We start from the raw sequence: 143,160 nt of genomic DNA on the forward strand, positions 1-143,160 counted from the left end.
GGTTTGGGCCCATGTTAATTTCTCCTGTAGGAAACAGACTGAGGGGAAGATGAATGTGTCTCCCTGATGAGTTATTGTAAAGCATTGCATGACTGTGTAAATACGGGCAACTATGGGAAATTTATATTCGGGAAGGGGACAAGATTGACTGTAACTCCAAGTAAGTGAGAACAAACTAAAGGATTTAAAAGTACAAACGATCATCATTTCTCCTCCACATTGTCCTTTTTATCCTCAGCTTTGCTTTCAATCCAGATCTATCTATCTACCATCTACACGAGGAGAGAAAGTGAGAAAAAGAGAAAGAAAGAAAGAAACGGATGCAAAGATGGATGCAAAGGCATGGGGCAGCTAGTTAGCTAGATTTTACAGAGGGAAGAACAGGTAGGCTGACAGATGACTGGGTGGACAAATAGAACAGCTGTGAATTTTGATGCCAAATACCAACTGAAATAAACGTCAAATGTAGGTCCTAATCTCCTAGGCAACTTTGAATATCTCCACGTAAATCTCACACACTTGATTCAATTGTTTAAAAATTCTTTATTCCCTCCCATTACAGCAAGCTTTGTGTTACAGAAAGGTGGCGGGTGTCTCAGGCTGCAATTTCCAAAGTGTGAATGCTGCTATAGCATTTGGTTTGGTATAAAATGGGGTGAATAAAACTGCGAGTAAGCTGACAGTTTCTGTAAAGTGTTTGGTGACGGTGGAACTCTGGCAGCAGCAATTTGGGGAAGCTCAATTTTGGGGATGGAACTCATGTGAGAGTAATTCCAAGTAAGTCTTGAAGAGAAAACCCTGGTCTACAAAAATACAAGTCTTTCCAACTTGGCTCAGATTATCCCATCAGTGACCCGAGAGTAAATGCGGAGTGTTTCCACTGAGTCCAGAGAGTTAGCCTGGGTTGATCCCAGTGTATCGTAGATCCGAATCTTTTCACTCTACTGTCACATGTGTCAGCTGAATGCCAACTCTGCCTTGGCTGAAGGGCTAAGATGAGTAATATGCTTAAATAAGATCCATTAAGTTCAGGGATTCATTAGCCCTAAATGATCTCCCATATCAATAAGTTATATTTATAGGAAGAGTTTGGAGGACATTGCTTGTGGGTTTTGATACAGATGCCTACACAGGATTTGAGGTGAGATCTCAGAAATTATGGTGATGTAGATAGATAGATAGAGGGGGTGGATGGGGATAGATAGATAGATAGATAGATAGATAGATAGATAGATAATTTTGCAGAGGGGGGAACATGTAGACTGACAGATAGCTGAACGAGCAAAGAGAAAGGATATAGATTTTGATGCCCAATCCCAGTTGAAATAAATGTTAAATGTATGTTCAAATCTACTGGGCAGCTTTGAAAATCTCAGTGTAAACCTCACACACTTGATTCAATTGTTTAAAAATTCTTTATTCCCTCCCATTACAGCAAGCTTTGTGTTATAGAAAGGTGGTGAGTGTCTGAGGCTGCAATTTCCAAAGACATCCAAGGATGTGAGGCACAAAATTCCTCTTGCATTTCATTGGGAGATGAGCACCTAACTCCCTTGGGTTCCTTTGAAAATCCCAGTGTGAATGCTGCAATAGCATTTGGTTTGGTTTAGAATGGAGACAGAATGTACGGGAAGATGTGAATGTTTGGAATACACAAAGGCTATAAACTAAGGGAAGGAGATGAAATGTATTTTTGGGGGTAGAGGTCTTCGTATCACTGCGTGGATATGAATGTAGACAAGTGGGTATTTGCAGAAGGAAACGAACTTTACAGTTGAATTGTGTTCACTGTAATTGGTTTCAGGAACCAAAATGGAAATATGCAGAGTGACTCAGAAAATAGTTTTTGTTCACATGAAAAATTCTGTTGAAAACCAAAATGGGTTTGGTTTTACTGACATTTTTCTTCAAAAGATTTCAGGGTTCTGTTGAACAAATGAAAACAGAAAATATTCAAATAAAATCTGAAAAAAAAAGTAACCAAAAAACCCAAAACTTTTTTATTTTCAGTTTTTGGATGAAAACCCACAAAATTGCATATTGGACACTTCCCTGAAAAAATTTCATTTGGCTAGCACAGCCATTTTTCATCAAAAATATACTTTTGGTAAAAGAGTATACCCAGCCCTGGAAACAATACTGGCATCAAAGAGAGACTCCAGCTGCGTGTGGAGCACTCTGCGGGGAAGCTGACAGTTTATGTAAAGTATCAGAGGGGTAGCCGTGTTAGTCTGGATCTGTAAAAGCAGCAAAGAATCCTGTGGCACCTTATAGACTAACAGACGTTTTGGAGCATGAGCTTTCGTGGGTGAATACCCACTTCCTCAGATGCATCTGGGGAAGTGGGTATTCACCCACGAAAGCTCATGCTCCAAAAGGTCTGTTAGTCTATAAGGTGCCACAGGATTCTTTGCTGAGTTTATGTAAAGTGTTTGATGACAGTGTAACTCTGACAGCGGCGGTTTTGGGAAGCTCATTATTGGAGATGGAACTCATTTGAAAGTAATTCCAAGTAAGTCTTGAAGAGAAAAGCCTGGTCTGCAAATATGCACGGCTTTTCCCAAGTCTTTCCAACTGGGCTCAGATTCTCCTCTCAGGGACATAAGAGTAAATCCAGAGCATTTCCACTGAGTCCAGCGAGTTATCCTGGATTCCCCACAGTGTATCGTAGATCCGATTCTTTTTACTCTAGTTGGCTGAATGCCAACTCTGCATTGGTTGAAGGACTAAGGCGAGTAATATGCTTAAATAAGATCCATTTGATTTAGGGCTTCATTAACCTTAAGCGTTCTCCCATGTCAATATGTTATATTTATAGGAAGCATTTGAAGGATATTGGTTGGGGTTTTGATACAGACACAGACTCAAAATTTGCCATAAGCTCTCAAAAGTTATAGTGGTTAGGTAGATAGATAGATAGATAGATAGATAGATAGATAGATAGATAGATAGATAGAGGGAGTGGATGGGGATAGATAGATAGAGGGGGTGGATGGGGATGGATAGATAGATAGATAGATAGATGGGATGGATGGAGATAGATAGATAAATCACAAGTTGCCCACTTGGTACACACTCTACAATGATTTCATTTTGTGGGAATTATTGCTAGATGTTTTAGCTGTCTGTGTGGAGAGATACACATGAAACGAGATGGTGCTGTAAATTGCATTCACTTGGTTTTTGCTATTACATTTGTCACTGTGTTAACGCTGGAGGCAACTGGAAATTCATCTTTGGGAGTGGAACTAAATTGGTAGTGAAGCCTGGTAGGTGGTGTTATCTTATACATTCTCTGAGATATAAGATATTCATAAATGATCTGGAAAAAGAGGTAAACAGTGAGGTGGCAAAATTTTTAGATGATACAAAACTACTTCAGATAGTTAAGTCCCAGGCAGACTGCAAAGGGCTAAAAAAAAGATCTCTCAAAACTGGGTGGCTGGGCAACAAAATGGCAGATGAAATTCAGTGTTGATAAATGCAAAGTAATGCACATTGGAAAACGTAATACCAACTATCCATACAAAATGATGGGGTCTGAATTAGCTGTTACCACTCAAGAAAGATCTGGGAGTCATTGTGGATAGTTCTCTGAAAACATTCACTCAATGTGCAGCAGCAGTCACAAAAGCGAACAGAATGTTGGGAATCATTAAGGGGATAGATAATAAGACAGAAAATATCATATTGCCTCTCTATAAATCCGTGGTACCCCCACATCTTGAATTCTGCATGCAGATGTGATCGCCCCGTCTCAAAAAAGATATATTGGAATGGGAAAAGGTTCAGAAAAGAGCAACAAAAATGATTAGGGGTATGGAATGGCTGCCATATGAGGAGACATTAATAAGACTGGGACTTTTTAGCTTGGAAAAGAGATGACTAAGAGGCGATATGATAGAGGTCTATAAAATCATGACTGGTCTGGAGAAAGTAAATAAGGAAGTCTTTTTTACGCCTCCTCATAACACAAGAACTAGGGGCCATCAAATTAAATTAATAGGCAGCAGGTTTAAAACAAACAAAAGGAAGTATTTTTTTCACACAACACACAGACAACCTGTGGAACTCCTTGCCAGAGGATGTTGTGAAGGCCAAGACTATAACAGGGTTCAAAAAAGATCTAGATAAGTTCATGGAGAATGGGTCCTTCAATGGTGATTAGCCAGGCTGGGCAGAGATGGTGTCCCTAGCCTCTTTTGCCAGAAGCTGGGAATGGGCAACAGGGGCTGGATGATTTGATGATTCCCTGTTCTGTTCACTTCCTCTGGGGCACCTGGCACAGGATACTGGGCTAGACGGACCTTTGGTCTGATTCAGGGTGGCTGTTCTTATGTTCTTATATAAAACTATTTGTTTCAAACAGCTGATAACCAGGTGGGATTTCTGGAGGAACAGAGAAAGGGAGATGCTGTTATCTGCCAGAAATATCAATGACGTAGAAGTGAAGTTTAAGTGTCAATGGGAATATGTAGATTAGGCAAAAAGAATGAAAAGATTGAAGGGGATAAAAGAGTGAGGGGACCAGAGATTAAAAAGCCCTCACAACACATGTGTGTAGAAGGAAGGACTGTGCCATTGTAACTAGCCACAACCGGCTCACATGCGGATAGAGCTCTTGTTTCTCCATCACCTTCTGTCTGCAATCAGATTCCAGGGCATGTCCGTTAAGCATCAGGATGCCTGTAGGTTTGGGCCCATGTTAATTTCGCCTGAAGGAAACAGACTGAGGGGAAGATGAATGCGTCTCCGTGACGAGTTATTGTAAAGCATTGCATGACTGTGTAAATACAGGCAATCAGAAATTTATATTCGGGCAGGGGACAAGATTGACTGTAACACCAAGTAAGTGAGAACAAACTAAAGGATTTAAAACTACAAACAATCATCATTCCTCCTCCACATTGTCCTTTCATCCTCTACTTTGCTTTCGATCCAGATCCATCCATCTACCATCTACACGAGGAGAGAAAGAAGGAAATGGATGCACCGCTAGATGCAAAGGCATGGAGATAGTTAGCTAGCTAGATTTTGCAGAGGGAAGAGCCGGTAAACTGACAGATGGCTAGACAGGGAAACAGAAAGGCTCAGGATTTTGATGCCCAATCCCAATTGAAATAAATGTCAGATGTCTGCTCAAATCTCCTAGGCAGTTTCAATATTTCAGCCTAAATCTCGCATACTTGAGTCAATCCTTTAAAAACCCTTCATTCCCTCCCGTTACAGCACGTTTGATGTTACAGAAAGGTGGTGGGTGTCTGAGGCTGCAATTTTCATAGGCATCCAAGAGTGTTAGGAACAGAACTCCTCTTGCATTTCATTGGGAGATGAGCATCTAATTCCCTTTGGTTCCTTTGAAAATCCCAGGGAGGATGTTGCAATAGGATATCTTTTGGTATAACATGGAAATGGAAAGTAGGTAAAGATGACACTTTTAGGAATGAGGGCAATAAACAAAGAAAAGGAGATGAAATGGAGATGAAATGTTTGTTTTTTGTTGGGCCTTGTATCACTGTGTGGATAGTAATGTTGACAAGCAGGTATTTGGAAGTGGAACCAGGTTAAATGTGAAACCTAGTGAGTATCCTGATTGTTTAATGATTTTTTTTATTATTAAAAAAAAAAGGAGGGATGAACATTATGGACACAATTGAACTGTGTTCACTGGAAATACGCAGAATGAATCAGAAAATGGTTTTGGTTCATATATAAAATTCTGATGAAAGCCAAAATGTGTTTGGTTTTACTGAAACTTTTCTTCAACAGATTTCAGGCTTCTGTTCAAAAATATGAAAACAGAAGGAATTCAGCCAAAATCTGAAAAAAAAATGGCAATGTTTTTGTTTTCAGTTTTTAGATGAAATCTCCCAAAAGTTATTGATATTGGACATTTCCCTGGAAAAAATCCATTTTGATAAAACACCATTTTTCCAAATTACATTCTCAATTCAAAATTATAACGAGCTCTAGAAACAATATAGGCATCAAAGAGAAACCAGCTGCATTTGGAGCACTCTGCGAAGGAGCTGACAGTTTCTGTAAAGTGTTTGGGGACGATGTAATACTGGCAGCAGCAATTTGGGGAAGCTCATTTTTGGAGATGAAACTCACTTGAGAGTAATTCCAAGTGAATCTTGAAGAGAAAACTCTGGTCTGCAAAAAGACACTGTTTTTCCTATGTGGTTCCAGCTCAGATTCTCCTATCAGTGACCCGAGAGTAAATGCAGAGTATTTCCACAGAGTCCGGCAGAGTTAACCTGGATTCATCCCAGTGTAGCGTAGAGCCGATTCTTTTCACTTTACTGTCACACGTTTCAGCTAAATGCCAACCCTGCCTTGGCTGAGGGACTAAGAGGAGTAATACGCTTAAATAAGATCCATTCAGTTCAGGGATTCATTACCCCTAAATGTTCCCCCATGTCAATATGTTACATTTATAGCAGTCATTTAAAGGATATTGGTTGTGGTTTTGATACAGACGCAGACTCAAGATTTGGTGTGAGCATTGAGAAGTTAGGGTGATATATATAGTTAGATAAATTGATCCATCACAAGTTTCCCACTTGGTACGCTCTATAATGACTTCATTTTATGGGAATCAGTGCTAGATATTTTAGTTGTCTGTGTGGAAAGACATACATGAAATGAGATGGTGCTGTAAATTCCATTCACTTGGTTTTTGCTATTACATGTGTCACTGTGTTAACTCTGGAGACAACTGGAAATTCATCTTTGGGAGTGGGACTAAATTGCTAGTGAAGTCTGGTAGGTGCTGGTATTTCATGCATTCTCTGAGATATGAAAGTGTTTGTTTCAAATGACTGATAACCAAGTGGGATTTTTGGAGGAACACAGAAAGGGAGATACTGTTATCTGCCAGAAATATCAATGACGTAGAAGTGAAGTTTAAATGTCAATGAGAACATGTAGATTAGGCAAAAAGAATGAAAAAATTGAAGGGGATAAAAGAGTGAGGGGACCAGAGATTAAAAAGCCCTCACAACACGTGTGTGTAGAAGGAAGGACTGTGCCATTATAACTATCCACAGCTGGCTCACACGCGGATAGAGCTCTTGTTTCTCCATCACCTTCTCTCTGCAATTAGATTCCAGGGCATGTCCATTAAGAACCAGGATGCCTGTAGGTTTGGGCCCATGTTAATTTCTCCTGTAGGAATTAGACTGAGAAGATGAATGCGTCTCCCTGAGGAGTTATTGTAAAGCATTGCATGACTGTGTAAATACAGGCAATCAGAAATTTATATTCGGGCAGGGGACAAGATTGACTGTAACACCAAGTAAGTGAGAACAAACTAAAGGATTTAAAACTACGAACGATCATTATTCCTCCTCCATATTGTCCTTTTTATCCTCAGCTTTGCTTTTGATCCAGATCCGTCTATCTACCATCTACACGAGGAGAGAAAGTGAGAAAAAGAGAAAGAAAGAAATGGATGCATAGATTGATGCAAAAGCATGAGGATAGATAGATAGATAGATAGATAGATAGATAGATAGATAGATAGATAGATAGATAGATAGATAGATAGATAGATAGATAGATAGATTTTGCAGAGGGAAGAACAGGTAGACTGACAAGTGGCTGCATGGGCAAGCAGAAAGCTAAGGATTTTGATTCCCCATTACCAACTGAAATAAATGTCAAATGTATGTTCAAATCTCCTAGGCAGTTTCAATTTTTTGCCCTATATCTCACATACTTGATTCAATCATTTAAAAAATCCTTGTTCCCTCCCATTATAGCAAGCTTTGTGTTACAGAAAGGTTGTGGGTGTTTGAGGCTGCAATTTTCAAAGGCATCCAAGACTGTTAGGCACAGAACTCCTCTTGCATTTCATTGGTTGATGAGCACCTAACTCCCTTGGGTTCCTTTGACAATCCCAGTGTGAATGCCGCAATAGGATTTGGTGGGAAAAGCTCTTGTATAACATGGAAATGGAATGTAACTTAAGATGAGTTTATTTGGAATTCACAAAGGCAATAGACAAAGGAAAGGAGAATCAATGAATATTTTTTGGTTGGGCCCCATATCACTGTGTGGATAGTAATGTAAACAAGCAGGTATTTGAAAGTGGAAGCAGGTTAAATGTGAAACCTAGTGAGTATCCTGATTGTTGAATTAATCATTTATTTTAGTATAAATATGGAAGAGGGGGAGAACAATGTGTATGGACACAAATGACCTGTGTTCACTGCAGTTGATTTCAGGAACCAAATGTCCATGAAGGAAATAAGCAAAGTGAGTCAGAAAATGGTTTTTGTTCGCATGTAAAATTCTTATGAAAGTCAAAATGTGTTTGTTTTTTTTTTGAAACTTCTCTTCAAAAAATTTCCGATTTTTGTTGAAAAAATGAAAACAGAAAAAAATTAGAACAAAATCTGAAAAAAAAATAACCAAATAAATGACCCCCTCCAGTTTTTGGATGAAAACCCCCAAATGTTACTGATTTGGGGCATTTCTGTGGAAAAATTCCATTTGGCTGAAACACCATTTTAAATTGAAAAATACATTTTCAATTAAAAATTATAACAAGCTCTAGAAACAATATTGGCATCAAAGAGAGACTCCAGCTGTGTGTGGAGCACTCAGCGAGGGAGCTGGCAGTTTATGTAAAGTGTTTGGTGACAGGGTAACTCTGGCAGCAGCAGTTTTGGGAAGCTCATTTTTGGAGATGGAACTCACTTGAAAGTAATTTCAAGTAAGTCTTGAAGAGAAAAAAAATGGTCTGCAAATGTACACAGGTTTTCCTAAGTCTTACCAACAGGCATCAATATTGCAAGAGTGTTTTGTATGGCGCATTAATAGAAGAGGAAGGTTGGTCTTGTGGGGAAGGCATTGGCCGGGAACTTAGGGGATCTGGTTTCATTTCTGGCTCTACTGCAGGCTCCCTCTGTGACCTTGATAAAGTCACTTTACCTCTTTGTGCCTCAATATTCCAGAAGTGATAATTCTTCATATGTCTAGTTTGACTGTAAGCTCTTTGGGGGCAGGGACCATCTGTCATTGTGTGTCTGTGCAATGCCCAGCAGAAATGGGGCGTCTGGAGGTCCAGTCATACAAATGGTAAATGATAATAATAGACGAAGGAGGGAGTAGCAGAGAGAAAGTCCAGTGGCAGTCTGAATTTCAAAGAGCGCTCAGCGGGGAAGCTGATAGTTTGTGCAAAGAGCTTTATGATGGTGTAGCTCAGGAGGGAAGGTTGTGTTTGGGGATGGGACTCACCTGACAGTAATTCCAAGTAAGTCTTTGAGAGAAAGGAATGGCTCAGATTTTACTATCAGTGACGTGAGAGGAGATCCAGAGTAATTCCATTAACTTCCGCAGAGTTAGCCTGGATTCCCACCAATGCAACAGAAATCGGAATCTAGAAAACTAGCTTTGCCTTGCAGTTGCATGCCAATCAGTTGACTACATCCAGAAAGAATCACACTGAATACGCTTCTAACAGATCCAATAGACTCCGTCATCTATTGAACCTTGATTCCCCACCCCCCATTTCAGTCACATTATTTTGATAGGAAGATACAGATTCTGACTCATATTTTGATATAAGCATTCAGAAATTATGAGGAGGAGAGCTGTAAGGTAGATAAATAGATATTATTTACCAGGAACAAATCAGTGAAGTGGACATGAAATTTATTTGAAAGTCAGAACAGGAAAATTATCAAAAGGCAATATACAAAATGAAGGGAGAAAGATATGAGAGAAAGAGAGATCGAAAATTCTTGAAAAGTGTCTGTAAAAAAAAAAGAACGTGTTGTTATAGTTAGCAACACATGGAGCATACACAGCTTGAGTTCTTGTTTCTAAATTGCCTTCTCTCTGCAATCAAATTCCAGCTCATGTCCACTAATAATCAGAATGTCTGTTTGTTAGGGCCTTTGTTAATTTCCTCAGCAGGAGAGATACTGAGCAGAAGGTTAGAGTTTCTCCCTGAACAGTTTTTGTAAAGCATTTCCTGGCACTGTACATAAAGACAGCTATGGGAAATTAATATTCGGGCAGGGGACAAGATTAACTGTGAAGCCAGGTAAGTGAGAAAAACAAACCAAAACAAAAGACTGATTTACCAGTCTCACCAATAATCAGATCTCTTGCACATTTTCCATTTATCCTCACATTTGTTTGTTGCTCTCCATAGATAGATCTATCTGTCTATATGAATTGTTTAGCTAGGAGAACAAACTCTTCTTCTACATTGTAAACAGAAATCTTTAACAGTCTGTGTCTCCATGGAGAGTATGTGTGAAAGATTTGGAGAGTCTGGGACAGGGATAAACAGAAATAGAAAGTGAGAGACAAATAGGCACAGAATGAGCAAGAGAGAGAATTTTCCCTTCCAACCCAAGCTGTGTTATGTCTTAGGTGGATCAGTTCTTTCATACAGATTCCTGAACTACGTGCTTTGGTTCTGGAATATGCCCAGGTTGAGTCCTGAATAGGAAAAAGCAAAGCTCCTAGCTGAGGTGGAGACTCAGAGGGTCTGCAGAGCAGGAGAAGGTTTTTGAAATGGAGTTAAGCAATGTGTGACTACAGGGTCTGGCTACACCAAGCTGCAGTTCGGGAAAGGCACAAAGTTAAATGTTAGACCGAGTAAGTACATCTTCTGATTTTAAACTTTTCAAAGTATCAAACAGAGGGAGAGGGCTAGATCCTGAATTCAACAGAGCTATGCTGATTTAGGCCAGCTGGGTTGTGGCCCATTCTCTCAAATGGAGGTACAGCAATTTACACCAGTTGCAGATCTGGCCCTTTATTTTGATCAAACTTTACATTGTTTCCATGTATAATTGGTTTATTGGGAGCTGATAAATTAGTTGTTCTAACAAATGGTTATTGAATAGTTACAGATTGTATTAGAGTCCCGCAAGAGAAAAGATTGCTTGGAACCAGGCATCATATAAAAAGGATGGACCATTTATATACCATATCTGTGCAGTGATTAAGCCTTCCTCTGAAGCGTTTGAGTCTAGCCTCTGCCAGAGTCAAGACTTGGGACTGGATGGCCCTTGGATCTGAGTATGTCAGTTCCCATGCTTCTGTGTGGCTAGAAAAGCTTCCATTCATGTGCTTCTGACACACCCTACTTATGCCTGTACCAGGTTTATCACATCTGTTCATCGTTTATAAACTTTTTACAGGGCCACCCAGAGGATTCAGGGGGCCTGGGGCAAAGCAATTTTTGGGGTCCCTTCCATAAAAAAAAGTTGAAATACTATAGAATACTATATTCTCATGGGGGCCTGGGGCAAATTGCTCCACTTGCCTCCCCCCAAGCAGCCCTGACTTTTTATGCGCTTTAGTAGAAAGTGTTGAGCATTTTTTCCCTACTGCACTGACTGTCAGGGGAAGGAATAATTCAGCTCAAGATCTGACCCACTATCTTCAATGGGAATTTTTGTTTTTCAAACTTAGTGAGACAAACATAGCAAATGCACCCATTTCATGGGGAGAAATCGCACATTTGCACAAGCTAATACTTATTCCTATCTGCAGAATTGTCTTGTGCGCAATAAATGAGCAATAACCACCCCTGTGCCTGCATTAAAAAATTAGATTACGTGCTCACTCTGGATCAAAATGCATTGTGCAGATGTTCCCATCGTGTGGAGATTTGACACTTCTGCCTCTGTGAGGTAGTATCCTTGATTGCATTTCTGATTATTCGTTATTCTTATTTGTATTGCGATAATGTCTAGCATACAGGCGGTTGGGATTTTTTAATTACAGTATTTTTTACAGAAAAATGCAGATTCCTTGAAAACAAAAAACTTGTCTGTGAGAAAGGGTCAGTTTTGATGAATTTCCTGACCAAAAAAAAAAGTCAGAAAAAAGTTTCAAAATTGCCTTTGACATTGCAAAACTAAAAGTTTCATTTTTTTTGGTTCAAAATGACTTTTAGTTTAGAAACTTAATGTCATTTATAATGAAAAAAATAGTTAAAATAAAGGTCAAAATCAAAACAAAATATTCAGAAATTATATAAACAAAAGTGACCTGAAGTAAAAAGAAAAAAAGTCAGTTCATTAGTTCATGACAATTTGGGACAGAATTTTTTATCAAAATCCCCCAAATTCTCACAGGACAAGAGAATAGTTATCCACTCAGCCCTAGTGATGCACTAATCAAGACTGGTACCCCATTGTGCCAGGCACACTGAGAGACAGTCCCCACTCTAAAAATAGATAAGAGAGACAGAGGAAAGATATTTACATCCATTTTTAGATAGGGAAAAGAGCCAGAGAGAAATTGTCCAGTCTTTTCAAAGGGGATTTCAGTGGAATTTGGGAATCTAACTCCCTTAGGCTTTTTGAATATCCCAGCCATAAGATTTATTTACTTATGAGATTATTTTAGAGGCATCACCCAGACAGTGGGTTTTTGTAGAAGAGTTTGTGGCTGTGTGACATATGGCAATGGGGAGCTTGTGTTTGGATCAGGAACGGTTTTGAATGTTAAACCAAGTAAGTAAAACAAAACTTTTTTAATCTAACGGGGAAAAATTTTAAAGTCATAAGATGCATTTAGGCTCTGAATTCTCATTATGATTCAAACTCCCTTAAACCCTATTGAAAATACCAGCCTCCTACTGGATGGTCTATGGGTTGGCAATTCTTCCAAGGTAATTATCTGAACATTTTGGAGTCAACAGGTAGAATTTTCAAAGCACCAAGTGACTTAAGATCCTAAGGTTCAGTTTTAAAAGTTTCTTAGGTGTTTAAGGTTCATTGAAATGCCAAAGTTTGTCTCTTTTATCTACAGAAGTTGACCCAGTAAAACTCTAGCCACTTGTCTAAGTGCCTAAGTCACTTATGGAAATGGGATCTAGGCCCCTAAGATAGCTAGGTGCTTTTGAAAATATTTTACCCAACAGCTACTAATTAAGGATAAGATTTTCAAAATGTCCTTAGGCATTTTTGAACATTCCGTACAAAGAATCCTTTATGTTTAGAACTGGTAAAATTATTTAAAATGTTTTTTGAAAACTTAAAAAAAAATCAGCAAAATTGGAAAAACAAACAAAATGTTTTTTCTTGTTTTTCTCATTTGGTTTCTGGGTTATTTGTTTTATCATCATTCTCTCTCTTCTTTCATTCACAAAACATAAAAAAGGAAAAAATAGAGAGAAGTAAAAAGAAAAGCAAATTTGAAACCTCAAACAAAAATCTGAAAATATCAAAACAAAAATTGAAAGTGATTTTTTGGGGAAAATTTTTAACAAATGAAAAAATATTCCTTTTCAAAACCTTGCAGAATGAACATGATTTTAATTTTTCAGAAAATCACCATCACCTTCTACCCTTCTCTTCTCCAATGATCAAATCCTAGATTCACTGAAGTCAGAAAGAATTTTGCCATTGACCTCAATAGGGCCAGCATTTCATCTCAAGTTTCCACTGCACTAAGAGAAGGTGGTGGAACGGCTGTGAATGTAGGTTCAAAGAGAGCAACAAAAAGTTACACGAGCAGTTATTGAAAAGGTTCTTGTGACAGTGATAATGCAGGATACGGCGAGAAGCTCACTTTTGGGAATGGGACCATCCTCTCCGTAGACCCAAGTGAGTCCTGTAGGGAAAAGAGTGTCTCTAAATATCACTCAGACGAAGAGAGGCCAGATCCTCAGCTACTGTCAATTAAGACTGCATGTTTTTCTCAAAGATCTGTCTTGGAATTGTTTTAGGGCAGTTCTTTGGCCTGTGCTCGACAGGAGGTCAGACTAGAAGATCACAATGGTCTCTTCTGATTCTATGACAGTATCTCCATTGATTTCAGCAGAGGATCTGCCCCCAAAATACAATGTTATCTTTTGTTATTTAAAATACTGGGTTTGGGTCGAATGAGTTCCTTACTGGACAGATATGTGGTATGATGATACTGATCGGGTTGTGTGTGTTGGGAGGTTATTATGCTATTTTGAAACAGTGAAAATTTCTTTGAGGATTTCAAATACTTGAAACTCAGCAGGAAAAGTTTCCTAAGGAGAAGCTGTAGAGGATCACCTTGGCCATATAAAACCAGCAGCCATATACACGCGTTAGAGAGGTGGGAGGAGGGTTAGTCTGAGGGGTAAAAAACTGACCCTGGCTCAGGACTCCTGGGTTCAACGTGTCCCTCCTCACAAAGGCAGCAAGGCTAGCTATCAATTTACATTCCCCTTGGCTCAGGATGTAGATCAGAATGGTCTGGAGCACAAAACCAAACTTGCAGCTGTGAATTGACCTCTTTCTATTGTCCCCCAATAATTGTTCCAAGACATACTTCCCGTGATGCTAAATAATAGAGGGTTGAAACACTACATTGGGTCCGCCACAGAATTCCTGTGTGAACTCAGGCAAGTTTCTTCATCATTCTGTACTTCAGTTCCCTATTTATCAAACAGACAGAACAATACTTCCTTACCTTGGGTCTGCTTAGAGGGAAACCCTAAATAGCTGGGAGGAAGTCAGAGGCTAGAGTAGTTAAGACTTAGAAATGAATTCACCATAGAAGGCAGAATCATATAGTATCTATCTATCTAATCTATCTATCTGGGTGTGCATTGGGATGGATGGATAGATAGATAGATAGATAGATAGATAGATAGATGTCTGAGGAGGTCTTTTCCAATTCTAAAGTGTATGATTCCATGGTAGACAATTGGTTTGTGGCTAGACAATCGTGAAATCACCAAGGAGTTGGTGTGAGGTGCACAGCAGGTTTCTGGAGGGACTAGGAAACGAGCAGTGACTCAGTAAAGACCCTTTTTGTAAGGGGGGTCCTCACAGTGCGTATTCAGGAAACATGAACAAACTCATCTTTGGAAAGGGAACTAAACTGCGGATCAAACTCGGTAGGTACCTTCAGTCGTTTTGGTCATAAAGATTCCAGCCATGTGGGGTTATTGGCAGGAATCTCTGGAGCTGGTGTAAACTGGGCTGAGCTCCACTGGAGTGAGTGGCCAGCTCCCCAGCTGATGGAAATCAGCCATAGCTCCACGGTCAATGGGGCCTGATCCTCAGCTGGTATAAACCAATCATAGCCCCATTGGAGTCAACGGGGTGGGATCCCAGCTGATGTGCATTGATGTAACACCACTGAAATCAATGGCACAAGTGCCAGTTCACCTGAGCTCAGGATCTTCTCCAAAATCACCAGGAACCTACTTTGCCCCCAAACTTGTAATCCCTCTTAAGGCAGGTTACAAGGCTAGAGTAAGCGAGGGGAGTTTTTGCTTGGCTCTAAATCACTGTGCCATACAGAGGAGGATCAGAGAAGTTGATTTTTGGTTCTGGCACTAAACTGATTGTCAGACCAAGTAAGTAACAAGGATGAGGACAGCAAAATATTTTTTTCTATGCAGAATTTCTTGTCAGTTCTTTTTATTTGTCTCACTTTTTATTGATCTGTTGCTTTTGTTTCTGGGACTAGATTCAGGAGGAGAAGCAGACAGTAAAAAGGAGCTGGGATGTCCAAAAGAGAGTTAGGTGCCCAATTCCCACTGAAATTCCATGTAGGTCAGTCTGGATGTTCCACTGGTACCTTCTGACCTTACAATCTATGAGTCTTCCTCATCAGGCGTCCTTTGAAATCCTGCAAAAATAGCAAATTCAGTGAGCCCCACTAAAGTTACTGTGGTCCTGCCTTTACTCTGATTTTTGTAAAGACTACTGGATGGCAAGCTTATTATCTCTCTCTCTCTCTGAACACTTTTGTTTGCTTGAGGTTAAACAATATTATTATAGAAATTTCTTGGGCTAAAAAGACCTTTCTTTCTTTCTTTCTTTCTTTCTTTCTTTCTTTCTTTCTTTCTTTCTTTCTTTCTTTCTTTCTTTCTTTCTTTCTTTCTTTCTTTCTTTCTTTCTTTCTTTCTTTCTTTCTTTCAGCAGGTTAGAACAGTAGCAAAATTCAAATGTAAGATAGCGCTAGATTTTCGAAGGTATTTCGGCACCTGAAGGTACTGATAGGACAGCCTTCCAAAAGCACCTCGGTACCCAACTACCTTTGAATTGGGCAACTAGGCTCTTTTGAAACTCCCACCATGTGCCTATCTCTGTCTTCAGCTACCTAAACACCTTTAAACTTCTGGCACTAGATCCTTAATCCTTCAGTATTACTTGACCAAGGATGAAAGTGCAGGGAGCCTTCCACTGGACAGGAAAAGGCTCTTTCTTCTCGCTCTGTGGTTCTTGTAAAGCTATGAGATGCTGGGAGGATTCTGGAGAATTTGATGCTAAACTAATTTTTGGAATGGGAATGAAACTCTCTGTAAAACCGAGTACATGGTATGGTCCTAACAGAGTTTCTGTAAATGCAATCTACATGACATGAGCTAGGAATTTCCAGAGCTGCTCAGATACTGTTGTGATGGTCTTTGCATCATTGCCTAGAGCTATAGATGGACTATGAGTGGGGATAGAGAGCTAGATAAATAAATCTGTTGTTAGACAAGTAGACAGATAGATGGGGTATATTGGCATAGATGGATGGATAGAGAGACAGAGAGAGAGATAGGAAGGATGGACAAAGAAGCAGAGATCATTCTGTATCTATTCACTTAGGACTTCACTTCATTGTGGCAAATCTAAAGGAAGAGTTATGTTCATAACACTGAATTTATAATCGGTTTGGGGACATGGCAGTAATTGTAGTATGGGCCTAAACTTCATTTTATAAGGAAAGAAAGCAGTTCATGATCCTTGGGTCCTTAATCTTCTATGTTATATGAGCAAAGATGGAAAGGTAGGAAGCCTTTCTCTGTGTAGGGATAGGTTCCCTCTCTCTCACATATACGGCTCTTGTAAGGCTGTGTATTGCTGTGGGATCTATGGGGGAAGCAGCGCTAAGCTCATCTTTGGGAAGGGAACCAACCTCTCTGTTAAACCAAATAAGTGGTTTTGTACTGCATGGTATGTACAGAGTAATAATCTGATTGATATTCAAACTCAGAGTTACTGGAGGCAGTCTCACTAATTGGTTAGATAGATAGATATGCATGGGGATAGAGGGCTAAACCTAGCTATCTAGACTGATTGTCAGCTAACTAGCTAGCTAGGTGAGGGATAGAGTGCTATACAAGTGGATATCTAAATCTCTCTATATAGATAGACAGGCAGATAGACAGATAGAAATTCATTACTTTAACATAACTCCCGTCCTGGAGTTTTCAAGGTGATCTATCAGATTTGGGACGTGCCACCAACAAGTTTATGGATCAATACTCCATTTCACTATGGAAATAAAATGATTAATAATGTTACATGGTGAGTTTCCCTTTCTTTCTTATAGGCCTGATCTAAAAGCAATTAAAGCCAACGGGACTCTTTCCAAAGATCTCAATGGCCTGTGGATCATACCTTTTGTGAACAAAAATGGGGATGTGATGAGTCTTCCAGGGTGGAGCAAAGGGCTTTGTCTCCTGTGCATGGTTATTGTAAGGCTGTGTGTTGCTGTGGGAATTATGGAGGAGACAACACAAAGCTCATCTTTGGGAAAGGAACAATACTCTCTGTAATACCGAGTAAGTGGTTTTGCTTTCGCTGTTTAATTGAATGCGTGGTTGTGGGCAGTACAAATGATTATAATTATTATATTAAATAAATATCTGTCACCCAGTAGAAAGTGGGTTTGATTCCCTACAGTTTGTAGACTACAACATAATTGAAGTAAGTTAAATTATAAGAAGTGATCAGTTACTATAATAATGAGGACCCTTAGGTAGGTAGGTAGGTCAATCGGTCACAGGTTGCTCTGTTATGGGATGAGATACTGGACTATACTTTTTTCTTTTGGAACCTTCTTTGAAGGTAAAATTCATGTGTACATCCGAAGAGCCATAAATTCAAACTGATGCTGCTGCACAGTGACTGCACTTAGTTTTTGTTACTGGATGCGTCATTGTGTGTCTTCGGGAACAGACTGGAAACTGAATTTTGGGAGCGGGACGAAATTGACTGTGGAACCTGGTAGGTGATGATATCCAAGATATGCTCGTAAATATCTATCTAATAGACTTGAAAACCTAATTTGTATTAATTGAAAACAGGCCACAGAATCCCTGGGGTAGCTTTGAAAATATGAACCTCCGTGATTTTTTAGAAGACTAGAGGTGGATTTTTTGCCATGGATTTTATCATTGTGAGTAACAATAACTTCAAGCTCATCTTTGGATCAGGGACACAAGTAATTTTAAAGCCAAGTAAGTATTTGGAACGTTATGTGGGATTTTCAAAAACGTCTCAGGGAGTTGGACTTCCAATTCTTACTACTTTAGTTCCAACAGGAATATTCTTGGGGGAATTTCTCTGGTTCATATTCTAGATCATCACAGTGGTCCTTTCTGACCTCAGACTCTATGAAAGCCAATGAGAATTAGGCATTTAACTCCCCATTAAGTCCCTTTGGAAATGAGGCATAATTCCCTGTTATTAAAGTGAAAAATAAAATGTAAGAGCAGAAGGAGTGAGAAATTAAGGGAAGCACTCAAGGGGCAGAAAGGATTTAACAAGAGGTGGAGTATCTGTCTAATCTTTTTAAGGTGGCATTGATCACTGTCATTTTTGAGCAGGAAAAAAAAGTCACAGTGCTTCCAGGAGTAGATTTTACCCTTTGTCGGATCCAAATGTAATTGTCCAACCAGACTCTGAGAGCCAGAGCCTCAATTCTGTTAACTTCCATGTCGTTGCATCAAGTTACCCTAGACTGGACACCTGGTCAAGCAATCTAGACCTCTGCATTAGGCACCATCCCGATTTCACGTGTCATCTGATAGAAGGGAAATGGTCTCTTCACGGTTATTGTAAGGAAGCATGTTGCTGTGTGCATTTGGGAAGTGGCTTTGCAAAGCTCACCTTTGGAGCAGGCACCAAACTCCTTGTTATGCCAAGTAAGTGGCTTGCTGTTTTGTTGCTGCTAGAGAGTTTGTATAAAAATACCACAGCCAATTTGTGGCTACTCATGGTGTTGGCACAATGGGAAGTAAAGAACGGAAGATCTATTAAATTCCCTCCGCTGAGACCATGGCAGGCTTCTTCCTGATGGTAGAACATCTACCACAGATTTGTCCACTTCTCATGTTAGCTGTGTCAAGCAACGGGGGTCTACTGTTTCCCTACTTCTCTAGCTAGAGGTCCTATGGCTCTGGTATCTGAGCCCCTCTTAGTAGAGGCTCAATTCAGATCAGGGTGCCATGTAGGGCTGCCAGTTTTGGTTGAACATATTTCTAGAGGTCTCATTGCATGACATAATCTTCAACTAAAGATTAATCTTTAATTACTGGAGACTCCAGGACAATCCTGGAGGGTTGGCAAGCCTAGTGCCATATTACTGAATGCTATAAAAACACATTAGAACAATCTCTGCTTTTGAGAGCTAACTGTGCAAGTAGACAAAGGGAAGAAGGAAGTATCATTTTGCCCATTTTACAAATGGGGGAACTGAAGCAGAGAGAGCTTAAAACTGGGCTTTTTCAAGCAACCTTTGGGACTTGGATGCCTTTAATTTATTTTAAGTCTATGAATAAACTGGTGTGGCTCCACTGGAGTCAATGAAACAGTGACAATTTCCACCTGCTGAGAGTCTGGGCCAAAATATTCATGCTGTGATTTTCAGGGATCACGGAGGGGTTTGAGCACATGACTCCCACTGAATTCCAATGGCCTCTTTGAAAATCCCAGCATGTCTTTCTCCTTGCACTGTATCTCACAACATGCCCCCTGGCCTCTGAAGTAGATAGATTTTTGTCATGGCAGAGACCACTGTGGAACCACAAGTGGGTACAATAAGCTGGTGTTTGGCAGTGGAACTAGACTGCTTGTCACTCCAAGTAAGTTCCCGTTGTTAATTTCTCCTACTGTATGGCCTCTGAAGCAGGGCTGGCTGGAAATTTTTTAACCAAAACAGTTTTTCCATCAGAAAATGCAATTTAGACAAAACCATTTTTTTTCATGAAAATGTGCTGGTTTTGCTGCAGTTTATTTTTGAAAAAAAAAAGAGAAAAATATTCAAAAACAGCTCCATGTCCCTTTACTGTTCATTATGAAACCATGTTTTGTTTTGAAGTTTACTTCATTTCATATTAAAAAAATTGAAAATAAAGGGTCAAAATCAAAACCATCTGAATGACTCAAAACAAATTATTGTATGGTATTTCATTTCACACAACTTTTGAAATGGCTTTTCATCCCAATTCAGGATGATTTTTTTTTAATCTTTCCACCAGTTCTAGTCTTGTATCATTTGTAACACCAGGTCTCCTCCGAGGATGGCAAATCCGGGAGGGTGAAATTCACCTTTGTGCAGAGGGGGCCAGCAGAAGAGTTATGAATCATCCAAAGCTAAGTTTGAGGGAGAATATGGCTCCAACATGGTTTATTGACCTTTTTTTCCCCCCCTCACCCAAATATAGGGGATATTTCTATGGCCTAGAACTGGGAGGGACCCTGGAAGGTCATCAAGTCCAGCCCTCTGGCTTCACTAGCAGGACCAATTACTGATTTTGCCCCAGATGCCTAGGTGGCCCCCTTAAGGAGTGAATTCACTACCGTGGTTTTAGCAGGCCAATGCTCAAACTTCCAAGCTATCCCTCCTCCTTTGGTTTGATCTTCTGCACAGGAAGTGAAGAACTGATACTCTGTGGGATAGTTTAACAGTTAAAATGGTATTTCCAAAGTCACCCAAGTATTTTGGATAAAATTAATAGGAATTGGTTAGCCAAATACCAGAGGTGGTTTTGAACATCATCTCTTTGCTTCCTTGTGCTTCCCTATTGGACTGTCTGTATATCCACCATTTGTCTTGTACTTAGATTGTAAGCGCTATGGGAAAGGATTGTCTTTCTGTCGGGTGTTTGTACAGCACCTAGCACCAGAGGTCTTGGTTCCTGAATATGGCTCGTAAGTACTGCTGCAATAACAACCACTCCTACCCTTCGTTTGTAAGGTACAATGTTGAAGCAGCACCCTTCCCCTGATTCCCTAGTGAAAGCCGTCTTTTTTGCACATAAATTAAAATTTTGAAATGTTCATTTTGGTCAAAAAACTCCAATTTTTTGTGGATGAAAAACATGGAAACTACCTTTTTTTGCTAAACATTTCCACTTTGGTTAAATAAAATGTTGTGATAGAACAGTGATTCTTTTAAAATGGAAATTGGTATTTCAAAATCAAAAATATTTAGTTTTTGTTTATGCAACACAAAGCTAAAGAAAAGGGCAGGAAAATTGGGGAAATACTTTTTTTCAAAATTTCCCACAGAAATTTATTTACATTCCACCTCTATAAACAATACACAAATTTAAGCTATACATGGTTATGGGAGTAAATAACACTGTGATATAGGTGAGAAATGGCCTAGTAGTTTTTGTTATGGTGGTACATGCTGGGTGACTAATGATGCGTACAAACCCATCTTTGGAAGTGGAACTCAGCTACTGGTAAAACCTAGTAAGTGCTTTTCCTTTCACTCAGTGTTTGGAGGGTAAAAATAAACGATATTTCAGGCTATTTTGGGGTGGAAATTTTTTGAGAAGCCAGTTGGGTGCAGATCTGCATTTTTGGCACCTAATATCTTCAAAATTATGGCCCACGATGCCATTGACTTCAGGGGAGTTATGCTGATTTACAACAGTTGAGGGATTGTTCCATATTGTATTTTATCTAAGAACAAAATGTATCTCAGATAAAACAATGGGCCAGATTCTCAGCTGGCTTAAACCAACATAATTCCCTCCAAGTCATAGAAGCTGCATCAATTTACAATAACTTTATTTCTGATTTAAAACTGACTCCTGGTGAGAAAACGCTGGGCATGAAGAGATTCACAGAGAGCTCGTGCTCCTTAGAGTGACGGCTGGTGTTTTTGTTGTGGTGCAAATTGCTGTGTGAAACTGGGAATGAGAAACTGACTTTTGGGAAAGGAACGAGATTGATTGTGGGGCTAAGTAAGTGTCTTTTGGGTTTTTTAATTAAGACTCATTTTTTAAAAAGGTGAATTAGATTTCCAAAGAGTTGGTTGAACTGGTGGTTAATTTTATTAGGCTTATCTTATGCACAAGACACAAATGCCAACACGGTTCCCATCTAAGTCCATGGGCATTGGGCACCTACCTTTAGTATCATTCAAAGAATCTTTCCCATTGCACCTAATTATATTTAACTGAGAGCAGAAAGATGTCAGACTATGTGAGCAGCCACTAGCATCCTGATTCCCCCTCCCTTGCTCTAACCTTCAAGACATCCCTTCTCTCCTTGAGCAGGGGCTAGAACTCAAGTGTCTGCACTCCCAGCCCATGCGTCTCTCACCACTGGACCCCATAATTCACCCCCAAATTGAGGGCAGAAATTAGGAATCTTAATTCCCAGCCCTTCCACACTGATCACTAAGTCTCTCCTCACATCCCAGAGCTGGAACTAGAACCCCGGATCCTAACCCTCCCCTTCCACCTCACAGCACATGATTCCTTTCCCAGAGCTGGGGTAGATCCTGAGAGTCCTGACTCTTAGAACCCCACTCTAACCTACAATTATTAAAGAAAATCAGGGAGATGTAGCCAGACAAATAACAAAATACATTCACTGGTGTATATTGGTGTAACGTCATTGATTTCAATGGAATTACACTGATTTACAGAAGCTGAGAATCTAGTCCATTATGTGGACCAATATCAACATTTCATATCATATTTCCACTGGGGGCATTTTCCTGACATAGGCTGGAGAACAGCGTACGTTTTTGTAGGAGGGGGAAACACTGTGTGAACTATGGCAACACATTCACATTTGGAAGTGGGACGAGACTTCTTGTGAAGCCCCGTGAGTGGAGCTGATTTTCTTTCCTACTTGACAGAAACCCACATTTTCCCAGTTGAAAACTGGGCTGCAACTTGGGCTTTTAAAGGTGTTTTCTTTTTAAGTGTGAGGCTGAAATTAGTGTCCAGGAAAAGGAGAGTGAGAAAGTTCAATTTAGATTCCACTCTACTGAGGGTAGAGGTCATGAACAGCTCTCTAAACGTCCCTCAACGCAGACCCAGAATGGTCCTGTTAATGTATCTCCCAGCACAATAGCTAATGCCCATCAGTCCTGATTCACAACCCCCAGCCCTGGGATCTTTACACCACAGCCAACTCTTCCAATGCCCCTTAATCCTGACCTGCAGCCTCCTGCTATCCCAGCCGTAGGCTCTGCCCTGTGATCTGACAATCCCCCTCAATCCCGACCCATAGCCTCCTGCTATTCCAGTCCTAGGCTTCGCCACAAACACACAAAGCTCTGCCAGTGTCCCTCAATCCTAAGAACAAATGTCTCCTCATTAAATGCCTGGTGTTTAAAATCAGATTGCTGACCTTGAAGTACTCAGCTTAGCCAAGTGGGGTGGGATAGCTCACTAGTTTGTGCATTCCCTGCCCCAAACCCAGGGTTGTAAGTTCAATTCTTGACAGGGCCATTTAGGGAACTGCGGCAAAAATCAGTACTTGGTCCTGCTAGTGAAGGTAGGGGACTGGGTTCAATGTCCCTTCCAGTTCTATGAGATAGGTATATATTCATATTCACAGGGTTTTAGTCATGGAGGTAAACAATGTGTGAATGCTGCCACAGGGAGATATGGGCTCGTTCTTGGCTCAGGGACCAAATTATCTGTTACACCAAGTAAGTGCTCTGCCTTCATGGGTACTTCTGTGATACAAGAGTCCTTTTAGTCTTCAGGATCCTCTTCAAAACAGCTGCTGATTTTATTGCTGCATTAGTGTTTGGATAGATAGATAGAGGGGTGGCTGGGGATAGATAGATAGAGGGGGTGGATGAGGATAGATAGATAGAAGGGGTGGATGGGGATGGATAGATAGATAGAGGGGGTGGATGGAGATAGATAGATAGAGGGGGTGGATGGGGTAGAGAGATAGAGGGGGTGGTTGGGGATGGATGGATAGATAGATAGATAGATAGAGGGGGTGGATGGGGATGGATAGATAGATAGAGGGGTGGATAGGAATAGATAGATAGGTAGATAGAGGGGGTGGACGGGGCTAGATAGATAGATAGAGGGGGTGGACGGGGCTAGATAGATAGATAGAGGGGGTGGATGGAGATAGATAGATAGAGGGGGTGGATGGGGTAGAGAGATAGATAGATAGAGGGGGTGGATGGGGTAGATAGATAGAGGGGGTGGTTGGGGATGGATAGATAGATAGATGGAGGGAGTGGATGGGGATGTATAGATAGATAGAGGGGTGGATTGGAATAGATAGATAGATAGATAGAGGGGGTGGACGGGGCTAGATAGATAGATAGAGGGGTGGATGGGGATAGATAGATAATATCTATCATTCATTTTGATGGGTAGGATTTTCAAGGGCACCAAGAGTTTGAGGTACTTATTCTCTGTCGGGCCCTATGGAAATCCCATCCTATACTGATAGCCAATGCCATGGGATGTGTTGCCCAAGGGATGGACCGTGGCTGCAGCATTGTGCCCCTGGATTCCTGGCCTATGGGCGTCGGTCCCATGGGGGCAGGTACTATTCTCTGCTAGGGTTTTTGTTGCAGTAGGAAACACTGTGTGAAAGACAGTACCTATAAGCTCAGCTTTGGGCATGGGACGAGGCTCCTTGTTAGAGCCGGTAAGTCCTCACAGCTTTGTCACTGGCGTTAGTCGAATTTGTGACTTTCCGAGACTGTCCATTTTTGACATGTTTGGGGAGTGATTATTTTTGTTAATGGATGAGGGGGATTTACTCAGTACTGGATGCGGCTTCAGTTTCTCTCACAGCTTTGCCAATACCCCTCAATTCTGACCCGCAGCCCCCTGCTCTCTGAGCCTGGCTTCCTTCTCCCTCCCCTGGATCTGCTGATGCCCTTCATTCCCAACCTGTACCACTCTGCTATCCCAGCCTTGGGTTCCCCCTGTACCCCAGTTCATCCGGTGCCCTTCAGTCCCAACCCATAGCTCCTGCTGTGCCAGCCCTAGGTCCACACCCCAGTTCTCCTGATGTTACTCAGTCCTACGAAGACAGTTTCTGTTTTATATTGGATCCTATCACCAGCCTTTAGGTGCTGAGTTCTGCCCAGCTATTTGCAGGGTTTTTGTGATGACAGGAAATGTTGTGTGAACACTGGCACAGGGGCATACAGGTTAATCTTTGGCTCTGGGACTGAATTGTCTGTTACACCAAGTAAGTGCTCTGCTTTGCTGTTGAAAAGTTTTCTTGGTTAAAAATGAACATTTGGTCTTTAAGGACCTGATGAGAGCAGCAGAGGATTTTATGGATGTTTACACTAGACAAGGTTAGCGAGGATCACTATACTGTTATAGCCGCTCCAGCACAACCTGCCAGCGGAGTGCTCTTGATTTACGGCTTTTACCAGCTTCCCTAACGAAATAAGATACCTAGGCAACCATGCTCTTTACTAGAATGACTGTCCACGCTAGGCCTTTCGTACGAAATCACACTTCTAACAAAAACTGTTATACCAGCAGAAGTGTCTAGAGTAGACCTGGTCTTAGTGTAGTACAGCTAGATCTCTCTCTCTCTCTCTCTCTCTGAATTGATTCTGATGTATAAGTACCTTCACAGGAAGTAAATCCCTGGCACTGAAGGGCTTCCTATTCTGGTGGAGAAAGACAGAACAAAAACCAATGTCTGAACAATTTCAAATTTTTAAAAAAGGCACAATTTTTCTAACTAGACCACAGGACCAATCTAAACCAAGGGCAGTGGTAGGTTCTTCATCTCTTGAGTTTTCAGCTCAAGACTGGAAGCCTTGCTGGAAGACATGCTCTAGTCAAACACACATTGCTGGAATCACTGCAAGGATAACTGAGTGAACTTCTATGGCCTATGTGGTACAGAAGGTCAAACTGCATGACCTGATGGTGCCCCCAGCCTTAAAAAATGTTAAGATCCATATATGGTCCCCGTTACTGTGCCATCTGAGCAGCTCCTGTTTTCAGTGTAAGAGTGGAGAGATTGTCTTGCCTTTGTATTTGACACTGGTGAGACGGCTGCTGGAATCCTGTGTCCAGTTCTGGTGACCACAATTCAAGAAGGATGTTGATAAATTGGAGAGGGGTCAGAGAGGAGCCAGGAGAATGATTAAAGGATTAGAAAACACATTTATAGTGATAGACTTGAGCTCAATCTATTTAACTTAACAAGGAGAAGATTAAGTGGTCACTTAATTACAGTCTGTAAGTAGCTGCATGGGGGACAAATATTCAATAATGGGCTCTTCAGACTAGCAGAGAAAGGTTTAATGTGATCCAGTGGCTGGAGCTGAAGCTAGACAAATTCAAACTGGAAATAAGGCCAATTTTTTTTATTGGTGACAGCAATTATTCATGGTAGCAATTTACCTAGTATCATGGTGGATTCTCCATCAAATCAAGATTGGATGGTTTCCTAAAAGAGCCGCTCTAGGAATGATTTGAGGGCAGGTCTCTGGCCTGCGTTACCCTGTCCCTGCTGGCCTTGGAGTCTATGAATTTAGTGTATGTAGCCACACACCACCATTGTGAGGTGGGGAAATAGTGTCCCCATTTCACCAATGGGAGACTGAGGCACAGAGAGTGCATGTGACATGCCCAAAGGAGTCCATGGCAGAGCAGGGATTTGAAGCTGGATTTTCCAAGCCTTTTGGCTAGCACCTGGACCACTCTTCTTCACACACTGCAGGGCTCTCTATTTACCGACATATGTTCTTGTGTTTGGATTTTCAAAGGAGCCCAAGGGATTTGGAGGCTCTCATCCTTTAGGTTCCTTTCGATATCCCACTTGGTATCGGTGTCTAATATAATTGGAAATGTTGCCTGAGGTGCGGGGCAGCACCTTCCACCCCAGTCCTTGCCTAGGGAGGTCAGTTCCTAGTCAGCGCTGTCAAGGTTTTTGTTGCAGTGGGAAACATTGTGAATGTTGGTGATAAACCCACCTTTGGGAGTGGACCAAGGCTCCTTGTAGCACCCAGTAAGTGCCCGGGCTCACGTCTGAGTGATTGGTTTTAGCTGAATTCGTGAGTTTCTGAGCATGTCTATTGTTCATACATGTTGGGAGCTAGAGAATAACTCAGTGCTGGACAGAGCTGAGTTCCCCCCTCGCCCCCAATGCTTTTCTGATGCCCCTCATTTCTGATCCACAACCCTTTGCTCCCCTCCCAGTTCTGCGGATGCCCCTCAATTCCAACCCACAGCTTTCTGCTACCCCAGAACTGGGATTCCCCTCCCTCCCAGATCTGCCACTGCCCCTCAATCCTGTCCTTGCAATTCCTAGACAAAGGGATTCTAGTTAGACCTTTGGGTTTTGCTATCATGTGTCTTACCCGTGTCTGGGGAAAGGGGCCAAGAACTTTGCAGGGTTTTTGTGCTGGCAGGAAATGCTGTGTGAATACTGATTCGGGGGGCTTCAAGCTCGGCTTTGGCTCTGGCACTAAATTGTCTGTCAGACCGAGTAAGTTGCCTTCCTTCATAAGTAATTTCTTTGCCTCAAAATCCGTTTTGGTCTTTGAAGCTCAGTCCCGTTTCTAGGATCACATATCCATCTGTCCATGCATCTATCCATCCATCTAGGTACTCATCCATTCTTCCCTCCAGAACAGAGGGAAAGAAATACAGAGTGAACAAAAGATTCCCAGAAGGGAAGGATAGACAGATAGACTCATAGATTCAAGGCCAGAAGGGACCATTGTGATCATCGAGTCTGACCTCCTGTATGACACAGGCCATTCAACTTCTGCTCTAGGAATTATTGTGAGGAAGTTCTCTGGTCTGTATTATACAGCAGGTCAGATTAAATGATCACAGTTGTGCCTTTCTGGTCTTGGGATCTATCTAGACAGACATCCTTCCCTTCAGGGAATCGTTTTTTCTTTCTGTTCTGTCTTTCCATATTTGTTTCTCTATAGTCTGATTTCTTCCCTCTCTCTGGATATCTCTCTATCCTTCCCTCTAGAAAATCTTTCTTTCTTTCTTTCTTTCTTTCTTTCTTTCTTTCTTTCTTTCTTTCTTTCTTTCTTTCTTTCTTTCTTTCTTTCTTCACTATGCCTGTGATTGTAGTATCTGATTGCCCAACTCTGTTGGTTCACTCATTTGTGTCAGCTCTGGAAAGTGCTTTACAGAGGTGGCAAGTGTGGTTTTTGTTAAGGTTCTTATTACTGTGAGTAATAACAACTTCAAGTTCACCTTTGGAACTGGAACAAAGCTAGCAGTGAATCCCAGTAAGTAACAGGACTATTATTCAATATGTCAATAATAAGGCAAGAACAAGAGGCAGTTCAATAAACACTCCAGGCAGCAAATTTAAAAGAGCTAAAAATACTTACACATAATTAGCCTGTGGAACTCACTGCCACATGATACCATTGAGCTTGATAGGATTTTTAAAGACATGACTGGATATTTAAGAATAGAGGACTGGAAGGGGCCTCATGAGACACTGAGACTTCTCCCCTGTTATTGCATCCTACCCTGGCACATCATCTCATTGATTATTGTTGGGGGATGTTCAAAGTGCCTCTAGTATTTAGGAGCATAAATGCCATTGATTTGCTATGGAACAAATGCTCCTAAATCCATTAGGTGCCTTTGAAAAACTTCTTCATACATGGATAATGGGTGAGATTTTCAAATATATCTGCACCATTTAGGTGCCTATATGCAATTGAAAGTCCCGGGGCATTAGTTGCCTAGCTCACATTGGAAGTTTTGAAAATCTCACCCAATGAGACCATGGGCAGTTACATTAGAGAGCGGGGAATGCAGCAGAGCTATAAATCTCCCAGCTTTAGGGCATGCGCCAGCCACTAAATGATATGAAGTTAGGGAGAAACATCAGACTCCTGCACCACCCCCAACATCGGGGCTCTTGTACGCTCCTCTGAGATAGCGAGTTCTAGTTATTGCTGGAGCCTGGGCTAGATGGTCTTATCCACTCTGGCTATTCCTATGATTCTGTTTCTTCAAGGAGGTGACGAGTTACATTTTATTGGGTTAAACTCACCTCTTTATTAAATTGACTGATCTGAATGGAGCTACACATGGGAAGAATTTAGTCCCATTATCCTTCTTGTTACAGCCAATCAGCAGTAATGACACAAGTCAGGGAATTCAAAGTGAACATTTATTTCAACAGCTGTGATTGGTTCATTTACTTTACTTAAACCATATCCAGGATCCCTGGGAAAAATAAGCTATATTTTAAAGGCAACTTTTGTACAAACTAACTGGTCTCATGAAGTTTTAGAGGGTTAAAAATACCATTGTTGTTCCTATTGTGCAGCTAGGTATATCTTTATGGAGATGACTAAAGGGGGTGGATGGGGATGGATAGATAGAAAGATAGAGGGGGTGGATGGGGATAGATAGATAGATAGATAGATAGATAGATAGATAGATAGATAGATAGATAGATAGAGGGGTGAATGGGGATAGATAGATAGATAGATAGATAGATAGATAGATAGATAGATAGAGGGGTGAATGGGGATAGATAGATAGAGGGGTGAATGGGGATAGATAGATAGATAGATAGATAGATAGATAGATAGATAGATAGAGGGGGTGAATGGGGATAGATAGATAGATGGATAGAGGGGGTGTGTAGGGATTGATAGATAGCTAGAGGGGGAGTATGGAGATAGACAGATAGATAGATAGAAAGATAAATAGATAGGATGTATAGGGATAGATAGATAGATAGATAGATAGATAGATAGATAGATAGATAGATAGATAGATAGATAGATAGATAGATAGATAGATAGCTGTCCCAGGGAGTCTTTTCCAATTTTAATGTGTATGATTTCATGGTACACAATTGTTTGTGGCTAGACAATCGTGAAATCACCAAGGAGTTGGTGTGAGGTGCGCAGCAGATTTCTGGAGGGGCTAGGAAACAAGCAGTGACTCAGTAAAAGCTGTTTTTGTAAGGGGGATCCTCACAGTGCGTATTCAGGAAACACGAACAAACTCATCTTTGGAAAGGGAACTAAACTGCGGATCAAACCCGGTAGGTACCTTCATTTGTTAAGGTCAAGAAAGATTCCAGCCATGTGGGGTTATTGGCAGGAATCTCTGGAGCTGGTGTAACCTGGGCTGAGCTCCACTAGAGTGAGTGGCCAGCTCCCCAGCTGATGGAAATCAGCCATAGCTCCACGGTCAATGGGACCTGATCCTCAGTTCGTAGAAACCAATAATAGCCCCATTGGAGTCAACGGGGTGGGATCCCAGCTGATGTGCGTTGATGTGACACCACTGAAATCAATGGCACAAGTGCCAGTTCACATGAGCTCAAGAGCTTCTCCAAAACCATCAGGATCCTACTTTGCCTCTGAGTTTTTAATCCCTATGGCTAGAGCGTGTGAGAACAGTTTTTGCATTGGTCTAAATCACTGTGCCATATACAGGAGGCACAGGCAAGCTGATTTTTGGATCTGGCACTAAATTGATTGTCCAGCCAAGTAAGTGAAAAGGGTGAAGGCAGCAAATATTTTTTTCTATGAAGAAGTGCTTGGCAGTTCTCTTTATTTGTCGCACTTTTTATTGATCTATTGCTTTCGTTTGTGGGACTAGATTCAGGAGGAGAAGCAGACAGTCAAAAGGAGCTGAGGTGTTCAAAAGAGCCTAAGGGAATGAGGTGCCCCATACCCACTGAAATTCCATGTAGGTCAGACTGGATGTTCTAATGGTCCATTCTGCCCTTAAAAATCTATTACTCTTCCAATGTAGGTGTCCTTTGAAATCCCAGCGCTAGGGTTTTTGTTACTGGGTTTGTCACTGTGTGGCTTCTGGATCGAACTGGAAACTCACCTTTGGCAAAGGCACAAAATTAATGGTGAATTCAGGTAGGCGTGGATACGGGCAGATGTTTCATTGGAAATATACAAGTGTCAGATTTTTCTGTCTTCCTTAATCATGATGAATAGCCCCTTGCTTCTGGAGTAGACCACTGAGGTCAATGGAGCTATTCGGATTCACCCCAGCCAAGGGTCTGGCTTACTGGACACAAGGGTCACAGAATCAGTGTGTAAATATGCTTGCTAACAATAACTATGAGCCAGGCAGGAATTCTAGAGAAACAAACCTGCATGTTTCTTCTTAGTGAGGACAGACTAGCTCACAGACAGTCCCATGAGATTGTGGTTACATGACTTGGGCTAAATCCTCCACTGATGTAACTCCATTAAGTCAATGAATTTGCACCAAAAGAAAGCTTGGCTTCTACATCTCCTGTTGGGTATAGGAATTTCTAGTCCACTGATAACCTGTCTATCCTGCAAAAATAGGAAATTCCCCCCCATTAATATTACTGTGAATGATATCTATTGGTTCTACCTTTACTCTCATACTTGTGAAGACTGGTCATTGGGTTAAGTTTAGTCATGATCTGTGGTTTGATTGGTAACTACTTGATGGCAACTTTATTATTTAATCTAATCTAATTTAATCTAATCTCTTCTGTTATGCTTGTGGTCAAACTACATTAATATAGGAATTCCTTTTTCTAAAATAACTTTCGGTCTGTCTGTCTGTCTGACTACAGGTGAGATTATTTTGTCTGTAGAGCTAGTAGCAAAATTAACATTTTAAAGCAGGTCTCCAGCTGTTTGGAAATGGGCTCAGCTGATTGAATTGAAGGAAAGGATGGTAGTTTACCCTAGCTGAGGATCTAGTCCCTTCATTAGATGCTCGCATTGTGAAAGTATTTCTTTTAAAAGAAAATTCATTGGTGAATGTGCCCCTTTGCTGGTTCACTCATTTGTGCCATCCCTCTAAAGCGCTTTGCACAGGTGCATGCGTGGTTTGTGTTAAGGCTTTTATTATTGTGAGCAAGAACAAGAAGTTCCCCTTTGGAACTGGAACAAAGCGAGTAGTGAATCCCAGTAAGTAACCAGAATTTTATTCAACATGTCTCATAAGGCAAGAACAAGAAGGCATTCAGTAAAACATGAGAGGCAGGAAATTTAAAAGAGCTAAATATACTTACATATTGAGCCTGTGGAACTCACTGCCCCATGATACCATTGAGTTTGACAGGATTTTAAAAAAATGATTGGCTGTTTAAAAATATAAGACTGGAAAGGGACTCCTGGGGCACTGAGTCCACTCCCCTCTTACTGCAGGCAAGCCTGTTATACAATCTCATTGATTATTGGGGCAGGGGAGTTTCAAAGTGCCTCTGGTATTTAGGAGCATAAATGTCATTGATTTGTAATGGAACAAATGCCCCTAAATCCATTAGGTGCCTTTAAAAACTTCCTCATCTATGGGTTATGGGTGAGATTTTCAAAAGAATCTACACCATTTAGGTACCTATGCCCCACTGCAGGTCCTCAGGAGTTAGGTGCCTAAGTCACGTTGGAACTTTTGAAAATCTCACCCAGCGACACCATGTGCAGAGTCATATCAGAGGCTGGAATGCAACAGAGCTATAAGTCTGCCTGTTTCCCCACATGCACCCGCCACTAAATGACGTGGAACTAGGGAAAAACATCAAGCTACCACATCACTCCCTAAGTAGGGGCTGTTGTACCCTCCTCTGAGATAGCGGGTTCTAGTTATTGCTGGAGCCTGGGCAAGGTGGTCTTATCCACTCTGGCTATTCCTATGTTTCTATTTCTACCAGGAGGCGGTGAGTTATGTTTGATTGGGCTAAACTCACCCCTTTATTAAATTGACTAATCTGAATGGAGTTACATTTGAGAAGAATTTAGTCCAAATGTCCCTCTTATTACAGACAGTTGGCAGTAATGAGATGAACCAGGGAATTCAGAGTGGTCATTTATTTCAATAGCGGTATTTGGTTAATTTAGTATACTTAAAACCTATCCAGAACCCCCTGGGAAAAATAATCTTTCTTTTTAAGACCACTTTTGTACCAACTGACTGGTCTCACGAAGTTTTAGAGGTTTAAAGATATCGTTGCTGTCCTTATTGTGCAGCTTGGTGTGTGTGTGTGTGTGTGTGTGTGTGTGTGTGTGTGTGTGTGTGTGTGTGTGTGTGTGTGTGTGTGTGTGTGTGTGTGTACGGGGATAGACAGATAGAGGGGGTGGATGGGGATGTATAGATAGATAGATAGATAGAGGGGGTGGATGGGGATGGATGGATAGATAGATCACAAGTTGCCCACTTGGGACACTGTATAATGACTTCTCTGTGTGGGACTTATTGCTAGATGTCTTAGCCATATACATGCAAAGAGACATGCATCAAAAGAGCTGACAATGTACATTGAGTTCACTTGGTTTTTATTATTGTCTGTGCCACTGTGTTAACTCTGGAAGCAGCAGGAAATACATCTTTGGGAGTAGGACTAAACTGGGGGTGAAACCCGGTAGGTGCTGATAATGTTTATAAAAGTAAATGTTTCTGTTTAGAATAACTGAAATAAGCTGGTATTTTGGGAAGAAACACAGACAGACAGATGCCCAAAATCTACCTACCTATATTTGTAAATTCAGTCCTGGTCAAAGTACCGAATTTGTATTGATTTGGAGATGTGGCTTTAGCCGGTGTATGGATCTAAACTCAACTGCCTAAATAAAGTGATGTGTAAGATAGCGCCAGCTTTTCAAAGGTATTTTGGCACCTGAAGGTGCTGATAGAACATCTTTCCAAAAGCACCTCGGTACCCAACTACCTTTTAATTAGGCAAGAAGGTTGTATTGAAATTCCCACTAGGTGCCTATCTGCATCTTCAGCTACCTAAACACCTTTATACTTCTGGCCCTAGATCCTTAACCCTCTCGTATTACGTGACCAAGGATGGAAGTGCAGGGAGCCTTCCACTGGACAGAAAAATGTTCTTTCTTCTCACTCTGTATTTCTTGTAAAGCTATGAGCTGCTGTGGGGATTCTGGAGGATTCAGCGCTAAGCTAACTTTTGGAAAGAGAACAAAACTCTCTGTCAAACCAAGTGAGCAGTGAGGTTTTAATAAAATTTCTGCAAATGCAATATATACATGACATGAGCTAGGAATTTCCAGAGTTGCTCACATACTGTCATTATGGATATATCATTGCCTAGATGTATACGTGGCTAATGAGTGGAGATAGAGAGCTAGGAGATAGAGCCAGGATGGACAAATAACAGAGATCATTCTGTATCTACTCATTAAGACTTCACTTTATTGTAGCAAATCTAAAGGAAGAATTGTGTTCATAACACTGAATTTATAATTGGTTGGGGGATATGGCAGTAATTGTATGGGTCTAAACCCAGTTTTATTAGGGAAAGGCGGCAATTTATGATCCCTGGGCCCTTAATCTCCTATGCCATAGCAGCAAAGATGTAAAGGCAGGAAGCCTTTCTTGGTGGAGGAATAGAATATCAGGTTTGAAAGTTCATCAGAAGATCATCTAGTCCAACCTGCTGCTCAAAGCAGGGCTAATCCCCAGACAGATTTTTGCCACAGATCCCTAAATGGCCCCCTCAAGGATTGAGCTCATAACCCTGGGTTTAGCAGGCCAATGCTCAAACCACTGAGCTATCCCACCCTGGTATAGTGTGTGCTCTCTCCCATATACAGTTCTTGTAAGGCTGTGTATTGCTGTGGGAACTATGGGGGAAGCAGTGCTAAGCTCATCTTTGGGAAGGGAACCAACCTCTCTGTTAAACCAAGTAAGTGGTTTTGTACAATGTAATATATCTCATTCATATTCAAACACTGAGTTACTAGAGGTTGTCTGACCATTTACTGAGAGAGAGAGGGAGAGAGAGAGAGAGGTCTTTTCCAAATCTAATGTGTATGATTCCATGGTACTCAATTGGTTTGTGGCTAGACAATCGTGAAATCACCAAGGAGTTGGTGTGAGGTGCACAGCAGGTTTCTGGAGGGACTAGGAAACGAGCAGTGACTCAGTAAAGACCCTTTTTGTAAGGGGGATCCTCACAGTGCGTATTCAGGAAATGCAGATAAACTCATCTTTGGAAAGGGAACTAAACTGCTGATCAAACCCGGTAGGTACCTTCAGTCATGTTGGTCCATAAAGATTCCAGCCATGTGGGGTTGTTGGCAGGAATCTCTGGAGCTGGTGTAAACTGGGCTGAGCTCCACTGGAGTGAGTGGCCAGCTCCCCAGCTGATGGAAATCAGCCATAGCTCCACGGTCAATGGGGCCTGATCCTCAGTTGGTAGAAACCAATCATAGCCCCATTGGAGTCAACGGGGTGGGATCCCAGCTGCTGTGCGTTGATGTAACATCACTGAAATCAATGGCACAAGTGCCAGTTCACCTGAACTCAAGAGCTTCTCCAAAATCATCAGGATCCTACTTTGCCCCCAAACTTGTAAGCCTTGTTGAGGCTAGAGTAAGAGAGGGGAGTTTTTGCTTGGCTCTAAATCACTGTGCCATATACAGGAGCAGCAAACAGGTTGATTTTTGGATCTGGCACTAAATTGATTGTCCAGCCAAGTAAGTGACAAGGGTGAAGGCAGCAAATATTTTTTTCTATGAAGAAGTGCTTGGCAGTTCTCTTTATTTGTCACACTTTTTATTGATCTATTGCTTTCGTTTGTGGGACTAGATTCAGGAGGAGAAGCAGACAGTCAAAAGGAGCTGAGGTGTTCAAAAGAGCCTAAGGGAATGAGATGCCCCATACCCACTGAAATTCCATGTAGGTCAGACTGGATGTTCTAATGGTCCATTCTGCCCTTAAAAATCTATTACTCTTCCTCTGTAGGTGTCCTTTGAAATCCCAGCGCTAGGGTTTTTGTTACTGGGTTTGTCACTGTGTGGCTTCTGAATCGAACTGGAAACTCACCTTTGGCAAAGGCACAAAATTAATGGTGAATCCAGGTAGGTGTGGTTATGGGCAGATGTTTCATTGGAAATATACAAGCGTCAGATTTTGCTGTCCTCCTTAATCATGATGAGTAGTCCTTTGCTTCTGGAGTAGACCACTGCGGTCAACAGAAGTATTCAGATTCACCCCAGCCAAGGGTCTGGCTCACTGGACACAAGGGTCACAGAATCATGGTGTAAATATTCTTGCTAACAATAACTATGAGCCAGGCAGGAATTCTAGAGATACAAACCTGCATGTTTCCTCTTAGTGAGGACAGACTAGCTCACAGACAGTCTCATGAGATAGTGGTTACATGGCTTGGGCTAAAACCTCTGCTGACGTAACTCCATTAAGTCAATGAATTTGCACCAGAAGAAAGCTTGGCTTCTACATCTCCTGTTGGGTATAGGAATTTCTAGTTCACTGATAATCTATCTATCCTGCAAAAATAGGAAATTAGGAAATTCCCCCCACTAATATTACTGTGAATGATATCTATTGGTTCTACCTTTACTCCGATTTCTGTACAGATTATTCATTGGGTTAAGTTTATTCATGGACTGTGGATTGGTTGGTAACTACTGGATGGCAAGTTTATTATTTTATCTAAACTAATCTAAACTCTTCTGTTATGCTTGTGGTCAAACTACATTAGTATAACAAGGAGTCCGGTGTCACCTTAAAGACTAACAGGCTTATTTGGGCATAAGCTTTTATGGGTAAAAAACCTCACTTCTGTATCTGAAGAAGTGAGGTTTTTTACCCACGAAAGCTTAAGCCCAAATAAGCCTGTTAGTCTTTAAGGTGACACCGGACTCCTTGTTGTTTTTATGGATACAGACTACACAACTACTCTCTGATACTTTACATTATTATAATAACTTCTTTGGCTAAAATAACCTTCCTTGCTTGCTTGTGATATTTCTTTCTTCAGGTTAGATCATTTGTCTGTAGGGCTGGTAGGGAAAGTTTAGACCAGATCTCTCGTTGTTTGGAAATCGGCTCAGCTGATCCAATTCAAAAGAAATGATGGTAGTTTACCCTAGCTGAGGATCTAGTCCCTTTGTTAGCTGATCACAATCTTCCTGTATTTTTAAAAGAAGATTCATTGCTAGTTGTGCCCCTTTGTTGGTTCACTCGTTTGTGTCAGCTCTGGAAAGTGCTTTACAGAGGTGCTCAGTGAGGTTTTTGTTAAGGTTTTTATTATTGTGAACAAGAACAACTACAACTTTATCTTTGCACAGGGAGCAAAGCTCATTGTGAATCCTAGTAAGTATCAGTAACATGTCTGATAAGGCAAGAACAAGAAGGTGTTCAATAAAACATGAGAGGCAGAACATTTAAAGAGTTAAAAATCCTTATGCATAATTAGCCTGTGGAACTCACTGCCCCATGATACCATTGAGTTTGACAGGATATTATTTTAAATGATTGGATATTTAGGACCATAGGGCTGGAAGGGGCCTCCTGGGGCACTGAGTCCACTCCTCTCTTACTGCAGGCAAGCCTGTGATACAATCTCATTGGTTATTGGGGCAGAGGGGTTTCAAAGTGCCTCTGGTATTTAGGAGCATAACTGTCATTGATTTGTAGTGGAGCAAATGCCCCTAAATCCATTAGGTGCCTTTAAAAACTTCCTCATATATAGATTGTGGGTGAGATTTTCAAAAGAATCTACACCATTTAGGTACCTATGCCCCACTTCAAGTCCTTATTGTGTGTGTGTGTACAGGGATAGATAGGTAGAGGGAGTGGATGGGGATGGATGGATGGATAGATAGATATATGTGGAGATCAGGGCTGGCTCCAGGCACCAGCTTATCAAGCAGGTGCTTGGGGCGGCAACCCCAGAGAGGGGCAACACTTTCAGGTATTCCGCGGTAATTCGGCAGAGGGTCCCTCACTCCCGCTCGGAGCGAAGGACCTCCCGCTGAATTGCCATAGATTGCGATCGCAGCTGTTTTTTTTTTTTTTTGGCTGCTTGGGGTGGCAAAACCGCTGGAGCCGGCCCTGGTGGAGATAAAGAGCTAAATCTATCTAGGTTGTCTGCTAGCTAGCTAGCTAGCTGGGGGATAGAGTGCTATACAGATGGATAGCTAAATATATCTATGTAGATAGATAGACACACAGATAGAAATCCATTGCTTTAACATACCTCCTATCCTGGAGTGTTCCACATGATGTATCAGGCTGGGGATGTGGCACCAATGAGTTTATGGACCAATACTCCATTTCACTATGGAAATAAAAAGATCAATAATATTATTACATGGTAAGTTTCCCCCTTCTCTCCTGTGGGCCAGATCTAAAAGCAATTAAAGTTAATGGGACTCTTTCCAAAGATCTCAACGGCCTTTGGATCGTGTCTTTTCTGAACAAAGAAGGGGATGTAACAAGTCTTCCACTGCGGAGCAGAGGGGTATGTCCCCTGTGCATGATTACTGTAAGGCTGTATTTTGCTGTGGCACTTATGGAACAGGAGTTGCGAAGTTCGTATTTGGGAAGGGAACAAAACTCTCTGTAACACCCAGGAAGTGGTTTTGCTTTAGCATTTTAATTGAATACACAGTTGTGGACAGTACAAAGCTATTATAGCTGTTAGTTTAAATAACTATCTGTCATCCGGAAGAAAGAAGGTTTGATTCCCTAGAATTTGTAGAATACAATATAATTGAAATAAATTACATTGTAAGAAGAGTTCATGTACTATAATAGGTAGGTAGGTAGATCAGTCCATTACAGGTTGCTCTACTATGGGATGAGATACTGGACTATACTTTTTTCTTTTGGAACCTTCTTTGAAGGTAAAATTCATGTTTACCTGCCAAGAGCCGTAAATTCAGAGATATGACGCTGCACAGTGACTGCACTTAGTTCTTGTTATTGGATGTGTCATTGTGTATCTTCAGGAGCAAGTAGGAAATTGATCTTTGGGAGTGGGACGAAATTCACTGTGGAACCTGGTAGGTGATATTGAAGATATGCTGGTAAATATCTAATGGATTTGAAAGCCTAATTTATATTATTGGAAATAGGCTGCAAAGTCCCTTGGGTAGCTTTGAAAATATGAGCATCAATGGTTTTTGAATAGACTAGAGGTGAGTCTTTTTGTCACGGGCTTTATCACTGGGGGTAACAATAACTTGAAGCTCATCCTTGGATCAGGGACACAACTAATTGTAAAGCCAAGTAAGTATTTGGAATGTTATGTGGGATTTTCAAAAACATCTCCAGGAGTTAGTCATACATATACTTAGTTCCAACTGGAATATTTGGGGGAGGGGGAGGTATTTCTCTGGCCTGTGTTCTGCAGACGGTCAGACTAAATGATCACAGTGATCCTTTCTGACCTTAGAATCTATGAAAGCCAATGAGAATTAGGCACTTAACTCCCTATCAAATCCCTTTGGAAATGAGGCATAATTCCCTTTTATGAAAGTGATAAATAAAATATAAGAGCAGAAGAAGTGAGAAATTAAGGGAAACACTCAAGGAGCAGAAAGGATTTGCAAAGAGATGGAGTATCTGTCTAATCTTCTTATAGTGGTATTGATCACCGTCATATCCAAGCAGCAAAAAAAGTCACAGTGCTTCCAGGAGTAGAATTCAGCCTTTTCCTAATCTATAGTTAGATGTGTCAGCCATGCGGCAACTCTGTTTCACATATCCATTTTAGACAATGTAATTGTCCAACCAACCTCTCAGGGCCAGAGCCTCAACTCTGTTAACTTCAATGTCATTGCATCAATTTACCCTAGACTGAGCACCTAGCCTAGCAATTTACATCTCTGTATTAGCCACCATTGCAATTTGACATGTCATCTGGTAGAAGGGAAATGGTCTCCCCATGGTTATTGTAAGGCAGTGTGTTGCTGTGTGAATTCTGGAGGTGGCTTTGCACAGCTCACCTTTGGAGTTGGCACCAAACTCCTTGTTATGCCAAGTAAGTGGCTTTAATTTTGGTTGTTGCTAGGGAGCTTGTATAAAAATACCACAGACAATTTGTGGCTACTCATGGCGTAGGCACAATGGGAGGTAGAGAATGGAAGATCTATTAGGTTCCCTCACCTGGGAGCACTGCAGGTTTCTTCCTGATTGTAGAACATCTGCCACAGATCTGTCCACTTCTTATATTAGCTGGGTCAAGAAGCAGGATGTCTATTACATTCCTACTTCTCTACCTGGAGGACTTCATGGCAATAATATCTGAGCCCTTTTTAGCAGACTAGTGCCTACAGCCTCAATTCACATCAGGGCGCCATGTAGGGCTGCCAGCTTTGGCTGGATGTATTCCTGGAGGCCTCATTGTATGTCATAATCTTTTTATTAAAGATTAATCTTTCATTCCTGGAGACTCCAGGACAACCCCAGAGGGTTGGCAAGCCTAGCGCCGTTTTGCTGGGTGCTGCACAAACACATTTGAACCCACCCTTCCCGCAAGGAGTGAGCTGTGGATGTGTAGACACCGGGTGGGAGGAAGGAAGCATTGTTCTGCCCATTTTACAGATGTGCGGAACTGAAGCAGAGGGAAATTAAAACTGGGTTTTCCACACAACCTTATGGGACGTGGATGTCTTTAATTGTTTTAAATCTATGCATACACTGGTGTGGGTCCACTGAAGTAAATGCAGCTGTGACAGTTAAAAATGTGCTAATGTTCTGGGCCAAAATATTCATGCTGTGATTTTCAGGGATCACGGAGGGGTTTGGGCACTCGACTCCCACTGAATTCCAATGGCCTCTTTGAAAATCCCAGCATGCTTTTCTCCTTGCACTCTGTCTCACAACATGCCCCCTGGCCTCTGCAGTAGATAGATTTTTGTCATGGCAGAGAACACGGTGGGACCACAAGTGGGTACGACAAGCCAGTGTTTGGAAGTGGAAATAGACTGGTTGTCATTCCAAGTAAGTTCCCGTCCTTAATTTCTCCCCACTTATGGACTCTGAAGCAGGGCTGGGTGGAAAATTTTCATCAAAACAGCTTTTTCCATCAGAAAATGTGATTTAGAGAGAACCAACTTTTTGGTCTCTATGAAAAATTCTATTAGAAAAATTAAGAAATGTTATATTGTCCCTTTTTGATTTTTCATTGAGACCTTTTTAAAAATTCACTTTATTTCATATTTGAAAAATTAAACATAAAGGGTGAAAACCAAAACCTTTTGAATGACCTAAAGTAAATTATTTTTTGGAATTAAATTTCACACTTTTTTTTTTGTTTTTGAAAAATTGGCTCTTCATCCCAGTTGAGGAAGGGTTTTTTGAAAAATCTTTCTAGTCTTAAGCACACATCATTTGTAACATCATTTATCCTCCAACGATAGCAAATTCATGAGGGTGAAATTCACCTTTTGGCAGAGGGGGTCAGCACAAGAATTATGAATCATTTACTGCTTAGTTTGAGGGCTAATGTGGCATACACATAGTTTGTCGGCCTTGTATTGATCATTTGCACAGGAAGTGAAGAAATGATACTCAGTGGGATAGTTTAACAGTTAAAATGGTATTTCCAAAGTCACCCAAGAATTTTGGATAAAATTGGTTAGCCAGATACCAGAGGTGGTTTTGAACATGGTCTAAGTGCTTCCTTGTGTTTCCCTGTTGGAGTGTTTATATTCCCTTCGTCTTATACTTAGATTGTAAGTGCTATGGGAAAGGATTGTCTTTCTGTCGGGTGTTTGTACAGCATCTCGCACCACAGGTCCTGGTTCCTGAATAGAGATCGTAAGTACTGCTGCAATAACAAAAACAAATCCTAATTTCTAAGTGGAAAGTGTGGAAACACCACTCTTCCCTCCTCCCCCGCCTGCCTAGTGAAAACTGCCTTTTTCCAAAAAATTAAAATTTTGAAATTTTTTCTATCAGAATTTTTTGTTGAAAAACATGGAAACTACAATATTTGCTAAACATTTTCACTTGGGAAAAATAAAATGTGACCAAAAACTAATGTTTTTTGTGGAAATTGGTTTTTGAAAATCATAAGTGTCTAAGTTTAGTTTTTGCAACATAAAACTAAAAAAACCAAATGCGAAAAATTTGGAGAAATTTAAATATTTTCAAAATTTCCCCAGAGAAAATAATTTACATTTTTGAACCAGCTCTATAAACAGTACACAAATTTAAAATATACATGGTTATGGGAGGATATAGTTGAGAAATGTCTTAGAAGTTTTTGTTATGGTGGTACATGCTGTGTGACTAATGATGCGAACAAACCCATCTTTGGAAGTGGAACTCAGCTTCTGATAAAACCTAGTAAGTGCTTTTCCTTTCGCTCAGAGGGCGAAAGAAATGATATTTCAGGATATCTCCCGGTGCTTTTTCAGATACATCAGAAAAAGTGAAGAAGTTCATTGAGTGAAAACACTGCGCTTAATTGAATAGTCTGGTGCAGATGCTGTTTGCTGATCTCGGTACATAGATTAAGGCTCCAAAGGACATTCCCATTACTTAGATAACTGCAGTCTGACCAAATGCAATTTTCAGAGTTTCATTGGATGGCCAAGTCCCCTTAATTTCTAAAACCCGACTCTAAATATTCCAAGGAGGGGCTGTATCCCATCGATTTTTCTGTCCTCTCTAATGTGACTCTGGAGGTTTTCATTATCCATAGGAATGTCCAGGCCTTTCTTGAATCCTTAAAGCACAGATCTTGGTCTCAGCAGTGTCTCTCTGGCAACGGACTATACGTTATGTTAAAAAAAAACTCTCTTGTGCAGTTTGAAACTAAGCCTAAAACAAGTGCTAATAAGGCTACCTAATGTTGTGTTTCTCCAAACAGTAGAAAAAGCGAGGCAGAGTCTCAGCTGGCGTCTATGAACATAGAGCCAATTTTAAAGGTATTTAGTGCCTATAACAGCAGAGTGTCCTGCAATGGCATTTACAAAAGAGCCTAGGCACCTAACTCTCATTGATTTCCTGAGCATTAGGAGCGTAGGCTCTTTTGAAAAGCCCACCAGGGACAGCTGCATTTTTAGGCATCTAATATCTTCAGAACTATGGCCCCCGGCACCATGGACTTCAGGAGAGCTGTGCTGATTTACACCAGTTGAGGAATTGGCCCATATTTTATCCAAGAACAAAATGTATCTCAGATCAAACCAACATAATTCTCTCCAAGTCACAGAAGCGACACCAATTTACAATAACATTTCTGATTTAAAACTGACTCCTGTTGAGAAAACGCTGGGCATGAATAGATTCACAGAGAGCTCGTGCTCCTTAGAGTGACGGCTGGTGTTTTTGTTGTGGTGCAAATTGCTGTGTGAAACTGGGAACACTAAAGCGACTTTTGGGAAAGGAACGAGATTGATTGTGCGGCCAAGTAAGTGTTTTTAGTTTTTTTTATTTAATTGAGAATCATTTTTTAAAAAGGTGAATTAGATTTCCAGAGAGTTGGTTGAACTGGTGGTTAAGTTTATTAGGTTTATCTTATGCTCAGAGAGGGACAAGGCACAAAGGGCAACAGAGTTCCCATCTAAGTCCTTGGGCATTGGGCACCTGCCTTTTATATCGTTCAAAGAATCTCCCTCGTTGCACCTAATTATGTTTAACTGAAAGCAGAAATGTTTTGGGCTACATGAGCAACCACTAGACTCCACTCCCCTGTCCCAAACTAGGGATAGAGCCCAGGTGTCCTGAGTCCCAGCCCTCTACTCTACTCTAACCCACTAGACCCCACTGTTACCCAGAGCAGGGAATTCAATCCATGCATCCTGATTCCCAACCCCTTGCTCTAGCCTTCAGGACAGCTGTCCTCTCTCTGAGCAGGGGCTAGAACCCAAGTGTCTGCACTCCCTAGACGCTGCATCCAATAATTCCTCCAAAACTAGGGACAGAATTTAGGAATCCTAATTCCCAGCCCCTCCATGCCTATCATTAAATCCCTCCTTATGTCCAGAGCTGAGAACAGAACCCAGGAGTCCAGGGTTCTAACCCATCCCAATCCAGCTCACTGGACTTGATTCCTTTCCAGGAACTGGGAATAGAACTCAGCCTTTCCCAGAGATAGTGGGTTCTCTCCTATGAGCCTGATCTAAAAGTAGTTAAAGCCAATGGGATTCTTTCCAAAGATCTCAATGGCCTGTGGATCAGGCCTTTTGTGAACAAAAATGCAGATGTAACCAGTCTGCTGGAGCGAAGGGCTTGGTTATTGTACGGCTCTGTGTTGCTGTGTGACTTATGGAACAGGCAATACAAAGCTCATATTTGGGAAGGGAACGAAACTCTCTGTAACAACCAGTAAGTGGTTTTTCTGTAGCATTTTAATTGAATACACAGTTGTGTACAGAACAGCACAAAAGTATTAGTTATTAAATTAAATGAGTATCTATCACCCAGAGGAAAGTGGGTTCGATTCCCTAGAGTTTGTAGAGTACAATATAGTTGAAATAAGTGAAATTATCAGAAGGGTTCACATACTATAATAGGTAGGTAGGTAGATCAATCAGTCACAGATTGCTCTGTTATGGGATGAGATACTGGACTATACTTTTTTCTTCTGGAACCTTCTTTGAAGGTAAAATTCATGTTTACCTGCCAAGAGCCATAAATTCAGAGAGATGACGCTGCACAGTGACTGCACTTAGTTCTTGTTATTGGATGCATCATTGTGTGTCTTCAGGAGCAGGTTGGAAATTGATCTTTGGGAGCGGGACGAAAATGACCGTGGAACCTGGTAGGTGATATTGAAGATAGGCTTTCAAATCCATTAGATATTTACTAGCATAATTTGTATTATTGGAAATAGGCTGCAAGGTCCCTTGGGTAGCTTTGAAAATATGAGCATCAATGATTTTTTAGAAGACTAGAGGTGAGTCTTTTTGTCACAGGTTTTATCACTGTGGGTAACAATGACTTCAAGCTCATCCTTGGATCTGGGACACAACTAATTGTAAAGCCAAGTAAGTATTTGGAACGTTATATGGGATTTTCAAAAACATCTCCAGGAGTTAGTCATACATATACTTTAGTTCCAACTGGAATATTTAGGGGGGAATTTCTCTGGCCTGTGTTCTGCAGACGGTCAGACTAGATGATCAAAGTGATCCTTTCTGACCTCAGAATCTATGAAAACCAATGAGAATTAGGCACTTAACTCCCTATCAAATCCCTTTGGAAATGAGGCATAATTCCCTTTTATGAAAGTGATAAATAAAATATAAGAGCAGAAGAAGTGAGAAATTAAGGGAAACACTCAAGGAGCAGAAAGGATTTGCAAAGAGATGGAGTATCTGTCTAATCTTCTTATAGTGGTATTGATCACCATCATATCTGAGCAGCAAAAAAAGTCACAGTGCTACAGGAGTAGAATTCAGCCTTTTCCTGATCTATAGTTAGATGTGTCAGCCATGCGGCAACTCCGTTTCACATATCCATTTTAGACAATGTAATTGTCCAACCAACCTCTCAGGGCCAGAGCCTCAACTCTGTTAACTTCAATGTCACTGCATCAGTTTGTCATTGCATCAATTTACCCTTGACTAAGCACCTGGCCTAGCAATTTAGATCTCTGTACTAGGTTTCAGAGTAGCAGCGTGTTAGTCTGTATCTGTGAAAAGAACAGGATCTCTATATTAGCCATCATCGCAATTTGATCTGTCATCTGGTAGAAGGGAAAAGGTCTCTCCATGGTTATTGTATTGCAGTGTGAATTCGGGAAGCGGCTTTGCAAAGCTCGCCTTTGGAGTAGGCACTAAACTCCTTGTTATGCCAAGTAAGAGGCCTTGTTTTTGTTGTTGCTAGGGAGTTTGTATAAAAATACCACAGCCAATTGGTGGTTATTCATGGTGTCGGCATATTGGGCGGTAGAGAATGGAAGATCTATTAGGTTCCCTCACCTGGGAGCACTGCAGGTTTCTTCCTGATTGTAGAACATCGATTCACAACCTTTGGAACGTGGCTCACTATGGTAAGCACCTTGGCAGGCTGGGCCAGTTTGTTTACCTGCTGCTTACACAGGTTGGGTGGATCGTGGCTCCCCCTGGCCATGATTCAGGCGCTCCAGGCCAACGGGGGCTGCAGAAAGTGGCATGGGCTGAGGGATGTGCTGGCTGCCGGTTCCTGCCACCCCCATTGGCCAGGAATGGCGAACCGCAGCCAGTGAGAACCACGATCTGCCCAATCTGCGGATGCAGCAGGTAAAGATACCGGCCCGCCAGCGAGGGTCCTTACTCTGGCGAGCCGCGTGCCAAAGGTTGCCGACCCCTGTTGTAGAACACCTGCCACAGATCTGTCCGCTTCTCATGTTAGCTGGGTGAAGAAGCAGGGTGTCTATTACATTCCTACTTCTCTACCTGGAGGTCTTCATGGCAATAGTATCTGAGCCCTTCTTAGCAAACTAGTGCCTACAGCCTCAATTCACCTCAGGGCGCTATGTAGGGTTGCCAGCTTTGGCTGGACATATTCCTGGAGCTCTCATTGTATGACATAATCTTTAATTAAAGATAAATCTTTCATTCCTGGAGACTCCAGGACAAACCCAGAGGGTTGGCAAGCCTAGCGTCCTTGTTGTGGGTGCTGTACAAACACATTAGAACTGGCCCTGCCCGCAAGGAGTGAGCTGTGTCAACAGACAAAGGGTGGGAGGAAGGAAGAATTGTTCTGCCCCTTTTACAGAGAGGAGAAGTGAAGCAGAAGGGAAATAAAACTGGGCTTTTCCAAGCAACCTTATAGGACTTGGATGCCTTCCTTTTTTTCTTTTTTTTTTTAAGTCTATGAATAAACTGGTGTGGCTCCACTGGAGTCAATGAAACAGTGACAATTTCCACCTGCTGAGAATCTGGGCCAAAATATTCATGCTGTGATTTTCAGGAATCACTGAGGAGTTTGGGCACCTGACTCCCACTGAATTCCAATGGCCTCTTTGAAAATCCCAGCATGTCTTTCTCCTTGCACTGTATCTCACAACATACCCCCTGGCCTCTGCAGTAGATAAATTTTTGTCATGTCAGAGACACTGTGGGACAACAAGTGGGTACAATAAGCTGGTGTTTGGCAGTGGAACTAGACTGGTTGTCATTCCAAGTAAGTTCCCGTTGTTAATTTCTCCTACTGTATGGCCTCTGAAGCAGGGCTGGCTGGAAATTTTTTAATCAAAACAGTTTTTCCATCAGAAAATGCAATTTAGACAAAACCATTTTTTTTTATGAAAATGTGCTGATTTCGTTGAAGTTAATTTTGGGGGAGGGGGGAAAAGAAAGAGAAAAATATTCAAAAACAGCACAGTGTCCCTTATTGTTCATTATGAAACCATGTTTTGCTTTGAAGTTTACTTCATTTCATATAATAAAAATTGAAAATAAAGGGTCAAAATCAAAACTGTCTGACCCAAAACAATTATTTTATGAAATTTCATTTCACACAACTCTTGAAATGGCTTTTCATCCCAATTCAGGATGATTTTTTTTTTTTAAATCTTTCCACCAGCTCTAGTCTTGTATCATTTGTAAAACCAGGGTTCCTCCGAGGATGGCAAATCCGGGAGGGTGAAATTCACCTTTGTGCAGAGGGGGCCAGCAGAAGAGTTATGAATCATCCAAAGTTGAGCTTGAGGGTGAATGTGGCTCCAACATGGTTTATTGGCTTTGTATTGATCCTCTGCACAGGAAGTGAAGAACTGATACTCTGTGGGATAGATTGACTGTTAACGTGATATTTCCAATGTCACCCAAGAGTTTTGGACAAAATTAACAGGAATTGGTTAGCCAAATATCAGAGGTGGTTTTGAACATGGTCTCATTGCTTCCTTGTGCTTCCCTGTTGGACTGTCTGTATCCCCCTCATCTTATACTTTGAATAAGTGCTATGGGAAAGGATTGTCTTTCTGTCAGATGTTTGTACAGCACCTTGCACCACAGGTCCTGGTTCCTGAATAGGGCTCATAAGTACTGCTGCAATAACAACTCCTCCTACCCCTCGTTTGTAAGGTACAATGTTGAAGTGGCACTACACACACAACCCATGAAAGCTTTCATTTGCACAGCAATTAAAACTTTGAAATATTCATTTGGTCAAAATACTCCAAATTTTGCTAATCATTTTCACTTTAGGTAAAGAAAATGTGGTGATCAAAAATTGAGGGTTTTGTTTGTGGAAATTGGTATTTGAAAATCAAAACTATTTAGTTTTAGTCTTTGCAGCACAAAACTAAATAAAGGGTGGGAAAGTTGGGGAAATTATTTTTTTTCAAAATTTCCCACCGAAAATTATTTACATTTTTGGATCAGCTCTATAAACAATACGCAAATCTAAGCTATACCTGGTTATGGGATAACACCATGATATAGGTGAGAAATGTCCTAGAAGTTTTTGTTATGGTGGTATATACTGGGTAACTAATGATGCGTACAAACACATCTTTGGACGTGGAACTCAGCTACTGATAAAAGCTAGTAAGTGCTTTTCCTTTCACTCAGTGTTTGGAGGGTTAAAATAAATGATATTTCAGGATATTTTGGAGTGGAAATTTTTTGAAGAGCCCATTAGGTGCAGATCTGCATTTTTGGCACCTAATATCTTCAAAATTTGGCCCACGATGCCATTGACTTCAAGGAAGTTATGTTGATTTACAGCAGTTGATGGATTGGCCCATATTACATTTTGTTCTTGGATAAAATACATCTCAGATAAAACAATGGGCCAGATTCTCAGCTGGTGTAACTCAGCATCGGTCCCTCCAAGTCATAGAAGCTGCATCAATTTACAATAACTTTACTTCTGATTTAAAATTGACTCCTGTTGAGAAAACTCTGGGCTAGTGCTCCTTAGAGTGACAGCTGGTGTTTTTGTTATGGTGCAAATTGCTGTGTGAGTACTGGGAACGATAAAGTGACTTTTGGGAAAGGAACGAGATTGCTTGTGAGGCCAAGTAAGTGTTTTAGTTTTTTAATTGAGAATCATTTTTTTAAAAGGTGAATTAGATTTCCAGAGAGTTGGTTGAACTGGTGGTTAATTTTATTAGGTTTATCTTATACACAGAGACGGACAAGGCATAAAGGGCAACATGGTTCCCATCTAAGTCCATGGGCACTGGGCACCTGCCTTTTATATCATTCAAAGAATCTCCCCCCTTGCACCTAATTATGTTTAACTGAGAGCAGAAACATTTCAGACTACGTGAGCAACCACTAGACTCCATTCCCCTGTCCAAGCTGGGGATAGAACCCAGGTGTCCTGACTCTCAGCTCTCCACCCTACTCTAACCCACTAGACCCCACTGTCACCCAGAGCAGGGAATTCAATCCATGCATCCTGATTCCCAGCCCCTTGCTCTAGCCTTCAGGACAACACTCCTCTCTCTGAGCAGTGTCTGCACTCCAGCCCATGCTTCTCTCGCCACTGGACCCCATAATGTCCCCCAACACTAAGGACAGAATTTAGGAATTCTAATTTAGAGCCCTTCACAGTTAACCTTTCCTCACATCCCAGAGGTATGACTGTAACCCAGGAGTCCAGCGTCCTCATCCTCCCCTTTTAAGTCACCGGACTGGATTCCTTTCTTGGAGCAGGGGATAGAACCCCCGAGTCTTGACCCACAATTATTAAATACAATCAGGGAGATGTAGATGGACAGATAAATACACCGATACACAGCAGCCGGATGTAACATCTTTGGCATCGATGGCATTACACCGATTTATAGCAGCTGAGGATCAGGTCCATTACATGGAACAATATCAACACTAGGCTAGGATGTCTTAGCTAATCCATCCTGAAGAGCCTGTGTTTGCACAAGGAACAGCTCTTACCTTTTTTGTGGAGGTGGAAAACACTGTGTGAACTATGGCAACACATTCACATTTGGAAGTGGGACGAGACTTCTTGTGAAGCCCCATAATTGTAGCTGATTTTCATTCCTACTTGGCAGAAACACAAATTTTCCCAGTTGAAAATTGGGCTACATCTTAGGCTTTTAACGGTGTTTTCCTTTTAACTGTGAGGCTGAAGTTTGGGTCCAGGAAAAGGAGAACAAGAAAGTTCAATCTGGATTCCACTCTGCTGAAGGTAGATGTTACGAACAGCTCTCAGAATGTCCCTCAACACAGATCCAGAATGGTCCTGGTATTCTATCTCCCAACACAATAACTAACACTCTTCTGTCCTGATTTGCAATCCCCACTGCTGTCCCAGCTCTGCGATTTTCATACCACATCCAACTCTTCCAATGCCCCTTAATCCTGACTCACAACTTCCCTATCCCTTTAGGCTCCTCCCTGCAATCTGCCAGTGTCCCTCAATCACCACTCACAGCCCCCTACTATTCTAGCCGTGGGCTCCCTGGCCAACACATGCAACTCAATCCTACAAACAAATATTTCCTCGTTAAATTCCTGGTTTTCAGAATCATATTGCTGGCCATGAGGTGCTCAACTTTTCCAAGTGATTTGTGAGGGTTTTTGTTATGGAGGGAAATGTTGTGTGAATGCTGGCACTGGGGGATATGGGCTTGTCTTTGGTTCGGGGACCAAATTGTCTGTTAGACCAAGTAAGTGCTCTGTCTTCATGGGCACTTCTGTGGTACATGGGTGCTTTTGATCTTCAAGGCCCTCTTGAAATTAGCTGCTGATTTTATTGCTACATTAGTGTTTAGACAGGTAGATATTATCCATCTATCCTTTTGATGGGTGGGATTTTCAAGAGCATCACTGGCTGTGTTGCCTAAGGGGTGGATAGTGGCTGCAGCATTGTGCCCCTAGATTCCTGGCCTATGGGAATTAGTTTTATGGGGGCAGATACCATTCTCTGCTAGGGTTTTTGTTGCAGTGGGAAACACTGTGTGAATGACGGTACTTATAAGATCAGCTTTGGGAGTGGGACAAGGCTCCTTGTTAAAACCAGTAAGTCCCTCCAGCTGTGTCACGGTGATGGGCATTAGCTGAATTTGTGACTTTCTGAGAATGTCCATTTTTGATATGTTTGGGGAGTGACTATTTTTGTTAATGGATGTGGGAGATTTACTCAGTGCTGGATGGGGCTGGAGCTTCCTTCACAGCTGTGCCGATACCCCTCAATTCTTCTGACCCATAACCTCTGCTATCCCACTCCAGCTTCCTGTCCTCTCCCAGGTCTGCTGATGCCTCTCAGACACAACCTGTACCCCTGCTGTGCCAGCCCTGGGGTCCCCCTGTACCCTAGTTCATCCAGTGCCCCTCAATCCCAACCTGTACCCCTGCTCTGCCCGCCCTGGGGTCCTCCTGTACCCTAGTTCATCCAGTGCCCCTCAATCCCAACCTGTACCCCTGCTCTGCCCGCCCTGGGGCCACACCCCAGCTCTGCTGAAGTTATTCAGTCCTATGTAGAAGGTTTCTGGTTTGGGGGATCCTATCACCAGCCTTTAGGTGCTAAGTTCTGCCCAGCGATTTGCAGGGTTTTTGTGATGACAGGAAATGTCGTGTGAACATTGGCACGGAAGCATATAGGTTAATCTTTGGCTCTGGGACTGAATTGTCTGTTAGACCAAGTAAGTGCTCTGCCTTTCTGTTGAAAAGTTTTCTAGTTAAAAATGAGCGTTTGGTCTTTAAGGACCTGATGAGAGCAGCCGAGGATTTTATGGATGTGTGAGACCTAGCTTACACTAGACCAGGTTAACTCGAATCGCTTTACTGATATAGCTGTGCCAGCACAACCCGCCAGTGGAGTGCTTGTGATGCTATGGCTTATACCGGCTAGTCTAACACCATAAGATACACCAGCAAACGTGCTCTTGAAGGAGGCTGATAAATTGGAGAAGTTTCAGAGAAGAGCCACGAGAATGATTAAAGGATCAGAAAACCCACCTTATAGGGATAGACTTGAGTTCAATCTATTTAAGTTAACAAAGAGAAGGTTAAGGGGTCACTTCCTTACAGTTTGTAAGTACCTACATGGGGAACAAATCTTCAATATTGGGCTCCTCTGTCTAGCAGGGAAAGGTCTAACACGATTCAGTGTCTGAAAGTTGAAGCCAGACATAATCAGACTGGAAATAAGATGTAGATTTTTAATGGTGAGAGCAATTAACCGCTGGAACAATATACCAAGTGTCATGGTGGATTCTCCATCGAATCAAGGTTGGAAGGTTTGCTAAAAGAGCCTCTCTAGGAATGATCACAGTGATCCCTTCTGGCCTTGGTGTCTATGAATCTAGTGTATGTAGCTACACACCACCATTGTGAGGTAGGGAAATAATGTCCCCATTTCACCAATGGGAGACTGAGGCACAGAGAGTACACGTGATGTTCTCAAAGTGACAGGAGTAGTCTATGGCAGAGCCGGGATTTGAATCTGGATTTCCCAAGCGCTTTGGCTAGCACCTGGACCACTCCACTTCACACACTGCAGAACTATCTATTTACTGACGTATGTTCTTGTGATTGGATTTTCAAAGGAGCCCGGGGTTTTGGATCTTTCATCCTTTAGGTTCCTTTAAATATCCCATTTGTTAAGCATGTCTAATATAACTGGAAACGTTGCCTGAGGTAGAGGGGCAGCACCTTCCTTCCCAGTTCTGGTCCAGGGAGGTTAGTTCCTAGTCAGTGTGGTCAAGGTTTTTGTTGCAGTGGGAAACAGTGTGTGAATGTTGGTGCTGGTAAACTCACCTCTGGGAGTGAGACAAAGCTACTTGCTGCACCCAGTACGTACCATACTCGTGGTTTTAGTTGAATTTCTGAGTTTCTGAGCATGTCTATTTTTTATATATTTTGGGAGCTGGAAAATCACTCAGGGCTGGACAGAACTGAATTTTCCCCACACAAAAGCTTTTCAGATGTTCCTCATTTCTGACCCACAACCCTTTGCTATCCAACCCTTGACTCCCCTCCCAGTTCTGCGGATGCACCTCAATCCCAACCCACAGCTTTCTGCTATCCTAAACCGGGGATTTTCCCCTCCTTCTCAGCTTTGCCAGTACCCCTCAATTCTGTCATTGCAATTCCTAGACAAAGGGATTCTAGTTAGACCTTTGGGATTTGACTAAGTTGTCTGTCAGATCGAGTAAGTTGCCTTCCTTCATAAGTAATTTCTTTGGCTTAAAATCTGTTTTGGTCTTTGAAGCTCAGTCCTGTTTCTAGGGTCACATCTCCATCTGTCCATGCGTCTGTCCATCCATCCATCCATGTACCCAACCATTCTCCCCTCCAGAAGAGAGGGAAAGAAATACAGAGTGAACAAACGATTCCCAGAAGGGAAGGATAGACAGATAGACTCGTAGATTCCAAGGCCAGAAGGGACCATTGTGATCATCGAGTCTGACCTCCTGTATGACACAGGCCATTCAACTTCTGCTCTAGGAATTATTTTGGGGAAGTTCTCTGGTTTGTGTTATACAGCAAGTCAGACTAAATGATCACAGTTGTGCCTTTCTGGTCTTGGGATCTATCTAGACAGACATCCTTTCTTTCAGGGAATTGTTTTTTCTTTCTGTTCTGTCTTTCCATATTTCTTTCTCTATAGTTTGATTTCTTCCCTCTCTGTATGTCTCGTTGTCCTTCCCTCTAGAAAATCTTTCTCTTTCTCTCTCTCTTATTCTATGCCTGTGTTTATCTTATCTGACTGCTCAACTCTACGAAGTCTTTTTTACTATTTACATTTTTCATTCTTTTAGGACTTAGGTGAATATTTACTGACGTTGTAAGGAAAATAGGAATAGAATGGGTCAGCACAAGAATCCCTTTATCCCAGGATTCTGTCTCCAGCCGTTACCAAAGGCTTCAGAGAATGGCTGAGGGAACCTCATGCTGGACAATTATGGAATAACCTGGAGAGGAATAGCTCAGGGACCCATCTGTAAGTGCCCACCCTTCAGGAAGCTCTGTAGAACTTCTTGTAAAGGCATCAAACAGTGTGGGATTATGGGACTAATAACAAACTAATCTTTGGAGCTGGGACCAAGGTCGTTGTTAAACCAAGTAAGTTTTTTCCTCCTTTGGACAGAGCAATGGCAGGGGAAAGGCAATTGGTCAGTTTGGCAGAATATCTCTATACTCAGTGCAGGCCATAGAGCAGAGCCTTTGCTGACATTGATGAGTTATTTGCATGAAGAGTAATTGGTCACTAGCATGAGTGAGAAGTTCACAGCCCAGCACTCATATTTTTGAGTGTCTTTTTGACGTGTTTCTTGGCTGAATCTGTCTAACTTTGATTTCCAGTCCTTGCACCTTGTTCTACCCTTTCCTATGTGGACTTCTGTTTCCAGCAGACAAAGTTGTAATAGGATGCAGGGGCTGGATGCTGAAGTTAGAAAAATGTAGAAGTGGAAATAAGATGCAGCTCTTTAAAAGGAAGGTGATTCATTATGGGAGCAGCTTCCCAAGGGCTGTGGTAGATTCCCCATTGTGTGGCGTTTTTCAGTCACAACTGGATGTCTTTTAAAAAAACACCAGAAGTTGTGGGAATTGTGGGGTGCCTGTGTAATGCAGGATGTCAGAGTAGCTGACCATAATGGTCCCTTCTGACCTTGAAATCAAGGGATGTGATTTTCAAACCCTCCTGATGGCCAGATCCCTCAGGTAGCTTTGAAAATCTCATCCTTTGAATCTATGGAAGAGTTTTGAATCAATGTATCTCTTCCTTTGAGACATGGGAGCAAGGAATTATACAAGGAATGAACTTCTGCTTTAAAATAAACCATAAGCGTATGGAAAGGGAAGGGGAGGAGACTGGAAGATGAGTTGTTAGTTCAGAGAAGATGCTCAGACTATGGTGATGTGGACAATATGAGAACCTGGACAAACCATTGTCTCCTCGAGTCAAAGCAGCAGTTACATTTGTGTTTTAAAGCCAAATTTTGCAAATGTTGAAAAAATACCTTGGCCTGAAAGCTCGTCAGTTGTGCTAAGATCCGGGGAGGAGTTTGTGGAAGTCATATTAAATCTGAGACTGGACACCCTAAAAGTGCACTGTTCTCAAAGCTGCAGAAAAAAAATTTTTTTTTGCACAGATATAGTGAAAAATAAGATGAAGGAATCACATGAAACTTTTATCACTTGATCCAGGGCTTACATTCTCATAGAATATTTCCTGGAGCTTCCCCCATGCTCCTCCACCAACATACTATGAAAACTGCAAGGGAGTTATCAATATTTACTGGCACTGTGCTCTGGACAACCCTGGCTAAATTTAAGTCCTGATTTGATCCCTTTTGTTGAGACTTAGAGCACAGTATGGAAAAGAAGGGTGATAAATGAAATAGGAGAGAGAGAGTCATGGACATAAGAAGTGATCAGGGTGAAGGTTTTAGTAAAGGCCCTAAGCATTGTGTGAATACTGGGGTCAAGTGTTGGTAAACTGATTTTCGGAGGAGGAACCAAAGTCTTCATCCAGCCAAGTAGGTGGCTTGTCTCTATCTGAAGTCCAACCCTCAGAGATTAAGTAGAATTCAATGTAGAGTTATGGAATCAGATCCCTAGTGGGTGTAAATTGTCCATAGCTCCATTGAAGCCAATGGGCTCAGATCTCCACCTGGTGTAAGTCAGGGCACTTCCATTGAAGTCAAGAGAGCTGTGAAAATGTCACCAGCTGAAGATCCAACACTACAGGTTTATGTAAAGCACTATGATACTGTGATAATCAAGGCTATAAATATTACTTTGGATCAGGGACTAGACTGACTGTATTGCCAAGTAAGTATATTTGCTACTACTACTAATTTAATGTTAAGTGAGATATATGTATGAGGTGGGATTTTTTTGAAGCTGCTTAATGTATTCCACTGTCTAACTCCCATTCATTTTATCAAGAATTGGGCACCCAGGCCACTTTGGGGTCTTTGCTTTGACACTTTCAGTCTTAATGTATTAATAACCCCCTGGAACTCATTCTCACAAGATATCACTGACTGCTAGGACATTGCAAAACAACCCAAAGCAGTAGATCTTGCTCCATCCCTCATTGAATTGGGGTGCCTAAATCCCATACTAAACAAAAATCTTTATCATTTTGAAAAAAATTATGTGCAACAAGGAAGTACATGCAAGAGAAATGGGATGAAATACATATAAGAAAAGCAGATATATTTCAGTGGGATTCAGGTGCCTAGGCACTTTTAAAAGTCCCACTAATGTCACATAAGAAATCTGTAATAGAGTGGGAAATCAAAGCCAGGTCTCTCAAATATCACAGCAGCCCCTTAATCATTGGACCAGCTTTCCTCTTCCTTGCGCATCCAACCCAGCAAGAGGAGGCTAGCGACCAGGAGAGTGAGCGAGCACAAGGGGGTTCTTGTAACAGGGGTGTGGATGGAGGTTCTGGCTGGGGGAAACCCACCTTTGGAAGTGGAACAGTGGGGACTGTGACTCCAAGTAGGTGACTCATCAATTTAATTTAGAAATTACCAAGAAATGATTGACGAGTTGGAGTAATCTAAGCTCGGTGTAGAGATGGTCAAAGAGTGTCAAGTATTTTTCACAGGAAATTATGAAAAAAGTTCATTTTTTTCTAAATTTCTCTCTCCCCAGATACAAAAGAAAATCCTCATAAAACCAAAATCCATGAGTCAAAAATCATTTTCAGCTTTCTGTAAAATTTTACAACATTTGAAAACCAAAAATGGAATTGTTTTACTGAAAATTCAAAATTTATATATGTATAAAACAATCCAGTTTCTGGGTTTTTTGGGGCAGACAAATGGAAAATTTCATCCAAAATTCATTTTGGCCATTAAGCCATTTGTCAGCAAAGAAAAGAACGAGTTGATGAAACATAATTGACCAGCTCTACCCCAAAAGAAGGGAAAGATCTATATGGAAATGTTTGGCACATGTAGATTGCTGGGATTTTTAAAGTAGTCTGAGGAGTTAGATGCACAGCTGTCTTTGAATTTCTCTGGGATCGGGGTGCCACAAACTCCGCTGAAAAACCCAGCCTCAGGCCATGGATCCCCCTACTGCAAATAGTCGCTGCTGTTATTGTTAAGCTGCATAATGCTGTGTGATGATAACATGAGGAAACTCCAGTTTGGGCTGGGGACGAAGTTGTCAGTTCAACCACGTATGTGACTTTTTCTGTTTGCTTCCCTCCCATATTCTCTTTCTCTCTGTCATGGTTTTATCCTGCTGTCCATCCCTGTAGTATCTGAGCACTTTCCACATATAATTAATAGGAATCATGACGTCCATATTGGATTTGGTACAAATACATTGGCAGATTCTTTGTTTAAAAGCAGAAATGTTAAGGCACCATTACCAGATTTGAAATATTTTTTCATAACCTGTTACCAGTGATTATTGATCAATTTAATTGATTTCTGTATGCAAAAGTCATGAATTCATAGATTCCAAAGCCAGAAGGGACCATTGTGATAATCTAGTCTCCCCTCCTGGATAACATGGGCCATAAACCTTCCCCAAAATAATTCATTGAACAGTACTTTTTAGAAAGCAATCCAATCCTGATTTAAAATTTGTTAGTGCTGGGGAATCCACCACAGCCTCGGGTAAACTATTCCAGTGATTAATTACACTAGCTGTTAAAAAATTGTTTTGTTTCTAATCTGGGAAAGACATATGATAAAATGTGTTTCAGTGATAATTACCTACCTATAAGGCAGGAAATAGTATTCCTATCCCATGAATATTTTCAAAAGTTTAATTTTTTTCTCCATTTCAAATCAAGACAAAAAGTCAATCTCAAATATTCATAAACCAAAAAACATTTTTTTCCTGGTTCAGTTCACTCAAAAAATTTGTTTCAGTACTTTCAAAACATTTCATTTCAACTTTGACCTCCACACCCCTCTTTTTTTAAAGTCTCATGGGCTTTAATAAATTAATTTCAGTTTCAACTGGAAAACTGGAATTTTTAATTTTGAAAATGTCAAAACGTTTAGACAATTTCATAACTTTTTCCTCAACATTTTTTTTTCCAAGTCAGGAAATTCATCCAAACCAATCTAGTTTTATGAACAGTTTTGGTTTCAATGAATTGACATTTTTTTAAACAAAAAAACAACCACAACATTTAGTTGAAAAATTCTTGACCAGCTCTTATAATGATATAGGATTTACCAGACTGGATCAGACCTGTGATCCACACAGCACAATCTCCTATTTCTAATAATGGCCAGAATCATAGGAACATAAGACCTAGGACTGGAAGGGACCTCTGAGGTTATCAAGTCTGGATACTTAGGAGGAAGGTGCAAGAAATGCAGATGAGCACAAATAGAGTGGGAGCAAAGTACCCAAATTGCCTTAATTATCAATAGGAGTAGGATGCCCAACTGACCTCTTGTGCCTTTGAGAATCTCTCCTTTGTTAAAGAATGACATCAGGAGAGGAATGGCAAAGGAGTTCTTGTAAAGGGAATGAGTATTGTGTGTATGATGATTCTGTCAGGGGGAAGCTGATCTTTGGAGGTGGAACTACCGTTACTGTAACTCCAAGTAGGTATCCCTCTCTTTCAATCCAGAAGTGACCAAGAAGTGGTTGAAGAGATATCATAACTAAAACCCAGACCAGGAAAAAGATCTTGGTAGAAGTGTTCGGCACCTATACATGGCTGGGCTTCTTCAAGTCATCTAAGAGAGTTTGACCCCTAGGTCTCATTACATTTCAATGGGATCTGAGTGCTGAAACTCCAGCCTGAATCAATGGAGCTTCAGTTGTTAGTGTGGGGAATGAGCACTGAGTGGGCCAGAGACCGTATGATAAGCAAGTAGCAGCAGCTGGTATTACTGTTAGGCGTAGCACTGGATGAGGAGCAATGCAAGAAAACTCCAGTTTAGGGTGGGGACAAAGTTATCCATTCAACCAAGTATGTATCCATCCAGCTGTCTCTGTTTCACAAAGTTTCTTAAAAATACTGGACCTAAATCCAGAGTAACATCAGCAGTGATAAGAGTTTGAAATGGAGGACCTGAATCAGAGCCCTTGAGTCTAGTGGGTTTTTGATGAAGCTCAGAGTACTGTGTGTGTATAGGGGGACAGCTGGAAAGCTAACCTTTGGGAAAGGAACCAGGTTATCTGTGAACCCCAGTGAGTATTGGTGTTAAAATCAGTCATTCTACTTTATAACACAATAAGGTACCTAAGGGTTCTTTGGGGATTCTTTAAAACTTGTATGTTTGGTTGGTTTTGATTGACCTGAAATATATTTTCACTGTAGTTGCTGCTACCCTAACTTGACACATGTTGAAATCAGGACAGGAAATTTCAAACCAGCGTAAGAGAGCTACATGCCCAAATCCCTCTCAATTTCCATGAAACTGGACACACAACTCCTGAAGATCCCTTGAAACCGCCACCTGAAATGTTCAGCTAGTAAAATAATTTTTTGTTAATTCCCCAGAGTTCATGCCCATAGATATGGTGACAAGAGCTAGCTGGATGGGTGTGTACCGGGATAGGTGGATAGATACAAATTATAATAGGCAGTTTGTATTGCCTTGCTTGCAGCTGGGATGTAAGGGATGTATTTGTATGGGGTTGTCTCACACTGTGTATGATGCAAATAGGTTCATATTTGGAAAGGGGACGGTGCTCTCGGTGATTCCCAGTGAGTATAATAGGCTGTTGGGAAGGTAAACAAACTGTTGTTTTGTTTGTTTGTTTGTTTGTTTTGTTTTGTTCCCCATTATTGTAGTGGTGGTGAAGAAAAGAGAGAAAATTAAGGGGGGAAATTTCAAAGGCACTGAAGATATTGAGGGCCAGATTTTCAAAGGTGGTTTGGCACCAAAAGCTACGGATAGGAGCCCAGCTGCATTTCGAGAAGCACCTACCTCCCATTCAAATCAGTCAGTTTTATGAACCCAGATGCTATTGAAAATCCCACTGAGGAGTCTAAATGCCTTTAAAAATCTGGTGCTAAGCCTCATTTGAAAATGGAATTTAACCTCCTAAGGGTACGTTTACACTGTAAAAAAAGACCCATAGTGGCATGTATCAGAGCCTGGATCAACAGACTCAGGCTTGTGCTACGGGGCTAAAAATAGCAGTTTTGGCTTGGGCTGGAGCCTGGGCTTCAAAACCTGGTGAGTGGGGTGCATCTCCTCACAGCCTGACCTCCAGCTCTGGGCCCGAATGGCTACACTGCTCCTTTTCGTCCCCTAGTGCAAGCCTGAGTCAGTAGATCCAGGGTCTGAAACTGATCGCTGTGGGATTGACCCTGAATCACTTAGGCCCCTTTGAAAATGTTCCTGAGTCTACCTTATTCAGTCACTACAGCCTTTAAGAGTTCTTCCTGCATGATAGAAGGAGAGCGATTAGACAGCTCAGTCTTCTAACTAGTCCAATGCAAAGTAGAGGTCAACTCTTCACTCTGCATTCCAGGGATGACTGATAAATAATATCCATGAAAGAGCAAAATCTCTCTCTCGGGAGGACAAAGCTCTGCTGGTTTCTGCTAGGCCATAGATCACTGTGTGAATGCTAACAGAGACAAGCTGATATTTGGCAACGCGACCATTTTAACAGTGAAACCCAGTGAGTAGCATAAGTGAATTAAGGATTTCCTTTACTAATAGTGATCATTGATAAAACTCGATCGACGCAAACGAATGCTGTTTAGCAAACCTGATTTCAAAGACCAAATTTCCAATAGCAGTGCATCCATTTTTGTGGCATTTTGTATCCCCTTGTAACCATCCAGTGACATACCTTCAGCTGCCCTAAATTGACTAAGTTTCATGGACCAAAATGAGGCAATACTGAATTACATGAGCAGAGGCTCACACATGACTGGGTGGGTACTTAAACTCATAGACTTTAAGGTTAGAAGGGACAATCATAACCATCTAGTCTGGCTCCTGCACATTGCAGGCTACAGAACCTCTTCCACCCACTCCTACCATAGACCCTAAACCTCTGGCTGAGTTACTGACATCCTCAAATCATGATTCGAAGACTGATTTGTCTGTGAAATGACCCCTGCCCTTTTAGGACTTGAGTGTGTAAGTGTAAAACTGATAAAAAGAAATAATTTCTCCCCCACAAAATGGACAGTTAACCTGTGGAACTCCTTGGCACATATTTCATTGAGCAGGACAGTTATATGGATAAAGATGGAGAATTACATTAGCAAAGAGTACATCTCATCAGTTTGGAAGGGATCTAAACCACGGTATAAGCCAGACTCTGGGTCCTCCCACGACTGTCCATTGCAGGGTCGCTTGCACTTTCTTCTGGAACAGCTGGTACCGGCAACAAGCAGAGATAGGATAATAAACTAGATGGAAAAGTCCCATGTTCTTATCCTGTAGAATTGGGCTTTTCCAAGTTGGGAAGGTGAGAATTGCTTCCACAAAGGAAACAATTCCTCTGACTCCAGTATTTCCTGATAAACATATAACACAATTAAATTTAATCTAATTTACAATCTATTTTATTTCCTAAACTTGCAAAGAAATGAGAATGAAACAATTAGCAAACCCTGGAGTGATCAGGTTAATTTATTTAAACCATCAGTAAAAAGCTCGGACTGGAGAAGAGTTTTACTAGTTTTTGTTGGGATGCAGATCACTATGTGTTTGACGTGAACAAATTGATATTTGGGTCAGGAACTATTTTAAATGTGGAACCTAGTAAGTAACTATGTCAGTCTAGCGACCTTTCCTTGTGTTGTCTCTTTATCATGGCTGGTTGGGAAATTTTTGACAAAATGTTTGATTTTTTGGTTGGAAAACGCTTATTCATTGAGAGAGTTTCTCAGGTGCAGGATGGAATTTCTGGTCAAAACATCATAAAGTCCCATCCCATAATAGCCAGGTAATTACAGCACTTATCTAGCATGTGGGCGACCCAGGTTCTCAGTCTTCTTAATGAGGAATAAGAGGGACCCGCACCTGGGTTTTCCACATTGTAGGAAGGGCCCTAACCACCAGGCTATTGGCTATTCTGGAATGTTGATCGCTCTCTCTCTTGCTCTAAAATAGAATAATAATTAAAATCTGAGTTTTGTTCCAGTGCAGAATGAGGGAGCTTTTTGAAATCTCAAAAATTCTCACACGATGGGAAAATCATTTCCCTTCCATCTCTCTGTACACCTTTAGCATGGAGATGCTGAGAAGGCTAGAAGTGAAGTGTAGAATTTGCACTGGTATATTTCATTGTGTATGATACAGTATATAAGGTCCTGTATGGAAAAGGAACAGAACTCTTGGTGATCCCCAGTAAGTATGAACTTTGGTTGAGAAAGGAAAGTCTTCCTCACATCAATTGAGGATTTCTTTATTTCTAACTGTCCTGAGAGAGAGAAATTTATACCTCTTCCTCAGATGACTGAATCACACTTCTTTCCTTCATATGTTATCTTTATGGTGTAGGTTATGTCCAGTGCCCAAGGGCCAGATTTACAAAGGTATTCAAGCCTCTAAAGGTGCAGCTAAGTGCCTAAAGGGAATTTCAAAAATGCCTAAGTATTAAAGTCCATGGGAGTCAGGCACCTAACTACTATGGCACTTCTGAAAATATCACTAGGCACCAATTTGCATCTTTAGGCATCTAAACAACTTTGAAAATCCAGCCCTAAATACTGATCACAACAATAAGAGAAGAAACTCAAGGAAAATAGTTAAAACCAAGACTCATCATGGGGTTGGAAGAAATATCGTGAATAAGAAGAGAGCTTGTAGGGACATCAGAGGGATCTGTTTGTGTAGCTAGAAGGGATTTTGATGGGATGTGTAGCATTGTGTGAATACTGCAGGAAACAGGCTCATCTTTGGGAGTGGAACAAGAGTATCAGTGGAGCCCAGTAAGTACAGAGGGAAAAGAATCTTACGTGGGTTAGAGGGATAGATTGACCATAACATACACAGAGAGACAAGGTGGTTGAGGTTATATCTTTTACTAGACCCACTTCTTCAGGTCTGGGGAACTAACTCAACCCCAGATCTGAAGAAAGACAAGATTTCAAACTTTCACAGAGCCTTTCTCACCAACAGAAGTTGGCCCAATAAAAGATATTACCCCACCCACCTTGTCTCCATAATATCCTGGGACCAGCATGGCTACAACAACACTGCCCATGACCTACCCTGATAGAAATGCTGGACTGAAATTGAAAAAAATGGGGTTTAGTTCCTTGCTTTGCAACAAACTCCTTTGGCAAGTCCGTTATGGGTTTTTCAATGGTACCCAACTCCCATTGATGTTAAGTTAGATTCGGGTGCTCAAATCAATTGAAAGGCCTTGCCTTTCTTGTTCATCCTTGTGCTCCAGAAGTGCTTATTAAACCCACATTGTCATATTGTGCCTATATAGCAGAGTACCCAACAGCCTTACCCTTACATTCTGGATTTAGCCCAAAGAATGTTGGCTAAATTGGTAAAGAGATGATGGGAAGTGTGGGGCTGGGGTTTCTGTCATATGGCCAATCACTGTGCCAATTATGGAGGAACTCGTGACAAACTCTTATTTGGGGATGGAACCAGACTGAGAGTGAAGCTAAGTAAGATGATCAATATTCTGGGAGCTGATGAATGTGAACATGAAGTAGCAAAAGGCACTGCTTTTGGGTGGGGTTGTTGAAGGAGCCCAAGTGAGTTTGGGCTTGTCAACAGGGGTACACTCGTGAAAGTTAAACTAAATTCACTTTCAAAGTGGATACATATAACTGGATTAAACTCATGTGTAGACCTTAACTTGGTTTAGTTTAATTCACACCATTAGTTAATTTGGATTAGTTTTGCACAAATCCCATTGAATTTCAATGGCAGTTAAGGGGGCATGTTCAAAAGCATAAGAAATGAGCCAGAAAATGTATTTGAGTGCAGGAAAAAAAGCCTTACGCTGTGAGATTCAATCTGTTTAGCTTGTCAAAAAGAAGCTCAAGTAGTGACTTGATCATGGTGTATAAATGTCTTCAGAGGAGAAGATACTATCTGGAGACTCTAGTGGAGAAAGCTGTAACAAGAACCAATGCCTGGAAGTTAAATCCAGATACATTCAAATTAGAAACGGAGCACAACATTTTAACAGGGAGGGCAATTAACCATTGGAACAAAATACTGAGGGAAATGGAGAATCCACTCTCTCTCAAAGTCTTCAAGCCAAGACTGGATGTCTTTCTGGAGGATATGCTTTAATTAAAAACAATACAAGGTAACTGGGTCACTATAATCAGTGATAGGTGGTCAGACTAGATGATCTGTCTCATGAGTTCTTCTGGTTTTAAAATCTATTGAAAAGTCCCATTAAAAACCTACAGGACTATACTTGTTAATACTTCAGGTGCATTTGAAACTCTGCTCCATTGCATTGAATTCCTGAGCCTCCTTTAAAATGTCCAGCCTGAAGACTTTCCCAGATGTGTAACAGTAGACTAAGAGAGAGAAGGGAGTTGTACGTACGTACGTACAATGGAAGAATAAATGCTGTATGTTTTAGTTAAGTTGTTCCAGGATGGGAATGAGCAAGGATAGAAGTGATGTGTGTCTGGCTATGTGGTGGGTTTTGGAATGTTTTTGTTGTGTTCATAAGCACTGTGTGAACACTGGTGGCTACAAATTCATCTTCGGGAGTGGGACCAGCCTTCTTGTTAAACCAAGTAAGAGGCATGCATGTTCTCCCTTTGAATCCTTCATGACTATTGTGTATTTGATGGGACAGGTGAATTAGAATGGCAACATTCTAATAAATGAGCCAGATATTGCTGTAGCGAAGGTGACCATACTGTTAGCTTATTGGGATATGAATACCCCCTTCCTCCATTCTAGTTCTCTCACTGCTGTCATTCACTCTAGTATCTGATGGGAACCGATCCAAGGAGATGATAGATGGATAGATGTCGTTAAAGTTACTCCTGAATGTTACTGTGGTGAGTGAGGAGTAAATTACCCGCATCCATCCACAATATGTAAAACGCAGAGGTAAACAGAACATCTGTCTGGTTATTAGCATGTCCCAGAACTGCTTTTTTTATCTGTAGAGGTCATTTGTGGCTTCACTATGTTAAATCCTGACCCTAGCTTGAAGGAGGTGCAGATGTTGGTAAAGGGATCAGAGGAAGTGGAGGAATGTTGTTTCTGTCACAGCATCAACCACTGGGTGAATAATGTAGGGGCTGGGGCCAAACTCACTTTTGGGGATGGAACCAGATTAAGAGTGAACCCAAGTAAGTGTGACTTTAAATGCGCTAGTGCGGTCTAGCGGATTCCAGACACTCAGCGTCTGTTCCTTTCTCTGCTCTGTGACCTTGCAGGTATAATTTTGCCTCTGTTTCCCACCTCACCCTTCCTCTTTTAGACTGCAAGCTCTGTGGAGCAGGGACCATCTCCCCACATGTGCTTTGCATAGCTCCCCAGTGCAGTGGGACCCTGATCAATGACTACTGTGCCTGGGTCCCACAGCAATAGGAATCAGAGTGCGGCCCTGACCTTGGATGGAGATCCTAGGTGTTACGAGAGGCTAAAATCTGATGGATAGGAAGAGTAACTGCTTAACTTGGTCCAAAAGGGGGTTAATATAACTAGGGCTAGCGGGGGCACAGGGAAATATTGGACGGGTCAGAATAAATGACGTATTTTATCCAAGAAGTGAAAGGGTGGAAATGAGCAGGGTGGAATAGGTGTATTTGAGATGATTCCAGGGAAGATTTTGTTGTGGTGATAAACACTGTGTGAACAACGATGGCTTCAAATTCACCTTCGGGAGTGGGACCAGGCTTCTTATTAAATCAAGTAAGATGCATTGGGTTGATCCCTCTTAATTATTCAAGGAGTGACTGGTTTTACGTTGGAAGAGATGGGCACTGTGCAATGGTCAGGTAATAATAAATAAGTTTAGTGTTGTTATAGTGAACATGTCAGTGAAGAGAACTAGAAGTACCTTGGTCTGTCTGTCCCTCTGTCACACTAATTTGTGATGGGACCAAATGAAAGAATCTAGATAGCTAGATTGCTCTGTGGAGATCTGTGCTTTGGGGTTAAACATTATCCAGTTAGATTACAGCCAACAGACGTCCACAGAGGGGATGAGGCTTCTTAGACTAAGTTGCCCACAATATTCTCATTAGACTCATGTTGTCTGTACCCTGGAGATCCAGCCACCACCCTCGGGCTACCATTTCACTGTCCACTACTCTCTCTATATCTCTAACCCTCAACCACCCGTGTGACACCTCAGACAGGCCATTTGGTAGAGCTTTGTACCACAGTGCAAATACTGAAATGTTGGGGAAGCTGATATTTGGAAGTGGGACCACACTTCTAGTTACTCCAGGTGAGCTGATTTCCCATTCGCTGTGAGCCTTGTTCTAATCTCCACTGGCTACAATGTGTGCTCAGGTACCATGGTGATGGGCATGACATAAGAACTGAAAGAGAGAAAGGACAGAGAAGGAGGAAAACACTGCATTTCAGGTGCTGGATTGGGACTCAGATGGCCTGGGTTCAATTCCTGGCTTGACTCCTGACTCCACGTGAGACCTTGCAATAAATTCCTTTGGCAAGGAGTTTTCCAATGAGCCTAGGGGGATTATATGCTTGTCTCCCATTGGGCAAGAAAACGCCTTTGAAACTCAACTCCCTTACATTCTTTGGAATAGCCTAGCCATAATCTCTCTGTGCTTTGATTCCTCATCTGTAAAATGGGGACATTACTCCCTTTTCTGTATGTCATGTATAGTTAGGCTAAACTCTTCAGGGCAGGGGCTCTTTCTTGCCTCTGTGTTTGGGCAGCGACCTGCACTATGCGGCCCTGATCTCAGTTAGGACCTTTATGTTCCACTGTCATATAAACAGTAAAACAATAGACTTGCACCAGTGTAACTGAGGGCAGAATCACACCCAGGGCATGTCTACATGGCAAGTTAGTGCACAGCAAGCCAGGGTGTAAATCTACTGCACTCCAGCATGCCACGTACTAACTGTTCAAGGTATCCCCAGCCGCACCCTGGCAATGGCAGAGCTTTCCAGCCAGACTGGCAGGGTGTGGAAGGTTCATTAATTAGTGGTTGTATAGTGCCTTGGCAATTGAATTTGGCACCTAACACCCTTGGGGTGGCAAACATGAATGGGGGTCAAATGTTTCTGAATATGCCAACAGGCCAGTTAAATTTTTAATGCTGAAATCTATCAAACTAGATTTGCCAGTCTGATAAATATTATAGCCAATATTCCAAAGGACGTCTCAGAGGGTTCTTTGAAAATCTCTCTAGAATGACTATAAAATTGTTATTTAATCATTATAGGAGGAGATCTGCAAAGACACAAATGGATATTCAGAAACCTAAATCCCACCGCGGGGGGGGTGGGGAGGAGTTCATCACCTAGCTTCCCTGTGTGCATTTGAAATTCTTCCCTCCAGTTGGCATTAATTTTATTACTGCTGCTAAGTCATGTGAGGAGGATGGTCAAGATCTTTGTGATTGTATCCTTGCTTCTCTAGCTGAAGGTATGATCATGGGAACACCTAATCCATTGTTTTGAGATCAGTGCTGATGAATGGAAATTGAGGAACAGGTTCTGTGAGTTTCGGCTTGTTTTTGACACAGTGCATAGCACAGTGTGAGCTATGGGGCAGGAGAAAAATTCATCTTTGGCAAAGGAACAAAATTATCAGTCAAACCCAGTGAGTATGTAGGCCATTGCAAGATAAAACAACATCAAGGGATTTCAAGAGGTGATTGAATTAGGGAAAAAATAATGAATAAATGATTCACTAATTGATGAGTAAATATTGCAAAAATGTATCTGAATATCATTCAGTCATCTCTAGAGATGGTAGAAACATTTCTTTATAAGCGTCTTAACTGAAATTTGATGGGGAAATTAATCAGATAATTTATCCACAAATATTATTTAACCAACACTAGGACGGGATTTTCAGAGGAGTCTAAGGAAGGTAGGTGTGTCAATGGGAGTTGAGTAAAGCACTATCTTCATCTCTGTTACCCAGTCCTCGTTCATATATACATAAATAACGATGAGGGAACTGTAAGAAAATATAATGTTTTGTGGTTCTTGAGTGGTACTCTGCTACCGTGGTGATGGACACAGAGAGAGAGACTTTATAAGCACATTACTGATGTACGGATGTCAAATGTGCCTTGAATATTTATCTTACAGCATTTAGAGATGGGAGCTCTTTGATTTATCAGAATACGTAGAGATAGATACTTTGAATGGAAGGATGGATAGAGGTATTGCAATTGAAAGAAAGAAGTCAAAATCTAGGCATGTTTTTGCTGCAATAATAATTGCTTTATGAGTAGCTTCAAAGTCATGTTTAGGAATGGGATGAGGGTTCTTGTTAAACCAGGAAAGTTGCGTTCAATGTTTAAATGTAACGGGGGGAAGTGTCTATATATTTGGCACTGGAGTGATCGTGCAACACATGCTAAATGCTGATATATACAGGAAAATAAGTGGATATCTCTTGAGTTGCCGTCACTCTAGGTATCCAGAGATGAGACCCTACAGAGAACCACTGGAGATTCTCTAGGTCTTCTCTACTCTCCACTTTGGTAATACCCCACTAGTGTCTTTATTGCACCACTATTTATAAGTCTCTGAACAGCATCTCTTCACTCACTGTCAGTCTGAGATGAGAAAGTTCAATTCCCAGCAATATATTACTCAGGGTTACAATTTAGGCTCCAATGAAATCAATGGCCAAAACTTGCACTGACTTCCAAGGTCCAGAGTTTCACCTCAGGCAGGGGCAGCTCCAGGCACCAGCATGGCAAGCATGTGGCTGGGGCGGCAAGCCACAGGGGTGCTCTGCCGTTGCCGCAAGGTCAGCAGGCAGGTTGCCTTCCGCGGCTTGTCTGCGGAGGGTCTGCTGGTCCCGCGTCTTCGGTGGACCTCCCACAGGCATGCAGCCGAATCTGCGGGACCGGGGACCTCCCGCAGGCAAGCCACCTAAGGCAGCCTGCCTGCTGTGCCTGGGGCAGCAAAATACCTAGAGCTGCCCCTGACCCCAGGTTTAACAGTCCAATCCCCTGGCTTACGACGCAACCCCCAGGTCTCTCTTCAGTCCAAGTCCTAGGTATTGGGGCCCCCACAACTATCTCACTGTCCTATATTGCTGTCCCTTGAAGACCCTAGGATCTTGACTTAGACACGCTATTTTGTAGAGGTCTGTGTCATAGTGCTGACTCTGGGGCAAGGGGGAATCTCATATTTGGCAGTGGAACTAAACTTCTAGTTACCCCAGGTGAGCTGAAATTCTGTTCTCTGCGAGTAGCTGGACCTGATGTTGATCTATGTTACGCCAGGTTATACAAATGGGAGTGACATTGATTCCAATGGACATACTCCTGATTTGCACTGGGATGAGTGGAAAGAGAACCAGTCCCATTGACTCCAGTAAAATCATTCCTGATTTACATGTGGATGAGTGAGAGATCAGAGTGATTCTTCCATCTGAGATAATGGAAAATATATGGGCAGAGGACTAACACGTTCCTATTTATCAGCATATCCTAGAAAGGCTTTTGTGGATCCAAGAGATCGTTTTGTAGAGTCCATAACTGTCTGCCTTATATCCTGCACTTAGCACAGAGACCGCTGACCACTCGGTGAGGAGATGGTGGTGGATGCAGGGTGAGGGTTTCTGTCACGCTGTCAACCACTGTGTGAATTATGGAGGAGCAGGGACTGGACTCATCTTTGGGGATGGAACCCAGCTGAGAGTGAAGCCAAGTAAGTGAGACGTGGCACAAGAACATGAAAGTGTCTGATGAGCGTGAAGTGGAGCAAAGCAGGGAACGGCTTAGAGTTGTCCATGTTAGATGTAAATAGGGTTAAGGAGAACCAAGAAGGTCAGGGAGTTTGAGGTGGGATTAGAACTAAGCAGAAGAATGTTCAATTCACATATTTACCCTGGAATTGGGAATTTTCCAAAGAGCCCATGAGATTTGGGTGCTCAGGTCCTATTGAAACTCAATAGCAGTTAGGTTTCAAAATCCCAGCTGCAATCTCTGTTTCAGTTCGCCAGCTGTAAAATGGGGATGTTAATCATTTCCCCACACACACGTTGGTTGAGATTTTAAAAGCCACCTAGGGGATTTGGACACTCAATTCCTATTAATTTCTAAAGGGAACCTGAATCTGACTCCTTCAGGCAGCTTTGAAAATCTCAGTAAACCCACTTAGGTGGGCATGGTCTTTGCTCTGCATATGCATAGTCCCCCAGTTCAATGGGAAAAAAGTATTTCTTTTTAGCAGTGTTACATTTGCTGCCTTTCAATTTCTTTGAATGTCTCCTTATTCTTGTACTATAGATTTTCATAGCCGAAGGATATGGATAACACAGGCCATAGCATTGCATCCATTTACCCCTGCCCTGAGCCCAATAACTAGTGTTTGGGTAAAGCATATCTTCCAGAAAGCCATCTGAAGCCACCACAGAATGGAGAACTCACCATTTTCCATGGTAGGTTGTTCCAGTGCTTAAGAGGCTGGGTAAATAGATGTGCCAGATCAACCATCTCTCACATTCATATGTTATGTTCCCTATTATTCTCTTGACTGGCTTTTTCAAAGCTGCCGCAGAGACTGAGTTCATCTCCCTTTAATTTAAATGGAAACTTGAATATAATGAGGTGTATATTGGAGTTGAACTCAGCAGATGTGGGTTCTAGTCACAACTCTTCCAGTAACCTGCTACTTCACCACCCTCTGCCTCAGTTTCCCCATTTGTTAAATGGAGATACAGATGCTGACCTTCTTTGAAAAATGCGGTCAGATCTACTAATGGTTAGAAACAGGTATTGTTATCAATAACTCTCTTCAGCCCCTTTGAAACTCCCAGCCCTCCTCTCTAAAGTATTTTATGAATTCAATGAGAGGTTAAGCTACAGAAAAAGGTCATACCAGAAGCCCGAAGTGTAAGACAGAGATAAAAATATTGGTTTCAGGATTTAAAATGAGCAAAGAGTTCTGAGGAAACACAGGCCTGTTTTTGCCAGCACAGTGGGGCTATGCCAGAAACAATCTTATATTTTGGACAAGCACAAAGTTCTCAGTTGAAGCCAGTAGGTATAAAAGCCCCTAACAGACGAAGCAACATCAGGGAGTTAGATGTGGAAAATATTATTCATGGTCTGAATAAATGATGCACTGATTAACAGGGGAAATCTCCTCTGTTTTAACTGATAATTATCAGTCCAGCCACAGTGCTGGGAAACATCTGTTTGCAGCAATATGCACTGCTGAGTGATGGGAACAGTGTAGTTAATACATTAGTCATAGCTGCAAAGAGTCCTGTGGCACCTTATAGACTAACAGACGTTTTGGAGCATGAGCTTTCCTGGGTGAATCCCCACTTCGTTGGATGCAACGGATGCAAGTGGGGATTCACCCACGAAAGCTCATGCTCCAAAACGTCTGTTAGTCTATAAGGTGCCACAGGATTCTTTGCTGCTTTTACAGATCCAGACTAACCCGGCTCCCCCTCTGATACTATTAGCCATAGCTAGCGTTCCACCTGCTCCCGCTGATGTAACGTGTAATTAGAATGTGGCTGTCAGTGGAGTAGCCGTGGAATGGAAATGGGTGGCTAAGAGAGAAAGAAAAGACGGACAGACCCATGTGGCGGTAGCCATGGTATTTACTAAGTGATAAAAGGGCCTGAGAAGTGGCCCAATGAAAGGGGAACGAATGATGGACTGAAGGATAAATAGAAGCACAGAGAAGGATCGATAGAAAGAGGTGGGTGGATAAAGTGGTAGAAAGAGCGAGATAAGACTCGGTGCTTATGATCCTTGAAAGTGTTTTCAAAGCTCATTGCAAAGAATATGTGGGCCAAATCCTCAGCTGGTGTAAATCAATGTCGCTTCACTTCACTTATCGTCTAATCCCTTCCCCTCTGTGCCTCTTTAGCCCCATTTTACAGAAAGGGATAACAGTGTGAAGCTCCTGCACAAAGCATGTTGAGAGCTATGGATGAAATGGGTTGTAAGGGCCAGAGGGATAATATCTGTTGCTGGACCAGCTTCTGCTGGCGAGAGAGACCAGCTTTCGAGCTACGTAGAGCTCTTCAGGCCCTCGAAAGCTTCTCTCTCCCACCAACAGGAGCTGGTCCAATAGAAGATATTACTTCACCCACCTCATTGCGCTAATATCCTGGGGCCGACAGGGCTACAACAACACTGTGTCTAAAGAGTAGGGATTAGTCATAGAAGTCCCAGGAACGACACTGATTTACACCAGGTGAAGATCTGACCCGTGTGGAATAAGTGGCATGAGTCTGATTCTTCTCACACCAGGGATAGGCCAATAATAATTCCACGATTCCAGTGGAGGCCTCCTGATTTACACCCCTGTCAGCGAAAGGGAACTGGCATCTTGTAGTTCAGGGAGGCAGGCAAGGAATTTGGAGGAGGGAGAATGGAGGTTGCAGGGGTGTGCGTGGACAATTCTGAGCACGTTCTTGTTGTACCAGAAATCACTGTGTGAACATCAACAGCTATGAACTCAGCTTCGGGAAAGGGACCCGGCTGCTTGTCAAACCAAGTGAGAGGCCAGAGTTTTATTCCTTTGGACCGTGGCTAGGGCAGCTGGATTCCCAGTGAGTTTTAAGGGCAATGAAGGGGGCAACACACTAGTGAATGTATGTTTGGTGTTGTAACAGTGATGGCGTCAGTGAAATGTAGCTTCTTGTCTAATTGACACTCAATCTTTCATCTTTGTCCCATGGATTCCCATCGCTGTCGTGTCCGATGGGCATCGTTAGAGCAAATGGAGATTAGATAGACAGATAAAGTGGAACAATTATTTTAAATAACCCAAGTGTAAGAAATTCCACCCACTTCCCATGAGATGCCATCTGCAAACCAATACTTTCTGTGTGTGTTGCCCTAACTGGTCTCCCATGACCCCAGACACCATTCTGTAGTGCCTCGTGTCAGGGTGTGAACACGGGGGTTACAGCAAACTCACATTTGGAGCAGGAACCAAACTTCTGGTATTGCCAGGTATGTTGAATGCCCCAGGGTTTTTTAAACTGGTTTGTCAACTTCATTAAGAGTAGAATTACAGACAGGCACATAGGGCAATTCTCCCGATTGGTGTAAATCAGGATACATTGACACTCACTTGAGTATGGAGCTATGTTGATTTACACTAGACCCGAAGATACCCTTGTGATGTTCATTGCCGGGTTTGAGAAATTCAGTAATAATTAGAGGTGGGCAGAAAATTGAAGGATATTTTTCAAGAAAATTTTCAACAAAAATACGGGGTTTTTTTGGTTCTCATTGGAATTTGCATCAGAAAAGGTCAACTTTTTAGTGGAAAAACCTAAATACCAATAATTCCTCTGTTGCCAGCAACTGAAAACCAGAAATATTCAGCTGAAAAATTTCAGTTTTCACTCAACAATTTTTGATTTTCAGGTTCTTTGGGTTTTCCAAAGAACAGTAATAAATAAATGAGCAAAGCAGGCAGCTTCCATGGAAGTTTTCATTCAGCTGAATTTTTTCCAACCAGCTCTAATAAGGAAATCAATTTTGTTTTCTTAACCCTGCACAGATTTTTTTCTAGAGAGCGGTAATTGTCTTGTAGTTAAGGCAGTGGTTAGGGACTGAAAATAACTGGGGTTTCTTTCCAATTCTGCCAGTCTCTCTCTGTGTGATCTGGGACAAATTATTCCTGGAGCTTCAGCTCCTCCTGTACAAATTCATGATAGGATACTTTCATGTCTGTTTTCACTGTAGGATCTTTGAGGAAGAGGCTGTCTCTTCTTCAGTTTGTACAGCTCCTAGCACACTGTGCTTCTGGTTTTGGTTTGGACCTCTAAGTGTGTTACAGTAGTGTGTGTGTGTGTGTGCGCGCGTGTGAGAGAGAGAGAGAGATTACACATATTCTCTTTATCTATAGCTGTAAGTGTGTGTACATTATACATATGTGTCGCTGGAGCTTGGACACTACCTCATTGCTAAGAGGAACTCACTGGATAATAGCAGGGTAGTGGTGTTTTGGCTGCATCCAAAATCACTGTGTGAACTAGGAGGCTCAGGAGCCAGACTCACCTTTGGGAGTGGCACCCAGGTGAAGGTGGAACCCAGTAAGTGAGAAGTAAGATGAGGAATACGGGTTAATATGCAGGGTGCAGACACCAGAGAGGGGTGCTTAATTTGTTGAAGAGGCTGGAATAATGGGATGAAATTGAGCAAAAAAGGAAGAAGTCTTTGTAAATGACAAGGGATGCAATAGACTCCCCCGGTGCTCAGATATCATGGGAACAAGGGTCATATGTGTACCGAGACAGACAGATGGACAGAGATACTGTGATGAAAGAGACCCCAGCTGGAAGGACAGACAGATAATGCAGATGAAATAAAGGGCATAGACGCTGTGGACGGAAGGACAGATAATGAGAGAGGTGCAAGAACAGGTAGCCAGATTTACCTGTCCTGGGGAAAGGGGCTTCCATCCCCTTCCCTCAGTGGGTCATTCCACTGTTCAGTGCCTCCTGTGCAGGGACAGAGCTCCACACCCAGTCCAGGGAGCTATCCCCCGCCCCACATTTTGTAGAGGCTTGCATCATAGTGAGGACCGCTGGATTCGACAAGCTCCTCTTTGGAGCTGGGACTAAACTTGTGGTTTCTCCAGGTAGGTTTAGTGTTCCCAAGAGACTTGTTTTGTTTGATCTGCCTTGGAGTCTTGGGAAGAGCTTTCCCCGTTAGCCGGTTGTGTTTTGGCCCTGCCGGGAGCAAAGCTATAGGTCAGGGCCAGCCCCGCAGCTGGTATGAACTGGTGCAGCTCCGTTGAGCCCAAAGGAGCTGTGCTGCCTGTGGCTCTGGCCCTTCACCACGAGCCATTAGAGGGGTCGGTGGCAGGAGGAAGTGCTAGAAGGTGACTGAAAGCTTTGCCCGGCGGGGGCAGATCTGGGGTCTGTCTGCCCCAGTCTCTTTTCTCTGGTAGTGGCCGTTGCCGTCATGAATGACTATGGATGGGCCTACGAACGGCCTGTGCATAGTCAGTCTCACTCTTCGCCTGCCCCAGGGACCGTCTACTTCTACAGAACCGTCTGCTTCACCTTGGAGTTAGCTGTGCTGCTCTGAGCACCGTTCCCAGACCTGAAGACGAGCTCGGTGTAGCTTGAAACCTTGCCTCTTTCACCAGTGGGAGTTGGGCCAATAAAAGCTCTAACCTCACCTGGCTTGTGTGGCTCTAGCCCAGGGGTTAGGGTGTGGATGTATGAGACCCGCATTCAAGCCCCTGCGTCAGTGACTTAACTAGCTATAGAAAGTGAAGCCTCGTCCCACTCTCTCCCATAGCCCAGTGGCTGCAGCATTCTCCAGCAGTGCGAGAGCCGGGAACAAATCCCGTCTCCACACCAGGCAGAGAAAGGAATTGGATGTGGGTCTCCTACCCCACCCACTGGGCTAATATTGATAAGGAGCTCCCCTCTGGTCTGGGCTAGGACTGAACCAGAAGCAGGTACCCCTGACAACCAAGTATAGACTGCACATGCTGGGAGTAGTTAAAACACTGCCCTGTGAGACAGGACTCCTAGGTTCCATTCCTGCCCCCGCGCCTGACTCCCTTGGTAACTTTGGGCCAGTCATTTATTCTCTGTGACTCAGTTCCTCAAAATAATGTTTCTCCTTTGTCACCGAGCTGTTGTCAGCATCACTGTATGAAGGCCTGCGAGGCAGCCAGAAATCACACACCTCTGTAGATAGATGGACCTGAGAACAGAAAAGACCAGCCATTGCGGTAACAGAAATTCACCAATAAGCCATTTTGATTTTGAACAGCATTGTGCAGTCTACTTACATCCCGAGTTGTTGTTGGCTGTTTGTTCTACGTAGCCTGGGAAAGAGCAGGAACTGCCTGTGCTAGGTGCAGTACTAACACAGATCCGAAATACCGTCCCTGAGGTACTTTGCAATCCAAGGGTGTTGAAGTACCGTTGGGACCCCAAGCTAAACTTGGTATCCCAGGGACAGCTGAGCTGAGAAGAAAGCGAGAAGGGTTTCTGTTGACTTGTGCAGTGATGGGTTTGCGTTATAGCATCCACCACTGGGTGAGTTTGGGGGCATCTATAAACAAGCTCACCTTTGGGAGAGGAACACAGCTGAGAGTGAGACCAAGTGAGTGAGCTACATACAGTCCCATATCGCTCCTCTCAAAGGGGGAAGCTGGTTTCTTTGGGGAGCTGGGATAACATACATGGAGGACGAACATTTTCATAATGGTGACCGAGGGACTAGCTTCCCCAAGCGATGAGACACCACTGTGAGGATTGACTGTAGCCAGAGGCTGGGGCTGGGGATGGATAGATATCAGAAAGGACAGATATTGTACAGTGACACAGGGATGTAAGATAATGAGTGGAAAATTTAAAACCATGGAACTTCTTGCCAGAAAATATTACCGAAGGGAGTTTAGTAGGATTTTGAATCAGGATATCATTATATCTGTTTGGATAATGAGGACATCAACAGTTCATGTACGTACAAATTAAGATATTTAGAAGGGGTATAACCCCATAATACTCAAGCATAAGTTCTGCCCAATGCGGAGTATTTTGCACCTTTGTCCAGTCTGACCTTCAGTTAAGAAATCCATCCAGAGAGGGATGGTGGCCATGGTATTGGATGGGGAGTTGAGGCATAGAGAGAGGTTGGCTGGAGGATGGGGATAGTAGCGCCAGTAGCTTGGACTAGACGAGACCTTCTCCGTCTCTAACTCTCACGAGGCTGTGAAGCACAAAGGATTCATAACAGACACGTGACAGGGCCAGTCAGAGACAGGCGTGTTGGTCAGAGCCGAGATTCTCACAGGTGTATAAGGGATTTTTACACTCTAGAGTCATTCAGATTCACGGGAATTGAGCATCCAAATCTGAAAGGCAGCTCTGGAAATGTCCCCATGGTTTCCATGGCACGAGACATTCGGGAAATAGTAAATAATCCAGAAAAGCTAATTGTGAGCAGAATCGTAGGCGAGAGCAGCGCAGTCAGGAAGGCTTGTGAAGGTTTCCTGGGCTATGTGGAGTTTGGAGCAGATCAGCTGCTGTTTGGATGAGGGACATGGCTAAGGGTCAGCTCTGGTTAGCAGGACATGGATAAAGCCAGAAAAGCAGAAAGTGGAGAGTGCATGATGGAACTGGAATGCAGCGCTTCATATCTTGTGGCTGGCTTTCATGAGAGAGATAAATATTACCTGGGGAATGCACTACTTATAACCCTCCTATGCATCGTGAGAATCTCTCGGGTCATCACACACATCCTAGAGTTACAGAGGTCAGGGATGAAAGAGCTGGGTGGGTCTTTCCCCATCCATGTGCCAATGGTCTGTTGTTCCCTTAATATTCACCAGGGACCTTTTATGATCCTTCCCATCACTTCCTCTGGGAAATCATTCCACCGTCCTCTGACCTGTTTTGTACAAGGTAAAGGGACTGCTGCCTGCATTTCGTAGAGGCTTGTGTCACAGTGTGAATAATCAGGGAGCACAGGCAGTCATATTTGGAACTGAGACCAAGCTTCTTGTTACCCCCGGTGAGTTTGTTTTGCCTAATGCTCCTTCAACAGCAAAGCCAGCCATCCTTAGACAAGCGTGGTGAACTAAGAAACAGTGCTAAAATTAGAAGCTTTCCCTTTCAGTTCCAAGGGGGCTGCTTGCAGGTTAGGGGCTCAGAGGGGAGTGCTTGATTCTCAGCAGTTACTTTGCAAAGAGCCAGCCCAGAGCAAGATGGGGTAAGTTGTTTTTCTCTGCCTTAGGGAGAAGCCTGCTTTGTCTCTCGCTGGTTTTTTGTTCTTGGTAATGAGAGTTGTGGAGTCTAAGAGATAAAGCAGTGTTACTGTGCAATCTTCCAGAAAGATAAAACCATAAACTACTCTAACTTCCCTGCATATATGCTACGAACATAATACCAGTGAGGGGGTGGGCCAGGCTTTCATGGGAGACCCAGGTTGCCTAGACAGCTTTGATAATTTCAGCTTATGTAACTTGACCAAGGTCACACAGTCTGTGATGGCAAAACTGGGATTTGAAGGCAGATCTCTTTTGTACCAGCCCAGCCAAACAAAAAACCACCTTTCTCTTTACTTCATTAGCCATAGCATGTACAGACTAAGTGAGACCTAGGAATCCCTGGGGATGGAACTAGATGCATCTTTTCCATCTCCAAGTCCCATGTGATGGTGGCAGAAAAGGGGTCCATCATGGACACATGGGGAAATCCAGTTAGAAATGGATTTATAGACCTGCTGTCTAAAGCAGGCAATGTTCTGGAAACCTAACTGGAGTAGAATCATGTCAGACATCAGCCCAGTCACGGAGGTTCTTGTAAAGGCTTCCTGGGTTGTGTGAATTATGGAGGGGGGGGATATAAGCTCACGTTTGGAAAAGGTACAAGGCTGATGGTCAAGCCAGGTGAGTATAAAATAGTGATTAAATGATAAGGGCAGAACAAGAGTGTGTGTGATGGGGGCAGAAGATAATGATTCATGGTCCATGGACTATAGAGAGATACCTAAATGATCCTGTAGATGGAAAGATAGAAAGCTAGACAGGGTTAGGAAGAGGTATGCATGGGGATAGATCAATACAGTGGTGCTTCAGAAAGAAAGAAAGAGAAAATATAGTAATGAGGGACTTATAATTGGACAGGAGGGTCTGAGTAACTAGACGTGTACGTACGCAGATGGCAGGGTACAGACAGGTAGGATCTTGAGGCCTGGAGATTATATTAGGTGCCCCACCTGGGCATGAACCCTTGTATTTAGTGAGAGGGAGTAACATTTTCAAATGAATGACTTTGGGTCCCATCTTCGACTGACTCAGGAGGCTAAGGGGGAAAAAGTCCTTTGTGACTTAGAAGCCTAAGACCCACTGACTTTCAACAAAACGTGGGCTCCTAACGGCCAACTTTTCCTAGGTAGTTTGGTGCCTAAAGATGCAGATGGGAATTCAATGGGAATTAGGCACCTTACTCGGTTTGACATGTTTGAAAATCCTACTAGGTGCCTATCCACATCTTTGGTCTTCTAAATATTTTTGACTGTCTGGCCAAAGTGCTGAGTGGCATTTTTCAAAACACCTAGACACTTAATGTCTATTGATGTTAATGGGTGTTAGGTGCCAGGGAGTTGTTGAAAATTCCACTCGGTGCCTAAATAACTTTCAGTCTGGCTCATGTCACTTCTGAAAATGGGACTTTGACTCCTAATTCACTCAAGCGCGTCTGAAAATTTTACCCAGAATCTTTTGACATGATCATATAATTCCTAGATTTACAAGAGTCAGGGTAGGAAATTACTTAGTAAATCACCCAGTCAAACTCCAGTCTCTGGGTAAATATTGGATTCTTGATAGGAGATTTCCCCAGGGATTTCTTCAGTTCTTTTAATAAATGACTCGAGTAATGTGATTTCTCAGTTGAAACGAAATAGTTTTACAAATTTCATGTCACCTGAAAAAAAATTAGACTGAGTTACGACAGTCACCCTCCCATTCTGTAGAGGCTGGCGTCACAGTGAGACAACACAGGGCTATGGAAAAGTCCTATTTGGAACTGGAACCAAACTTCTTGTTACCCCGAGTAAGTTGACCTCTCTGTGCCGCTTTAACCAAAGGACCATCCATCCTTCTCCATCTCCTCCTTTGGCAATTGGGGAGCTGAACTGGGCATTAGGGAGTCTGGGTGTCCAAATCCCCTAAGCAGCTTTGAAAATGTCAGCTTAAAGGATTCTGTGGTACAGCTGGGAACGGAACCAAGATTTCCCCACTCCCATCCCAAACACAAGACCATCCTCGCCCTTTAATACATTAGCAAGTAGGGGGATGGACCAGCCAAGAGCAGGGGTATGTGCCTAGATGGAACTTTTCCAGCTCTAGTTCCTGTGAGGTTTTGAAATCAAAGAGGGTCCATGATGGACACATTGGAACCTCAGCTGGAAACAGACTTGCAGACTTCGTGTCCAAAGTAGGAAACACTCCGTAAAAACTTAAGTGCAAGCGGAATGTTAGGTAAGGTCAGCACCATGAAGAAGGTTCTTGTAAAGGTTTCCTGGGTTGTGTGAGTTATAGAGGAGATAAGCTCACGTTTGGAAAGGGGACCAAGCTGATGGTGAACCCATGTGACTATGGCACAAGGACGAAAGGAAAAAGGCTTCAGGGAGAGAGGCAACCAATTCTCATTGAAATTCAATGGAAGTTGGCTGCCTAACTTTGAAAATATCAACCGCAATGCAGAGGATACGTGATGGAACTGAAGTGAGTGTCTCGGTATTTTGTGGTAGGTTTTCATGGCAAATCCATAGATCTATGGATGGAAAGGAGGATGGCTAGATACCACATTGATTAGCCATGAACTTTAAAAAACAGTTTTCAAAACCTGGACATTTTGAAACTGTCAGTTTCAAAATGGAATTTGGATGACTCCCATTATGAACCAAAAATGAGCAATCAAAATGGGTATATTGAGGTTCTATTTATAAATAATTTAGACAGGGTCAATAATTGGTTATTCGTTTTATGAGCCTCTCAGAGGCACGGTTAGTATGTACTGTGAACAGTTATAACTTGTCAGCAGACGGTGCTAAGGACAGGTACAATTCCTGGTTATGAACTAGCTACTCACTTGTTGGATTCTTTAACAGTCTATGAGCAGTTGATTAACTATTCAATAAACACCTCTCAGACATGTCTTTAACTTTTATAAACCATACGTAAATGGAGCTGGAGTATAATGGGCTGGAATCTAGCCTAGTCAGTCTCTATACCCCACTCCTCACCATAGTATCGCAAAGGGCTGGTAGGTCATATTTAGCTGAAATCCACTCTGACAATATTTTTCCTTGCCATATGCTGTAGGGACCTCACTTAGTGTCTATGCCAGCTTGAAAGATGCCCAATTCTATAGTGACAGGCACCAACACAAAGCCCTGCGGTAGCTAGACAGACAGACAGAGACACATGCATGGTTTGGAAATGCACTAGCTGACCCATCAAGGCCTTCGAACCCTCACTTATTTCTCTGCATGTCATCCTATAAATTCCAGAATGACAAATGTGAAAGAAGAATATGGGATTAATGGGTCAGCCAATCTCAACCTCCATCTCTTAGCCATCGCTAGATTTCCCCACCCACCTGGTTCCCCAGAGATGTGTTAAATTGTTTTGCCCAATGGGATTTCCCAGCCCTTCACTGGGAGAGCATTTCACAAGCTTCTCCACTTCGTACCCAAGAGGAGCAGGAGTTGAAAGAGTCATCTCCCATTTTGTAGAGGCTGGTGTCACAGTGTGAGTAATGAGGGGCTGGGAAAACTCATATTTGGAATGGGGACCAAAGTTCTAGTGACTCCAGGTAAGTTTTCCTCCCTACCCCCCAAGGGTTTGTTTTTGTTTAGCCTGGATTCTGTTTGTCTTGAAGCGGCTTCCCATGTAGGTTTAAGGCCAAGTAAGAATAAAAATTGCCCCTTATGTTACTATTCATCCTGTTCATAACATTAGTGCCTGAGGCCCAGCCCAGAAAGGGGCCCCGTTGCGCTAGGTGCTGTACAGACACTGCCAGTCCCTGCCCTGAGGAGCGGACAATCGAAATAGAGCAGACAGGCCCAGGGTGAGGGAAGGGGTCAGAGTGAACAATGGGAAGGCAGCACAAGGCATGCTAGTGCCATGATTTTTTGAGCTCAATTTAGTGAGGAGGGAATCAGCCAAAAGAAAGGAAAAGGGAAGGGGAGGGGGCGAGGAGGACAGGGCAGGGGAGGAGGTAGGAGGGCAGTGTGACATGATTAACATAATAAATTTTCACAGTCCTACCAAAATAGAAGAAAATGGATTATTCCTTCAAAACGGAAAATGCTCCAAAGTACAAATTTTTGCTATGGGGGAAAAAACTCCAACAACAGTCATGTGACCAAAATGTGCAATCAAAGAATTGCTAATGAAAAGCTAAAGTGTGGTCATCTAGTCCAGTCCCCTGCTCTCATGGTAGTATCTAGATCAGTGGTTCCCAAACTCGTTTTGCCACTTGGGCAGGGTGAGCCCCCTGGCAGGCCGGGCTGGTTTGTTTACCTGCTGTGTGGGCAGATTCAGCCGATCGCAGCTCCCACTGGCCGCGGTTTGCTGCTCCAGGCCAATGGGGGCCGCGGGAAGTGGTGCGGGATGAGGGACGTACTGGCTGTCAGGGGCTTTCCCTACACAAGCAGCGGAACAAGTTTGGGAACCACTGGTCTAGACCATCCCTGACAGGCTGGAAAACAATCTAGTGTTTCCACGTTTGAAAATCAGGCTTATTTAATGGGGGAAGAGAGGTAGCAACGAAAGGTTTCAGGCACCTCCACTTGGTATCTCTAGAATGAAGTAACCGAGGGCTAAACTACGGGAAATGGAACTAGGTCTGGGAAAGCTCCCTGGAGTGTGCAATGCGGAGGTGGAGGCTCTCAGGTTATAGCTGGAAGTGGAACCATGCTGGCTATCAAGCCACAAAGCTGAATGAGAAAGGCAGACTAGGAGAGCTTTCTGCTGGAAGCAGAGCTGAATGATTGATTGAGAGTCCACAGAGTGAGCACAGTGTATCCACGGATATTTTAAACCATCTTTTCAAAACTGGAAAGTGTAGAAAACAATTTCTTTCCATTTCAAAATGGAGTCTGGACAACTCCCAACATGTTTCCAAATTGATAAAGGAAATTTTACATGTTGGATGAAAACTGAAATGTCAGAACTAAAACTGGAGGGTGGGGGGAAGGGCGTGGTCAACTAAAATTTGAAACTTTTTTTCCCAAAAAATGAAAAAAAAATCAGTTTGAGAGGTGGACAAATATCCATTTTCATGAAATGGCCTAATAGCTAAAATATTTTGAATGAAAAATTTCAGCTAGTGTACCTAGACTGTTTCTGACTTTGGCACTAAGAACACGTAATTTTGGGGCAGAAACATTGGAATATGTAAGTGCAGCTTTGGATGCTTGTAAAGGCCTTTGCTGGCGTGTGAATGATGGTGGAGAAATGACAAGCTCATATTCGGAAGATGGAGTAGGCGGAGGGTTGACCCAGGTGAGTCTGACCCAGAGAGGCAGGCTCTGAAAAGCCTAGGATGGAACCAGAGTGCAATGACAGATAGAGACTCAATAGATGGAACTCAAGTCACTACCACCCAGGTGTCTGTGAGGATCAACTCCATCCAACTTCATGAGGGGCCAGATACTGTGAAGCTGGAACCTATGTAAGCACCTGGGATGAGGGAACAGTCAGAGAAACCACCACATTCATCCTGAGGTCACTATTCTGTGCTATATGAAAAGGAGAGTTTCCCTGAGTGCATCCGACGAAGAGGGGATTCACCCAGGAAAGCTCATGGTCCAATACATCTGTTAGTCTATAAGGTGTCACAAGACTCTTTGCTGCTTTCCCTGAGTGGTTTCTCTGACTCATTCTTGGAGAAGGGTATTTGTAATGGTTCAGACTGGGGTGGGAATCCCGGGTCTGGGACGGTGACCTTTGGAGCTGGAACAGAACTCTTAGTGCTTCCAAGTAAGTTTCCTAATTAAAATAGCCGTTAACGCAGAGATTTGTAAAATCATCTCTTTTCTAACCAGGAATTTTAATGTGAATGAGGTATCCAGCTCCTGAAGCAGCCAAAGCATTCTTTTGACTTTTCTAGATCAACCTAAAAATCTTCTATTTTATGTGCATTTTCTTTTTTCTTTTTCTTTTTTATTTTTGCACTTGATTAAGTGGAGCTTTTTGGCACTGCTTGGAAATTATATGTTTTAGAGCTGGTACTCCCCATGACCTGTTTAAAAAAAAATAAGTTTTTTCAGCAATTTTTAACTTCATCTAAATATTTTTCAGAAATATTTGGTTTCCATTGAAAAAACAAACACCTTCCCCCCCCCCCCCGCATTTGTTCTGGTTTGGGCAACCCAATGTGGTTAATTGAAAACAAACGGTTTGGGATTTTGCCACAACAAACAACCCCCCAAAAAACTCAAAACAGTTGTCAGGTTTATGGCTCTTCAACAAACATGCCAAAGTTTGTCAACAAAAGCAGAACTTTATTGCTTAAATATTTTCGTTTCATTGAAAAGCAATTAAAAAAAAGATGGGAGATGTTGTACCAGCTCAAATATTTGTTCCCAAAGGGGATTTCATTGTTTTGCCTGTGTGGCCTAGATGATTTCGTGATCCCTTCCCACCTTTAGTGTATGGTTGGGGGGCAGAGGCCAGATCTACGCTGCCCAGCGCTGTTGGTTCAGGGCGTGATGAGCTATGATCCCTGGGCTGGCCGAAGTCCCTCCTTTAGATGCGGTTAGACCAGCAAAGCTGCACTCTTACTGACAGAGCTCATCCCTCTCTGAGGGTGGGTTGGCTACACTGGCTCAAAGCACAACATTGCTGTTCGCTGCGTCCGCACTAGGAGTCCTTTGTGTGCATGTAGCCTAAGGGAGTTAGGCACCCAGGTCCCAACTCTCAGCCTGCACGTGTATGTAAAGTTACCTCCAAGGAATTTGTCTCTTCCCCCGCCCCCATGAGTTTAACACATTTCTTAGGAAGAAACTTCTGCTATGGGAAAATTCTCTCATAAGGGCCAGATTTTTAAAGATATTTTGAAAAGCATAAAGGAACTTAACACCCAATATCAACACATATAATCATCCAGCCATAACAGCCCACTGCGGAGACCCTTGTATCTTCCTGGGAAGCAGCTGGCCCTGGGCTATATGGAAATTGGGTCTGATGGGGAAATAGCACCCCAAAGACCTGTGGTCAGTTCTTAACTCTGCCGCAGGCTCACTATGGGCAAGTCACTTTCTCCAGGACTTTTAAAGAGATTCAGGAACCAAAACCTAGTGAATACCAATGGGGTTAATTGTGCCTAACTCCCTTTGTGCTTCTTTCTTTACAATAGCTGAGCCTCAGTTTCCCCTGGAGTGGGATACTGCTGAGTGGTGTGGGAGGATAACTTGTCTGAGCAGCGCGGCTACTACGGTGCAGGGCACCAGATAGGAACTTAAATGTTAGGTTACAACGCCGATGTTGTGCCATTAGAATCGCTTCCATCGGACCTCACTAGGAGGTCACAGATACAGCATTCTGATGACTTCAGATTCTAAAACAGAGAATATCGAGGGGGGGGGGAATACAAGAAACAAGGGCAAATGCTAAATTTCTTTCTGTGTCAATGGTTAACACACCCAGAGCAGGGAGAAATTCTTCTGAAACTTTGTTTGGTAGAAATTGCAGAGCTGGCAACACTGCCTGCATCTGTAATTTTCACTCCATGTATCTGAAGAAGTGGGTTTTTTACCCACAAAAGCTTAAGCCCAAAGAAATCTGTTAGTCTTTAAAGTGCCACCAGATTCCTCATTGTTTTTGTGGATACAGACTAACACAGCCACCCCCTGATACTTGGCAAAATTGAAACAAAACATTTCAGTTTTGTCCAAGTGAAACATTTAGTTTGACCCCAATGTTTTTTTTAAACTTTTTTCCACTCATCAAAACTTTTTATTTACACTCTAACTCCAAACAAAACATTTTTGGGTTGACTTTTCAAAATGACTAATGAACCATCCCCAAAAAATCATTCTGTGATTTGTCCAGCTCCAGTTGAACTGTGCCCCATGTGGATGTCAGCCCTTTAACGGTTTGGGGTGGGGCGTGGGATTATTTTTACAGTGCTGTTTCCCAGAGTGTGAATTATGGAGGAAATAACACACTCACTTTTGAGAGTGGGACCAGACTAACAAAAAATGCTAGTAAGTAAGGTGACATGTTCGTAGCATACATCTTTGTGCAAAATCCATGTACAATGGATGGCTCAGTGGGGCAGGAAATGGGATATAGGGCCTTTCATCTCTAGGGGGTGCTGGTTTCAATTGGCCCCAGATCTGGGATGGGAGATAGGGCTTTTCATAGCTGGGGGGTAGTTGGAATCCAGTCCCAGGTCAGGGGGACCGGCTGGCTCAGGAAAGTTGGGGGAATGGAATGGGGGCATTTCAGATGTCCACGGCACCGATTCCCATCCAGAGGGACTGGTGGGGTCAGGGGATAGGATGTGATGCCTTTCACTTCTAGGACACTCGTACCAATCCATCACGAGGCTGAGGGAATAGCTGGCTTGGAGAGGATGAGCAATCAGATACCGATGCTCACACCTCTAGGGTGTGAGCACCAAACTGGCTGGGAGTTTTCTACACTAGTCTGCATGGAACAAATTTTATCCGAGGCTACAACTGAACAGGCGTTCACCTGTGAGTCACCACTGGGGCTGGCCTCCCAAGGGATGGCTCAAGGACTGAGTGGTCCCTGGACTTCCCTGTGAGTCTAGCAAGGCCCTGGCAGTGGAAAGTTGAGGTCCATTGGCAGGATGTTTTGTACAATTTGGACCAGCCCTGTCCATCCTGCACCCATTCTGTAGATAAAGGACCTCAGAGATACTAGTACGCAGCAGCTCCGAAGAGCCTCTGTTCATAGAGAATAACAGGAAACGGGGGCAATAGGGCTGCGGTTAGAATAGCACCTATTTACCATAACAGCCTGCAAAGTCTCAGAGCGAGGTGTGAATTCTGTGGGCGGTTACAGGAAATCGGCCTTCGGAGCTAGAACAAGTCGCGCCAAGTAATCGGTCATCGGTCGCGCCAAGTAATCTTGAGAAACAAACACGAGTCACAGGCACTGCACTCTGCAAAACCAGCCTCAAATTGTTACTTGCTCAGTGAGCTGTTTGCAAAAGTACAGAACAGTCAGAAAGAGAGTGAAAAAACCACCATCACCATGCACACCCCCCTCTGCTAGTGCTTGTCAAGGGTTTGAGGTATGGAGCACAAAGTCAGGCAAATAGTGATTAATTGTAACACTAATGGAGAATCTATCTGGCCTTTCCCCAGCCATAGCTAGCTAGCTGCCCAACCATATCCATTCTTTCCTCTTTGAGATCTACTCGTTGATCCTCACTCCTCCAATAGCTAACCAACCATCCATCCGTCCATCATTTCCCCTATATTTATCCATCCATCATTTCCTCTGCAGTTTCTCTCTTTCTCCATCCATCCATCTTTCCCTCTGTAAGGCCTATCCTTGTCTCCCAGATAGTCCAAAACTGAAATCTAGCCTTCCATGAACAGAGATCAGAGAGCGGAACTGCCACACCACACCAGGACACATTCAGCACAGAATGGGGGTGAGAGTGACTTTTCTGGGTATCCCAAACCCGTAACAAAGGGAACACGCAGAAAAGCCAGACAACTGAGCCGCTGGCTAGAAGGTCTGATCTTTGGGGAAAGATTAAAAAAAACATATGTCCATAGCTTGAAGGGATGATGTCTATAGGATAATTATCAGCTAGTATTCGAATAGGTGTAGGGAGGAGAAATTTTTAAATCAAGGTTGCTCTTTTTCTTGAAAGACGAGTGCTAGTTCAAACAGGAATTAATTCAGGCAACTCTTACTGTCCATGTAATGCATGAGGCCAGACTAGCTTAGAATAGTCGTCTTTCCTGGCTTTCTAATCTATGATTTTGTTCAGCCTTTGCTAGGTTAAAGAGCTGCCTACAATCAGAAATCTCTTCCTCATGTAGACTGGGGTGAAATTGCCCCTTGCCCAGTCTAGTCTGTCCAAGAGGAGGTTATCTTTAATCTCTCACCGCAAGGCCTGGTTTTCAGAGTTAGATGAGGAGGCATGCAAGGACTGTGGTTACTGACCCCCGGCCATGTGATTTTTCTCTTTCACAGATCTCGCAGACTCTGACCCTTCTGTCTACCAACTGAAGTCCCAAGATGGAAAATTGTCAGCTTGCCTTATCACAGACTTCGCCCCTGAGAACATCTCAGTTGGGAGTTCAGGCAGTGATCTAACACCAGTCAGTGGTTCCATTGTGCAGGTGAAAAACCCAGACAGCAGAAAAATGGAAGCAAGCTATGGGACGGTGCTTTGGAGAGAAGAGAAGTCGTTTCACTGCATCGCTAAACATAAAATGGAAACATTTGAGATGAGTGACAGTGATGAAGAAGGTAAATGTGCGGGCTGGAAGGTAGTCTCCAGGCTGCAGGCTGGGCTCTGGTCCCTGGTTGGTGGTGACCAAGGAAATGACCCATTCGTGTTGACATGTGGGAGATATGGATGAGCTGATGGTGAGGATGATGGGTCTTGTGATGTAATTGCTGATATCTTTTAGAGTTGTCTAAAGGAGTCAGGCACCCAAGTCCTGCTGGAAGTCAATGGGGAATCAGTGAATGGAATTGTTTCTAGTAGGGGTCCAGAGGCACCGGTGCTAGGCAAATGCCATTAAATCTCTTTATCGATGACCTGGAAGTAAATATAAAATTGCTGTTCTTAACATTTGTGGGTGACCCAAAGATTGGCAGAGAGGTAAACAAGGGGGCGGCCAGGGCACCATGGTTCACTTGGCCAGCTGGGCCCATTCAAATAAAACGTGCTTTGAGACAGCCCAATTAGAGCTATACATCTCGGAACACAGACCACCCCACAGAACAAGGGTCTGTATCCAAGAGAGCAGCGAGGCTGAAATGGATTATGGGGTCACGGCGGACAAGCAACCAAACATCCGCTCCCGGTGCGGCCCTGCACCGAAAAGGGCTAACACTCTCTTGGACATGGCAACAAGTGCCCTGCTCACCCGGAGGCGTCCCTTCGTGCCATGTGCAGCGGTGCTGCTCCTGGCGGGGCTAGCGTGTCCCCTGGCCCGGTGACCCTCACTGCAGCACTCTGGGGGTTTCTTTGACAGATGGCTCAGCCCTCTGGCTGGGTCAGTCGTTAGCCCATCACTGCCGGGGTCACAACTCTCCAAACTAACCTTCCAAACTCTTTACCAGAAACAAAACCTTCTGGCCTCTCCTGCAGCCAGGCTCTTCCCCAGGGACTGAGGGGTTTCCTACAGGTGAATTCCCCTCTGGCCCTTCCCCCAGCTGAGACCTGCTAGCGCTTCCACCTGACTCCTGATACCTCTCAGGTGGGGCTCATCCTCGGCAGCCCAGGGAGCGTGCCACCCTGTTACAAGGGAGTTGGGAGTCAAACTGGATGGGGGGTGGTTTTACCTGTGTACACAGCATGGGAGACCCCAGTCCTGCATCCAGCTCCAGCATCTGCATTTCAAAAAGGTGCAGAATAGAGTTACGGAAATCATTTGAAAGGCTGGGAGATCCCTTGCAGCGAGCTCAGTCTGTTTTTCTGACCACAAAGAAGGTCAGGGTGGCTTGATCAGAGTGGAACACACAGGGTCCTGGAGGGCTCTTTCACCTAGCTGAGAAAGGCACAACAAGAACCCCCGGCTGGAAGCTAAAACCAGAGAAGCTGAGATGAGATTTGAGGCACAACTTTCTAGCAGCAGGAGTGATTAACCACTAGGATAAAATCCCCAGGGGAAGGCTGGATTCTCCAGCTCTGGCTGTGTCAGCCCAAGCCTGATGTCCGCCTGGCAGGTACTTTACTCAGACATACAATTGGGATCAATACAGGCATGCCTGGGTGACATTCTTTGGCTGTCTTATGTGGGGGGTCCCACTAGATAATCTAATATTCCTTCTAGCCATAAAATCTGTGACACTCTGAACCTCAGTCCGTGTGTGCACAGCACCTAGCACGCTGGGTGCCTGTTCTCAGCTGGCCCCTTAGCACAGCCATTGGAAACATGCTAAATACAAAGATACAGATACTTGTGTGAATTTAAATTGTTTTGATTATTTCTATTAATGGCTGATGGGTATTTTTATTTTTAATTACAGGTGACACCTGCGGGATAACAGAGCTGGATGACAATTTTGAGACAGGTATGGATGAAGTGTCCAGGACAAAGCTAGGACTGATGAGAGGAAGCACTTACATAAGAACAGCCAGACTGGGTTAGACCAAAAGGTCCATCTAGCCCAGTATCCTATCTTACAACAGTGGCCAATGCCCCAGAGAGAGTGAACAGACAGGGCATGGATCACTTGATGATAACCTGTCACCCAATCCCAGCTTCTTGCAAACAGAGGTTAGGGACACCACTTCTTTAACCTGTGGAACTCTTTTGCAAGGAATTGCTGAGGCAAAGAGCTTCATCTGAGACTTTCAAAGTGGACCAAAGGGAGTTAGAGACCGACTTTCAAAGGGAGTTGGGCACTCAACTTGTGAAAATCCCAGCATCTGTGAACAGGGTCAGCTAGTCTCTGGTAGAGTCAATGTCATCCCATTCCTTGTAGCTTCCAGCTACATCTAACCCCCGAGTAAGAGCCAGGAGTGAGACAGACAGAAGCCGTAGCATGTGTGTGTCTGTTCTGTTGTGACCTTTGCTTTCCTGTTGCCTTGCAGACGAGAAGCTGAACCTCCTGTCATTCACGCTGCTGGGCCTGAGAATCGTTTTTGTGAAAGGAGTGGCGGTTAACCTGCTGCTGACCATCTGGCTGTGGAAAAGCTAAAGTGAGTGGGATGGGGAAGGCTAAGGGCAGGGCCAGTGCAAGGATGTTTCAAGTCCTAGGCGAAACTTCCACCTTGCACCCCCCCCCCCGCGCCTCCTGGGAGTTCCCCTGCGTGCCGCCCCCCACCCCCACACTTACTTGCTGCAGGTGCCGCTCCCTCCTCCTAAATGCCAGCAGCAACCAGGGCGGCTGAAGGTCCGGCTGCTGCGGTTGCTGCCGAAGAAAATGGTACCCCCCAAATCCCAGTGCCCTAAGTGACTGCCTGGGTCACCTAAATGGTTGTACCGGCCCTGGCTAAGGGGATCTGTGTAATTCAGCCAGCCAGTCTTCCTTCGCCCTCTAATCTCTCTCCCCGTCCATCCTTTCCTCAGCAGCATCTATCTGTGTAGCTACCTAGCCATCTTCTCCTCCAGAGCATCTTTCTCTCTGTCCAACCTAGCCATCCACCTGTCCATCCTTCCCGCCACAGTCTCTCTTCCTATCATCTGTCTAGCCTGGCTTCACAGTCTCTATTATCCATCAGTCCATTCTTCTCAATATCTGTCATCTATCTACCTATTACCTTCTATCCTGCATCTGCACTTGGATTATCTATCTAATCAGATCCATCTTTTCTATCGCTCCTTCCTTCCCAGGATTTGTTTATTCATCTCCACTCATCCTTTTCGCTCGCCAGCTATCCAGCTACCCATTTTCCTGCCCACTATCCATTACCATACACATCTATATATACCTATACACACCCCTCTGTCCATCCAGCCCCATACTCAGCTATCTATCCATCATATCCGCTATCCATACATCTGTCAATCCATCTTTCCTTGCCAGTAGCTATGCACCTGGCTATCCATCTCTCCCACTCTGTTTTATCTTTCCATTCCTAGTTCTCTACCCAGCACACTGAAATCCTTCGTCCTGCCTGGGTCTCCAGACCTGACTGTACTGTAACCAGTAAACTGACCCTCTCATCCTGCTCTTTCATTGCAGGAGTGGAAGGAAAGAGGACAGATGGAATCTGGAGTGATGGGAATTCCTCAGAGACCTGGTGTCACCTCTTCACCTTCCCATGCACCAGGAAATATGATGCCGTGAATGATCCTCATATCACCTCTGTATATAGGCCTGTTGTACAATGATCAGATGTGCTTTCATTTAGCAAGTTTTAGAAGGATCTCACCTACCTAGCCTGGTTTTTCCATGACCCTCATCCCTTTCACCCTCCACAGACTGACACATTTATCCTCACAAGCTCCCAGTGTGAGGCAAGGAATTGCTATTAAGTAGAGCTGGTCAACAAACGTGTGAAAACATCTTTTGATGGAAAATTAGGGTTTCAATTTATTTTGGCAGAAAGTCCCCATTTTCCTAGGGAAAAAAACTTCAAATTTTCATCAAAAACTCAAAATGTTTGGCTAAAAACTGAATATTTTGCAGTTTTTTTGGTTTTTTTTTTTTAGTTTTTTACCACAAGATTTTTCAATTTTTAGTTGTCAAACCACCAAAAACAACTTTTTAAACAGTTTTTTCCAGTGCAAATTTCAACAAAAAGTGAAAATTTTTTTAGAGTTGATTGAAATTTTCTGCAGATCAAACCAGCTTTACCATTAACCCTATTTTGAAAAGGGGAAATTGAAGCACAGAGAATGAGGCTGAGATTTTCAAAGCCACCTAAGGGCTTTGGGCTCCTGCTTCTCTTGGAAATCAATGGGAATTGTGCATTAAAATCCTCTAGGTTGAATTTTACACTCTCTGCCACACACTGGGATTTTCAAAGCAGCCTAGAGGAATGAGGCATCCATCTCCACTTGAAATTCAATAGCATTTAGGCAGCTAGTGCCTTTGAAAATCCAGCCAGCACATTTCTGATAGTGGTGGGTTCTTTAAAGCAGACGCGTGGAAGTTGACGCTAGACAAATTCAGCCTGGCACTAAAGTGCAAATTAACAATCGGGTAATTAACCATTAACTGGATGTCTTTCTGAAAGGCCGCTGTAGTTCACCTAGACGTTATGGGCTCAAAGCAGGGATCCGTGGGCAACACACTCTGGCTTGTGTTATATGCAGGAGTTGGGCTAGAGCAGAATGGTCCCGTCTGGCCTCTGTGGCTTGAAGAAACTCATACAAATGACTCTATGCCACAGTCTCTACCCATCTCCGCTCTGCAGAATTGGCAGCCAGGTCCCCGGGCGGTAAAAGCCAGCACAACCTCAACGATTTTCATGCAGTGACAGCAGTTCTGGAGGACGTGCACTACCCAAACACAAGACGTGCGTTAGTCACAGACAGGTTCTGGGCTCATTGCAGGGCAGATGTAATAGCCAGGAAGTCAAACTAGTCTTTCATGCCATAAACGCTAAGAATTTATACCAGCTCTGGACTGATCCTACATTTTATTGTTCAAATCTGCATTTATACTGTCCCTTAGCTCTAGTAACCTGACTCTCAAAGTGTATCTTTTAAACATTTTTAAATGTGAGATTTGCTCATGTTTATGCTTTGGAAAAGATTTTATCATTTGTTTTCATTTCCTGCCGAGCTTCTTTGTATGGCATTGCTGAGATGATCATGTACTCAAACTTCCTCTCCGGTCCGCCCTGGGCTGCTATTAAAGAACTTGGCTGATCATGAGAACTCCTGCTGTTTTGTGTGTCTAGCCCTGGGGGATTTATCCACCAGCTGGGGAAATACAGGGAGCAGGTCCATCTACTGGACAATGGGTGGGCTTGGGTGAGAAGATGGTTAATTTTTTTCTACCAAGCATTGAGTGTTGGCCATTATTGGGAATGGGATACAAGGCCTTTCCCCTCTCTCCAGTGCAGGATGGGGGGTCAGGGAATGGAGTATGGGTGCTCTCCCCTCTAGCCAGTTCCAATCCGTCCCCACAGTTGAGGGACTTGCTGGCTCAGAGGGGTGGGGAATGGAATATGGGGCCTTTCCCCTCTAAGGGGCACTGCCTGAAAATACCAGCCAAAGCAAATGGCCCACATTGAAACGACAGGTCAGGGCTAGAACCCAGGTCTGTCCTAGTCACTCTGCCTCTCCAGCAAGAGCTTCAGCACACGCCAGTGTGAGGTGGCTCCGCTGGTACCCAGCTGCTGTCAGGAATGGACGCGAGGATGTCACACATTCATAGGACGGCTCCTAGCTAGCCTCTGCCCAACCATCCTCTTCATCTCCGTTCCACTGGGGCCACAGGGAGAACAGAATTCCCTGCCCTCCTCTCAGCACACCCCTAATTCCTGCCCCTCTGCACTAAGTCACTGACTCTCATCCATTCTCATGCTTCAGGGCTGCAGCCAGTCGCTGGCTGATACTCGAATGGCCAGAAGTACGCTGGATTCCCTGCCCCGCCACCATCCTCTGAAGCTCAGGGATTGGCCCCAGCTGGAGATGGGACACCAGGCAGGGCTGGCCAGGGCGCTGTGGTGATAGAGAATCAATCCTCTGTCTAGATGCTGGACTGGTGCATCTCGTTCACTTGATCAAGATCACTAGATTGGGGGTCAGGAAGGAATTTGCCCTGGGTCATATTGGCAGAGACCTGGGGTGTAGGGGTTTGCCTTCCTCTGCAGCATGGAGCATTGGATTTACCTGAGCATCACTCACCTAAACAGTGCCCTGCCCCGCAGGGGACTGTGACGTACAGGGGGTCAGACGAGAAGCTCTAATGCTCCCTTCTGGCCTTAAAGCCCATGAAATCTACAAAAGAGCCCTTCTCTCTAGGCAAACCACAGACCCCTGGCCCCCTCGGCTCTGAGCCGTGCCCGGCTAGGGAGAGCTTCGGCAAGGCCACCTCTCACACTGCATGCAGTTTAGTCATCAAGCCAGCCCCACGCAAACCCGGCCAGGTGCAGAGAAGGGCGACTGGGGCGATCGGGGGAATGGGGAGCAGCTCGTAGGAGAGGGGGTGGACAGAGTGCCCACTGTACATATACAGGGGGGCGAGGAGCACCCAGCAGGGAGCTCTTGCTGCAGCTGAAGGACAATGTTGGCCAAAGAACAAATGGGTATAAACTGGCCATGAACAAATTAGAGGCAGCGGGGTCTGAAACAGCCTCTCAGCAGGAGCCCGTGGAGGACAGATGCCCAGTGAGGTTTAGGATGGAGTGTGGTACATTTATGAACAGGATGGACTGCGCCAGCAGGGTACGGGACTCAACAGCCTGGGAGGCACCTTCCAGCCCTGTGCCCGATCGCTAGGGCCCTACCGAATTCACAGTCTGTTTTGGTCAATTTCACAGTCATAGGATTTTAAAAATAGTAAACATCATGATTTCAGCTATTTATCTAGGATCAGAGGGGTGGCCGTCTTAGGCTGTATCCACAAAAACAACAAGGAGTCCGGTGGCGCCTTAAAGACTAACATTTATTTGGGCATAAGCTTTCGTGAGCTAAAACCCACTTAATCAGTTGCATGGCTATTGATCTGAAATTTCAAGGTGTTGTAATTTTAGAGGTCCTGAACCACATAGGAGTGATGGGGGGAGGTCATAAAGTTATTGGGGGGGGGGCTGCAGTACTGTGACCCTTACATCTGCGCTGCGGCTGGCAGTGCTGCTGCTTTTAGAGCTGGGTGGCCGGAGAGCGGTGGCTGCTGGCTGGGATCCCAGCCCTGAAGGCCCAGCCGCCACCAGCAGCAGCACAGAAGGAAGGATGGCAGGGATGGGACTGTCACCCTTCCGGGCTGCGGCTGGCGGTGGCTGGAGCTGGGCGGCCAGAGAGCGGTGGCTGCTGGCCAGGATCCCAGCCCTGAAGACAGAGCCGCCACCAGCAGCAGCACAGAAGTAAGGGGAGCAGGGATGGGACTGTCACCCGTCTGGGCTGCAGCTGGCAGAATGCTGCCTTCAGAGCTGGGACCTTGGCCAGCAGCTGCTGCTCTCCTGCTGCCCAGTTCTGAAGGGCACAGTGCCCCCCCGCAACTCCCTTTTGGGTCAGGCCCCCCAATCTGAGAAATGCTGGTCTGTAGAGTACAGGGGTGAAAGCACACAAAAGACTAGATCTCATGGTCCATGACACATTGTTCATGGCCATGAATTTGATACAGCTCCACCTACCATTCATGCTCATGGCCTGTGAGACTGGGAAGGCTCATGACACCCCCATCACAGATGGGAAACCGAGGCATAGAGCTATAAAGTGACTAGCTGGCAGGGGCAGGATGGGGAAGGGTGTCACCCAGGGAGTCTGAGCACAGCTGGACATTGAAGCCATGTAAAACAATAACTTCCAGTGAGAGAGTCCCACCACTCAATCTCCTGAGTATCACAGGGCAGGGGAAGAGGTGATGAGGGAGATTTCTGATAGCACAGGACTCTTGACCTGGCACACAAATGCAAAATGGGATCCTATGGCTGCAGTGTGGAGCTAGACTCTAAGGGGCAAATTGCTAACACAGAGGGTAATTAAGCACTGGAGCAAAGCCCCTGGAGATGTGGTGGACTTGCTCGCAGTTGGGGTCATTAAGGCTTGGGTTTCAAAGGACACTAGGGGAGTTGGGCTCTGAAGCTGGATTTTCCATTGCACAGGGAATTCTGTGAGTTTGAACTTCTTCCCCAGCCAGAAACCAACCAATTTTTAAAAAATTTCTCACAAAATGAAATTTAAAAAAAAAAATTCATTCTGGGTCAATCCAAATATCTCCCTCTGATATCACCAAGACATTTTGTTCTAATTTTGACTTCTTAACACATTATGATTTATATATATATATAAACAAAAACTCAAAACGACCCATTCCACAATGGGTGGACTTGACACGGTCGAAACGCTTGGACTCATCCTACTTGACGGTCGCCCCAACCTTTTGATTTTGCTGAAAAATGGCATTTTTCATCATAAACTGATAGGATGAGACCATTCTGAGTGGCTCTGTTATGCACCTTGGGAAATCCCAGTCTGCATCGAGATTGGATGGCTTTTCCCCAAAGATTAGCTGAATCACTAGTGATCGGGCTAGACACTGGAATCACCAGGGGAGCCCATCAGGGCCTGTGTTTTTACCGGATATCAGATGAGATGATCTCATGGTCCCTGTTGTCCTAAAATGCACCAGACGCCAAGAAGTTAGTGCTTTTGCTTCACAGACTTTGAGGTTTCCTATCCGATCCCCTCCCTGCTTTGGTTTGTTGTTTATTTCAACAACAAGTCCCCCCTGCGCAGCTGGGAGGCAGGAAATAACAAGTAGGACAGGAAGTGGAAAATGACTCAGAACCCAGGTGGGGGTGAGGTTAAGGACACGTCAACATTTCCATGACAACACGGTCGCCCAGAGATCTGGGTCACCTTTGAAGCTCCCCCCCGTGCGAACCACTTCCTCTGGAAAGAGGAGTTAAAAATATGAATAGGGCAGAGAGGGGCACGTGGCGGGGCGAAGGGGATGCACGTGGCGGAGGGAGGGGAGAGCACGTGGCGGGGTGAGTGGGGTGCACGTGGTGGGGGAGGAGGACACGTGGCGAGGTGGCTGTTAGACCGCCAGCAGGGGCACAAAGGAGATGCTGCCCACAGAGCACACGGCCCCGACCGCACCCGAGGTGTGTGGAAAAAACAACCTATGTTTAGTGTCACACAAGGGGAGTGGAAATTACCCTGCAGGGGGAGGGGAGCTCTCCATAGAGACCCTGCCCTCCCCCCTTCATACAAGGAGGGGGGGGTCCCCTTCGAGATACATCCCTTTCACCCACTATCCACCCACGTACCCCCCTTTCTACAGGGCAGGGTACCCCTGGGGATATTCCCTACCGTCCTCTGCACCCCTTCATACAGGGCAGGGTTCTCTGGGGATAACCCCCTACCCTCCTCTGCACCCCTTTATACAGAGCAGAGCCCCCAGGGGATACCCCCTACCCTGCTCTGCACCCCTTTATACAGGGCAGGGTCCCCTGGGGATACCCCTACGCTCCTCTGCACCCTTTTATACAGAGCAGAGCCCCCTGGGGATACCCCCTACCCTCCTCTGCACCCCTTTATACAGGGCAGAGCCCCCTGGGGATACCCCCTACCCTCCTCTGCACCCCTTTATACAGGGCCTAGCCCCCTGGGGATAACCCCCTACCCTCCTCTGCACCCCTTTATACAGGGCAGATCCCCCCTGGGGATAACCCCCACCCTCCTCCGCACAAATAAAACCCGGGAGGAGGGAATGTCAGCCTGTGTGCAATTCACAGCGCAGCCAGCAGAGGGCAGAAGGCTCCGCAGAAGCTGCAGGAAAGCAAAGAAAAGAAGGAGGAGAGGGAGGGGAGAGGAGGGGAGAGGGAGAAGGAGGAGAGGGAGGAGGGAGGCAGGCAGGGAGGGAGGGAAGGACTGTGAGGCCTGGAGCTGTTTAAAGAACAATATTCTCGGGGAATTTGGGACCATGAGTGGAAAATCTTTCACCCCCGGGGGAGAACGAGCCTGTGAAATCCCGGGCTGGTGAAGATGGGAAAGTCCAGCAGATGGCGCCCATGGCCAATCGATGGGACCAGATCCCTGGGGGAGCCCTGGGCAGGGCCGGCTTCAGGCCAGTTCCCCCAATTTCCCCCAATCGGGCCCCGCGCCTAAGAGGGCCCCGCGCCCAGTGCCAATCCCTCCCCTGGCTAGAGGTGCCTGTTTAATTTTCACTCACCTGGCGGCGCTCCGGGTCTTCGGCAGCACTTCGGGGTGGGTCCTTCGCTTGTTCTGGTCCTTCAGTGCCGCCAAAGATCTGGAGCAAGGGTAGGACCCAACGCCGAAGTGCCACCGAAGACTCGGAGCACCGCCCGGAGAGTACAAGCCCAATGTGGGTTTTTTACACCTTTTTTTTTTTGTCTTCCCTGCTGGGGCCCTGTTGAAACTATTCGAATTGGGCCATGCACTTCCTAAAGCCGGCCCTGGCCCTGTGCCCCATTCCTTGCCCCCTGAGTCAGCCGGCCCAGACTGGCACAAGGGATGTAGAGGAACTGACACACCCCCAGACCGGCACAAGGGATGTAGAGGAACTGACACACCAGACTGGCCAGCTGTGGCAGGGCTTGGGGAGAGGGGAGGAGACCCGGGAGTGGATGGATGGGGCGCTCAGCAATCCGGGCAGGGACCAGCTCCCTTGCTCTGATCAGTCAGGGCAGGAAGGAGTGAATGGAGGAGCCCACTGGTCTGATCTGACAGCAGGAAGTGTGTGGGGGTGAGGGGGTGAAGCAGATTAGGAAAGGGACAGATTTTAAAGTTTTATTAACACTCATGTTTTAAAAACGCAGTAATACATCGGTTGAGAAAAGAGTGTCTGTCCAGCTGGGTACAGTGTTTACATTACCCACAAATAGAAAGTTAGATTGTAACAGTCATAGGATACAGAGAGCATATAATCAGCACGAACTCAACCCAGTATAACTGAAAATACCCTCATGCCACTGTACCCATCCATGCCCATCGCACTGCCCCCGGCTTGGGTCACTTCCTCAGAAAGATACATTAGAATTGGAGAAGGTGCAGACAAGGGCTTAGGGGGCTGGGACAGCTTCCGGATGAGGAGGGCTTAAAAAGACTGGGACTGGTCAGCTTAGAAAAGAGACGCCCAAGGGGGATATATGGAGCAGGGGGTCTCCTCTAGGGGTACACAGAGCTCTGGGGGTATGCAGAGGTCTTCCTGGGGGTACAGCCTAGGTGTTCAACAGGCTACATCAAAAGCAGTAGCAGAGCCAGTACAAACTAATATTTCACACAGTGACCTGTTCACGCTGCTCGATCTCCTGTACAATATTGAGATTCCAGCTGCTCTATAGTTCGATGGTACAAATGCGACGGTCGGCCACTGGTCAGTACTAGGGTGCCTGGGACACTCTGTATGTTTAGGTCTGATTCTGTAAGCAAGTCACGTTCAAGTGAGCTGAGACTCGGGCCAGAACAGCTATTCCTATTTCAGAGTCCGGTGCTGGGGAGGCAACTTTGGGCAGCGCGCCCAAGGCCGGTTAGTCCCCTGGATGCTCTTGGGTTTAAGGATAAAATGTAAAATTGTCCTTTGGGAACGTTTGTTAGACACTTGCCTCTATTCTAATGTGTCGTATGGGGCACTGCAGCAAAGTGACCAGCCCAGGGCAGCGTGGTGGTGGGTGCTGGCATGGAAGAGGAAAGGGAGAGTGGCAGCTTGCCCTGACCGGGCGCTGTAGGGGAGCGGGGCCACAGGCAGGAGAGGCGAAGTGGCAAGTCCACCCTGGACTCTGTGTCCCACCGAGGGAGAAGCAGGAAGTGCTCAGGGATACAGACAGGTGGCTGGCAGGGCTGGCCTGTGACCTGGGAAAGCAGAGAGCCACAGGGACCCCCGGCACTTGGGAGACTCCAGAACTGGAACAGAAAAGCTCAGCATTCCTGCCAACAGCCACGTTCCTCGCCTTGGCTTTCTGGGGAGCATGGGAAGGGTGAACCCACAGCCAAGGCTGGGCACTGATCTCTGTTCAACACCTCCAGGTGCTCCTGGTCGCCCAGTGCGAGCACCCAGTGCTGAGACGTACCCCTCAGTGCCAGACCACGTTGGGGGGGAGGGAGTTGCCATCAGAGGCAGGAGCCCACGGGGCAGGCACCCCTACCTCTATAGCTCCCTGCTTGGCCTGGGGCCTCCTGCCAGCACCACCAGGCTTGGACGCTGATGCCAGGAACAGGGAGCAGCATGTCCACAGCCGGCTCCTTGCCTCTTTGGGACGGGCCCAGGAACAGGCACCTCCCTGAGAAGACTTGGTGTGACGCATGGGGAGGAATGGCAGCCTGGGGGGTGGGGAGGACAGGCAGCAGGCATTGTGTGTGCAGGGGGATACCGGGCTAGACCGGCTCACAGTCCTGATCCATTGGAGCCAGGTTCGTACATGGGGTGAGGAAAGCTCCGGGCTTAGATCCACGAGGGTGCTGGGGTAGCAGGTAGCAGGGCCCCTGCTCTAACCCAGCCCGGCGTGGAGGTGGGGAACCGGCAAGACGGGCCCAGGTCCGCTCAGCGAGTAGGCAGCAGAGCACTGCGCAGTCACTGCAGCACCTTGTTACCTGCCCCACATGGACTCTGATGTTCTTGACCCATGGAGAGGCCAGCACAGACCGTTGAACTGGGGTTTGTCCCAAAGTCACGGTCCTTGCTGGCCTCCCAGCAGCCTCCGGCCAGCCCGCTGGGCAGAGGGAACCCTGCAACGCTGCAGGAGAAGTGCTGCTCCTGGAAACCATGCGGCTGGGAGCAGGGAATAGATCCGTGGGAAGAAAGCACAGGCCGGGGGCCAGAAAGCTTGGCGCGCGTAGCCCAGCAGAGGGAAGGCTGAGAGGGAGACGACCGCTCTCCCTAAACACCAGCAAGGGAGAAAAGCTTCTGACGTGTAAAGACAATGTCAGCATGGGACCACGTGGGTGGGGAGACATCAGCCCCAAATAAACAGAACCCGGAAATGAGAAAAAGGCTCCCAGCCCTCTCCAAGGAGCGAGGGCCTGGAGCAGCCTCCACTAGGAGTGGGGACAAGCCACCTAGCCGGTCGGCAGAAGGGGATTGCCTGGGACAGCTGCCCCCGGTTCTCAGCTCCGAGCCGCAGCAATGGAGAGATCAGACTGAGGGGAGACGGGCTTTGGGAGCTCAGGAATGGGGAGGGTTTAGTAGGGGGGTGGGCAAACTAAGCCAGCACCCATTTTAATGCAGCCCTCGAGCTCCTGCTGGGGAGTGAGGTGTGGGGCCTGCCCCCCTCCAGCCGGGGAGCTGCTCCGCACGGCTCAGGGAAACCGCGGCATGGCCCCACGCTGGCTCCTGCGTGCAGGGGTAGCCGCACACTGCCCCCACCCCATGCGCCGCCCCCATTGGCTGGGAACTGTGGCTAATGGGAGCTGCAAGGGCAGCACCAGCAGACAGGGCAGTGCGCAGAGCCACCTGGCCGCAGCTCTGCGTAGGAGTTGGGGGGAGGACAGGCCACTGCTTCCAGGAGCCTCTCGAGGTAAGCGCCGCCCAGAGCCTGCATCCCTGACCCCCTCCTGCGCCCCAACTACCTGCCCCAGCCTTGATCCCCCTCCTCACCTCTGAACCCCTCCTACACCCCCAACCCCACCCCAAACCACTCATCCCCAGCCGGAGCCCCCGAGCCTGCACCCCACTCCGCCGTCCTGCACCCTGAACTCATTTTTGGCCCTACCACAGAGGCAGTGGTGAGCTGGAGCCGGTTCCCACAGGTTCCCAAGAACCGGTTGCTAAAATCAGACCTCCATGGAGAACCGGTTGTTAAAGGGCCACGGGGTGGGCAAAGAACTCCGGTCCACGGGCCAGACCATCCTGTTGCTCTCAGGATTCCCAGCTGGGGAGGCTGAGGCTCCCCGGCCCTTCCCCCCAGCTGCAGCATGGCCAGCCACCGGTACCAGCTAGGCAGCTCAGCTGAGCTCTGCGGTCATCCTGCTGCCGCTTTTTGAGAGGCCGGCAAGGTGTGTGGGGGTCCTGCTGCAAGCTCCAGGGCTGGCCAGAGGGGAGGGGAGGGGGCAAGTGGGGCAATTGGCCCGGGCCTTGCAGGGGCCCCTGGCCCCATGAGGATGTCTCCCACGGGCCCTCCCCCGCTTCCCCCACCCCAAAGAGCCGCAGCATGGCCAGCAGCTGGGCAACTCAGCTGAGCTCTGGGCTGCCAGCAAGGTAAGGGGCCTGCAAGCTCCGGGGCCATGAGGGACGGGGAGGCAAGTGGGGCAATTTGCCCCGGGCCCCTGGCCCCATGAGGATGTCTCCCCACAGCACCCCCCCCCGAGCTGCAGCATGGCCAGCAGCTGGGCAGCTCAGCTGAGCTCCTGAGTCATCCTGCTGCTTTGAGCTGCCGGCAAGGTAAGGGAGGAGCCGGCTGCAAGTTCTAGGGTTGCCAGGGGGCAAGTGGGGCAATTTGATCCCCACCCTGCAGGGAGCCCCGGCTCCACGGCAATGTCTCCTCCCCCCCGGCCCCTCCTTCACCTTAAATCAGATCTTTTTATAGGGAACCGATTGTCAAGATTTTGGCAGCTCATCACTGCCCAGAGCCCTCACCACCCCCACCCCCCAACCCCAATTTCATGAACATTCGTGGCCCACCATACAATTTCCATATCAAGATGTGGCCCTCGGGCCATAAAGTTTGCCTACGCCTGGTGTAATATCCCCACTCCACACTCCAGCTGTCCCATGCCCAGCCCAAAGAGGAGCTTCTCCCCAGAGGAAGCAGCTTGCTCTCCCCAGCCAGCCTCAGGCAATAGGAGAGGGTCAGTGGGTGGTGAAGCCCAGCCCAGCCCAGCTTGGGAGTGACTGGCCCAGCTGGCCATTTGGGAGCTCTCAGCCTATCAGCAGGGGGCAGAAGCTGCCCTCGCCCATGGCAGCATGAGGAGAGAGGCTCAAAGGCTCAGTGAGGTGGGGGGTGCCCCCCCAATGCCCCAGAGCAGAGGTGGGGGGCACTGTGTTACACACAGTAGAGGGCATTTGTCCCCTAGTCACAGCTGGCCCCAGGGTGGCACGAGGTGCTGTGGTGCAGGGGTCACAGGGGGTGCACTCCACAGGGCAGGGTGTGTGGGTAATAGGGGCACAGGGCCTCCCCCCCTGCAGCTGTACCGGAGACCCAGCAGCCGGGGGAGAAAGCACACACACAAACAGGTGGGAGAGCATTTGCCTGGAAGATCCAAAAATAGAAACGAGCCTCCCCCCTTTCCCCCCACCCCCAGCGCCATCTCAACCCAAACTTTCCACAGTGCCCATAGCCCCGCTCCTCCCTGCAGCTGCTTTGCAGCTGGGGCCCTGGGCCACAGAGCGATGGTTTCCATGCGATAAGAGATGGAAGTGGGGGATAGGCATGGGCTCTGGGTCTCCATGGCAACCTGCTTCCTGCTCCCCCCCGAAACTGGGTCAGGCAGAGAAGTGGCTGCTGGGGAGAGGGGGGTGGGGCTGGGTGAGTGTCCCTAGCCTTGGGGGTGTCTGTGAGCTGGTGAGAGGAGAGCCAAGGAGCCCCTCATCCATCACAGAAGCGCCAGACACAGAGCCCCAGAACAAAGGGGTTTATTGGGGGAGGGGGTCACAGGCAGTGTGGGGAAGAGGCTGGCATCTTCTCACGAGGCCTCATTAGTTTGCACTGCTGCAGCCTCTCCCCATGGGGGCAGGACCCACATCCATGGGGGGCTGGCACACCTGTCCCCCGGGCATGGCAGCAGCCGAGCACAAGAGGTAGTCAGGAGCTGCAAGGAGACAAAGGGGGCACAAGGTTATCTGGAATCACTGCAGGGGAAGATGGAGGGATCCCCTAAGTTACACAGCTCTCCCATGACCTGACCCCAGAGCTCACAGCCAGGTTCCATGACCCCCATCTCCTCAAATTTCTTCCCTCTCAGAGCCGTGGTCCAACCACCTCTGTCGCCCCAAAGTCCAGCGCAGTAAGAACGGCCATCCTGGGCCAGCGCAGGGTCCTGTCTGCCGACAGTGGCTAGTGCCAGGTGCCCCAGAGGGAAGGAACCGACCAGGGAATCATCAAGTGACCCAACCCATCGCCCATTCCCACCTTCTGCAAGCAGAGGCCAGGGACAACATTCCTGCCCAACCTGGTTCGAAGGGGTCCTGACCTCCAGTCTGAGAACCTCTGCTGTAGATCATGCACATCTCCAGGTCCGTAACCCCCAAACCTCAAACACTCCATGGCCTCCAGCTGAGCCTCCTCCAGGGGCACTACACGAGGATTAACCCTCTCTCGGCCTGGGCCAAAACCTGGCTCCCTGTTCCCTCTGCCTCACAGCAGCAAAGAGGAAAGCCGTCTCCAGAAATCCTGTTTGGTACTGTCAGAGTTCACAGGGCATGTCAGCCTCAGGGAGCACGATGAGCAGTGGGGTCTCAGAGTCAGGACTCCTGGGTTCTGTCCCAGCTCGGGGAGGGGAGCGAGGGCGGGGGTCCCAGTGGGTTACAGCAGAGGGGCAGGTGTCAGGGCTCCTGGGTCCTATCCCGGCTCAGGGAGGGGAGTGGGGTCCAGCAGAAGGGCCAGGTGTCAGGATTCCTGGGTCCTATCCCGGCTCGGGGAGGGGAGTGGGGCCCAGCAGAAGGGCCGGGTGTCCGGACTCCTCGGTCCTATCCCGGCTCAGGGAAGGGAGTGGGGCCAGGTATCAAGAACTGTGGGTTCTAGTGCCAGCTCTCTTCCAGCCCACAGAAGTTTAAGTCTCCATGGCGAACAGACTGGCCCCCATCCCTGAGCCGTACCTAACGGTCCCCCGGCTCAGCCCACGAAGTTGATGACGACGAGGTGCAGGATAGTGCTGGCGAAGAGGAAGTCGGCGAAGGCCCGTTCTGGAGAGATGCCCTGGAAGTCGCCTTTGTTCTGTGGATTGATCTGGATCCTCAGGCAAACTAGGGAACAAGAGGAGAGAGCAGATTGTACCAGGGGGCCGTATCTGGGGGTAGAGGTGGCAGCGCAGCTTCTCCAGGCTGGAGCCGCTCACGGTGCTGCTGACTCCCCACGGGAAGGGGCCCACGTTCAGGCAGTGTAGAGGCAGGCTCAGCCCCCAGGAGGAAGCTGCCGATAGCTCTGAGGAAGAGGCTCAGAACGCAGCTGATGAGGAAGCCCCCAGGCTGGGCAGGAGAGCTGCTCACTCGGGGATGGGGTTGCCATGGGGTGGTATGTCAGTGCTATGAGGCTACTCACTGCCCACAGAACTGAGGGACCAGCGTAGGCAGGGGCTGAGTAAAAGATGCCCAGGCGGAGTGCGTGTGTGTGGGGGTGCGGGCTACTATGGAGCAGGGATGCCATGGGGGTTACTCTGGGAAGCACTTGCTGAGGGACAGGTTGCCATTGGTACCCACCATGCAGAACGAAGCTGTGCAAGGAGGAGATGAACCTGCTCAGGAGGCAGCTGAAGAGGAAGGTGCCCAGACAGCACAGGGGGAATCATTACAATGAGACACGGCTGCTGTAAGGGGTGTGAGGCTCTGAGGTTCACCCAGGCCAGCGAGGGGGTTAGGCCAACACCTACCTTGCAACTTTGGGTGCTTTAAACACTGTGCCTCACCACCAGCCTACCAGCCTGATGCTCTAACGTTGGCTTCCACCACCCAGAGACTATTTGCAGGGTGACCTCCAACCCTGAGCTCCCCCCAGAATGTGTTTCTGTAGCGCTCAGCCCCTCTGACTTTAATAAGTACGCGGCGCCTCTAAAGAGGCAGGGCCGAGCAGCCGTTAGCTGAGTGGACACAGTTCTGAGCTGGTTTCCAGTAAAAGTAAAACAAGTTTCTTAAGGAAGAAACAGATGTAAGTGGTATCAAGTAGATGGAATCGGGACAGAAACTGTCAAACAAACCAGGGTAAAAGTCTGTTTCTAAGACCAAAGTCTAACTTCAACTAGAGTCTTTTGTTCCAAGTAGCTTTCTCCCCACACTTCCTTCCAGCAGGGCCAGCCACTCTTCAGCCAAGCTCCAATCAGAGCCCGAGGCGCATGGTTTCTGTCTCTCCTCAGGTGAAGGATGATGCAAATGTCTCTCTGCCCCTTCCCCATGTTACCCCAAAGTTCACGGTGTTTTGAGAGCCACAAAGGGCCTGGGGATGCAGAGTCTGACCGCCCTCTGTGCTCACGGGGCTGCTACGTGTTAGCTTTGTTCCCACAGATATACACGTGCTTTCATTGTGTTCTGCCAGGAATCAAGCTGTCCAGACCGGTAAACGCACATTCTGTTACCTAAGGAAACTGTGCAAAGATTGTACACGGCATTGTTGCTGCCATGTTGGTCCCAGGATATTAAAGAGACGAGGGAATCTCTTTTATTGGACCAACTTTTGTTAGCAAGAGAGACAAACTTCTGAGCTTATAGAGAGCTCTTCTTCAGGTCTGGGACAAAGCTCCGTGCAAGGCTCAAAGTTTGTCTCTGTTGCTAATAGAAGCTGGTCCAATGAAAGCTTTACTTCACTTACCTTGTCTCTCGCGTGCTACAATTATGTTTCAGTCATTACAAAGTATGTTTTGTTTGTTTTATTTGTAACCTTCCCTGCCACTTTCACTTGTAATCAGTTAAACCCATGTTCTTGGTCAATACACTTGTTATTGTTTGACTACAAACCATCTTAGTGATGTCTGACAAACTGAAGTGCAGGTCTTCAGCTAAACTCCCAGGCTGGCGTGGGCTCTGTCTGTTTGGAGGCGGTGAACGTAATTTGTGTGAGGGTCCCGGGAGAGGGAGCGGACGCTGCGGGGGAGACGCGGGACTGGAAGGGCTGCTGGTGTAGCCCAGTGAGCAGTGACCAGGCTGGTGGAAGGCAGGGGGAGGCCATTGCGCTGGGCACAGGCTGCTGGTGTAGCCCAGCGAGCAGTGACCAGGCTGGTGGAAGGCAGGAGGAGGCCATTGCGCTGGGCACAGGCTGCTGATGTCACCCGGCGAGCAGTGACCAGGCTGGTGGAAGGAAAGGGGAGGCCATTGCGCTGGGCACATGCTGCTGGTGTCACCCGGCAAGCAGTGACCAGGCTGGTGGAAGGCAGGGGGAGGCCATTGCGCTGTGCACAGGCTGCTGGTGTCACCCGGCAAGCAGTGACCAGGCTGGTGGAAGGAAAGGGGAGGCCATTGCCCTGAGCACATGCTGCTGGTGTCAGGGCACTGAGCCGAACTTGCACAGAAGCACCCAGGGTCACAGGGCAGGCAGTGACATGACCCCCTACTGGCCTGGGTGAACCCCTGTAAGATCAGAAAGGGTTACTATGGGGCGGTGCTGCCAGGGAAAATATGGCGGGGTTACTCTGGGGTACGGCTCCCATAGATACAGTCACCATGAGAAGACGCTGTTGCCATGCGGGGGGCAGGGGTTTACCACGGGAAGGCATTGTCATGGCAGGGCAGGGTGACTATAGGATGGGGTTGCCGGAAGGAAGCAGAGAGGTTACTACAGGAGAACGCTGCCAAGGGAACTGGGGGTCACTGTGGGATGGCATTGCCTGAAGGGAACGGGGGGAGGGGAGGTGGAAAGGAAGGTCACTATGGGACGGGGTGGGGGATTACTATGGGAAGGCACTGCCAGGGGCGAGAGGGTTACTACAGGATGGGATTGCCAGGGAAACCGGGGGAGGGGGTTCCTAGGGCACGGGGTTGCCGGGGGAACTGGCGGAGGGAGTTCCTAGGGGATGGGGTTCCTGGGGCAAGGGGTTGCCAGTGAAGGGGGTCACTAGGGGACGGTGTTGCCCTGCAGGCTGGGCGCTGGCCCGTCACTCACCGCCCAGGATGAAGTTGCCCATGGCCGAGATGAAGCCGCTGACGAAGGAGTTGAAGGGGAAGGGGTCCGGGCCCACGCTCAGGGGAAAAGGCGGGGGTTACTATGGGCTGGCGTTGCTATGGGAACCGGAGAAGGGATCACTATGGGATGGCGTTGCCAGGGGAACCAGAGGCCGGCCTGTCACTCATCGCCCAGGATGAAGCTGCCCAAGGCCGACATGAAGCCACTGAGCAAGGAGTTGAAGGGGAAGGTGCCCAAGCCCAGGGGAAAAGGTGGGAGTTACTATGGGCTGGTGTTACTATGGGAACTGGAGCGGGGTCACTAGGGGCCGGCGTTGCCCCGCAGGCCGGCCCGTCACTCACCGCCCAGGATGCAGCTGCCCACGGCCGAGATGAAGCCGCTGAGGAAGGAGTTGAAGGGGAAGGTGCCCATGCCCAGGGGAGAAGGGGGGGGTCCCTAGGGGAGGGCGTTGCAAGGGGGAACCGAAGGGGGGGGTCCCTAGGGGCTGGCGTTGCAAGGGGGAACCGAAGGGGGGGGTCCCTAGGGGAGGGCGTTGCAAGGGGGAACCGGAGCGGGGGTCACTAGGGGAGGGCGTTGCAAGGGGAACCGGAGCGGGGGTCCCTAGGGGAGGGCGTTGCAAGGGGGAACCGGAGCGGGGGTCACTAGGGGAGGGCGTTGCTATGGGAACCGAAGGGGGGTTACTATGGGCTGGCGTTGCTATGGGAACGGGAGCGGGATCACTATGGGATGGCGTTGCCCGGCAGCCCGGCCCGTCACTCACCGCCCAGGATGAAGCTGCCCACGGCCGAAATGAAGCCGCTGAGGAAGGAGTTGAAGGGGAAGGTGCCCACGCCCAGGGGAGAAGGTGGGGGTTACTATGGGCTGGCGTTGCTATGGGAACCGAAGAGGGGTTACTATGGGCTGGCGTTGCTATGGGAACGGGAGCGGGATCACTATGGGATGGCGTTGCCCGGCAGCCCGGCCCGTCGCTCACCGCCCAGGATGAAGCTGCCCACGGCCGAGATGAAGCCGCTGAGGAAGGAGTTGAAGGGGAAGGTGCCCACGCCCAGGCAGTAGCCGAACTGCAGCGCGCCGCTCAGCAGCACGTAGAGCAGATAGGCGTCCAGCACCTTCAGGCGGCTGGCGGTGCCGCTGCTGTACTCGGCCAGGAAGCGCCGCACCACGGAGCCCACCGAGCCCCCGCCGGACCCCGCCGCGCCCGACATGGCCCCGCCGCCGAGACGAGCTGAGCCGCGCTGGCCGGAAGCCACGGACAGCACCGCACCGAGCACTTCCGGTGCCGCGCGGGCGTAGTGAAGCAAATGGCCGATTGCGCAGGCGCAGTAATTAAACCCTACAGTAGAGCGACGCAAATATATTGGGCACTTCCAGCGCGGATTTGTACTCAAAGCGCATGCGTGTCACTGTGCTCGCCATAGGCCGCCGACTCTGATGTTAACGAGGCATGCGCGCTGCGGACACCCAAGCCGGATGAAAATGCTATTCGCATGCGCACTCCCGCCCTAGCAACAGCAAAGCCGCTTATGTGCGCACGCGTAGAAACTGCCTTTTTCAACTCCGTCTGTTTCTCCACGGTCCAATCAGAATCCAGCGCTAGGCTGCTGCTGGGTAGATTAGGCGGTTCAGGAAGCACGAGAAGGAAAAAGGACGGAGACCCCGGAAACATTTCGTACCTACACGGGCACCTGAGAGTCACCATATTATACCCTGCGTGACCCCCCCATACAGTATTATCCCTCCCCCCGCTCCCCCGTGTAACCCCTGTGCCCCCAATCACCCCATCTGAGCCCCCCCATACAGTATTATCCCTTACATCCCCCTGCTCCCCAGTGTAACCCCTGTGCCCCCAATCACCCCTGCGTGACCCCCCCATACAGTATTATCCCTCCCCCCCCGCTCCCCCGTGTAACCCCTGTGCCCCCAATCACCCCTGTGTGACCCCCCCAATACAGTATTATCCCTTACACCCCCCTGCTCTCCAGTGTAACCCATGTGCCCCCCATCACCCCATCTGAGCCCCCCCATACAGTATTATCCCTCCCACCCCTGTGCCCTACCACCCCCCTGCTCCCCAGTGTAACCCATGTGCCCCCCATATCACCCCATCTCAGCCCCCCATACAGGATGATCCCTTCCACCCCCCTGCTCCCCAGTGTAACCCATGTGCCCCCAATCACCCCCATCTGAGCCTCCCCATGCAGTATTATCCCTTACACCCCTCTGCTCTCCAGTGTCACCCATGTGCCCCCCAAATCACCTCATCTGAGCCCCCCATACAGTATTATCCCTCCCACCCCCTGCTCCCCAGTGTAACCCATGTGCGCCCAATCACCCCATCTGAGCCCCCCCATGCAGTATTATCCCTTCCACCCCCCTGCTCCCCCGTGTAACCCATGTGCCCCCAATCACCCCATTTGAGCCCCCCCATACAGTATTATCCCTTACACCCCCCTGCTCCCCCGTGTAACCCATGTGCCCCCAATCACCCCATCTGAGCCCCTCCATACAGTATTATCCCTTCCACCCCCCTGCTCCCCCGTGTAACCCATGTGCCCCCAATCACCCCATCTGAGCCCCTCCATACAGTATTATCCCTTCCACCCCCCTGCTCCCCCGTGTAACCCATGTGCCCCCAATCACCCCATCTGAGCCCCCCCATACAGTATTATCCCTCCCACCCCCCTGCTCCCCAGTGTAACCCATGTGCCCCCAATCACCCCATCTGAGCCCCCCCATGCAGTATTATCCCTTCCACCCCCCTGCTCCCCCGTGTAACCCATGTGCCCCCAATCACCCCATTTGAGCCCCCCCATACAGTATTATCCCTTCCACCCCTCTGCTCTCCAGTGAAACCCATGTGCCCCCAATCACCCCATCTGAGCCCCCCCATACAGTATGATCCCTCCCACCCCCCTGCTCCCCAGTGTAACCCATGTGCCCCAAATCACCCCCGTCTGAGCCCCCATACAGTATCATCCCTCCCACCCCCTGCTCCCCAGTGTAACCCATGTGCCCCCAATCACCCCATCTGAGCCCCCCCATGCAGTATTATCCCTTACACCCCCCTACTCCCCAGTGTAACCCATGTGCCCCCAATCACTCCCATCTGAGCCCCCCATGCAGTATTATCCCTTACACCCCTCTGCTCCCCAGTGTAACCCATGTGCCCCCAATCACCCCCATCTGAGCCCCCCCATACAGTATTATCCCTCCCACCCCCCTGCTCCCCAGTGTAACCCATGTGCCCCCCAAATCACCCCCATCTGAGCCTCCCCATACAGTATTATCCCTCCCACCCTCCTGCACTACAGTATAACCCATGTGCCCCCAATCACCCCATCTGAGCCCCCCCATACAGGATTATCCCTCCCACCCCCCTGATCCCCAGTGTAACCCATGTGCCCCCCAAATCACCCCCATCTGAGCCTCCCCATGCAGTATTATCCCTTACACCCCTCTGCTCTCCAGTGTATCCCATGTGCCCCCAATCACCCCCATCTGAGCCCCCCCATACAGTACTATCCCTTCCATCCCCCTGCTCCCCAGTGTAACCCATGTGCCCCCAATCACCCCCATCTGAGCCCCCCATACAGTATTATCCCTTCCACTCCCTGCTCTCTAGTGTAACCCATGTGTCCGCAATCACCCACATCTGAGCCCCCCCATACAGCATTATCCCTTCCACTCCTCTGCTCTCCAGTGTAACCCATGTGCCCCCAATCACCCCCTCTGAGCACCCCCATACAGCATTATCCCTTCCACCCCTCTGCTCTCCAGTGTAACCCCGGTGCCCCCCAAATCACCCCCGTCTGAGCCCCCCATACAGCATTATCCCTTACACCCCTCTGCTCTCCAGTGTCACCCATGTGCCCCCCAAATCACCCCCGTCTGAGCCCCCCCATACAGTATTATCCCTTCCACCCCTCTACTCTCCAGTGTAACCCATGTGCCCCCAATCACCCCCATCTGAGCCCCCCCATACAGTATTATCCCTTCCACCCCTCTGCTCCCCAATGTAACCCATATGCCCCCAATCACCCCATCTGAGCCCCCCCATACAGTATTATCCCTTCCACCTCTCTGCTCCCCAGTGTAACCCATGTGCCCCCAATCACCTCCATCTGAGCCCCCCATACAGTATTATCCCCTCCACCTCTCTGCTCCCCAGTGTAATCCATGTGCCCCCAATCACCCCCATCTCAGCCCCCCCATGCAGTATTATCCCTTACACCCCTCTGCGCTCCATTGTAACCCATGTGCCCCCAATCACCCCCATCTGAGCTCCCCCATACAGAATTATCCCTCCCACCCCCCTGCTCTCCAGTGTAACCCATGTGCCCCCAATCACCCCCATCTGAGCCCCCCAACACAGTATTATCCCTTACACCACTCTGCGCTCCAGTGTAACCCATGTGCCCCCAATCACACCCATCTGAGCCCCCGATACAGTATTATCCCTTCCACCCCCCTGCTCTCCAGTGTAACCCATGTCCCCCCAATCACCCCCATCTGAGCCCCCTCAAACAGTATTATCCCTTCCACCCCTCTGCTCTCCAGTGTAACCCATGTGCCCCCAATCACACCCATCTGAGCCCCCCCATACAGTATTATCCCTTCCACCTCTCTGCTCTCCAGTGTAACCCATGTGCCCCCCAATCACCTCCATCTGAGCCCTCACATACAGTATTATCCCTTCCACCCCTCTGCTCTCCAGTGTAACCCATGTGCCCCCTGTCACCCCCATCTGAGCCCCCCATACAGTATTATCCCTGCCACCCCTGCTCCCCAGTGTAACCCATATGCCCCAATCACCCCCATCTGAGCCCCCTCATACAGTATTATCCCTTCCACCACCCTGCTCTCCAGTGTAACCCATGTGCCCCCAATCACCCCATCTGAGCCCCCCCATACAGTATTATCCCTTACACCCCCTTACACGCCTTTGCTCTCAGTGTAACCCATGTGCCCCCAATCACTCCATCTGAGCCCTCCCATACAGTATTATCCCTTACACCCCTCTGCTCTCCAGTGTCACCCATGTGCCCCCCAAATCACCCCCATCTGAGCCCCCACCATACATTATTATCCCTTCCACCCCTCTGCTCTCCAGTGTAACCCCTGTGCTCCCCAAATCACCTCCATACAGTAATATCCGTTACACCCCTCTGCTCTCCAGTGTAACCCATGTGCCTCCCAAATCACCCCCATCTGAGCCCCCCCCCCACAGTATTATCCCTTCCACCCCTCTGCTCTCCAGTGCAACCCATGTGCCCTCAATCACCCCATCTGAGCCCCCCCATACAGTATTATCCCTTCTACCCCTCTGCTCTCTAGTGTAAACCATGTGCCCCGCAAATCACCGCCATCTGAGCCCCCCCATACAGTATTATCCCTTCCACCCCTCTGCTCTTCAGTGTAACCCATGTGCCCCCAATCACCCCCCATCTCAGCCCCCCCATACAGTATTATCCCTTACACCCCTCTGCTCTCCAGTGTAACCCATGTGCCCCCAATCACCCCCATTTCAGCCCCCCAGACTGTATTATCCCTTTCACCCCTCTGCTCTCCAGTGTCACCCATGTGCCCCCAATCACCCCATCTGAGCCCCCCCATACAATATTATCCCTTACACCCCCTTACACGCCTCTGCTCTCAGTGTAACCCATGTGCCCCCAATCACCCCCCATCTGAGCCCCCCCATACAGTATTATCCCTTACACCCCTCTGCTCTCCAGTGTAACCCATGTGCCCCCAATCACCCCATCTGAGCCCCCCCATACAGTATTATCCCTTACACCCCTCTGCTCTCCAGTGTCACCCATGTGCCCCCCAAATCACCCCATCTGAGCCCCCCATACAGTATTATCCCTTACACCCCTCTGGTCTCCAGTGTCACCCATGTGCCCCCCAAATCACCCCCATCTGAGCCCCCCATACAGTATTATCCCTTCCATCCCCCTGCTCCCCAGTGTAACCCATGTGCCCCCAATCACCCCCATCTGAGCCCCCCATACAGTATTATCCCTTCCACTCCCTGCTCTCCAGTGTAACCCATGTGTCCGCAATCACCCACATCTGAGCCCCCCCATACAGCATTATCCCTTCCACTCCTCTGCTCTCCAGTGTAACCCATGTGCCCCCAATCACCCCCTCTGAGCACCCCCATACAGCATTATCCCTTCCACCCCTCTGCTCTCCAGTGTAACCCCGGTGCCCCCCAAATCACCCCCGTCTGAGCCCCCCATACAGCATTATCCCTTACACCCCTCTGCTCTCCAGTGTCACCCATGTGCCCCCCAAATCACCCCCGTCTGAGCCCCCCCATACAGTATTATCCCTTCCACCCCTCTGCTCTCCAGTGTAACCCATGTGCCCCCAATCACCCCCATCTGAGCCCCCCCATACAGTATTATCCCTTCCACCCCTCTGCTCCCCAATGTAACCCATATGCCCCCAATCACCCCATCTGAGCCCCCCCATACAGTATTATCCCTTCCACCTCTCTGCTCCCCAGTGTAACCCATGTGCCCCTAATCACCTCCATCTGAGCCCCCCATACAGTATTATCCCCTCCACCTCTCTGCTCCCCAGTGTAATCCATGTGCCCCCAATCACCCCCATCTCAGCCCCCCCATGCAGTATTATCCCTTACACCCTCTGCGCTCCATTGTAACCCATGTGCCCCCAATCACCCCCATCTGAGCTCCCCCATACAGTATTATCCCTCCCACCCCCCTGCTCTCCAGTGTAACCCATGTGCCCCCAATCACCCCCATCTGAGCCCCCCCATACAGTATTATCCCTTCCACCCCTCTGCTCCCCAATGTAACCCATGTGCCCCCAATCACACCCATCTGAGCCCCCGATACAGTATTATCCCTTCCACCCCCCTGCTCTCCAGTGTAACCCATGTCCCCCCAATCACCCCCATCTGAGCCCCCTCAAACAGTATTATCCCTTCCACCCCTCTGCTCTCCAGTGTAACCCATGTGCCCCCAATCACACCCATCTGAGCCCCCCCCATACAGTATTATCCCTTCCACCTCTCTGCTCTCCAGTGTAACCCATGTGCCCCCCAATCACCTCCATCTGAGCCCTCACATACAGTATTATCCCTTCCACCCCTCTGCTCTCCAGTGTAACCCATGTGCCCCCAGTCACCCCCATCTGAGCCCCCCATACAGTATTATCCCTTCCACCACCCTGCTCTCCAGTGTAACCCATGTGCCCCCAATCACCCCATCTGAGCCCCCCCATACAGTATTATCCCTTACACCCCCTTACACGCCTTTGCTCTCAGTGTAACCCATGTGCCCCCAATCACTCCATCTGAGCCCTCCCATACAGTATTATCCCTTACACCCCTCTGCTCTCCAGTGTCACCCATGTGCCCCCCAAATCACCCCCATCTGAGCCCCCACCATACATTATTATCCCTTCCACCCCTCTGCTCTCCAGTGTAACCCCTGTGCCCCCCAAATCACCTCCATACAGTAATATCCGTTACACCCCTCTGCTCTCCAGTGTAACCCATGTGCCTCCCAAATCACCCCCATCTGAGCCCCCCCCCCCACAGTATTATCCCTTCCACCCCTCTGCTCTCCAGTGCAACCCATGTGCCCTCAATCACCCCATCTGAGCCCCCCCATACAGTATTATCCCTTCTACCCCTCTGCTCTCTAGTGTAAACCATGTGCCCCCCAAATCACCGCCATCTGAGCCCCCCCATACAGTATTATCCCTTCCACCCCTCTGCTCTTCAGTGTAACCCATGTGCCCCCAATCACCCCCATTTCAGCCCCCCCAGACTGTATTATCCCTTTCACCCCTCTGCTCTCCAGTGTCACCCATGTGCCCCCCAAATCACCCCCATCTGAGCCCCCACCATACATTATTATCCCTTCCACCCCTCTGCTCTCCAGTGTAACCCCTGTGCCCCCCAAATCACCCCATCTGAGCCCCCCATACAGTATTATCCCTTACACCCCTCTGGTCTCCAGTGTCACCCATGTGCCCCCCAAATCACCCCCATCTGAGCCCCCCCATACAGTATTATCCCTTACACCCCTCTGCTCTCCAGTGGAACCCATGTGCCCCCCAAATAACCCCTATCTGAGCCCCCACCATACATTATTATCCCTTCCACCCCTCTGCTCTCCAGTGTAACCCCTGTGCCCCCCAAATCACCCCATCTGAGCCCCCCATACAGTATTATCCCTTACACCCCTCTGGTCTCCAGTGTCACCCATGTGCCCCCCAAATCACCCCCATCTGAGCCCCCCCATACAGTATTATCCCTTACACCCCTCTGCTCTCCAGTGGAACCCATGTGCCCCCCAAATCACCCCCATACAGTAATATCCGTTACACCCCTCTGCTCTCCAGTGGAACCCATGTGCCCCCCAAATCACCCCCATCTGAGCCCCCCCCACAGTATTATCCCTTCCACCCCTCTGCTCTCCAGTGCAACCCATGTGCCCTCAATCACCCCATCTGAGCCCCCCCATACAGTATTATCCCTTCTACCCCTCTGCTCTCTAGTGTAAACCATGTGCCCCCCAAATCACTGCCATCTGAGCCTCCCCATACAGTATTATCCCTTCCACCCTCTGCTCTCCACTGTAACCCATGTGACCCCAATCAGCCCCCATCTCAGCCCCCCCATACAGTATTATCCCTTCCACCCCTCTGCTCTCCAGTGTAACCCATGTGCTCCCAAAATCACTCCATCTGAGCCCCCCATACAGTATTATCCCTTACATCCCTCTGCTCTCCAGTGTAACCCATGTGCCCCCCAACTCAGGCCCATCTGAGCCCCCCCATACAGTATTATCTGTTCCACTCCTCTGCTCTCCAGTGTAACCCATGTGCCCCCCAAATCACCCTCATCTGAGCCCCCCCATACAGTATTATCTGTTCCACTCCTCTGCTCTCCAGTGTAACCCATGTGCCCCCCAAATCACCCTCATCTGAGCTCCCCCCATACAGTATTATCCCTTCCACCCCTCTGCTCTCCAGTGTAACCCATGTGCCCCCAATCATCCCCATCTGAGCCCCCCATTATACCCCGTGCTCCCAGATCACCCCATCTCAGCCCCCACTATACCCCATGTGACCCAATCACCCCCATCTGAGCCCCTCACTATACCCCATGTGCCCCCAATCACCCCATCTCAGCCCCCACTATACCCCTTGTGCCCCCAAACATTCTCCATTTGAGCCCCCATCATAACACATGTGCCCCCAAATCATCCCCATCTGAGCCCCCATTATAACCCGTGTCTCGCACTAAACTATCCGCACTTGAGCCCCTATTACCATCCATGTGCCCCCCACTAAACCATCCCCATGAGCCCCCCTTTATAACCCATGTGCTCTCCAAGCCACCCCCACATGAGCCCTTCCTTTTCCCATTGCCCTCCCTGTGCCCCTCCGCCCCGGGCCAGATCACGTGTAGCACATCTCCCCAGTCCTAGCACCCCAAGACCGGATGCGGGCACACCCCGCAGAGCGGAACCCCAGCTTCCTGCTGGCCGCACCCTAAGATTACCGGGGTCCCTGGCCGGGTAGCGCCCCCGGACAGTGCCACAACCCCCGACCACTCCGCCCTCCCCTGGGGTCGGCAGCGGCCCCACCCCATCCTCCAGTTACACAACCCAGGCATGGGCCCGCCCTCTCCCATTCATAAACCCGAGGCCACGCCCCTCCCTGCTAACCCCGCCCCCTGACTCCCCAGCCGCCCTTCCCCGCCCCCGGGTCAGCTGCTCTGGCGATGAGCTCAGCTGGGGCCGCGGATGGAGGAGGAGCTGGAGGAACGGTGAGTGCTCGCTCGCTGGGGTCCCTGGGGGGGCAGTCCCCAGGTTTGGGGAGAGGGGGCCCCTAGGGCTGTGCAGCTGTGTGCCTGTGGGGGGATGCCCGCGCCCCCCAGTCCGTGCGCGGGGGTCTCTTGGGGGGCATTCCCCGGGTTTGGGGAGAGGGGGCCCCTAGGGCCGTGCAGCTGTGTGCCTGTGGGGGGCTGCCCGCGCCCCCCAGTCCGTGCGCGGGGGTCTCTTGGGGGGCAGTTCCCAGGTTTGGGGAGAGGGGGCCCCTAGGGCCGTGCAGCTGTGTGCCTGTGGGGGGATGCCCGCGCCCCCCAGTCCGTGCGCGGGGGTCTCTTGGGGGGCAGTTCCCAGGTTTGGGGAGAGGGGGCCCCTAGGGCCGTGCAGCTGTGTGCCTGTGGGGGGATGCCCGCGCCCCCCAGTCCGTGCGCGGGGGTCCCTTGGGGGGCAGTTCCCAGGTTTGGGGAGAAGGGGCCCCTAGGGCCGTGCAGCTGTGTGCCTGTCCGTGCGCGGGGGTCCCTCGTGGCGTGCACAGAGTGGGGGAGCTGGAAACGGGGGGCTGGGGAGTGTAGAAGCTGCATGGCGGTGGAAGAGGGGTTGGTGGGGGGAGAGGTCTGGCAAAGGCAGGAGGGGGGCTATCGCGGGACTAGGCAGAGGAGGGAAAGGATATGGGCTCTTGGGGCAGAGGGAGGGGTTATTGGGGCGGGGGGAGAACAGGTGGGGGATTTGGGGGAAGGAATGGAGGGGGTTATTGGCGGGTAGGAGATTGTTTGGGAAGCGAGGAGAGGGATCCTTGAGGGAGAGGGCTGCTGGGAGGCGGGAAGAAGGGAATTATTTGGGGAGAGGGGGAGGGAGCAGGAGTCATTGGGGTAGGGGACTCTTGTGGGGGGCTGAGCATGGAGGGGGAGGGGCTTTTTGGGGGTAAGTCCAGAGGGGGCTAGTGGGAGGTGGTTATCTGGGGCAGGAAGGAGGGAAGCGGGGAAGGGGGTTGACACATTCTGTCAGATTGTTTGGGGGGAGCAAACAGCTGGATCTTGTTGTCCCTGTGCCCCACTGGGGGAGGGGGGTGTCCCCTGGATGTCTGTCCCCTCCCCGCCCCCACCAAGAGGAGGCAGCCAGCACCTGCTCCCCTGGTGAGTGACTCAGCAATATCCCTGCCCCAGAGCTCCTGCCCCTCACCATGGGGCAGCAACCCTGAAAAGCCCCTGGGGGGGTGCACAGTAAGGGGCAGTGGCACCCTGGGAGAGGAGCTCTGGGATCCTGTGGGGGGCAGCTGGGACTGCAGTGAGAGAGGCAAAGCGAGTGGTGGGGGCCTCTGCCCCCCAGGAGGGTGAGGGCCCCCCCCAGCCTGGGGGAGGGGGGAGATATCTGAGTGCCTCTATTTGGGGGGGTCAGTTCATGCCCTCATTTGGAGCCAGACCCCAACGGGTCACTCATGTGTCCCTTCCTCCCCCCCATTGCTCCTGTGTTGTCTGTCCATCCTGCGTGGCCATCTGTCTGCCCCCCCCCCCGGCTCAGGCCCCAGGGCTGGCTCAGCGGCTGGCTCCCTGCCTGGCGCCCCACGTCCATGTCCCACCTGAAGAACGTGGAGGCCCGGATCCTGCAGTGTGAGTGCTGAAACCAGCGGGGGACCCCGCTCTACGAGGGGTGTCCGGGGCTGGGTAGGGCGTGGGGTGTATTTCCTGGGGGCGCGGGGGGGGGCTGGGGGCAAACAGCAGCAGCTGAGTAAGGAGGCCATGGGGTATATCCCTCTAAGGGGGCTGGGTCGGAGCCCCCCCGTGCTTACACTCCGCCCAGCCCAGCCCCAATTGTATCAGGGAAGGGGACCCAGGACGCCCTCTGCGGGGGTCTGGGAGACCCAAGGGGTTAAGTACCCTCTATGTGTGCGCTAGCTGATCCAGGGGCTTGGGTAGGAGTCTAGGGAGTGTATCCCTCATGGGAGCACACGGGGGGACCCAGGAGTTAAGTGGAGGCATGTGGGGGACTGGCTCAGGGCTTGGCAGCTGGGTTGGGGTCTGGGCTTGGGGACATGCCCCTATGGGGGGCTGGCTCAAGGCCTGATGTCCAGGCTGGGGTCCAGGCAGGGGGATACACTGCCTCTGGGGGGCTGGGATGTGTGGGGCTGGCTCAGGGCCTGGCGACCAGTCTGGGATCTAGGCAGGGGGATACACTGCCTCTGGGGGGCTGGGATGTGTGGGGCTGGCTCAGGGCCTGGCGACCAGTCTGGGATCTAGGCAGGGGGATACACTGCCTCTGGGGGGGCTGGGATGTGCGGGGCTGGCTCAGGGCCTAGCAGCTGGGGTCCAGGCAGGGGGGCAGCTCCATGGGGGTCTGGCTCAGGGCCCCCCTGACCCCTCTCCCCACACAGGCCTGCAGAGCCAGTTCGTGGGGCGGTATGTGACCCTGCCGGGCCGGGCGCGCATCTGGACCGTCTCGCTGTGTCCAGAGCAGGGCGAGGGGCGCACCCCCCTGGTGCTGGTGCATGGCTTCGGGGGCGGCGTGGGGCTGTGGGTGCTCAACCTGGACCGGCTCGGGGCCCGGCGGCCCCTTCACGCCTTCGACCTGCTGGGCTTTGGGCGCAGCTCCCGGCCCCCCTTCCCCCATGACGCCCAGGGCGCCGAGGCCGAGTTTGTGCGCTCCATCGAGGACTGGCGCCGGGAGATGGGCATCACCACCATGATCCTGCTGGGCCACAGCCTGGGGGGCTTCCTGGCGGCCTCCTACAGCCTGATGTACCCTGAGAGGTGAGACACTTCCCCCCCGCTCCTCCCCCCCCGCAGCCTGGCCCCTACTACCTGACCCCCAATCTTACAGCCTGACGTACCCCGAGAGGTGAGACCCTCGCAGCCCAGCCCAGCCCCCGCTACCTATCTCCCTGATCCTACAGCCCGACGTACCCCGAGAGGTGAGACCCCCTGGCCCCCCAGCCTGGCCCCTGCTACCTGTCCCCACCCCGATCCTACAGCCTGACTTACCCCGAGAGGTGAGACCCCTGCAGCCTGGCCCCTGCTACCTATCTCCCTGATCCTACAGCCTGACGTACCTCGAGAGGCGAGACACTTCCCCCCTGCAGCCCAGCCCCCACTACTGGCCCCCCCAATCTTACAGCCTGACGTACCCCGAGAGGTGAGGCCCCCACAGCCTGGCCCCCGCTACCTGCCCCCCGATCCTACAGCCTGACGTACCCCGAGAGGTGAGATCCCCTGGCCCCTGCTACCTGTCCCCACCCCGATCCTACAGCCTGACATACCCCGAGAGGTGAGGCCCCTGCAGCCTAGTCCCCGCTACCTACCCCCCCGATCCTACAGCCTGATGTACCCCGAGAGGTGAGGCCCCTGCAGTTTGCCCCTCCCACCTGCCCCCTGATCCTACAGCATGACCTACCCCGAGAGGTGAGGCCCCTGCAGCCCGGCCCCTGCTACCTACCCCCCCGATCTTACAGCCTGACGTACCCCGAGAGGTGAGGCCCCTGCAGCCCAGCCCCTGCTACCTTACCCCCCTCAATCCTAAAGCCTGACGTACCCCGAGAGGTGAGGCTGCTGCAGCCTGCCCCCCAATCCTACTGCCTGATGTACCCCGAGAGGTGGGGCCCCTCCAGCAGCCTGGCCCCTGCTACCTACCCCCCCGATCCTACAGCCTAACGTACCCCGAGAGGTGAGGCCCCTGCAGCCCGGCCCCCACTACCTACCTTCCCGATCGTACTGCCTGACGTACCCCGAGAGGTGAGGCTGCTGCAGCCTGCCCCCCGATCCTACTGCCTGATGTACCCTGGGAGGTGAGGCCCCTCCAGCAGCCTGGCCCCTGCTACCTACCCCCCCGATCCTACAGCCTAACGTACCCCGAGAGGTGAGGCCCCTGCAGCCTGGCCCCTGCTACCTACCCCCCCGATCCTACTGCCTGACATACCCCAAGAGGTGAGACCCCCGCCCCGTGCATGCCCTGCCCTGCTGCTTGCCCCGTCTCTCCCCTACCCCTACTGCCTGGTCCTCGTTCAGCCCTTTGGTCCCCTGTCCACCCCCTTCCATCCCGGCCAGGATCCCGTGGGGGTGACTCCCCCATGCCCAGGGGCTCAGAGGACAGAGGTTGGGGGCAGGGTGGTGTCTAGGGGTGGGGGTTGAGTCGGGGGCTGTCTGTCTGTGTGGGATGGGGGAAAATCTGCGGGGGGCGGAGCTGTGGGCCGCCTTGTGGGGGCGTTGGTGGGTCTGTCTCTTACCCTTTCTGCTGCTGCCCCCCCCGGCCTGGCACAGGGTGAAGCACCTCATCCTGGTGGACCCCTGGGGCTTCCCCGTGCGCCCCACCGACCCCAGCCAGATCCGACCTCCCCCAACCTGGGTGAAGGCCATGGCCGCTGTCCTGGGGCGCTCCAACCCCCTGGCCGTGCTGAGAGTCGCCGGGCCCTGGGGTGAGTCGCTGCGGGGCGGGGGAGAAGGGCTGTGGAGGGGGAGGAATGGGGCTGAGGGATGTGAGTAATTTTAGGAGGTAACTAGGGGCAGGAGGTGGGACTGGAGGGGCAGGGAAGTGAATCTCTGGGGCAGGTCCCCCTCCACAGCTCCCCCCACGTAACGGGATGTCTGTCTGTCTCCACGTCCCCCACTCCAGGCCCTGGCCTTGTCCAGCGCTTCCGTCCTGACTTCAAGCAGAAATTTGCGGAGTTCTTTGAGGATGACACCATCTCGGAGTACATCTACCACTGCAACGCCCAGGCGCCCAGGTGAGGGGCAGGGGGGCCAGGGAGCCCCAACCCCTTGGGATAACCACCGTCTCCCAGGCCTCAGGGAGGGAATGGGTCCCATGCTTCCAGGATGCCCGTGTGGGGAGTTCACCCACAGGCTCCAATGCCAGGGAGAAGAGACTCGGACGGCGAATTGGACCCAGGTGTCCGGGACGCCATGCCAAGGGAGGGGGAATGGGGACCCAGAGGGTGATCATGGTGAGAGGTGGTTTCTGAGGGGGATGCAGACAGGATGAGGGATCCAGACACCCAGTGGGTGGGAGTGGGGTATTGAGAGGGAGACGCCAACTGGGCGAGGGACCCAGGCATCTAGGCTTTGGGTATTGAGAGGGAGACAGACTGGGCGAGGGACCCAGGCGCCCGGGCGGTGGGGAGGACAGTACTGGGAGAGAGATGCGGACCGGCCGAGGGACCCAGATGCCTGAAGGGTAGGGGGTGGTATTGGGAGGGAGACGCGGACCGGCGAGGGACCCAGACACCCGCGGGGTGGGGGGGTATTGGGAGGGAGACGCGGCCCGGCGAGGGACCCAGACACCCGCGGGGTGGGGGGGTATTGGGAGGGAGACGCGGCCCAGCGAGGGACCCAGACGCCCGCGGGCTGGGGGGGCATTGGGAAGGAGACGCGGACCGGGCGAGGGACCCAGGCGTTCGGGGGTGCAGTATTGGGAGGGAGACGCGGACCAGCGAGGGACTCAGACGCCCGCGGGGTGGGGGGGTATTGGGAGGGAGACATGGACCGGCGAGGGACCCAGGCATTCGGGGGTGCAGTATTGGGAGAGAGACACGGCCCGGCGAGGGACCCAGACGCCCGTGGGCTGGGGGAGGTATTGGGAAGGAGACATGGACCAGCGAGGGACCCAGACGCCCGCGGGGTGGGGGGGTATTGGGAGGGAGACATGGACCGGCGAGGGACCCAGGCATTCGGGGGTGCAGTATTGGGAGAGAGACACGGCCCGGCGAGGGACCCAGACGCCCGTGGGCTGGGGGAGGTATTGGGAAGGAGACATGGACCAGCGAGGGACCCAGACGCCCGTGGGCTGGGGGAGGTATTGGGAAGGAGATATGGACCAGCGAGGGACCCAGACGCGCGCGGGGTGGGGGGGTATTGGGAGGGAGACATGGACCAGCGAGGGACCCAGACGCCCGCAGGCTGGGGGAGGTATTGGGAGGGAGACATGGACCAGCGAGGGACCCAGACGCCCGCGGGGTGGGGGGGTATTGGGAGGGAGACGCGGACCGGCGAGGGACTCAGGCATTCGGGGGTGCAGTTTTGGGAGGGATACACAGCCTGGTGAGGGACCCAGATGCCCATGGGGTAGGGAGGTATTGAGAGGGAGACGTGGACCAGTGAGGGACCCAGGTGTTCGGGGGTGCAGTATTGAGAGAGAGATGCGGACCGGCAAGGGACCCAGATGCCCGTGGGATGGGGGGCGGTATTGGGAGAGAGACGCGGACCGGCGAGGGACCCAGGCACCTGTGGGGTAGGGGGCGGTATTGGGAAGGAGATGCGGACCGGCGAGGGACCCAGGCGTTCGGGGGTGCAGTATTGGGAGAGAGATGCGGACTGGGCGAGGGACCCAGATGCCCGCGGGGTTGGAAGCGGTATTGGGAGGGAGACGTGGATCGGGCGAGGGACCCAGGCGTTTGGGGGTGCAGTATTGGGAGGGAGACGTGGATCGGGCGAGGGACCCAGACGCCCATGAGATAGGGGGAGTATTGGGAGGGAGATGTGGACCGGCGAGGGACCCAGGTGTTCGGGGGTGCAGTATTGAGAGAGAGACGTGGACCGGCGAGGGACCCAGGTGTTCGGGGGTGCAGTATTGAGAGAGAGACGTGGACCGGGCGAGGGACCCAGGTGTTCGAGGGTGCAGTATTGAGAGAGACGCAGACCGGGCGAGGGACCCAGATGCCCGTGGGGTCGGGGGTAGTATTGGGAGAGAGATGCAGACCGGGCGAGGGACCCAGACGCCCACGGGGGGGAGGGTATTGGGAGGGAGACGTCAACCGGGCGAGGGACCCAGGCATCTAGGCGTGGGGTATTGAGAGGGAGACACAGACCGGGCAAGGGACCCAGGCGCCCGGGCAGTGGTGGGGGCGGGGGCAGTATTGGGAGGGAGGTGCAAACCGGCAAGGGACCCAGGAGTTCGAGGGTGCAGTATTGGGAGGGAGACGCGGACCGGGCGAGGGACCCAGATGCCCGTGGGGTGGGGGGGTATTGGGAGGGAGACACGGGCCAGGCGAGGGACCCAGGCATTCGAGGGTGCAGTATTGGGAGGGAGACACGGGCCAGGCGAGGGACCCAGGCATTCGAGGGTGCAGTATTGGGAGGGAGACACGGCCCGGTGAGGGACCCAGATGCCCGTGGGGTGGGGGGGTATTGGGAGGGAGACACGGGCCAGGCGAGGGACCCGGGCATTCGAGGGTGCAGTATTGGGAGGGAGACACGGCCCGGCAAGGGACCCAGATGCCCGTGAGGTGGGGGGCAGTATTGGGAGGGAGACGCGGACCGGGCGAGGGACCCAGATGCCCGTGGGGTGGGGGGCGGTATTGGGAGAGGGACGCAGACCAGGCGAGGGACCCAGACGCCCGTGGGGTGGGGAGGGGGTATTGGGAGGGAGACATGGCCCGGCGAGGGACCCAGGCGTCCGGGGAGCACTCACTCCTCCCCCGTCCCCAGCGGTGAGACGGCGTTCAAGGCCATGACGCAGGCACTGGGCTGGGCGCGCCGCCCCATGCTGGAGAGGATCCACCTGCTCCCACGGGAGCTGCCCATCACCCTGATCTATGGTGCCGAGTCCTGGATCGACACCAGCACTGGGCGCCGGGTGCGAGAGTTGCGGCCCCACAGCTACGTCCGGCACCTGGTACGGCTGTGGGCCCCCGGGTATGGGGGAGGGACTTGGGGAGGGGTAGCTGGGGGCAGGTCCATGGGGGCTAGGCCTGGGGGGGTGAGGGGGAGAGGGCAGGTCCATGGGGGCCAGGCCTAGGGGGGGCAAGAGGCAGGTCCATGGGGGCCAGGCCTGGAGGGGTGAGGTGAGGGAAGGGGGCAGGTCCATGGGGACCTGAGCCAGAGGGGTGGGGGGCTGCAGTGTAGACATGCCCTAGGGGGGAAGGGAGCCTTGCACCTTGGGGCAGGCTGCAGGGGAGGGAGGGACGCAAACCTGTCTCCTGACATCCGCCCCCCCCATTTCTCTCCTGCCCAGGCCATCGCCGGCGCCTCCCACCACGTCTACGCCGACCAGCCCGCTGCCTTCAACGCGGCCGTGCAGGAGATCTGCGACTCCGTGGACTGACGGACCCACCCCACCCCAACGCGGGGGCACAGACGCCCCCCTGGCGGGGCTGGGCCACAGGCTGCGGCCCCCTGTGCCTCCCCAGAGCCTGCCTCCCCCCCCAGCTACCTAGGCTCCTTCGCTGCACCTGAAGCCCCGAGGCCCCAAGTTGGGGGAGGTGGGGACGCATCAAGATTGTGCTGATTGAGGGTTTTATTCCTCTGTCTCCTGGGCTGGTTCATTCCCCCCTTCCCCTTTGCTTCGCACTCCTGGGCTGTCCCCTCCCCTGTGGGGGTATTGGGAGGGAGACATGGCCCAGCGAGGGACCCAGACGCCCAGGGGAAGGGGGGGACATGGGGGGCCTTTCCCCTCTAGGGTGCTAGATGTAATCCAGCCCCAGGGCAGGGGAGGGGGAAAAGAACCCCCCCCCGCCATCCACATCTCCCTCTGCTCTGTGACCCTCCTGATGTGCCTTCAGCTCCTGCAGCCACCTATGGGGCACGAGGACCCTGTGGTCGTGTATGTGCAACGCAGTTTTGAATGCACATGGCTGGCAAGCTGCCAGGAGTCCTTTGCCCCTGTTGTGCCCCCGTGAGCCCCCCAGCCCATGTGGGACTGAACAGCGCGGCCGGCCAGCGGCCCTGTCCCAGCTCTGCCCTGGGGCTCGGGTTGGGCAGGGAGAGGCCTCGATGCTGAAGCCCAAGGGATGGTCCCCCGCTAGGGTCCGGCTGGGACCGTCTAAGTGCCATGTTCCGAACCCGTCAGCTCCCCTGCGGGCCGCGCCGCTGAGCTTTGTACGGGATCCCCAGTTTGTACCAAGTTTCTACCTTAATAAACAAAACAACACTGGAAAACTTTGCATGTGGTGCTAGCGGTGGGGGGCTCAGCAGGGGGCAGTCTGCCCTCGCTCAGTGGGGTGGGGTGGGGGGCTCAGCAGGGGGCAGTCTGCCCTCGCTCAGTGGGGTGGGGTGGGGGGTTTGGCGGGGGGTGATCTCCCCTCAGTGCAGTGCTGGGGTGGGGGGCTCAGCAGGGTGGGGGGCGGTCTCCCTTCATTCAGCTCTGACCCCAGTGCCCAGCCTGGTGCTGCAAGGAGCAGGGAGGGGGGCTCGGCAGGGGGTGGTCCCCATCGCTCAGTGCAGTGGGGAGGGGTGGAGGGCTCAGTGGGGGCAGTTCCCCCCTCAGTGCAGTGCTGGGGGTGGGGTGGGGGGCTCAGCAGGGTGGGTGGTGGTTCCCCCTCACTCAGTGCAGTACCGGGGTGGGGGGAAGTCTCCGTTTGCTCAGCTCTGACCCCAGTGCCCAGCCTGGTGCTGCAGGGAGGGAGGCTCAGGAGGGGCCTGTCTCCTTGTGCTGATCCCAACGGGGTGCTAGGGCGCATCAGACAAAGGGTCCCTGTTTAAACAGCCCTGTGCCCCACCCCAGAGCCAGCTGCATCTCAGCACTGGGTGAATTTTGGAGGGGGGCCGTGGGACTTTCTCTTCTTCCAAGTCCTCCCCTTTGAGACTGTCCTGTCACAGCGGGACCCTGCACTCAGCAGCCCCATGGGACCCCCTTGTGAGGTGACCCCCCCCTCGCTGCCCCAGTGGTGCCCTGTGGGGTGAGGGCAGCGTGATGCATTGGCTGGAGACAGTGGCCCAGCTGCCCCGGGGAGCCTGGGCTCCCCTGGGAAGAGGTTGAAGTATGAGGGGCTGGGGGCCAGTCCCCGGGTGCCGGAGACGGCGGGGGGTGGTAGGGTCCGCTGAGCCGCTCCTCGAGGAGCCCGTGTGCCCTGACTGAGCTGAGGGCGTCTTCATGGTTCCCCTGCTCCCTCTGCAGCTCAAAGAGGGGCCCCTCTGCAAGGGATGTGGCCGTGGCGGCGGGGAGCCAGTGAGGCCGTGGGCCATGTGCTGCAGGAGGCAGGGTCTGAGGCCTCAGGGCCGCTGGGGAATGGGCTCGCCAGAGGCCACGGGGCGAGCTGTGTAATTAGGGGCTTTGGGGGCAGAACTGGGAAATCCCACGATGCCTGGCAGGGCACCAAAGCCAAACGTGTCCCACTTGGTCGTTGCAGCGGAAAACTCCCCTTTCACGTAGCGTGGATGGAAAGATCCTTGATTTGAAATGATTGTCCCCACCCGCCCCCACTCCAGTGTCCTGGTCTGATGTGGCCGTTTCAGGCGCCTTTTGCTCTTTTTGAATTTCTTGCCTGGCCACATGTGAGGTTGAAATTCCTTTGCGAGTCGACGTGAACCGCGGGGGCACGGGAGCTTTGGATCCCCTCCCCCACCCCACGCACGCACACACTGAAATTGCGCGTTGAATTTGGTGCATTGTTTCAAGCCCTCCAAACATGCAGTTTTTGGTGAAAAATCAATTAGTTGGAAACCTCTTGCTCTGCTTTACACCTGTGCCCTTTACATGGGTGAGACGGGCGGGTTCTCTCCAGGGACTGGCCCTGACCCTTCACCCTGGGCTTGCTCAGAAATATCCAGCCCCTCTGAGCAGAGCATCCCACCTGCCCCTCTCCGGGGCGGATCCCATCCTTGTCTGGGACCTGCCCAGGCTCTGCGCTCCAGCCCCTCTGCAGCCTGGAAATGAACCATGTGCCCCAAATATGTGCTCCTCTCTTCCAGCCTGGCCCCGCTGCATGGCTGCCCCTGCTGACGCTCTCCTCTCAGGGCCCAGTTCGGACCTGCCGTTCTCCTCCATCATCCAGCAGGGCACCCCCGGGAGCCAGCGCAACCCCCCGCCGCCCAGGCCCCCTCCCCTGGGTGCTGCTGGAGCTGGAGCTGCATAGGGAGCGCTTGCTCCAGGGCAGGAGGCCGCCGGAGCGGCCGAAGGGGACAGGAGCAGCTGTGGGTGAGACACTAGATGTCTTCCCCTGGGTCCCTGTTGGGAGCAAAGGCTACAGTTCAATAAAGAGCCCCCCCTGCCCGCCATGCTACAGTCCACAGGCTGCGGCTGTGTGTGGGGTGAGGCCGGGGGCTCCAGGATGCACAGTTCATGGGTGGGGAGGGAGGGTGGCGCTAGGGGGTGCTGTGGGGCAAGGAGTGGAGCGGGGGCTCAGCAGGGGGCGCTCTCCCCTGCAGGCAGGGCTGACCCCAGGGTGGCGCTAGGGGGTGCTGTGGGGCAGGGAGCAGGGTGGGGGGCTCAGCAGGGGGCGTTCTCCCCTGCAGGCAGGGCTGGCACCAGGGTGGCGCTAGGGGGCGCTGGGCTACAGGGAGCAGTGTGGGGGGATCAGCAGGGGGCGCTCTCCCCTGCAGGCAGGGCTGGCACCAGGGTGGCACTAGGGGGTGCTGTGGGGCAGGGAGCAGTGTGGGGGGCTCAGCATGGAGTTCTCTCCCCTGGCAGGCAAGGCTGGCCCCAGGGCAGTGCTAGGGGGCGCTGTGGGGCAGGGAGCAGTGTGGGGGGCTCAGCAGGGGGCGTTCTCCCCTGCAGGCAGGGCTGGCACCAGGGTGGCGCTAGGGGGTGCTGTGGGGCAGGGAGCAGTGTGGGGGGCTCAGCAGGGGGTGTTCTCCCCTGCAGGCAGGGCTGGCCTGAGGGCAGTGCTAGGGGGTGCTGTGGGGTGGGGGGCTCAGCAGGGGGCGCTCTCCCCTGGAGGCAGGGCTGGCACCAGGGTGGCGCTAGGGGGCGCTGGGCTACAGGGAGCAGTGTGGGGGGATCAGCAGGGGGCGCTCTCCCCTGCAGGCAGGGCTGGCACCAGGGTGGCACTAGGGAGTGCTGTGGGGCAAGGAGGAGGGTGGGGAATCAGCAGGGGGCTTTCTCCCCTGCAGGCAGGGCTGGCACCAGGGTGGCGCTAGGGGGTGCTGTGGGGCAGGGAGCAGTGTGGGGGGCTCAGCATGGAGTTCTCTCCCCTGGCAGGCAAGGCTGGCCCCAGGGCAGTGCTAGGGGGTGCTGTGGGGCAGGGAGCAGTGTGGGGGGCTCAGCAGGGGGCGTTCTCCCCTGCAGGCAGGGCTGGCCTGAGGGCAGTGCTAGGGGGTGCTGTGGGGCAGGGAGCAGTGTGGGGGGCTCAGCAGGGGGTGCTCTCCCCTGGAGGCAGGGCTGGCACCAGGGTGGCGCTAGGGGGCGCTGTGCGGCAGGGAGCAGTGTGGGGAGCTCAGCAGGGGGCGCTCTCCCCTGGAGGCAGGGCTGGCCTGAGGGCAGTGCTAGGGGGCGCTGTGGGGCAGGGAGCAGGGTGGGGGGCTCAGCAGGGGGCGCTCTCCCCTGCAGGCAGGGCTGGCCTGAGGGCAGTGCTAGGGGGCACTGTGGGGCAGGGAGCAGGGTGGGGGGCTCAGCAGGGGGCGCTCTCCCCTGGAGGCAGGGCTGGCCTGAGGGCAGTGCTAGGGGGCACTGTGGGGCAGGGAGCAGGGTGGGGGGCTCAGCAGGGGGCGCTCTCCCCTGCAGGCAGGGCTGGCACCAGGGTGGCACTAGGGGGCGCTGTGGGGCAGGGAGCAGTCTGGGGGGCTCAGCAGGGGGCGCTCTCCCCTGCAGGCAGGGCTGGCCTGAGGGCAGTGCTAGGGGGTGCTGGGCTAGGGGGAGTGGGGTATGTGGGGCTCAGTGGAGGGGCGCTGACTCCAATGCCCGGCCTGCAGGGCAGGTTTCTATCAGTGGAGACCTGTTCTCATTCCTTAGCATGTGCTGCCCCCCTGTGGCCCTTCCCAGCAGGGCGCCCCCTCTTGCTGCTGCTGCTGCTGCTGCTGCTGGAATAATCCTAGAACTATCCTGGCTGCCCCCTGGGCTGCGGCTGGGCCAAGTGACCGGAGACCAGCTCTGCTGGTGTTTGTCCCCCTGTTCTTAAAAACCTCCCAGGACTGGGACTCCACGACCTCCCCTGGGAGCCAGGTCCAGAGCTTCGCTCCCCTGAGCATTAGAAAGGGGTTTTTCCCAATATCTAACCTCTCCTCCCTTAACGTGTGCCAGGGCCGGGCAGTTCGGAGCCCTGGCCCCTCTGGGCTCGCTGCATCGGTTCTGACTGGACAGCGATTGCTGGAGCCCTGGCCCCGCTTTCACTGCAGTGGTGTGTAGCCCATCACGTCTCGTCCTACCCTCGGCGGCTATGGAGAACAATTGACCCCCAGCCTCTCTAGAGCAGCCTTCACAGATCTGACCCCTCTGTCTCTTCTCCTGACTAACCAGGTCCAATTGCTTTAACCCAGGGAGCGGCAACCTTTGGCACGCGGCCCGTCAGCGGGAAGCGATGGCCAGCACATCCCTCGGCCGGCAGCAGCAAGCCATGGCCAGTGGGAGCTGCGATCGGCCGAACCCACCGACACTGCAGGTAAACAAACCAGCCCGGCCCATCAGCGGATTTCCCTGACGGGCCATGTGCCAAAGGTTGCCGATCCCTGATCTAACCTCTCCTCAGAGGCTGGGTTTTCTAAGCCTTTGATCATTTTTGTTGCTGTCCTCTGCTCAAATTTCTCCAATTTGTCCACCTCTTTCCTACGGCGTGGGGCCCGGATTTAAATGCAGCAGCCATCCAAGGCCAAATAGGGTTGGACCATCATCTCCTGGAATTTACATTGTTCCAACCTCTGAATGATATTTGCCTTTTTGGCGACTGCATCATATTCTCCCAGGGCTCATCCATCCCAGACCAGTGGGTTGCCTCTATCTGGCTGTGGGCTGCCCCGGGGCTGTGGGGAGCATTAGGGGGTCCTGTAGGGGATTATCAGGAGCGATGGGGCAGAAGTAAGCAAGGGGAGGAATGGAAGGTGAAGGGGAGGGTGTCTGGCTCTGGGGGGGATGGGACAGAGCCCTGGGAGCTAGATGGGGGGATCCTGGAGAGGGATAACAGGGTGGGACGGGACCCAAGGGGACTTGATGAGAGCTGGGGGATCTCTGGGATCTGGCTGGGGAGGCAGTGGGGCAAGTTGGGGCCTATCTGAGATCCTGGCAGGATCCTTTTGGGCTCTGGTGAGGATCCAATGAGATCACTCTGGATCTGGCTGAGACCTCCCTCTATGACGCTGTCAGCCTCTTGTGAGGTCATGGCTGGACTCTGAGGTCACAATTTTCCTCTCTCTCCTCCGGGGCTCCCAGGCACGGAGTGGGTGCATGGAGATGGGGAGTGGTGCCTCCCTGGAGCCAGTCTCCGCGCCAGGGGGAGCCTGCAGCCGGTGCAAGGCAGGGGAGAGACGAGGGCTCTTCTGGTGCTGCGGGCTCGGCGGCTGTGCAGTGAGTGACAGCACAGAGAAGGGTGGAGGGACACACACAGGCCTGGCACGAGAAAGCTGGGCCCTGGTACTTTGTGTCCCTTCCCATCTCACTTTCTTTGCACTGAAATCTGGGGGGCTTCCCCGAGCTTGGGACCCTGTTACAATTGTCCTCCCCTGCCCCCGAACAGGTCTGCATGTGCACACGCGCACACTCTGCCTTCCCCATGCAATACGTGTACAATGCACAGCACGCGCTAGCTGCTCACTGACACATGCTGGCTGGGAAAACTGCTTCCATCCAGGGAGCGTTTTCAAGACAGACCGACTCTCCCATCACAAATCCCCACAAAGTCGGAATCCTCAAAAATGTTAATGAATCATAAATGCCCCCAACAATTTTGGTTTGGGGGCTGTCCATAGCATCGGAGGAGGAGGTGGGGCCTTACTTTTGCATGTATGTGTCAGCGTTGCAAGGAGTGTGTGCATCCTGAAAATCACCACCAAATGTGGTATGTAATTTATAGCCAGCTCCTGGGTCACTCAAAATCTTTCACATTGGTGGTGATGATTTTTAAATTTTATTTTTACTCGAACATCACTCCAATTTCCACATGAAAAGCTGGTTTTAGAACCAGAAAAAAAAAACCCTTTTGGTTTGAAAATGTCAAAACAACTTTAATTTTTTTTTCCAGTTGAAAAATTCTCCAAACTGACCTTTTCCATCCAAAAGTTTTGGTTTCAATGAATGGACATTCATCTGTTTAAAAAAAAAAAAAAGGTCAAAATTCCTGACCAGATCATAATTGTGTGTTGTGGAAGGGTGTATTTTGTGTGGTGCAGAGTAAGCTGAGTGTATTTTGTAAGGAGTGGGGAGGGCGTGTGGACAATTGCTCTGTTTTGAACCTAATGGGTGTGTGTAAACCAATGTAGTTAATCCGCCCTTTGAATGCACACACATGAGTCAGGACATACTTACAGGGCGAGGGACTCTATCCTGGGAAGCAGTGATGGTGAAAATGCTTTAGTGTCACAGTGGAGAATCAGCTGAACATTTGCTCCCAGTGTGACACTGTGGCCAAAAGGGTTAATGTGAGCTTTGGAGGCATGATCGGGAACCTCGCGGAGGAGCGGAGAGGTTATTTAATCTCTGTATTGGTCACTGGTGGAATCCTGTGTCCAGATCTGGTGCCCACAGTTCGAGAAGGAGGTTGATAAGTTGGAGAGAGTTGAGAGATGAGCATGAGAGTGATTAAAGAACTGGGGAAAATGCCTCACAGTGATAGGAGTGAAGAGTTCATCTATTGGGCTTAACAAAGAGACGGTCTGGGGGTGACTTGATCCCATCTATAGGTACCTATGTGGGGAGCAGAAATGTTATAATTCGCTAGCCAAGAAGGTCTAACAAGATCCGATGTCTGGAAGCTGGCGAAATTCAGACTAGAAATAAGGTTTTAACAGTGAGAATAAACGAACTGTTGAAACAACTTAGCAGGGTCACAGTGGATTTGCCAGCAATGGCAGTTTTTTAACTCAATATTGGATATGTCACTCTACTGAAATAGCAATTAATTCAGGGGGGTTCTCTGGCCTGGCTGATACCGGCGATCCGACGAGGTGATCACAACGGTCCCTTCTGGCTTTATCTATATATATATCAGGGAGGATAGGTCCCTCAGTGGCTGTTAGCCAGGTTGGGCAGGGATGGTGTCTGTAGCCTCTGTTTGCCAGAAGCTGGGAATGGGCGGCAGGGGATGGATCACTTGATGATTCCCTGATCTGTTCATTCCTCTGAGGCACCTGGCATTGGCCACTGGCGGCAGACAGGACACTGGGCTGGACGGACCATTGGTCTGACCCAGTAGGGCCGTTCTTATGTTCTCTGAGTTCTCCTTAGGGCACCTCTGCTAAGACCCAGGCTCTCCTGTTCCTTTCCAGACCCCGCTGCCCCCCAGGTCAGTGACGCCCACTAGCGCTGGAGACGTGAGTTCCCCGCGGCCCGGCTTTGCCGCACCATCTCCCCAGGCCAGGAGGAGCTGGAAGGAGAATTTCCACTACCGGGACCGGTGCCTGTCCCTCTCCGTGCTGCAGAGGGTGGAGGCGTCGCTGGCGGAGCTGGGCTGGGCGGTCTGCCAGGAGGCGGTGCTGCAGCGAGGGGATCCGGGCCAGGCGGCCCCGGGGCAGCTGAGGACGTGGCTGAGGAGGGAGTGAGGGGGAGGCTGAGAATAAAGAGCAGGATATTAAGCGGATGGCCCTGGAGTGTCTGTCTTGCTGGGAAGGGGTGATCGGAGCAGGGAGGAGGAATGAGGGAAAGGGATGGTGGGCCCCAGGGGGGACAGGGAGGGTGCCCTGGAATGGGTGGGGAGCAGAGATTTGCAGGAGATACTTTGGCTGTGGTGGGGGCTGGGTGGGAGGAAGCAGGTGGCAGAGTGGGGAGGGCAGCTGATTTCGAGGGGGGGCATGTTCTGGAAGCAGTGGGGGATGGATGGGGGAGTGGAGATGAGGGGGTGCTCCAGAAAGGATAGGCATTGAGTTTGGGCAGCGGGAGACACCTGGAATGGGGCAGTGGGGGGTTGGCACAGGGATCTGTGTGGGAGTGGGGGCACGGGGTGCGGGGAGCAGGGGGGTATGCATTGGGGGAGCAGAGATCTGTGTGGGGCAGTGGGGAGCAGGGATCTCAGTGGGGTGGGGAGGGGAGCAGGAAGGGGCGCCAAGACCCCCTGGCCCCCCAGGCTGAGTGCAGTGTGACAGCCCCCTGGCCAGCCCTGAGGTCACAATCGCTCCAGGGGCTGTGCAGCCCCCACCCCCAGGCATGGGGCACAGGGCAGGGCAGGCAGGGAGGGTACCCCACCATGGGGAGCACGGTCTCTTTGAGGAGGTCGTGGGAGGAGCGATCACTGGCATCAGGGCTGCTGAGCTGCTGGTGGAGGGGCAGGGGGACGGTGAGCGAGATGGTGAGGCCCAAGCCCCCCCACCTGGCTCTGTCTGCCCCTCTGTAACCCAACACCCCCCTTCTCTTCCAGCCCAGAGAGGTGCTGCTCAGCTCCCCAGACACACTGCGCCGCCACCTGGAGACCTCGTCCTTGGAGGCGGCCTTGACTTGGAGACGCTGGCTCCGCAATTCCAGACCCCTGCCTCCCCCGTCCTTCTCGTTGTGGGAGGCTGGAGACGGAGGCACGTGGGAGGAGAATTACCGCTACCACCGACTGGCAGGCAGCCTGGTGTCCTCCGCAGAGCCCACGGAGGAGTTCCGGCTGCGCATCCCCCGGGGGCCGCCGTTGCCACTCCGGGACCTGGCCTATGCCCAGATGTTGGGTGAAGGGCACTTCATGCTCCATCTTCCACCATAGCGCCTCAGGCACTGACCAGCTGAAGAAAAGAGATGGAGGAGGATGAGCCATCTCGGTGGTATCTCCGGGAGAGCCAGGTTGTTTTGGGCCATTGGCATTTGTAAGGAACAATCAGTTTTGGGTCAAACAAAATCTTTGAGTCACAGCCTTTTTTTTTTTAGTGTTCCCGGGTTTCTGATGAAAACAGCAAAGAGTTTTTGAAGAAGCTTTCAGAGAAAGTTTTCCATTAGTCATCCCGTTTCCCTTTCCAGTTTTGTACCAGGGGAAAAGTTAGGGCAGAAAACTTTTAAGGCATCCTTGCCCTCTGGGAGGTGTAACTTTCCATCGGGCTGAGGGATGGCTTTCTTCAGGACTCCCCCTGTGGCGACTGAGCCCAGCCAGCTAGCACTAACTGCTCCTCTCACTTTATTTTAAGCTGCACAACAGCACTAATTGGGGGACCTTGCTAGGAAATTGCAGAAGCCTTCAGTCCGTGCCCTGTTCGGGCCTTTTGCAAATGGCAATTCAGCTTCACGGGTCAGCAATCTTTGAACTCACAATCTATGTCTTCCCTCTAGTACTGGGGCGAAAGCCCAATATATGGTGCTTTCAAAGGGGTTTAACTTAATTCCTCTAAATTGCTTTGACAATTAATAGGGGTCTGAATCAAGACCCCATGGAAATCAGTGGAAAGATGTCCGTTGACTTCAGTAGGCTTTGGGTCAAGCCCTAGCTCTGACAGGCCTAAACAGTAGTAGGCTATTATCCTTTGCGGTCCTCCAGGTTCTCACAGCAGGCTGTCTCACTTTGGGGGTGTATCACACTTTGGTGTCTATAGAACACACAAACTTTCCGAGATTCAAAGACTAGAAAGGAGCGGGGTGATCATGTGGGCTGAACCTCCTGCATAGCACAGGACTTCCCTAAGTTCAAGGTCGGTCGCAGCAATTGGACTTGAAGAGGTGGCTTAGAAAAACAGCCAGGCTCGATTTCCAGCTTTCCAGCGATGGCGCATCCACCACAGCCCGTGGCAAGTTGCACTAGTGGTTCATTCCCCCCTACTTGCATTAGGAAAGATCAAAATACAAACATGCTGAGGTTGTCAACATGACGGCTTTCAACTGATCCTACCTAAATTGTTTTCCTAGTTTGTCAGTCCACAAAACATGTTGAGATTTCAATGTTTTCATCATTTCAATCTGGGATACAAAATCCCCAAAATTCTCATGGGATGGGAAAATTCTTCCTTCCCAGGCCCACTCAGGAGATCTGGTTTCTGGTGTGACGGGGTGGGCCCCTTGGCAAGTCACCTGATGTGCTGATATCACTTAGTCTACCTGTTCTGCCAGCCTGGGCCCCCTTGAGCCAGGCTCTGCAAACTTCCTCTAACCCCCACGCAGGCAGGGCCACACCCAGCCGCCGATCAGCTCTGGACAGACTCAGCTTCAGGGACTTGCCGCAGCACTCAGCTGTCCCCCTCCCTTGGCGTACAGACCCAAAGATGTATTGTATTCGCCTCTGCCCTCGATGTGGAAGAGGGTATGCACAATTCCCGCCCCCTCCTTTAGAAATCACCTAAACTGAGTTGTATTTTAATCCAGAAATAAATGTATGAACTAGAACAAGTGTATTAAGTAGTTAAGGAGGTAGCAGATAGAACAAGGCTGATTACTAAGAAAATAAAACAGAGCCCACAAACTAAGCTTAATACATTAAAGAAACTGGTTCCACGTAAGTTCTCACCCTAAATGTGGTTCTAATAACCTTCACAGGCCAGACACCCCTCCAGCCTGGGCCCAGTTCCCCCCTAGTTCAGTCTTAGTTGTTTCCAGCTGTCATCTCGGGTGGGTGACGGGAGAACTGACAGCCAGGATTATCTCATTCCCCACCCTTACATAGGATTTGCATAAGGCATGAGTCCTTTGGTTTCTAGTTTGAGCCCCCTTCCCTTACAGTGGAAAGTTACAGGAAGTCCCAGGTAATGGCAAGAGCACCTGACTCTGTAGGGCAAGGGTCCCCAACGCAGTGCCTGCAGGTGCCATGGTGCCCGCGTGGGCATCTAAATGAGCTCGCGTCCTGGCCCCCGGAAGAGTATCTGCTGAAATGCCGCTGAAATTCGGCAGCATTTTGGCGGGGACACCTCTTGATGATGACGCTTGTCGCCAACAAGTGACATCATTGAGAGGCGTCCCCACCGTGGTCCTTCATCTGGCGCCTACCAGACAAAAAGGTTGAGGACCACTGCTGTAGGGCCCTCGTAGCCATTCTTCCCAGGCCGACCCACGTGGTCACAGGCAGGCTAAGCTCTGTTACAGTCCACTGTCCTCGCTGTTGGGTTTTCCATTCTTGTACCTGAAGTGGTAGCAGGGGCCGTCAGCCAAAGAAGCACAGTTGAAATACAGCTACATAGCCAATATTCCTAACTTCAGATACAGGAATGAGACAGGCACACAAACAGGATATTCACATTCAGTAAATCAGAACCTTTCCAATGATATCTCACGTAAGCCATCTTGCATAAAGTATCTCTCAGTTATGTCATATTCATATCCTAAGCATATTTTCATAAAGAATATGGAATGAGACATCACATCTGATTCCTAGTTCTGCCACTACGCTGCTGTGTGCCCTTGGTAAAGTCATGTCCCTTCTCTCCAGCCTCCTGCTCACTGTCTATTTAGGCGGTCAGCTCCTTGGTGCCTAGTTGTTTTTGTGCATGCAGCACCAGGCACAGTGGGTTTCTCATCTCAGTTACTGTGTGCCTGATCATCCACAAGGAGCAGATTTTGGTCACCCACTGCTGACCTGTGGTGGGATTCAAACCCATACCTCAGAGGATAGCTCAGAGAATAGCTTCTTCAGTGGCAGGGAGCTAGCTATTAGAGTAATGGAGGCCAGGTAACTACCTTAGTTAAATAGATTTTGGAAACTGAAAAAATGAAGAAAAAAAATCTAGTGGGGGAAATTGAAATATTTCATTTCAATTTTGACCTTTTTTTCCCTTTTTTGGTAACTTTTTCACGTGTTTAATTAGTTTGAATTTCAAAATGAAGTCGTTTGAAACAAACCCAAGTCCAGTTTTCCAGTGATGACAGTGTCGAAACCAAAAGTTTCAATGGCTTCAAAACTTTTATTTAAAAAAAATTGTTGAGGAGTGATTCACGCAAATGGACCCACCTTTGCAAACTGTTTTGATTTTGATTCATCATTTTGTCAAAAAAAAGTTCTTTTTATTGACAAAGTCCTGATTCACTCCGGATTTTAAGGTGGGATAAGACCATTACGGTCATCTGGGCTGATGTCCGGCATGACGTTAGCTCCAGTGTCTGTTTCTATGGTTCATGGTCTTCCTCCATTGGCAGCCCAGCCTGGAGTAACTCCTAGGCAATGAGTTCCCTGAGGGTGCTGCCTCTGTAAATAACATGTAGTTAAGTAGGAAGCTCTTGGGCAAGTCTATCTTGAAGCAGCATCCATCAGACACGCACCAACTCCTTGTCCACTTGTTTTACTCAGTGAAAGCTCCTCAGGCCAACTGCCTGCATGGCAGCCATGAATATCTCTGCTTTGCACTGGGATGTAGGCTGGCGAGAGATAGACCTTGCTGCTACTGGAGAAGGTCTCGACTAGACCACGCTGCCTGGGAATCTAGCAACAACGAGTGCCACGATGTCTGCTGAGCCATAGGTCTCATGACACACCGATGCCATTGCAAAGGTACATTCCCACACGTGATTCACGTGACTGCGCAGATGTGATTCACGTACAAGAGAGTAGGATAGCAGCAGTGTGGGTATTACCCACCCACAGCACAGACTCACCAACACACTAATCCACCAAAAATAAACCCTCCCCACACCCCCACACCGCCCCACAGTCACAGTAGCTACACATTCACATGCTAATCTCACCTCTCAGGTAAACCAACATTTCTGCTGTGGGAAAGCTTCATTCCAGATGGTTTATCTCATCCAAATGGTGTTGTCCCTGAATGCCTCAGGTAGTTCACACTCAAACCCCGTTTCCAATTCTGTCTGTATATCTATTCAAGGGACACCATCATAGGATTTAACCATATCAGCCACGCCATCAACCTGCACATCTACTAACGTGATATCTGCCATCATGTGCCAGCAATGCCCCTCTGCCATGTACATTGGCCAAACTGGACAATCTCCACACAAAAGAATAAATGGACACAAATCAAATGTCAAGAATTATAACATTCAAAAACCATTCGGAGAACACGTCAACTACCCTGGTCACTCAATTACAGACTTAAAAGTGGCCATTCTTCAACAACAAAAAAAACCTTCAAAAACAGACTCCAACGAGAAACTGCAGAACTGGAATTAATTTGCAAACTGGACATCATCAAATAGGCCTGAATAAAGACTGGGAGTGACTAGGTCACTACAAAAACGAATTTCCCCCTGCTGATACTCACCCTTGCTTGTCAACTGTTTGAAATGAGCCACTCTGTTTACATTGGCCTCATTACCAGTACAAAAGCGATTTTTCCTCCTGTTGAGAACAGCCCACTTCCACTTTAATTGTATTGGCTCCTTAGCACTGACCCCCCCACACTTGGTAAGGTAACTCCCATCTTTTCATGTACTGTGTATATCTATCTTTCTACTGTATTCTCCATTCCAAGCATCCGATGAAGTGGGTTTTAGCCCACAAAAGCTTATGCCCAAATAAATGTGTTAGTCTCTAAGGTGCCACAAGGACTTCTCCTTGTTTTTGCTAATACAGACTAACATGGCTGCCCCTCTGAAACCTCAGCAAAGAATCCTGTGGCACCTTACAGACTAACAGATGTTTTGGAGCATGAGCTTTCGTGGGTGAATACCCACTTCGTCGGATGCATGTAGTGGAAATTTCCAGGGGCAGGTATATATATGCAAGCAAGCTAGAGATAAGGAGGTTAGTTCAATCATGAAGGATGAGGCCCTGTTCTAACAGTTGAGGTGTGAAAACCAAGGGAGGAGAAACTAATTTTGTAGTTGGCAAGCCATTCACAGTCTTTGTTCAGTCCTGAGCTGATGGTGTCAAATTTGCAGATGAACTGAAGCTCAGCAGTTTCTCTTTGAAGTCTGGGCCTGAAGTTTTTTTACTGAAGGATGGCCACCTTAAGATCTGCTATTGTGTGGCCAGGGAGGTTGAAGTGCTCTCCTACAGGTTTTTGTATATTGCCATTCCTAATATCAGTTCTAGAATGCTCCCTTTTACAGACTAATCTCCTTTTAGCCTGGGTCCAGCAATCACTCACACCCCTTGCAGTCAGTGCCCTTTGTTCCGGTTTCCCTTAAGTATCCTGGAGAGATGGAGAGGCTCCTCCTTTAGCCAGCTGAAGATCGCTTACTTGTGTTCAGTTTGATTGGTTAGTTTAACAACATGGTCAGATTTGTAAAAATTAAAAAAAGAAGAAATTATTGGGGTTTTTTTTTGACGCCTAAAATTTCATCTTTGAAAACTACTCAGTTTTCAAATGGAGAAAAATGTCAAATATTCACAGGAAAGTTTTCAAAGCCAAAAATCAATTAGTTTCAAAACCTGACACAATGAAGTTGTCTGTTGTGAGAGTTAAACGTTTTAATATTTTTTTTAAACCTCTACTTTTTATGCTTTTCTAGTTCATTTTTGGAATAGACAGGTAATCCTTCTAGGCATCTAACTGTGTCCTTACACACCTAAACACCTTTAAAAAGCTGGCCTTTCTTTAACCCCCTTTCCTGAATCTGATTGGAATAAAACAAACACTTGAAATATTTAAAAGGTTAATGGATAAAAATGGAGCCAAAAAGAAAAGCTGCCTGGTTCTCTTTGTTATCCTGGGGTGCCTCCTTGTGGCTGCACTTAAAATAGCTTCTCACCACTTTGAAAATCCCTTTCCTAGGTCAGAAAACACTGTTATTTCTTTGCACACTGTGTCGGTTGGTTAATTTGAGTATCTCATCATATTTTACATCCTGGTTCATTTGTGTGAGAACAGGTGTTGAGAGAATTCTGGGAATGTCCCACACTGGAAAAAGCCTGTCTTAAAAAACGAAAAATCAAGGGCTGGAAAAAATGTCTGAAAACGAGGGATTTAGGGAACTCAGCCTGTTTAGTTTATCAAAAAGGAGATTGAGAGATGACCTGGTGACTCTTGAGAAGAAAATACCAGGGACCAAAGGGCTCCTGAATCTATTAGAGAAAGTCACAACAAGAACCAGGGCTGCCCAGAGGATTCAGGGGGCCTGGGGCAAAGCAAGGGAGCTGCGGTGCTTGTACTCACCTGGCAGCGGTCCAGGTCTTCAGCAACGGGGGGCCCTTCAGTCGCTCCGTGTCTTAGGCAGCACTGAAGGGCCCCCCCTCTGCTGCTGAAATGCCGCCGGACTGCTGCCGGGCCAGGGCTCACAGAGTCTCTTTCTCTCTCTTTGTAGAGGGAGAAGGGCCTGGCTGCATGGAGCTGGACACAGGGTACCTGATTGGAGCAGGGCTGGGGAAAGGCAGAGGAGCTGGGGAGCTCCAGCCTGGAAAGCCCCAGGCTGTGGCCCAGCATAAGGCCTACAGGTACTGGGGGTTGCGGAGGGCAGCCCAGGGGTAGGCCAAGGCAGCAGGTCAAACCCTCCTTGCCGGTGATGAGTGGCTGACGCTGCAGTCTGTCCCGGGGTGCGGGGGCTAGACAGTGACTGGCAGTAGCCATATACTGAGGTGAGCTGGGGATAGTGGGTGGGGGTCTCCCAGGGAGGGGAGACCCTGAGAGAAAGGGGTTACTGCCAGGGGGTAGCACCCCAGCTAACAGGGCACCAGAGTCCAGAGAGGGACATGGGGGGCCAAGCGGTAGTGGATCACTGGCCTGCGGAGGGCGCTCTGGGCTGGAAATGGAGCTAATTCCCTGAGACACCAGCAGGAGGCGCCACAGGGGTGAATCTGCACCTTTACAACCTCCCAGAATCACGTTTGTTTTTTTTGCAATGGTGTTACACTGACTCATATTTAGCTTGTGATCCATTTTGACCCCCAGATCCCTTTCCGCAGTGCCCCTTCCTAGGCATCATTATGTGGCACCAAGCCCGATGGGGCCTGGGGTAGCTCCTGTGCAGTATAAACAACAGTCATGGAGGTCAAGGCTGGGATTCTCAAATGAGCCGAAGGAGGTTCGGCACCCACAGTTTCTGGGGCTGAGAGCTTCTAACGAGTTATTTTTCCAGGATGCAATGTGCATTGGCAGTAATTTGTCCCTGGGCTGTTCCAATGTAAATACAGGCAATATCACACCACAAATGTCTGTGTGGTTTTGTATGTAGGTGCTTTTTAAACTAGTGCTTCCATTCCAGGCTCTGTGAAAGTTGTTAAAGTCCCACAGGTGAGAATCGCGTGAAGCACTGATTTCATTCACTCACGAGCTTTTCCTTTAACCCTCTACATAGGGCCAGGTTTCTAAAGAGGTTCCACTTGTGAGGTTTGCACACTGCAATATCCGTGTGTGAATCTGCACCTGGGAAACCGGTCAAGATGCAGAATTTGGATTCCAGAGATGGGCCTAGTGACTTCAGTTTGCAAATCAGCGCCCAGAACTGACTGTTTTAATTGGGGGAGGGGGCAAAGAAAACACCTTTTCAATGGAAAATGGCTCTTCACACCAATCATTTTCACGTGGTGCGAAATGTGGGTTTTTTTCTTTTTTAGTCAAAATGGAATGAATCTAAAAATTTCAGTTCAGTTCAAGTTGAAGTTAAATGAAAAAAATAAAAAAATCAGGTACCCTGTGTCCAGCTCCATGCATTGATTTTTCATATCCTTCCTGCACCTCCTTTCCCCTCCCTCCCATTGGACAATGCAATGGCTGGGCAAAAGGGAGGAGACCATTTGATTGGAAACACATTACCAGCAGACTTTAAATTTTTTTATTGAATCCTCAAAAAAACAATCACAGAAAATACTTAACATTCTTGACCAGTTCAGCCAAAAAATAGCAGTATAAATAAACACTACGATTAAGGCTCCGTTTTCATTGCAGAGCTCATGGAAGTCACAAATTCTGTGACCTCTGTGACTTCTGCAGCAGCCTGTGCAGCTGGCCGGGGAGCTGCCTGAGCCACCTGTCTTGGGTGCCTCCACCTCCCAGCAGTAGGAGTTTGGGTATGCGGGGGCTCAGGGCTGGGATGCGGTGCAGTGCTTACCTGGGGGGCTCCCCTCCCTCAGCTCCTAGCTCCATGTGATGCCTCTGCCAGCAGGCACCGCCCCCGGAGCTCCCATTGGCTTTGGTTCCCAGCCAATGGGAGCTGCAGAACTGGGACTTGGGGTGGAGCAGAGGCAGCAAGTGAAGCCAGGAGCTGGAGGTCACCACTGCCCTGGAGCTGGGTCAGGAACCTGCCAACCCTGCCCCCCGGGCCAGCACCCCTAGCGGCCCCTGGGCCTCCCCCCTGAACTTCCCCTTCCAAGTCTTAGCCAGAGGTTTATAGTACAAGTCATAGACAGGGCCGCCCAGAGTGGGGGTCAAGTGGGGCAATTTGCCCAGGGGCCCCCACGAGAGTTTTTCAGGGCCCCTGGAGTGGGGTCCTTCGCTTCCTCTGGGGCCCCCGGAAAACTCTCGTGGGGCCCAGGTCCCTGGAGCTGCTTCCACTCCGGGTCTTTGGTGGTGTGGGGGGGTCCTTCCTCCCCAAGGTAGAAGGACTCCCTGCAGCCAAATTACCGCCGAAGTGGGACCTGCCGCCGAAGTGCCAAGTCTCACTTTGGTGGTACTTCGGCGGC

The 143,160-nt window shown here is 48.3% G+C and overlaps 2 protein-coding genes, 3 long non-coding RNA genes and 1 gene segment (V, D, J or C); 4 read left to right on the forward strand and 2 right to left on the reverse strand.

Annotated features, from left to right (window-relative positions):
* The first annotated feature begins 14,799 nt into the window (after positions 1 to 14,799).
* LOC127031409 (T-cell receptor alpha chain C region-like) lies at positions 14,800 to 91,971 on the forward strand. The segment is given in 5 exon segments: positions 14,800 to 14,857; positions 87,330 to 87,608; positions 89,340 to 89,384; positions 89,908 to 90,015; positions 91,002 to 91,971. Coding segments are annotated over 4 exon segments (480 nt in total).
* Positions 91,972 to 102,952: 10,981 nt separating this feature from the next.
* DAD1 (defender against cell death 1) lies at positions 102,953 to 108,382 on the reverse strand. Its single transcript, XM_050917217.1, has 3 exons — positions 108,134 to 108,382; positions 104,151 to 104,297; positions 102,953 to 103,144 (listed from the first exon to the last, which is right to left on the reverse strand). The coding sequence occupies exons 1-2, from the start codon at positions 108,363 to 108,365 to the stop codon at positions 104,167 to 104,169; spliced, it is 363 nt and encodes a 120-aa protein (XP_050773174.1). The 5' UTR covers positions 108,366 to 108,382; the 3' UTR covers positions 102,953 to 103,144; positions 104,151 to 104,166.
* Positions 108,383 to 116,883: 8,501 nt separating this feature from the next.
* Positions 116,884 to 125,836, forward strand: ABHD4 (abhydrolase domain containing 4, N-acyl phospholipase B). The gene is made up of 7 exons (XM_050919076.1): positions 116,884 to 116,977; positions 118,497 to 118,585; positions 119,347 to 119,722; positions 121,226 to 121,380; positions 121,578 to 121,689; positions 124,388 to 124,574; positions 124,914 to 125,836. The coding sequence occupies exons 1-7, from the start codon at positions 116,955 to 116,957 to the stop codon at positions 125,001 to 125,003; spliced, it is 1,032 nt and encodes a 343-aa protein (XP_050775033.1). The 5' UTR covers positions 116,884 to 116,954; the 3' UTR covers positions 125,004 to 125,836.
* LOC127031988 (uncharacterized) lies at positions 119,878 to 121,083 on the forward strand. Of its 2 annotated transcripts, XR_007768688.1 has the most exons (4): positions 119,878 to 119,961; positions 120,172 to 120,236; positions 120,371 to 120,438; positions 120,509 to 121,083. It is a non-coding gene; the product is annotated as an uncharacterized LOC127031988 (long non-coding RNA). The 2 variants fall into 2 exon arrangements; XR_007768687.1 differs by having other exon boundaries at positions 120,172 to 120,438; positions 120,509 to 121,081.
* Positions 119,960 to 120,912, reverse strand: LOC127031989 (uncharacterized). 2 transcript variants are annotated; one of them, XR_007768689.1, is made up of 3 exons: positions 120,855 to 120,912; positions 120,595 to 120,662; positions 119,960 to 120,134 (listed from the first exon to the last, which is right to left on the reverse strand). It is a non-coding gene; the product is annotated as an uncharacterized LOC127031989 (long non-coding RNA). The 2 variants fall into 2 exon arrangements; XR_007768690.1 differs by having other exon boundaries at positions 120,787 to 120,880.
* Positions 123,079 to 124,246, forward strand: LOC127031991 (uncharacterized). Its single transcript, XR_007768691.1, has 3 exons — positions 123,079 to 123,460; positions 123,513 to 123,565; positions 124,014 to 124,246. It is a non-coding gene; the product is annotated as an uncharacterized LOC127031991 (long non-coding RNA).
* Positions 125,837 to 143,160: the final 17,324 nt, after the last annotated feature.

Source organism: Gopherus flavomarginatus, chromosome 11 (genome assembly GCF_025201925.1).
Source record: "Gopherus flavomarginatus isolate rGopFla2 chromosome 11, rGopFla2.mat.asm, whole genome shotgun sequence".
In the NCBI taxonomy this organism is placed as follows: Eukaryota; Metazoa; Chordata; order Testudines; family Testudinidae; genus Gopherus; species Gopherus flavomarginatus.

Bases quoted from the DNA above. Each gene is read 5' to 3' on its own strand.
- ABHD4 (XM_050919076.1), top strand. From the start codon at position 116,955: ATGGAGGAGGAGCTGGAGGAACG. The intron at 121,381-121,577 runs GTGAGTCGCTGC...CCCCCACTCCAG, and splicing joins GAGAGTCGCCGGGCCCTGGG to GCCCTGGCCTTGTCCAGCGC. The intron at 124,575-124,913 runs GTACGGCTGTGG...TCTCCTGCCCAG, and splicing joins ACAGCTACGTCCGGCACCTG to GCCATCGCCGGCGCCTCCCA.
- DAD1 (XM_050917217.1), bottom strand. From the start codon at position 108,365: ATGTCGGGCGCGGCGGGGTCCGGCGGGGGCTCGGTGGGCTCCGTGGTG. The intron at 104,298-108,133 runs GTGAGCGACGGG...CTTGTTCCCTAG, and splicing joins GGGCAGCTTCATCCTGGGCG to TTTGCCTGAGGATCCAGATC.